Source organism: Thalia democratica, chromosome 8 (genome assembly GCF_965202585.1).
Source record: "Thalia democratica chromosome 8, ktThaDemo2.hap1.1, whole genome shotgun sequence".
NCBI lineage: Eukaryota > Metazoa > Chordata > Thaliacea > Salpida > Salpidae > Thalia > Thalia democratica.
Window position 1 is genome coordinate 16,416,431 of NC_139172.1, and position 144,179 is coordinate 16,560,609.

The 144,179-nt window shown below is 24.7% G+C and overlaps 5 protein-coding genes across 5 annotated transcripts; 3 read left to right on the forward strand and 2 right to left on the reverse strand.

Moving 5' to 3' along the window:
• The first annotated feature begins 4,348 nt into the window (after window positions 1–4,348).
• Window positions 4,349–10,862, forward strand: LOC145842197 (gastric triacylglycerol lipase-like). The gene is made up of 3 exons (XM_082949599.1): window positions 4,349–4,600; window positions 8,110–8,755; window positions 9,397–10,862. Exons 1-3 carry the CDS (start codon window positions 4,383–4,385, stop codon window positions 9,721–9,723), a joined length of 1,191 nt encoding a protein of 396 aa, XP_082805725.1. The 5' UTR covers window positions 4,349–4,382; the 3' UTR covers window positions 9,724–10,862.
• A 7,189-nt stretch (window positions 10,863–18,051) lies between these two features.
• LOC145842138 (uncharacterized) lies at window positions 18,052–39,829 on the reverse strand. The gene is made up of 26 exons (XM_082949528.1): window positions 39,740–39,829; window positions 39,468–39,518; window positions 39,012–39,174; window positions 36,566–36,692; window positions 35,508–35,692; window positions 34,321–34,434; window positions 34,107–34,228; window positions 33,137–33,262; window positions 32,365–32,472; window positions 31,948–32,066; window positions 30,902–31,066; window positions 30,219–30,330; window positions 29,650–29,811; window positions 29,164–29,240; window positions 27,632–27,775; window positions 27,405–27,573; window positions 26,884–27,051; window positions 26,176–26,384; window positions 25,797–25,950; window positions 25,186–25,329; window positions 22,145–22,296; window positions 21,672–21,864; window positions 20,549–20,740; window positions 20,170–20,337; window positions 19,415–19,635; window positions 18,052–18,440 (listed from the first exon to the last, which is right to left on the reverse strand). The coding sequence occupies exons 1-26, from the start codon at window positions 39,776–39,778 to the stop codon at window positions 18,425–18,427; spliced, it is 3,600 nt and encodes a 1,199-aa protein (XP_082805654.1). The 5' UTR covers window positions 39,779–39,829; the 3' UTR covers window positions 18,052–18,424.
• A 10,082-nt stretch (window positions 39,830–49,911) lies between these two features.
• LOC145841941 (plexin-A4-like) lies at window positions 49,912–80,611 on the forward strand. Its single transcript, XM_082949254.1, has 34 exons — window positions 49,912–51,032; window positions 52,394–52,585; window positions 53,065–53,345; window positions 55,039–55,174; window positions 55,671–55,812; window positions 55,974–56,079; window positions 56,471–56,576; window positions 59,164–59,403; window positions 59,725–59,830; window positions 62,450–62,625; window positions 66,747–66,877; window positions 68,892–69,030; window positions 70,711–70,859; window positions 71,066–71,198; window positions 71,359–71,547; window positions 72,122–72,200; window positions 72,468–72,613; window positions 73,117–73,284; window positions 73,630–73,737; window positions 74,042–74,171; window positions 74,750–74,905; window positions 75,009–75,144; window positions 75,507–75,566; window positions 75,803–75,944; window positions 76,457–76,603; window positions 76,944–77,103; window positions 77,282–77,382; window positions 77,460–77,581; window positions 77,742–77,853; window positions 78,043–78,129; window positions 78,285–78,454; window positions 78,609–78,821; window positions 79,237–79,312; window positions 79,760–80,611. Exons 1-34 carry the CDS (start codon window positions 49,950–49,952, stop codon window positions 80,042–80,044), a joined length of 5,907 nt encoding a protein of 1,968 aa, XP_082805380.1. The 5' UTR covers window positions 49,912–49,949; the 3' UTR covers window positions 80,045–80,611.
• Window positions 80,612–96,931: 16,320 nt separating this feature from the next.
• Window positions 96,932–118,680, reverse strand: LOC145843448 (cyclin-G-associated kinase-like). The gene is made up of 21 exons (XM_082950934.1): window positions 118,551–118,680; window positions 116,627–116,688; window positions 116,139–116,313; window positions 115,614–115,750; window positions 114,291–114,404; window positions 113,936–114,037; window positions 112,506–112,638; window positions 111,287–111,399; window positions 108,286–108,403; window positions 107,822–107,959; window positions 107,445–107,586; window positions 106,915–107,050; window positions 105,473–105,609; window positions 104,898–105,104; window positions 104,225–104,437; window positions 103,571–103,749; window positions 103,267–103,398; window positions 101,395–102,069; window positions 98,474–98,625; window positions 97,734–97,862; window positions 96,932–97,463 (listed from the first exon to the last, which is right to left on the reverse strand). The coding sequence occupies exons 1-21, from the start codon at window positions 118,672–118,674 to the stop codon at window positions 97,314–97,316; spliced, it is 3,468 nt and encodes a 1,155-aa protein (XP_082807060.1). The 5' UTR covers window positions 118,675–118,680; the 3' UTR covers window positions 96,932–97,313.
• Window positions 118,681–132,828: 14,148 nt separating this feature from the next.
• LOC145842443 (junctional adhesion molecule B-like) lies at window positions 132,829–143,873 on the forward strand. The gene is made up of 11 exons (XM_082949892.1): window positions 132,829–132,884; window positions 133,691–133,829; window positions 135,869–136,008; window positions 136,365–136,442; window positions 136,743–136,832; window positions 138,534–138,661; window positions 139,001–139,091; window positions 139,337–139,444; window positions 139,915–139,948; window positions 142,234–142,327; window positions 143,352–143,873. The coding sequence occupies exons 1-11, from the start codon at window positions 132,845–132,847 to the stop codon at window positions 143,370–143,372; spliced, it is 963 nt and encodes a 320-aa protein (XP_082806018.1). The 5' UTR covers window positions 132,829–132,844; the 3' UTR covers window positions 143,373–143,873.
• The last annotated feature ends 306 nt before the right edge of the window (window positions 143,874–144,179 follow it).

The window sequence follows — 144,179 nt, forward strand, 5'->3', positions numbered from 1 at the left end:
AATTGGTTTTTAAGCTTTGCTTAAGTGGACTTTATATTTTTTGTAATATTTGATAACAAAAACAGTTTTAAACATGATTAAACAAACATGATTTTTTTTTCAATTTTTTAACACCCTGAAACAAAAAGGATTACAAAAAAAAACAGTTATTTAAATTAATTTAAGTTTTGAGTTAAGGTTGACTTTTTTTAGGAGTAATAAAAATATTTTCTATCTGGAAAAATAGTTATGTATGTTTGCTTTGATTAAAAGTGCACACAAAAAGGTAAACTATTTATTTCGATAAGAAATTTTTAAACTTGTCTTTATTTACTATAAGGTACGATTTAAGTATAAAAAGAATACAATGTTTTATTAATAAAAAAATTAGTTTTTTTTTGGTAGAACGGTAACAATAATTAATTTAAACCGCTCAAACGTTATAGCAACTAGTACGACTTTTTCATGTGCAACTTTCTACAAATTATTAAAGATAATTGATAAAGCCTTAATGCTTCACTTATTTTATAATGATGTTTTAATATGGTCCGTTACTTTAAAGCTTAAGGCTACTTTAATCTTTGTGTATTGCATTTGCAGAAAAAATAACGATATTTTTTATCTACTTTGTCACTATGTTTACTTAACAGCACTTCTTTAATTCAAAAGTACTCAAAGATATTTACTACTATTGTTTTGTTGGTTTTGTTGAATGTACAAAAAAACCTAATTCTTTTTTCTCTGTTTACTTAAAAAGTCATTGATTTAATAGAATTGCACTAATTTTTCAAGCAGCAGGCTTACAATAGATGCACATTTATTCAATAAAATAGGTAAAAAGTGCACTTTTGAGTTTTTGTAAGAAAGTTTGTACGATTAAAATTTAAACTAGCATCTGAAAATAAACTAACAACATAAAAATAGTTTTTTTTTAATTTGTTTGAAAACACAAGTTTAAGAAAAATAAATAGCAGCATTCTTCTTTATTTATAGATATTTCATGAACTTATAAAGTTTTTTAGGAGAAAAATTAGTGAGGTTTGGTTGTCAGCAACAAACATTATAAATTATATTATAATGTAGACTTTAACATAGAAGCTAATTTATTTAGCTTGAGCATAAATTATACAGAAAGTGAAAAAAAAAAGCTGTTATAATAAGCTAAAAAATTTAAAAAGATACAATAAAGTCATTAAAATGTTCTGATTTTACAACAATTTAGTGAATTGGAACTTTTTTGTTTAAAATTTTGCGAACTTAAAAAAAAAAAAACATGTCGTTTTGTGACTTAACAAAAAAAAATTAAAGTTAAACCTTTTTAATACCTTTTGTTTTGTGAAGCTTGTGAATAATCAAAGTTTACATTTAAAAATCTAACATTGTACTCATGAATTTTTACGGTATTTGAAAACAAAACAACCAAAGATTAGGTGTAGTAGAATATAAGTATTAGATTTATTTGTATTTGTTTTAATAAACATGATTGTTTGAGATTACTAAAATTATTTGAAAAAATTTGAATAACAAAAGTAGACCAAACAAAGCAACTTTGATGTTATGACGCTTCATGTCATAAAAAAGCAGTCACATCTTAAGCTAAATTTAACAACTATCCCTTGTAAATTTTGATTTACTTAAGTTTTTCGCTTCAAAAAGAACCAAATAGTATCTCACAACGTAATTGTTAGGATTAAATATATATATTTTTTAAGCTACCCTTGAATCGAGTGTTTCATATACCCCGAAGTTAATATCTAAAGCTGCAATATCTTAACTAATAATTCTTACTAAACTGATTATTTCTATCTGTAAACCTATTAGAGCTTATAGTTATAAACTACCACCTGTATACTTAATTTTTGACAATATAAATGTATGTTGTTCAAAATTTTGGTATACCACAGTGACATATTTTAAGATTAAAATTGAAAAACCTATACGTGTAAAGCTATGTTTAATGTTTTTTGGTAAAAAAAATATCAGAAAATGTTTTCAAAAACTTATATTTAATCTAAATCTTAAGTTTGTAAGTGTAGTAAAAATAAATTTAAACTGATTTTTTCACAAATTGAAGAATAAATAACTACTAGTACTTTATTTACTAATAGTACCTAAATTGATAATATTTGTTAAAACGTTTTAAACTAAGAATAGTTATTTCTCTGTTTTGCGTATATAAAAGTTGTTTTACACAGAATTCAAGATTAAAGCTAAAATATTTGTATAAACAACAAAAAATAGGCAAAAGTATTAACTAATCATGATTTTTTTTTCAATAACCAGCTACCTTAAAAACAAATTATATAGAAATAATTTTTATTATACAAATGATTTTTATAACTTTTTTATTCACATATTTTGTCAATTAAACTAATAATTTTTTTATGAAATATTTTTATGGGTAGTAGCTAAATATTTATTAAAAATTACACGTAAAATTTTAAAGTGCGCATAGTTTTTATAACAATGCTTAAAGTATTTTTTTAAACTTTCTGATAGAAAAAATATTTGATTTAAGTATACTTAACATACTTCTGATTTTAATAGAACTTATATTTTAATAGATATATTTTAAGTAAAAAGTTTTACTTTGTAAAATTAATGTGGTAAACATTTAAAATACTTAAAAGTTTCTGTTGTACATTACTTTATTAAATATATAATAATATCAAAGTAATGACATAAATCATAAAAAAAGTTTTCTATTTGCTACTAAAATCAATTAGTTTACATTATAAAGTACAAAAGAGCCTAGATATTAATCATTCTATTTTCAAAGACACTAACCACTAAATGCACTTTGAATATAAAACATATACAGAATAAAATATTTATCTAATCACATGAGGCTTTATTTAATGCTCTTTAATTTATTTCAAGTTGTTTTCAATGAAAATTTTAAAACTTGTTTTCCAAGCTATAAGTTTCGATGACTGTTTGAACTGCTTTTAATTTAGTAATTAGTGTAGTTCGGTGTTTGCTCGGTTTCGGCGTAGTTATTACGTCACCATTCTTAAAGATTAAGATAACCACATCACGTGGTGTGGCGGCGGGAAAGCACAAGGTAGAAAGTTGGAATGTGGAGCATTCAGTGGTGGCGATTGATTAACGCGAATTAACACAAAAATACACGCGCTCACCATACATTCATTTTGTTGTGAACTTTAGCTGTTTGGTTAAAGTTCACAGCTTGAGTATTTTTTTGATCGATTGTTTAAATTAGAGTTTTTATTTTAATCTATGAAATATTTTTAAGATAAATAGTTTCTTTGCTTGTAAAAAATTTATTCTAAAACTAAAGTTAAGCGAAAAGAGCTTATAATCATGATGTGTTTGTTTTTAGATTTATGAAAAAAAAAGAGTTTTTTTGTTTATAGTTCAATAACTAAATTTAAATTATAGTGTTGTTGAATGAGAAAAATAGTTTTTTTTTTTCAATTCTTTCAATAATATCAAACAGAGTTTCGCAGAACCGAATAAAAAAATAAAGATCAGACTCGTCTAATCTGTAATATTGCAGTTAGAATAAACTTTTCAAACTAACTTAGGCTTAATTTTTAGGGTTTTGAAAAACTATTTTCACAACAGCAAAAATAGTTCTTAAGTGTTAAACTGTTTTAAAAAAAGTATATTGATTTAACTTTAGAATACTAATAAAGAAGGTTTATATGAGACTAAAAAATATGACAACCAGTAGTACTTTTTTTAAACATTTTTAAAATTAACTTAACTTAAAAATAAATTTATATAATCTAACAAACACTTTTTACCAGTTACAAAATAGTTTAAGCATTTTGATGTCTATCATAAACTTCTACTATGTTGTTACCTTTTGTGTTGTAACAAACGAACGTCAAAGGTTTTTTACAAGAATATATTATTCCTAAAACTCTTTTAAAGATTTATCTACAAGATAACCTTAGATAAAGACATTAATAAACCAAGATAAATAGTATGTAAATACAAGCGAAAACAGCTTAGTAATAAATATTAGCACTTTCATTACTCGATAAATTAAAAATTATTAGTTTTTAAGCAGTGTATAATGTAAAAAAGAATACTCTCAATCGTTAAAATAAAGTTTAAAAGATACAATAGATGTAAACCTTAAAAACTATAAAAAACATTAAGTATACTATATTAACAAAATATTGCTTGTAAACTTTTTTGTTTACTTGTTTTGGCATAAACACATGCTCTGTACAAAGTGCATAAAAAATATGGGCAAAAAGTAAAAAATGTTTTACTTCTAATGGTTCTTTATTTGAAAATTATTTATATTATAAAACTTTCATTATTTGTATTATGAGTCTCTGCTTAAACCAAATAATTTTAAGAAATATATATGGGCTTTATTTTTCTAGAAGTTTTTAAAAGTTTAATGATAGTTTTAAAAGATTAAAATGTTATGTGTTTGTTGTATTATAATAATTCTTGCAATGCCAAGCTCAATACTTTCATTGGATTCGAATAGTGAAAATTTTATTGACCCTGAAATCAACATGGACTGTTCGGAGTTAGTAACGTCAAAGGGAATTCCCCATGAACGCCACAATGTCACAACTGAAGATGGATTTGTTTTGGGAATGGATCGATTACCAAGACCGTTTTCTAAAAAAAGGTATGTTTTAAAATTTTGTTAACAATATAAAATGTAGGTTATAAATCGGTTAAAATTTTAATATAATTTTATTTTAATAATTGATACCATTTGATAATGATACCATGCAGATAATAAACTGTAGATGTTAATTTAAAAATTTAAAAAACTATCAAGCTTTACAAAAAGGTTTTGTAAAAAATGCTTTTCCATTTTTAAAACTATTTTATATCTTACTACTTAGTTTTTAAATATTTTTTGGCTATATAAGATATTTATTTTTTAGATTAAAATAAAACAGTTAGGTTATATCACAAAATTAATCAAAAGAAAGCTATACATTCAAATTATAAAAGCGTTAGTGACTAGCTGATAACCTACTGACAAGCTACTATGTTATTTTTAATATAGTTTTTCAAGTTTTTAAATCTTTTATAACAATAGTATTATTTTTTATATTTTAAACATTTTTATTCGCTCATGTTCATTTCCTTTTTAATTGAATACAATTAATGTATTTTTTGTGTTTAATTTTAATTATTGTTATTTTTCATTAAAAAATGTGTTGTTTTTATTTTCAATATGTTTAAAAAAATTATATTTATACAAGTTACACGTTCCATAAATTAATTTATTTTTTTAGTACTTCATCTTTTGGAAATCCATTTGTAAACTGCAACGTATTCTTTTCATATCAAAAAACCATACCTTCAGCCTATTATTTCTAAGATTTTAGACGATTTAACTTTTACGAAAGCTCTTTCTGAATATAAAAAAGTGTTTTTTTTTTTGTTTTTTTTTCTAATTTTCATCAGCTTACTTTTATTTTATTTTCGTCTAGTCTAATAAATATTCTGATGGTTTTGTTTTAGTTTTTAAAGTTTTTTTTATAGTTTTATCTTTACAACAAAGTCTATAGTGACTAGAGTTTTTTTGGTGATTTTAACTTCACAAACAGGGTAAGTGTCACGAGTTAAAATTTATTTTTCATTTGATTTTTATTATTTTTTCTATTTTTTCTTTACTATCACTGTTACCCTTAACCCTTACCCTCAATCGATAACTTTTTTTCTTATTTTTCGTTTTTTTTTAATATATACATTTTTTTCTTTTCGTATTTAAAGGTTTTTACTTTTGCTATTACTGTTACCCCTAACCGTTACCCACGGTCGGTAACTTATTTTTTCCTTTTTTTTTTTTTTTTTGGTTTTATTAATTTTATTTTTTGTTGTTTTTTCTTGTTTTTTTCATATTTAATTTTTTCTTTATTGTTTTATTTATTTTTTTTTACTCTCGTGCAAAAATAACCCTTTGTAAAAAAGCGTCTCCGTGCAAAAATTTTGCTTCGTGCAAAAGTGTCCCTTTGTGGATATTTGACCCTTCGTGCAAAAGTGTCTTCGTGCAAAAATGTCCCTTCGTGCAAAAAAGTGTTAGTGAAAAAAAGTTCCTTCGTGCATGTTTGACCCTTCGTGGAAAAGTTTTTTCGTGCATATTTGACCCATTCACTCTCAAACAAGTGTCTTACTTACTTACAAATATATTAACATTTTTTAATTCGCTGAATTGAAAATAATATAAATTTTAATACAAAATCTAACTAGTTAATAATACCAAACAAATATTTGAGACATGATTCATTCAAAAACATTTTTATTAAGCAAACAAGTAAAATATATTTCCGCTAACCCTTATCAACTATTTTTGTTAACAACCAATTTAAAAATAAATGTTGAGTAAGTAAACAGTTATACATTTTACCAAAAAATACTTAGTTATAAAATTAAGCAACATTAACTAGAGATAGATTAACAGTTTGTAATTTCATAATTATAAATTAATTAGTAGTTTAACTAAAATAAGCATACGTACAAAAACAAAATAAAGTATGCGACAAACACATTTTATAACAAAACGAAACTTAAAACAACTTTTAAAGACTAAATTTATGAACGTACTGTTGCTTGCATAAATTAGGTCTAAACGTGTTTATCAACAAAAATTCTAAACCGCCTAGATAGTAATCATTACGTGCTTTAATTAAAATTGAAAAATGACTATTATTATAATTCTTTGAACAATCATAATCGGTTGATAAGCGTTCAGCAATCGCCAATGACCTATTAGATGGTTTATTAAAACCCGTGTCCATCCAACTTCTAAGGGATTTTGAAATATGTTAGTCTCTTTTAATATGAAATCTCCTGGACGTTCTGCTGATATACACACTATCACAGTGGCATTTAAACTTATAAATGACCTTACTTTTTTCCTAGATTGGCAGTGACATCCTTATAAATTCCATTCAAAGACTTCCTTGTACTTGGCTTACTCTTAGTTGTACAGATCTAAAAGTAGAGTTGATAATGTTTTTGACATTATTTTCAAGAGCTATCGCTTCTTTACCTAGGTATGGCAGTCTTAAATATATAGGGCATTTACTTGGTCGAAGTTTAAAGATTTTTCCAGTTCAAAGATCGTATTGTTTATTGTTTTACTGATGATATGTGACGGATAACCAAGAGGTCAAAAAACAATTTAATTTTATCTAATTCTTCCTTAAACAACTTCTTTGAACAAATCTTGTACGTTCTATTAACCAAAAGTAATTACCTTTCGTGGATGTTCATTCATTGCGTTCATTTATTGAGTTACTTACTACTAGTTAACAAAAACCAAATTTTTCTGGCTAATATATTCCTTTTCAGTCGTTTTGTTCTTTATCCTAAAAAGTTGACTTAGTTTCTTCTTTGGTTAACATAGCGTACAAGATTTGTTTAAAGAAGATGTTTAAGAAAGAATTAGATAAAATTAAAAGTATCCTTTATAGATAAATAAATAAAAGTATCCCTTAAAATGAGTATTAAAAGTAATCCCTTAGAAGTTGGATTGACACGGGTTTTAATAAACCATCTAATAGGTCATTGGCGATTGCTGAACACTTATCAACCGATTATGATTGTTCAAAGAATTATAATAATAGTCATTTTTCAATTTTAATTAAAGCACGTAATGATTACTATCTAGGCTGTTTAGAATCTTTGTTTATAAAAACGTTTAGACCTAATTTATGCAAGCAACAGTACGTTCATAAATTTAGTCTTTAAAAGTTGTTTTAAGTTTCGTTTTTTGCTTAATTTGTTTTACTTATTGTTTGTTTTATTTAATTTTGTATGTTTGCCTAATTTAGTTAAATTATTAACTAGTTTATAATTATCTAACTATAAGCTGTTAATCTACTTCTTATAAATTTTCGGGTTCCTTCAACTAAAATTAGTCATTATTAATAAGCTAATCTTAGTAATTTTATAAAAGTGTTTTTAATAACTATTGTCTAATGTTTTTGCTACAAGCTACCTTATAAGCTGTATAAAGTTATGTTTAACATTTAAAGAAACATACTTTATTTTGTACATTCAAAATTGTTGATTAGTAATGTTTTAATTACTAAAAGCTTTTTAAGTAAAAAATACTATTTTGCTAGAATTAGAAATATAAATTTACTTAAGGACTTATTATAAATAATTAAACAGGTATCCAGTTCTGTTGGTGCATGGAGTTTTAATGTCTTCGGACACATGGCTTGTTAACCACCGAAACCAGTCTCTCCCTTTCTACTTATGGGACCAAGGTTTTGATGTATGGCTAGGAAATGTTCGTGGCAACAAACACTCCCGCCGTCATAAAAACCTTGATCCAGATCAGGGTCAGTTCTGGCGATGGACTTTTGATGAGATGGGTCGCTATGATGTTACCTCGATGGTAGAGTATGTAACTAAAGTTACCAAAAAGAGGAAGGTCAACTATATTGGTCATTCTCAAGGCTGCGTCGTTCTCTTTTCATCCGTTATACAAAACCCTGATGTTGGACGGAAAGTAAACAAGTTTTTTGCGTTAGCTCCTGCAGGATACATTGCATCCATGACATCACCTATCAAATACCTCAGTCCACTCATAGAGACCATGTATATGACCAAATCTCTCTTCTCTTCAGGATCTGAGTTTCTTCCTTCTTTCAACGCTTCTTCATCATGGATTTCTCGGTTTTGTAGCAATTATCCTGCGCTTTGTGCCAATCCGTTGTACACTTTTGCGGGAAAGTCCCGATATGGAAACCTCAATGAAACAAGATTGCCGGTCTACCTTGCACATGACCCCAGCGGAACTTCATTACAAAATGTAAGCTTAAAAAAAAAAGTACAAACGTTTAACATACTTATTAGGGATATTTTTGAAAAAAATGCTTTTTTAATAATTTATATTGATTAAGACTGCGCGACTATTTTTAAAACTTCTTTTTGTATTTTTTTTTTCAATTTACATTAAAAAAAAACTTCGTTTGTTTGTCCAGACAATGTAGAGAAAGAAAGTAGCTATAGTTAGTATAAGTTTAAATAAGACAATTAAAACATTGTGATTATTTTTAATAAACTGTTTTGTACTTATAAGATTAAAGTTTGGCATAATGTTAATTGCACTTTGTAACAGTACAAAAACTTTTTATTTTCCTAGTAGTTAATTTTACGTTATCAAATTTTTTTTTTTTATAGCGTAACATTTATAGATCAAATCAGTTATTGAAAAAGTGTAAAAAAAAATTGAAAATAGTTTTAAGATTTTTTGTGACAAAGTTATTTAAATTATTTTGAAAATTACCAGTTGTATCAAACATTATTACTATTAAGATAAAACTGGATTTTGTTGTGATACAAATTTAGATTTAGATTAGATATATATTAAATTATATAAAAAAAATCATCTCATGTACTCTTTTTATAAATTTTTTGTTTATAACTTTGTGAATTTAACAAATAATTAAGGCAATGCACTGGATCCAGATGCAAAATGCTCCGAAGGACAGAGTTGAAATGAGTTTTCATGATCATGGAAACATGTGGAACATTTATGAGTACGGCAGTATTTGGCCTCCTACGTACAACTTTTCACTTTTCACTGGAATTCCCACTTACTTTTTTTGTGGAACAAAAGACAAAATGGTAACCTACAGAGATTGCAGGATGCTGTCAGAAGTCCTGCCTAGCATAAGAAAGCTGCACAAAATAAATGGTTACGCTCATGCCGATTTTTTGTATGCTGTCAATGCAGTAAAAAAAATTTACAGAAGGATTGCCAGACAAATGAGGTGACACTGAACTCCAAAGTACAGACTAGAACGTAATAAATAGTTTTCTTTCTTCAAAACGCTTTAAATTAAATATAAACTTTATATTTTGTTAAAAGTGTACACAAAGTTGTAAGCTTTGTTATTTAAATATCACTTTTTTTTGAAAAACGTTTTTCTCTTATCAAATGATCATATGCTTTGTTTTTTAGCAAAATATAAATAAAAAATATGTGGATGGTCAGGAATTGAATAACCTAACCAATAGAATAATAAAAACATTTAATTTAGAGAAAAATGTTTAAAAAACATAAACGTAGTAAATTAAAGTGTAAACTAAAAAAGATATAAAAAAAAATAAATAAGGGTTTTCCGAACTCGTTTTCATATTCACCCGTTTGGCAGAAAATTATAAAATAATCGCCCAATTTATACAAACCCAAGAATGTCTAGTGTAAGTTAGTTGATTTACTTATTTACTTTTTACCACCTTACTAGTTAATGGTCAAATACTAAATAGCAAACTAAGTTAATTAAAATGCAAGCTAAAAAATAAAAATTCCACAAATGCTTAAATTTCTTAAAATTCTCGTTTTTTCCCCTTACTAGCTATTGCCCTTAACTTAGAACAATCGTCCAAACGAGAACGACATCGCCACTTTCAGGTTTATAAAGATATACTTAACAGTTTTCTTTTACAAATGTCAATCTAACACTGATATAATTAAGGTATTCGAGACCTGATTTTGAAAGTTTTTGTTATATACAACAAATGTTTTTTGATGTAAATGAATAATCCTTAAACTACTACTACTGCTTACTTCTAAATTAGTTTACAGTAATAGTATAAAGAACATTTTAGTTTCTTTTGATCAAATCTGGCCGGCGGGCCATAGTTTGCAGACCTCTGGTATAATTAATAATTACCCAACAATCTATTTTGCTTTTACTAAGCTAAACTGTAAACTTTATAGCTATGAATGACAAAAAAACAAAGTACTTTTTAGTTTAGTACAACATTGTTTGTTTAGTGTAATACATCTAGATAATTTTTAGACTTTACATTAAATCAAAATTTAATACTTTTATATGTTGCATGCATTTTATTTTTTTAAAGTATTTGAAATTTATACTAGTCAAACTGTTCAATAAATTTTGTTATATTCATAATTTGTTGCACATTGAACTTTTTTTTCCAAAAATGAAATAATCTAATTGGATTTTTTCAAAAAAGTATTTAAAGTAATTGTTATGATTTTATAGGCTTGTAGTTTTGAAGCCTGCACTAGAGATTTTATTGTACTTTAAAATTGTAAACTTTAATTTTATTGTGAACAAATACGTTTTATAGTTTCATTTATTTGAAAACTTGTAAAAGAAACAAAACTATTCATTTAAAAAAATCTTCAAACATTCTTAACTTTGATAATATAAAAATCTTAAACTTAAAGGTAAAATTTTTCTTAAAGCTTTTTTTTTTTTAATTTTGACCAAAGCTGAAAATGATATAAACTTTTTTTTATACTTGGTAATAATCATGTTACTCTTCAATAAATTTATATACTTATATTGGTATTAACTTATTCTTTTATTAAAAAGTTTTGCTAAGAATTTTTCTAATTAGCTGAGTTATTTTTATAACTTTTTAAATAATTCAGTGATTGAGTTTTAAGAATTTATACTCACTTATAAAATACAAGACAAAGTTCTACATAAACTGATTTACTTAAAAAAAAATTTGACAAACTAAAAACAACAATTCAATGACTCGGAAAATTTTCTTCAATATAGTATTTATTGCAAGTTTATAAAGCTATACAAGCAGTAATACAAACATAATCCTATAAAAAATGAGTTAGCTTGATATTAATCGTATAAAACTCTATATTATTTTATCATACTTTACATGTTTTTTTTTATTAAATTAAATATTGTCTTCATTAAAGTTGATTATTAAAAAAATCATATAAAGTTTTGTATTTCAAATAGAAATAAATTACTTTTCTGCATAAACTGTCTATTTAGCTTTCAAACTCTTATGTCACACTAAGTACAGGAATTGATACCAAAATAAACTTAGTATATCACTAAAAACATATTTTATGTTAAGTTTTTAATGTTTGTAAAACGTATAAACAAGCAAACTTTATACTTTTTATAATTCGGTCAGGATTTTAGGACTTAAAATTTTTTTAAATATAGTAGAAAAAGTTTTGTAGATCATAGTTTCAGTTCTTTTTGTGTTTAACCAATGTTTTACCACAAAAATTTTTTGTTCAAGGTCATTAAAAATAGAAACTGTGCTTGAATATAATTGGCATTAGTGAAAATTTCTTAAGGCTTAAAAGAACAAAGGGTTGTTTTAAAAACTGTTTTTAATATCTTTCTAAACTACAAACTACTAACGACCTCTAGTAGTCAGTATTATTATTTAATTTTTATTCAAAGTTGTTATAAAAAAATGTGTTTTCAAAAAGTTTGTTGAAAGCATTATTTGCTTAAATTTTCAAATACTATAGTAACCTGTTATTTAAACTAATAAAGTTTTTTTTTCAAATTATACTAATCTGCTATATATTTTTATAAAAAGAATATTGATTAGCGAGCTATTTTAATAATTTTTTTTAAACAATTTAAAATATTTTTCATAGTTGATTCTTATTTATAACAAACAAACAAATCCAGTAAGTATGATCGAAGTATATATTTATTCAAGTTCTACTTATGATATAGCAATTGTTTTAAAAAAGCAGAAATTTTGATATTTAAAACTTAAGTTTTATAAAAACAACCTATCATTAAAAAAAGTATTAAAGTAATATAAATTAATTTTATAATAATTAATTGAATTCAGATCATTTTATGTTAACGAGTAGTAACTTATACAGACAAATTCTATAAAAGATACCAGTTGGTCACATTGTTGTGGCTAAATAACAACTTTTTTTCAAAACAAAGTCACTATTATCTAAGCTTTTTAACTCTAGCAGATCTTAAATCAATACTAAACGCATGCCGATTTAAGTGTCTCAATATGTTTTAGTAATGCGTACAAAATTAAAAATATTTTTTGTTGTTTTAAAGTTTACAATAAGTCATGTATGTAAAATAGAGTAAATTGACTAATATAATTGCTTTAACTAAAACAAAATGTTTTATACTGAAATTAAACTATTAACAACATTTATCTTTAACGAATAAATTTGAAATCTAATTTTTTTGTCGTTTACTGTTGACATAGTCTACATATGGTACATATTTATTTATATTCAATGTACTCAAAATAGTTAGAAAATTTACAGGAATACTGAACAAATAATATGGAGAGAGCTTTTCAGCAAACGGCTTTTTCACAATGAAACCTTTAGGAAAAAACACGTATAACAGGATTTTAAGTTTATTTTATTTATAGAAAATTAAGTACAAAAGTAACTTTAAAGTTTAAGTCAGTGTCTATCTGATCACAAATTGAAAAAATAGATATAATTTTGTATTATAAAAGACTTTTTTTATCTCAAAACTAAAATAGTCTTAAAAAAGGTTAGCAATATTAGGTTAATTACAAAGAAAGAATACTTTTATTAAAAAAAGATTAAGACATTACTTTATGGTTAAAGTTTAAATAAAAACCGTATTTTAAAATTTTTGGACCGTTAAAAAAGTTATGAAAATGTTTAAATTATATTTGAGTTTAATTTTTTCCCAAGTTTTGTTGTTATTTCTTTTCAAAAATTCAAAAAAAATCATTTTATACATGAAACGAACTAATATATTTTGTTACTTTACAAATAAGTACAAGCGATTGAATGTTTGCGGTGTCCGAAATAAAAGTTTTCCTAGAATAAGTACAGCGAATTTGTTTCCTATTGAAATGTTTTTTCGATACATTTGAAAAGATACCGGAGGAGATTTTAAAATAGAAATTTTATTACAATTAAATCAAACATTTCACTCGATTGCCTATTAACTCCATTTACATACAAAATGTTATGTATAACTACACATTTTTCTTAAATTCGATGTACTTCGACCATGTAAGATGTTGTGACAAGGAATCAGCTAAATGGTCAAATGCCTCTACTGTTTTTCACCTACCAATTTTTAGCTGCACGGGACACACCATTTATTCCTTTAAATACAAAAAAAGATGCATGCATTCTTTATTCCTTCACTCGAAAAAATTGTTTCCATCGTAGATTTTACTGTTTTAAACTAAACGCAAGTTTTAGTTCTATTCTTATATCCTTCATAATATAAAAAAAAAAAAACACATTGTATATTAATACGCATGCACCAAAGCCTTCAACGGCAATCGTAAAAAAGCTACAAATGTTTAAGTTTTAGTGATATGTTAGTACATTTTGATAGAAATTGTACGCTTGTAATGTCAAATTTGTACAAAGAAATTAATTTTTAAAAACTATTAAAAAAGTAAATTAAAGTTAGGAATAGTAACAGTAATAGCAAAAAAAAAATATTTACTAACACAACCAACTAGATACAAAATACCTTTTAAAACTTCCTAAACAAAAAGTTTTTTTTACTTAAAGTATTTTTTTACAAAATTTTTCTTATTGATATTTTTTCTGTGTCAAGAAAATAAGTTAATTGTCCTGGATAAGACTTAAAAGGCATCCGTGGTGTACAACTCGGTAACCGAAAGGTTTTTCGTGCACCAGGTTCTAGAAACAAATATTCTGAGCGTCTTTTTTTCAATAAACTGAAATAAATGCAAACAAATTAAAAAAAAAACTTTAACCTACTTTTAAAGCATCATTGCGAAGCATTAAATTTATGTAACATAAGTTAACATAATCATCAACACTTGTTCACGATAAACAGCAATTTATTAATGCTTTTTTAAAATTGTTTTATTTTATTTTCATTCTGTCTATAGTATTAAATGAATTAGAATTTATTTAAGCATGATCTTCTTCTAGAACATTTTTGTGCATCTAATTATTTTAGCGCTGTATCTTTTTCTAATAAATGTCAGCTAAACAGAAAATAAAACAATTTGTTATTTATAAAACTAAAAAAAAATCACTAAAATAACTTTTTCCTCGTTAATAATCCACCTAGTCAAATCGTTTAGTTTTAGTAAACATTAACTTGAATATAAAAGCTTGAATACGAAACAAATTAGATTATTAGTTTGAAACAAGCATTAAAAACTTTTATTTATATAATGTTTATTGAATAACAAAAATAACGCTCAAAAAGTTTGGTCCAAGGACCTGGTGGACAAAAAACTTTTCGGTTATCGAGTCGTACACCACTTGGATACAGTTTTACGTCTTGTCCAGGACAGTAACTGATTAGTACATATAAATTGTTTAGACCTTCTTTGTATATTAACTTTTGATTGATTCTTAAAAACAATATAAATTACAAATTAGAGACAAGAAAAAAAAGTATTTCTTCAATTTTAGACATTGTTAATAGAAATAATAGTTTGTTTAAAAAAATCACTAGTTAAAAGTTTAGAACAAAAACTAACAAACATTAGTAGTTAAAAATTAAGAGATAAGAACTTTTATGTTAAACTTGAATGTAAAGTTATTCATTTTAATCAACTTAATAAGAAAATGTTAAGTGTCATTGTGAAAAATTTAATTGTTTTGGGCAATAGTATTTTTATGTGATTTTTAAAAGACAAAATATCATAAAATATTTCAAATTAAATGTCAATTAAAAACATAGATTACTATATTATCGTCGTGGTCAAGTAGTTGAAATGGTATGATGAATTTTTGTAAACTACAGGAATCAAAATTTAAAAATAACAGGTAATAAAAATAAAGTATCATGGTAAAAATATGCGAAACCTGCTTTAATAATGTAACTTAATTTTCTATTGCTATTCATAAAAAAATAAATAAAATTTTTATTCACATAATTTTTTTTTTATAGAACTAAAAAAAAAGTCAAACTTAAACAAGATAAATATGTCCTAGACAAGATATTGAACTGTATCCGTGGTGTATGACTCAATGATCAAAAGGTTTTTCGTACACCAGGTTTCTAGACCAAACATTTCTAGCGTTTTTTTTCGATAAACAGTTCAATAACTATGTAAATTAATGTAAAATAAATTAGTTTGTTTTAGTTTAAAAACAAAGGGTAAAATAGTTGTCAGCTTTCTATTACAAACAGGCTTCAAAAAGTTATCAGTTTATACTGATATTAAAAAAAAAAACTTTTATCAGCTGTTTATAAAGTAGCGCACATTACAAAAGTAAAACGTCTTAATGATTACATGAAAAACACTTGCTTGTTGTTAATGCATTTGGTTGTTTATGTTCTTTGTTAGACATTTAAAATTTTAAAAACAAAACAAATATATCAAAATAACTAAAAATTTTAATTAAACAACGTTTTCATTAAATATTAAAAAAAATAATAAATATTTTTCATACTTTTTTAGAAGTCGCACCGGATCCAGTGCGCCCTTTGCCCAATAGATATGCAAGTGTTTATACTGCTATACAACATCTTGAAATATAATCAAAATAATTTTATTTCATTTATAATTTTAGATTTAAACACGACCTTTATTCTTAGTTGGACTGGTTATACTTTTTTTTAATTTTTTAGGTTTTTGTTTATTAAACTGACTACTGTTTAAGAAACTAAAATATCTAAAAAGGCATAAACTTGAAACAAATATATTATATTTTTATGTTTTATAAATCCAATTAATTTAGAATTTTTTATTTGAATTTTATTTATCTGTTTAAATTTGCATTTCAAACTGACTTCTTGATGCAAATTACAAATGAAACCACTCTAAAAGTGACTAGATTAAAATCCAAACCGTATTGTACATTGAATAGATGGGCCAGAAAAGTGCAAAAGGTCTTTTACAGAAACTTCACTGTAATTTTCTAGATGTGTTTTTAAAATTCACTTTCTATATTGTTGATGAGAGATAAGAGTAAATAAAGTTTTTTTTTTAAACAATTACGATTAAAAAGTTAAAACTAATACTTTTATAATTTTCTATAAACGATTTATAAAAAGCAAGAAAAAATTACAATTGTACATTTAAGTTTAATTTTTTTAATCTTTTTAACTAAGTTATAGCAATAGTATTTTTTTTTATACATATGTTTAATTATATTTAATAAAACTTGAAATAATTTTAAGAATAGACCGAGTTTTTTATTTAAACAAAACTTATATTACTTGCTATCAAACTTTTTAATGAACTACGTACGTTTTTAGTTCTTGTGATTTTTTAGAATAAACGTATGGCTTAAATTTAAAACATGTTTGAAAGTAATTTATTATAAACTAATAAAATAATCTAAAAGTAAATAACAAGATTATTAATCAGCGTTTTATCAAAACATGAAAAAAAGTTTATCATACCATTAGAAAAAAAAATTATGTGTGCATCCTCAGCTTGAAACTAAAGTTTTGTTCCCCTATCTGAAAACATATTTGAAAATAGAATCGGTAAAAAGAAAACTTACACGTCTAATAGTTAGTCATCGCTTTGTACCTAAGACATCGGATTAGAAAAGACAGGCTTATCTTGAACAAAATTCTTAGAAATATAGAAGATAAAAAATTGACCTAACAACTCTCTAAAAATTTTTTAAATGTGTACATAACATAAGAGTCTATTTTGGTCAAACTTAAAATACGGCAAAAGCTTTACACTACAGCAGCTAAATACTTTATATAGTAGTACAAACTTATGTGCTTTGTATAGATTTTATTTTTAGAGATGTGGAACTTTGCTCAGAAATAATTCAGTGAGATTTTAATAACAATTTAACACCATGTAGTTATAAAAAAAATACGTAGTTTACTTAAAGATAAGAATAGTAAAAACTCAAGAGTTCCCACTCTTCGAGTCAAAAAAAAATATCTTGAGTGATTTTAAACTATTTTAAGTCATCCTGAATTCTTATATCCTTTTTTTTTACTTCTGGCACAAACTACTTAAACCTCATGTTCACCTTTTTTCTAAATAAATAAAAAACCGTTTATGTATATATACTTCTAAATTTGATGCTTTAATAAATTTAACTATATAAAGCAAAAAAAAAATTGAAACTGGATGAAATAAATCTCATTCAAGATGTAGAAAAAAAATGTGCTGATATAAAAAAATCTTAAAACTATTTTAAGTTTTTTATAAAAAAACATAACTATCTAGAGTCAACCGGTGTTTAAAAAAAAATCATAATGTTCTGAGACTTCCAAAAATTCAAAATAATCTGAGTTATTCAGAGTGTGTGACTATACTGAAACTCCTAATATTAAAAAAAAAAATAAAACAAACATTACAATTTTTAAATGATTGCAATTTTTAATGAAAAAAATACGTTAGCACAAAAAAAAGTCACTACATGCTTCATCAAATACATAATAGCTTCATTTTAAAAATCAACAGCAAGCAATTTAAAATCATAAAAATTAAGTAGGAGTAGAATAAATGAACTTAACAACAATTGCCATAAATATATGTTTTGTATATGTGAGCTATGTTTAGTATATACTCACTGTGATTTTTTACACAGTCTTAGATTTGTTTATAAGTACTAAAAACAGAAAAATAAACATATAAATTTACATTAAAGATTGAAAACAAACATAAAAACTTTCATTAAAAACTAAAAACAAAAAAATTTAATTTAAATACTATTTAAGTTTTTTGTACTGTTTGTTGTTTATTGAAATACTTAGGAATGATGTTGTTGAGATTGAATTACTCACGTGATGATTTGACTGAAAAAAAGAGAATTTTATTTGAATTTTTACTTATTACTAATAAAATTTTAGTCTTTAAAAAAGATTATGCTACTAACAAATACATTTTGTCCTAAGATAAAAAACTTCAAGTATAACAAAAAAAAAACTATAGAGTGTATTTAAAAATTACTACTTTGAAACTATAAATAAAAGAAGTCATTGGATGGTATATAATTAGTTAGAAAAATGAGTATAACCTTTTTTTTTTGTACAACCTGTAAATATTAATAACATTTTTTTTTACTTCTTGACTTTAGTAGTACAAGTAGGCAAATTAAGATACTCTAAATTTAAACTCTACTTTGAAAAATATTGTTTAATAAAAGTTTTGAAGGAATTAATTTTTGACTTAAGAGAGATAAAATTTACTATACTATAAAACAATATTTAATTGTACAAAATAATTTCACCCTATTAAAGACCTTCAGTTATAACTTAATTCTAGTTCAAATAGAATCTTGACAGAATAGTTAGCAAATTCTTAAGTACTAAAGTATTTTCTATATATGTTTATATTCTTTAATTGTCACTTGAAACTGCCCACCATATCATTAACATAAGTGTCCGGTTTTTAACTTAATTTTGAAATAATTTTAATATACAAGTCACTACAATCAATATTACTATTATTTAACACTTTAAAGTGATAATTTTTTAAATACAAGATGTAGTGCTTGTTTTTTTTCTAAAATACTTTTTTTACCGTTAAACTTGAAAACTTTTTTGTAGACTTATTTAGGTTTGTAGAAATAATGTCATCTAATGTTATACAATTTTCCTAGCCATTTAGAAACTTTAAATCAATAACTAGTTATAAATATATAGTAGTGACCTGTACTAGAATAAACTTTATTTCAGGTGGCTATTGTTATTTGACTATCGTAGATAAACAAACATTTAATTTATTTGCTAGCTAAATTTAATAAGAAAAGAAAGAAAAAAAAACTTACACAGTAGATAATTCACTGTAGCACTTATCACATACTCTCACAGGAGTCTTACTGCTGGCAACTTTTGCCTGTTTACTGCTACAGTCGTTGCAAAACACATTGCCACAGTGTCGGCAGTGATGCTTTCTTATCATCATGCTGAACGCCTTCGCACATTTACTGCATTCACGAACGTTGGAGTCGTCAGCCCATTTGCGTGAAATCGTTGTATTGTGCTTAACCTGATTGAATTTTACCAGCTTAAAAATGCTATAGTTAAATTATTTAGTAGGTGAAGTATTACCAAGTAGCTACTACAAAAAATAAATTAACGATGGTTTAAAAATCTACCAGTTTATTGCACGTTTTGTTCAAATTAATTTCGGACAACCGTCCTTCATCAGTGAAACTTTAAAACTAGTAGAACTAAACACATTCATGCAACAAAAAAATAAATAAAAGTTAAAAAATATATTATGACGTAGTAGTTCAAAACTGTGTATAAAACTAAAATTTTAAAAGCTAGACGATTTTTACATTGTAATGATATTTTTGTATGTAAAAGTAAATTAAAAAAAAAATCAAGTAGCTACTAGACAGTTTAATAAATAATTATGATATTTTTTCCCTTTTATAAACTTAAACTATTTTGAAAAAGTTTCCAACTTAAGTAATTACGGACTTTTGTAAAAACAGTACTTTTTTAATTTTAACTTTGACATTTATAAGTGTATATACAACCAACTTAATCAAAAATCTATCTAAATTTGCTGTACCTGCAATGCTTGATTTTCTCTTCCGAGCTCGTGTATAGCACTGATGGATTGTTGCAGTTGCGAATTTAAATCGTTTATATTTGTTTTAAGTTGGTTGTTGGTGGATTCGACGTCAATACACCTTTCTAATAACTTACGTCGATCCTCTAAACCACTTTCCAACGAGCTCTGTTGTCAGTACGTTTTAATCCAGTTCAAAAAAAAAAAACTAGTTTGCAATTGCCTAAATTAATAACTGAAGAAATGTTAAAAGAACCTATTAATTTAGTCTTTTCTAATTTCAAAATAAACGTTTTTTTTTGAAATTTATTTATCTAAGTTTATCTTAAGTTACTTATCGAAACTAAAACAAATACTGGAAAACAGGTAAAAAAGTCACCATAAGATTGTTCTTTTCCAGCTCCGAACTTTTTATCTGTTCTTCTCTATCGCTCACTTCTCCTTCTAACCGCACTAATTCGCTTCTCACAGCTGACAGGTTCTGCTTCAACACTTCCTTCTCTTCCTTGTTCAACTGGATTGCTACTGAATACTCCGCTTCTGCTTTTTCTAACTCCCGTCTCAATGAAAGCTGTCATATATTTTTATAAATACATTTTCATTAAATTATAGCTCTTAAACCTTTAGAAAAAAATAATTTTTATAAACAGTACAAGGTATAGTATAAAAGGGTAATCCTTCAAAATGTAGCCATTTTAACATGCAGTATTATTTTCATTTTTAATGTTAAAAGTATATATTTTGTAATTGAAAAACTTTTTAAGGTTAATAAATCAGACATAAATATTTATATATATGTAAAACTTGTTGACCAACTCATTTCTATATATACGTATAAGTGAAAAGTTAGGGCTAAGAATATTTTTGATAATATAATTAGAAGTTTTAAAACTTACTTTTTGCTTAAAATAAATTTCATTTGAAAACTATACTTTAATTTTTAAATCAACTAGTTAGGTTAAAAATTAGTAATATCTTACTTTTTTTAGCGGTCTAGTTAAAAAACTATCATCCAAAATGAAATAAATAGATAACTTGTGTATTACTCATAAAATTGGTCTATTTTATAACAACTAATTTTAAATAAGCTCATAATTTGACTACATTACACATTATTGCTTATTAAACGGTAGTTTCATTAAAATTTAGCTTATAAAGGTTGTTTTTAGCACAACAGTTTTCAATTAACCGCCCCTCTAAAAATTCTCTTAATAAATTTCAAAACAGTAAAACAAATTCGCAAAAGATTTTTTGTGATAAATCTGACCGGATGGTTATTAAAACTTCAAACCCCTACAATAGAACAAAAAACAAATTGACTCTCTTAATTATTACTTTGACATTTTACTGGTTTTTGTTGAGATATAAAAAGCAATAAAAACAAAAATGTACCCAATCAAGCTTTTAATATGTTGAATTTACTTGTAGAACTTATTTACTTAACAAACTTCACAATTAAGTAAAGTGATATTAAAAGTTCCTAATTGTTTAAATTTACAAACCAAGTCGTCTTTAAGCTTTGAATTGTCTTTTTGAGAGTTTTGCAGGTTTGTGGCGGCTCGTTCTAACTGCAGAACAACTTCTTGCTTTTCACTCTCACATTCATTCAGCAACGCTTCATTATCCTTCTTGATGCGTTCTATCTCACCAACATGTTTTTCTTTTAGTATTTTACACGCAGTCATATGATCTGTCCTGTTTGTGAGATTTTATTTGAATATTTTTATTGAAAACATTAAAATAAATACGAGAAAACGAATCTTAAATTTAGTTTTAACATATTTGGCGTTATTTCTATAATTGATCTAAATAATTTTTTAAATATCGTACGAAATCAAAAACACATTTTACCTATCATAAAATAAAAGTTTGAGCAGGGTGTAACTTTTTGAAATTAAATCCTTTATCAATATATAATTGTGGCTAATGAATGTAAACTCTAAAACATAATAGCGACTACTTATTTAAAACAAACTTTTCTTTTTCGATAGAACCCTTCAATTCAATAACTTCATTATTTTTGTTTGTAACTTCTGTTAAGAGACTATTTGTCAATGTTTCTGACTGTTCTTTAGATGTTTTAAGACTTTCTTCAGCTTCTTTAAGTTCAAGTTGTAAAGTTTCTACCTGTAACACTCAAATAAATTTTATATACATCAACTTAAAACTATTATATCCTTAAAAACTGTTAAACACTTAGTACCGCTAGAACGACAAACTGTAATCAACTAATACTATACAATACTTTTCAAGCTAGGTACATATAAAGTTTTAGAACTTCAAATAAATCTAAAATCACTGCAAAATGATAGGATAAAAGTAAAGACACAGTTTTTCAAATTAGGATACTTCTTAGTATATCATTTAAACAAAAGTAAACTTAATTAAAATCATTATCTAGCTTTTTACTTATACATCACTAAATAAACCAATAATAAATAAAATTTCTTTTTAGTCTTAAAAAAAAGCTTTTAGTATGAGGCAATAATTCGATGGAAACTAAAAAATTTAGTTTTTTAAATACTAGTTTACAGTACAGTGTATTTCAGTAAGCTTATCACTGATTCTTTAATAAACAAGTTACTTGAGTTCAATTTGCTTTAAATAATGCATTTACTGTATAATTAATTATATTTCCTTTTAGTCTTACAGCTAAAAATAAATATCTAAAAACTAAAGTATTTTGATTTTAGATAGTTTTTATAAACCAACTATCAAGATTTTTAAATGAGCATCTTGAAAAACTAAAGAAACCGAAATTCCATAATTTAGATAAACACTACTAGTACATTAAATACTTTTTGTAATAACATTTTTGCATGATTTTTAAAAATAAAAACACAATAAATGTTTATATTATATTTGCATATTTTTGTTTTACTTCCTTTGACAACGAATAAATAATTTAATAAACTTTATTACACAAGCAAAACTAACAATAACATTTTATTTAGATTCTTTTAAAGTAAATGGATAAAATTTAGTGAGAAGTTTTTAACAGCCTTTGTTAGTTACATTAAAGTAAGATTTACTTACTATCTTTATTGTATATACATAATTATATACCACGAACAGTACAGTAACTCCAGTACAGTAACCTCTCGCATTTTTACGCATTTTAGAATTCTAAAAAGTTCAAAAACTTTAATTTTAATTTTTTTTAATATTGCACAAATTTAGTTTATTGTATGTTTTTAATTTAAAATATGTTTTTAAATGCTAACTCACCTCTCTATATCTTTAGTCTTTGTAAACTTATGTACTTGACTAATTAAAAAAAGTTGCAGTAACATAAACAGTTTTTATTAAACATTTTTCTTATACTTTATATATTTTTGTTAAGAAGATTATTTCCATTACAGCACCAAATGCAAACTTTTGTAAAAGGCTATAAAAAAAATTAATATAGACAACACACCATTTTAAAATTGTAAACAAATGCTTAATTATAAATTGAATTTTCTAAGTAGAATAGAATATAAATTTTAAGTATCAAATAAGTCACATATAATAAAGATTAAGATAAAACCTACTTATTATTAAAATTAGTAAAATATTTTTATAATTATTATTATTTTACATAAATTTAAATTCTTTTTTTTTAATATATTTATAGTTTTATTTTTTGTTTTCATATTTATAAATAAAGTAAACAAATTGTTAAAAGTGGGAAAGTCCCCAGTGTGCTTTTAACTAAAAGCAATATCAAAAAACAGCCATTACAGTAATACATTTAGTACCTCTCGTATCTTTACGCTTTTTTTCTGTGGACACCATGTGCGTAAATAAGCGAGAGGTTACTGTACTGTAATTATTATATGTTTGTTTAAAAGTTACTACTACCTAATAGCAACATTTCAACTTTTTCTTCAACAAAGCTGAGACTGTGTACGGTGTGCTTATTGCTAATTGTTACAATAGAAATGCTAAAAGAGTTAAAGCAAAAAAAATTGAAATATTTTAAGTGCAAATTCAAATACAGTAACCTCTCACTTTATTTACCCACATGGTGTCCACAGAAAAAATGCGTAAAGATACGAGAGGTACTAAATGTACTTACTGTAATGGCTGTTTTTTGATATTGCTTTTAGTTAAAAGCACACTGGGGACTTTCCCACTTTTAACAATTTGTTTACTTTATTTATAAATATGAAAACAAAAAATAAAACTATAAATATGTTAAAGAAAAAAAATTAAATGTAAAATAATAATGCTTATAGAAAAATTTTATTAATTTCAATAATAAGTAGATTTTATCTATATCTTTATTTATATGTGACTTATTTGATACTTAAAATTTATATTCTATTCTACTTAGCAAATTCAATTTATAATTAAGCATTTGTTTACAATTTTAAAATGGTGTGTTGTCTATATTAATTTTTTTTTATAGCCTTTTACAAAAGTTTGCATTTGGTGCTGTAATGAATTTCTTCTGTTGAACAAAAATATATAAAGTATAAGAAAAATGTTTAATAAAAACTGTTTATGTTACTGCAACTTTTTTTAATTAGTCAAGTACATAAGTTTACAAAGACTAAAGATATAGAGAGGTGAGTTAGCATTTAAAAACATATTTTAAATTAAAAACATACAATAAACCAAATTTGTGCAATATTAAAAAAATTAAAATTAAAATTTTTGAATTTTTTAGAATTCTAAAATGCGTAACTAAACGAGAGTGCGTAACGTCACGAGTGCCTAAAGATGCAAGAGGTTACTGAAATAAAAACGTGTAGACAAGTGGCGACAAAATATAACATCATAGTTGGTGCGAAGAAGAAGTTAAATAACAAATTTAAATGTTCAATTTGACTCTTTTTAGTTTTACCATAAACTGCACAGATGATTGTAAGAACAATAACATTTGAGATACTTTTTGTTGATTTGCAACTCAAAGACATCATCACGCGTCGTCCCTATGTACTTAGAATTATATCAATTTCGACAGCTCGAAGATTTAAAGAAACTTATTCAACGGAAACTTTCATCTATTATGTTCTTAAAAAGACTAACTTTTTCAGAATGAGCTAGAGTTATTTGTTTAAAATTAGTTTCTGTTTCTAATAGCTTCTCGTCAACAATAGACTTTTCTTCTTGTAAAGTGCACATCTTTGCATTTAAGTTATCCAGTCTGTTATCAGACTCCTTTTGAATATTCTGTTTTAATTTTATCTTTTTTATTACTGTTTAAACATCTAGTTTAATAATAACAATTAAACTTTTCTGAAGTTTTTTTTTTCAAAGCAGTACATAAATTAAATCATTTATATTTATAAATATATATACCTACATACTTAAAATTTTAACCTTTTTCTTTTATTTACAAAAATAATGAAAATATCAAATCATAATATATCTAAAAACTATCAACAAATTAAACGGATTTTTTTAAGTAATACGCTCAATTATATTTAATTTATAGTCCAATAATTTAATATGATTTTATGTAATCTAGATTATATAAAATTCTAAAGATATATCTAAAGTATCCTTCATGAAATCAACAATAAACTGATTAAAATAATCATTAGTCAACTAGTTTAAAAGTCTGTATTTTAAGCCAGCGGATAAAAGTATAAAATATGTATGTACTTTACATTTTATAGATTAAATCTGCAACACACTTCTATACTTTGGTGCAATGAGTTAATTTCATTTTTATTTTTATTAATTTCTTTTATTTTGTCTTCAACAGATTGTTGTAGTTTAAAAGCCTCCTCAGTCAAATTTGTTACTTTTGTGTTTTTTTGCTCCAAATTTTTAGCAAGCAGTTCTAAACTAAAAATGTGCAAATTTGTTATATTAATCCATAAGTATGTAAATTTGATTTTTTGATTTTTTTTAGCAAAATGAGCATCGTAGAAAAAACAAGTAATTTATAGTATCTAATTTTGATGGTTGATTTTGCAAACATGTATGAAAATGATCAGCATTTTCAGTGAAACTATTATTTTAAAAATAAATAAATTATTTTATCATTTAAATGTAAAAAAAACAACTAACTTTTCATCAAGTTTCGAAACTTTATTTTTGTGGTCGTCGATCAAGAGCTGTTTTTCTTTAATAGTTTCCTCTTGAAATTCTGAGTAGTTTTTGTTTATTTTCTTGTTTTCGTTAGTAATGTCTTCTAATTTTAAATTTAAACCTTCAATCTTACTCTCATACTCTGTTATTTTAACAGAACTATTTTCGCTTTCTTTTTTAAAATTTTCCTGTTAAAAAAGAATAAAGATAGCTTTAAAATTTTTATCTTTTTCAACAAAATTCTTATAAAGGTTTAGTAATTTTAAGTATAGATTTAACTATTATGATTATGTTTAAAAACTAAAAACCTACAATAATAAATTTTTAGACGATTACTAAATTGAAACCAACAGCTTTTAAAGTGATAAGACGGATTGATAAGACAATGAATTTATACAACAAAATAATTAAAAATAAAAACCCATAAAATTTTTTTTGAACTAATTAAGGGTATATTTGCCAAATTCAATGAAAACAAGTTTTGTTTTTTTTAAACAACAAAATAATGTGTTGACATGCCTTATTTTTCAACCTTTAATATAATATCTATAGAAGCATCTACAATCAAATAATATAAACGTAATTTAAATAAATCTTCAACTAAATATAACGTTTCAATATATATAATTTATTTAAATTTAAATTTAAACTTAAATACTTGGCACCAACAACTTATACGCTACAAACTTTTGATAACTGAAGTTCTTCTTTTATATCGTGTAAATCTTTTTTTAAGCTTTCAATTTCAGTAGATTTTTCGTCTTCAAAAATTTTGAATCTTATCGATTTTTGTTCAGACTCTGAACGTATCAACTTTAAACTGTTCTCTACTTCTTTCAAGTTGTTCGTTGTATCCTTACAGTTTTAATACATATAAATACTGGATTGAAATTTTGTATAAAAATAATAGGTTCTTACGGTTGTTTTAGTGATTTTTGATAATTTCATTTAAAAAATTACTTTTAGCAACGTTATAACTATTTTGTAAAGTTAGTTAACAACTTTTTTATTTGAATTTTCGGAGATTTATTTAATAGAAAATATCCAAATACAAATAAAAATTTAAGACCTACTACTCTTAAAGTTTTAAACGCTTAGTTTGAAACATTCAAATGATAATATTTCATCCAGGCTGGTTAAATTTAGTAAAACCCTAATAAACAAGAAAATTGATAAAAAACATATAATAAACATATAAAAATTATTACTTCAAGCTTAGACTTAAATTTTTCTAGGTTGTCATCTTTTTCACACAAAACTCCGTTAAGTTTTTCTACTTTAGCTAGCGATGCTTCATTATCACTCTTTAATACTTCGTACCGACTATCAGCTTCAATAATACGACTATTTAACTTGGCTACGAAATCTTCATGTTCACTGTAAAAAAATCAATTAAGTATTAAACTTGGCTATTTATTTTAATTTTTTTACGAACCTAGTCTTTTGCTTTATTTCATTTTCTACTCGAAGGAGTTCATTTCTTAGTTTTTTGTTTTCTTGTTCCATTTGTGTTTTCAAAATGTTTGCTCTTTCTCCCATGTCCATCTTGGTAGACAGCATTTCTTTTTCCTCACGCAGTCTTATAAAACATAAAATTTAGAATCCAATAAAAAAATATACATGGTTGCCACAGATCAAGCTGAGAAAAATTTCCTGACTTTTTACCAAAATTTTCCTGACTTTTATAAATCAAACTCTTAATTTTAACTTATTCTATTATAAATAATCTAGCACTTGAAAGTATTGAAAGCTCTCAATCTAATTATAATACAGATTAAAACAACAGTCTTTTTGCTGAATTCAATCATCAAACTTCCATTACATCACTTGAACCATTTGTGTATGATTGATGTATTTGCAATAAACAGCTTTATCAGCAAAATACTTGTATCACATTACCTTATAAACACAGCTTGTCTGAAAAAAGACACAATTTTTTAGCATTTCCAAGCATAAATGTATCTAAATAAACGAAACGACATATATAAAACTTTTGCAATTAAATCCTTAAATTTCCTCTGATCATTTAGTATAAAATTTGTAACAAATAAATATACTCTAATTTATTTTAAAAATTTAAGATATTCTACAAAAAATACAAATAATAAGTAAACTTAATCTTGACATATACCTCTCTAATAACCTTTTTATAAATTTTAACAACTTTGAAAAAATTATAAAGAGGTAAACTATATACATCAGTTTGTTAAATAAAATACTAAACTAACTGCTTAATTATAAAGAACTCAATTATTTACTTAAACAATATACAATTCGATTCTAAAATTATGCTAGATAAACTTTTGTGTATATATCACAGTATCATTATGGAAGTGTCCTTGCTACAGATCATCAATACTAAAAAGCTTACAAAATCTCCTTGTTCAAGTAGGGTACTTTTTCCATATTTAAATAGAAATTTTTTGCAGTTTTATAAAGTATATTTTACTAATTTATACCAAATGAAGGCATTGAAAATTAATTAATTTTGTAAATTTCTAGGAAAACTTTGGAATTTTTTCTGACTTTAAAGGATTTTTAATTAATTTTTACCATTTGAAGGATTTAGAATTTAAGGAATTTTGTAAATATAAACTGACTAAATCTAACTTTTTCCAAAAATTTATCAAATTTCTTGACTTTTTTTCAAAACCCCCCATTTTTTCCTGACTTTTCCTAACTTTTGTCATTTTTTAAACGTTTCCTGACTTTTCCTAAATTTTGTCATTTGTTTAAACTTTTCCTGATTTCCTGACCATGTGGCAACCCTGAATATAATTATAAAATATTTGGTCTAAAATAAATAAAGAAGATTAAACATTTCCAAAAAACTATTAAATAATGTTAACATTATAAAATTATTAGTTGTAATAAACCGGAATAATTTTGTAAATTAACATAATACAGTTATAAACTATGAAAAATTTAAAATATTTGCGAAACCTACGAATTTACTAAAAAAAATACTTTTGAGACTCTTCATAGTACTGTTCTTTTTTCTTTAATTCACTTTCAAGTTTGGATTTTATACTTGACAAATCATTCTGAAAATATAAAAGTAATAATTATTAGAATTAATTTTCATTTTAAATTTTTTTTAGAATTTCTTATATTTGTAAGTAAAATTGTGAGCACCTAAGTATAAAAAACAAACTTATAAAAGTACAATTTATTTAATATATTTATAATAAATGTTTCAAAAACAACTTATAGTAAACATAAAAAACGTACGCACAAAACAAAATTAAATCAATAATACAAACATATAAGTTACTAGCATAAATAAAAACGAAAAGAAAATTAAGCTTTTTTTTAATATTCATGGGAATTTTAGTTTTTAATAAACACGTTTTGTGGTCTATAAAATTAAACGCAATTACAAGAATTTATGTGTTCCAACTTTTATCTACCGTTCTATAAAACTATTTCATTACTATTAACATGATTGCTTACTTGATTTTTCATAAGACTCTGGTTTTGATTGGTTATAGTCTTTTTTGAATCAACTAATTCCTTACTTATTTTATCATTTTCGTTAACTACATCATTGAATTCATTTGTTTTTCGTTTCAGTTGTTCTGTTTTTTCATTTAGATTTTCTTCTAAACTTTCAGCCTAAAATAGTTTTTTAAACATTTTTTGAAATTTATTAGTTAAATAAAGATTCAAAGTCTGTATCGTTATAAAAACTGCTAGTAGACTTCACTTTTTTTTCAGATAAAATATTAATTGATTACAATCGACTATGGACTTAGTTTTTTGTCAACCTAATAAAAAAAAATAATAAAACCTTTAAATAAATAAAAACTTTCTGGAGTATTTCATTTTTTTAGGTACATTTTAGTCATATAATATTGGTAGAAAAAAGTTTAACCGCTACTTAATAAAACGTTACTCAGTTGTGCATACTTATTTTAATACTTATTTTAATTTAATTAATCCAAGTGATAACAACTTCTACATAGGCTGCCTCAAACAACCAATTATTTTTAATTTATAATGATATAAAATTTTATAACTACTTTTAACTTTTCATTTTCAAACTGTTGAGTTAGCTTTTCAATTTGTGTTGTTTTAAGTTGGATCTGAATACTTGTTTGTTTAACTTCTAATTGGCAGGCTTCATTCTGAGTCCTAAAAATAGCTTAAGTTTTATAATACTATAATATCAAACGTAAATGATAAGTTTTAAATAAGAAAAATCTCCTAAAACAAACTATTTTAATTAGGTTATATTTACTCCCATTGAATTTCAAACAAGTTATGCTTTAATTAACTTATAAAAATTAAAATTAAATACTACTCAAAGTTTTAAAAATTATTGTACATTTTAGCTACGTGAAAAGCTTAAAAGCAAAGTTATTTAGTGTAGAAAAACATAACTTTATATAAATCATTGGTTCTCACTGTGTGCACAAAATATTTTTTTAATTGCAAAAAACAAAAAAATAATGTTTATTTTATATTTTTCTACTAAAAAATGTTTATTATAGCATAGATAAACAGTTTTTAACACATTTTTATTGTTAAAGACTTACGAAACAAAAAGTGATTTTAACACAAAATCATATTTATATAGCTTAGCAGTGTGTTCATATTTTATTTTTCAGTAATATATTGTGCTACTTTTGAAAGGTCGAGATATACTGATTAACAACTAAAATTAAACATTAAACGCTTTCTTCATCAATATATGTTAACAAACCGCATTTTTGCTAATTCATTCTCTTTGTCCGAGTAATTTTTTTCAGTTATGGTTAACTTTTCGCTAGAAGTAAGCAGCTTGCTTGTTATTTCATTTTTTTCTTTGTTTATTTCTTCTATCTTACCTTTTAGTTCCATTATTAAGTTTTGGTCGTCTTTTTTTAAACTGAGTATAAAAATTAATATTTTTTAGATATGTTGAGGTATATAAGCCAACAGTCTTTAAAGTTTACGAAATAGAAACTTGTGTTAAATTAATTTTTTGAACATTATAACTAAGAGATACTTTATGAGATTTCAACAAATGTTATTTATGGACTACTAAAATTATTAATATGGAATAAAACACAGTTTTAGAGATAATTTAAAGTTAAGATTTTGATAAAAAATAATTTTTAGTGATTTAATTAATTACGTGTTTATAATAGTACACTTCTTAAACAAATAAATCAAAATCTAAGGATATTGCAATTACTGATAAAATTAACTTTACACATAGTTTTCATAAAACTTTTAAGAAATGATACAATTACATCTCGAATTAAATAGTATAGTTGACCAGTTATTTTAAGTAAAAGTAAATACTCATCAGTTGCTTATTACAAAACACTACATATGTTGATTTTAGTAGCACAGTGGAGAAAAATAAATCTAACTTTTAAAATATTTTTTTTTACTTTCATAATTTTTTAAAATTTATATTAGGAATTTATGAGCTTTTAATTTTGTAAAGATTCACAATTTTCAAATCTTTTAGAAAAAATTTACAGCTAGTTTCAAATTTTTCAGTTATTCTGAAATAATTCTAAAAACTAAATATTTAAAACCACTGTATCTATCTAACAATGACAAAAATTCTAGTTGTAGTATTTAATACTATTTGCTATTATAAATAACTATCATAATTTAAATAACCAATAATTTTGAACTTATTTAAAATAAATAATTTCAACAGTTTAAATTTATAGAAATGAAAGTGATAAAGCATAGTTTTTAAGCATTTATTAAATTTAATAAACTGAATACTTAAAAAAATTAATAATTAACCTCTCAATTGTAGCATTTAATTCATTTTTGTCTTTACACAATTTTTCATTTTCTTCCTTAAGACTATTAACCAAATTCTTTTCCGTTTGTAAATTTTGTTCCAATTCATTTAAAGTTTTCTGTTTTGTTATTTTAATTTTCAGATTTCTTTAAAATGTATACAATCTATTTTACTAGCAGAGAGAAACAAAAGCTACGTAATTAAAGAAATTTTCAACAATATTTAATATCCAAAGAAGTTAAAAACTATCTTAAATAGTATTCAAGGACTTGCCTACAACATTAGACTTAAATATAGTACAGTAACTAGAATAAAAAATTACATTTTAATTTAAAAAGCAAAAAGCTCAACAAACTTATTACATTTTATGACATATTCAGTTCAGCAAATAAGTATTTAATTATAATTGAACTTACAGAGGTAGCTGACTCGATGTTTTCGCTTTTTTTGATAACTTCCGCCTGTTTCGCTTCATGATATTTGTTATTTTCTATCTTTTCAACCTTCAGTTGTTCATTTTCTGACTAAAAGTTTGGTGCTTATTTAGTTTTTTATTGCTTGAGGAAATTTGATATATTTTTCTCGTTTAAATGCTTTATATTTTACTAATTGTTATATAAAACTTATTCGTTTTTTTAATTTGAAATTGTACACAAAAAACTTATAAACAAAAGCTTCAAATAAATATAACTACCTTAAAGTATTCACATAATAGAATTAATACAAGACTTTATAATGTATGAATTTTTTTGTAAGTCTATTACACATTTTTATTACTTTACTAGCAGCTGACGTATACTATATAAGATAAACAAAAACTATCAGTAAACTTATATAATATACTATATATTTGTTTTTTTTTATTTTTATATAACACATTAGTGCACGTTTACTTGATCAAAACTTTAATACTAGTTTAATTAAACTAAAACTTTATTGAATCTTCCCAAAGTATAACTAATCTTTATATTCCTATTTCTACAAGTGTTTAAAAAATGTATTAACAATTCAAAAAAATATTACAAAAGTCTGAAAATTAAATAAACGTTTTCACTTTACCATCTAATAACAAAAACCATAATTTAAGTACTAAAAAATATCTTGAAATAAAAACTAAAAAACCTAGTTAACAAATCTTTAAATAACTGTGAAGAGAATAAACTAAATATATTTTTGCATATGAAAAACCTGATATTCGGCAAACTTCTGATTGATTTTTTCTTCTTCGTTTTGGCTCATTTCATACATTATTTGCTGCACTCTGACAAGTTCCTTCTTCAACACAAGTACATCGTCGGCACCAGGTCTTTGTACCTAGTATCAAATGATATGTGTGATGACGCTCTAACATATTTTATTTTTGTAAATTTCAGCATATCAAAACATATTAATGTTAATTTATCTTTCATGGATGTTTCTAAAAATCTTAAAAGAGTCAGAGAAATAAGATTGTATACTACTGGTATGATTTATCAGCTTCAAAAAAGCATGTAAACATTTTAACTACTATAACAAAAAAAATTGGACAAAAATATAGTATTTATTTTCAAACTTTTTTTATGTATTTTTTTAAAAGCACGAACATTACCAAGTAAAACAGGGTCTCCCAAATTTATTTTTATAAACATCTCTTTGCAGGAATTTAATAAATAACTGTCTTTATTTATAACATAGTTAATTACCTATTTACTTTTCACCACTTTAACAATTAACGCCCCCTGATAGTTAAAATTGACCCTTCAGGAGCAATATTGTCCACTTTTTGGGAAACTCTAATGAAAAGTTTGATTAAAAAGATAGACCCTATGTAAGAACATTATGCTGCTTCAAAGAACAAGGAAGATAAACATATTTTTAAAACAGACAACTTTATTATTTGTACAAAAAAGTTTTTTCACAATATTGGTAGTCTTGGTCACTGTAAGCCTTTTCAAACTTCAAGGCATGCTCTTACTTTGAAGCATTGGTCTAACTTAGATGCTTTATTAAAGACAAAGTTAACTAAAACTTTTATTTTTATTACATTTAAAAAGTATTTACTATTTCAAAAGCAAATGTAAGAAACAAAAAAAGATGGTGAACTTCAATAAACTTAGTTATCCCCTGTTTTGAATAACTAAACTAAACTATAAATAAACTAAAATGTATAAAAATATACCAGCTGTGATTCAAGATTTCTTATCCAACTCGAAGCTTTTTCCAACTCAACGGCTTGATTGTTTAATTTTTCATTTTGAGCCTTTTTCTCGTCTTCTATTTTTTTCATTGCATTTTCAAACTCTAAGTTTATTAACACTTAAATCGGTATACTACAATACAGCAATATTCATTGTTTTATTAATAATAATATTATTTATTTAAAATATCATTACCTTGTTGCTGGTGAGCAATATCTTGATATTTTTTATTACTCTCTTCCTTTTGTCTTGCCAACTCTTCATTTGTATCTAGACTTATTTTTATTTGCTTTTTTAAAGCTTCCGACTCTGTAAAAAAAAAAAATATATAAATATTCGAAGTGCGGATTTATTATTCTATTTATCACCAAAAAATTCCCACCTTGTCAAAAATTAATAAAATAACTTTCACATACATTATCTTGTATTTTTCCCTTACAGTATTTATTTTTTACAGAGCTCCATTGGAGTGTGTTAACTCATTTGACACACAGAAATATATGTTAGTTAAATAAATAAAGTATACCGTTAAAATTTATTATTATGTATTCCAACGAACTTGTTTCAGTAGGATCTTTATTAAGAAACTATTAAGTAGAAATAATGAATATTTAAAACAACTGAGCATTTTTTATAGCCAACACAAATAATCATATGATACTTATATGATTATAAACAAAATATAAAAAAGATTTAGACTTTCAGTTTTAGAAGAAAAGCTGTACTAAATTGTACTTAATAATTATTAACAAAGGTAAAAACTCAGTTATTTATTACTTAATGGTTATAGCAACAACAAAAATTTTTTTCAATAAAAGTTTTTTAAAGATTAACTCATAAAAAATTTATACTTTTTTATTTAACTTTAAAAAAATCATTAATAATGAAAAAAAGCATCTAATGGATGAATACAAAATTTATAGTGTGTAAAGAAAATACAAAAGCTTATTTAAGTTTAAAATGCTTTCATTTTAACAATATATAAAAATTTGGAAAGGTTATTGATTACTATAATTTATATTTTTTTAAAGCAAGCAAAGACAAAAAATAAAGAATTAATTGATTTTATAAAAATAAAATATTGGTATTTTACTAACTTAACTGTTTTCTAATATATCGTTTAAATATCTTAAAATGAGAGTTGTTTTCAAAAAGCTAGAGGGGTCTAAGGCTTTTTATGTTATAAACTAATAATACTTAAATTTATTATTTCCGTTGAAACTTATTAAGTTCAATACTTTTATAAGTATAAACCACAAAAAAAAAAGATTAAACATTTAACTAATTTTTAAATTTAAACTTATTTATTAGTTTTAAGCTCTACAAAATATCTAATCTATTAAGAATAATTTTGTATAATATACTCAAAAGTCAATACAAACCAGCTTGCAATTCATCATTAGTTTTTTGAACTGTTTTTAGTTCATCTTTTAAGTCATTAGAATACCACTTCTCTTCTTCTAATAACTTTTTATATTCTTCAATTTCTAATTTTAGGCTAGTTTGTGAGGAAATTGGTTTAGAATTATCTTCTTTTTCCAAGGTTTCAACAGTGTCAGTAGTTTCACTGTAAAAAAATAAATGATTGATAAATTTAACAATTTTAGCTGCAAATTTATTATCTAGTTACATACAATATAATTTCATTTAAAAATATTTATTTATACTAAGTTTAAGGGCTTTTTTACAATATAGTCCTGTTTCTTTTTTACTTAACTTTTAAGTTCCTTTTTACCGCTTTTAAAATTCGAAGTAGTTTCCTGACACAGTAAATCAAAGTAAAAGAGTTCAATTGGATCCTTATGGAAGGAGGAAAAAATGGCAACAAAAATCACTAATTTCATTTAAATCATATCTTCTCTTACAGTTCTTAAGCAATAACTGTTAAATTTCTTAAGAATAGTTTTTTTAAATAACAAACTTTTATAGTATTAAACTAAAAATTTTTTTATCATAAAACTTTTTTATTTTCACCTTACTGTTTCCCAAGAGATATTGTTTTAAATCATGCAAGGACTAAATCCTAAAAGTTTGAGGACCCTAGCTTAGAAAACCAAGGACGAGATAGATTTTTAATGAAAAAACACATATAAAAAAATGTTTAACCTAGGATTACTTAATTTCGTTAATATACATTACATATTTATATGGAATTTTGTACTTTTATTGTATTTTTTGAAAATGAACTTAAAATCAATAACACCAAAGTAATTTTTTTTCTAATGTCTTTTAGCTTTTTCAATACTTAAATTTTCAAAAGTTTAATAATAAAAGCATGACAAAATTGAACTAAAATGGCATTTGTTATCTAGAAATATAATCTTTGATTAAAATTAGTTAATAGCATGTTTTAATATAAGTACAAAACAGTGGTAGAAATAATAAACTTTTTTGTAAATACAGTTCTACAAATACAATTTAAACACAAAATAATAATTACATTCCATTTTCTTTAGAAATTTGTTCACTTATTAAACTTTCAGTAGAAGGGTGATTTTTGATTAAGGAATCTTGTTCTAAATTCCCCGTTCCATTATCATAAGTTTTATTGTTCGTTGAAGAAAATTCTAAATAAAATATTTAATTAAAACTAACTAAATTATGAACTTATATAAATTTTTTAGAACAAAATACACATTTGGTTTACACTATAGTAAAAAATGGTTGTTTACATTTATACTATAACTAAAACTAAAAAATATTTAAATACAGAAATATTAGTCAAAATTCACTTTGAAAGATACTTATTTTGTTTTTATTTTGCTAACAGAAACAATGGTATTACAAAATATTAAACATTATATGTTAAACATAATATGTTAATAGTATTAAACAAGTATAAACATTCTGATAGCCTAATTTAAACAACAAACTTTTCATATTCATAGTAAATAATAAAAATTATTAATATTTCAAGAATTAAAAACACACTAAGTTTTCATTATAAAAGAAATCTAAGTTTTGTCACAAGTCTTTTTTGATAAATTATCATTTATTATATGATTACTAATCAAAGAAAAATATTAAAACAAACAGTATATATTATAAATGCATAGCAGTTTAAACTTTTCTTTTAGTATAATTGAACTTTTACCAAAAAAGATTTTCATTCTATATACAAACTCAACCTAAGATGTTCCATTGATAGTATAGAAGTTTTTAAATAACTTGATAGAAACATTTATTTACAGCAAACATTTTTAAACAAAAACTATTTTTTTCTGATTATGTTAATTTGGAGAGGATTATGATAGATTTACAATTATGTTTTCTAGACTACAACGTGATTTACAGAAAAATTCTTTTCTAATGTGCTAAACTCTTGACTTACTATATTTAAATTAAAACAAGTATTTAAAGATAAATTTTTTACAATGTCAGACAAAGTACTATAACAAATTTCGACAATATCTTCATATTAAACTAAAAATCTGTCTAAGGGTAACTGACTTTGAAAGTTCTTGGTTATGTTTTTTTTTAAATCTTAATAACATCTTTAACAGCAAGAAGACCATAATAGTTAATGTTTTTAGTCAAAAGTAATGTAAATAGGAAAATACATATTTCCTCCAACCATATTTGTTTAAAATTACATTTCTAACTTGAATTTGCAGAGTTATCTAGCTCATTATATTATGTTTTATTATTACTATATATTTATAGATTGTTCATTATTTACAATTTGACTTAACGCACGAAAACAAGAGGTTATTCATCAAAATATTTTTTGTAAACACTGAAGGTTTCTTAGGTAAACTTTTAATAAGAAAGCTATAATCTAATACCATTTTATTGTTCTTCTAGAGTAGGTATTACAAAACTCTTTCTCTTGAACGCTCCCTTGGCAGAAATTCAAAAATAATCAACCCAATTTTTAAATATCGCTCCGTTACTAGTTAATTACCCATTTACTTTTTTACGCATAATTAATTACCAAAATAGTTTGATATTTTATTTTTTTGGAAAACCCTGTTGAACAGCTTTAAAATATTTCAAGCTGTTAATATAAATAACATTTTAGTACTGGAAATTTTATACAAAAACTGGATACACATAACATTCAAAAACATTTTATTGAGCAAATACATGTAATATATATTTCAGCTAAACCTTTTCAATTACTTCTGTAAGCAACTAGTTTGAAAAGTAAATTATGAGCAATTAACAATTTTAAGTTACATTAAAAAAACATATCTAATAAAAATAAGAAAATTAATTACAAGTAGATTGACAATTTGTAATTACATCATAAATATATTAAAAGTTGGTATTTCACTAAGATAAGCACAAATACAACAAAAAATTCTAAATTAAAAGTAAGCACTTAATATATACAAACATTTAAAACAACTTATAGAGATTAGATTTATAAACGTACTGCTGTTTGCACAATTAGGTTTAAACGTTTATATCATAATGTTAATGAGAAAACCAATTTAAACCAAAAGGCTTTAATTTATTTTAACTTTTAATCATGACTTTAACAATTTAAAAACAGATGGCATTTTAAAGTTAGTGTTTATGTGTAGAATTTTACTTAGCAACTACCAGATGTTACACTTATATATCTAGGAGTACTTTCTTAAAGCTTCTCTACTTCTTGAGGGCTTAATTTTTGTCTTATAAAGTAAGCTCTCACTAAATGTGATTAGGTGTTTTAAGCAATAGTTTATTGATAGAAATACTTAAATATAACTTTAGGTAAAAATAGTGATGATGAAAAATAAATAATTAGACTAAATTGCTGAAGAGAAACATAAAAATTGTTCCTCTTTAAGTTCAAAAACAATTAAACAATTACCTGAAAACTTATTATATAATATCATATCAAATGTGAGTTAATTAATACACACATTAAATAAATTAAATTTTATAAAACTATAAACCTTGTATTTTATTTTCTTCTTTAAGCTCCTCTGTGCTAGGATCAACAGGAGGATCAGGATTTTCATAAGTTGACTGATTTATTAAAGACAAGCATTTTGCATTGCATAACTGTAAATTTTCAACTGTGGAGTATCTTTTCATGCACATTGGACAAATTAATCCCTGAAATATCCAGTTTTTATCAAAATACACTGTACAGGTTTTATTTTTTTTTTATGTAACAGTTCATAAAATAGTTCTTTTTGTTTTAAAATATTTAGATTTAAAAACAAAATTCAAAGCTAATTTTGAGCTTATTTATTCTTTTTTTTTTTTGCTTTTTACTATAAATTAGTACAAATTAAAGTATTAAGAGTTGTGGGAAAAAAACTATCATGTAAACTAATCTGTTTTAAACAATTTTGACCATTTTAAGTAATTTTTTTAATTTAAGTCAAAAATAAATATCAACTAACAGCATTTTCTTGATCTGCAGATTCTGAGGCTAAATTATTTGATACAGTATTCTAAAAAAAAAAATTGCACATATTTAAGAGTTTTTTATATAATAAAAACCTTATTAAATTTTTTTTTAATGAAGTGTTACTACTACTTTTAAAACATTTACTGAGTTAATAAAAAACATCAAAAACTTTAAAACTAGAATTATCTAGTACTTGCTAATAACTTTTAATTATCATTTAAAAATATTATTTTTTATGTTTTTTTAATAATGCTACTGACTTACCTGAAGATCTTTAAATTTGTTTTGAAACTTTCTAAACATAGTTTTTTCAATTGTTGTAAACTTTTATTTATATAATTTTTTTTAAACTCTACAAAATATAGATATCAAGTTTAAATAAAACTACTAAATAACTAAAAAAGTTTTACTGCAGTTAGTTTTTTTTAATTAAAATTATAGTATTGCTCTACAGTTGGCTCTATACTTATAGGCAAAGTTTCATATTGAACACAATTTAGTTTATTTAAATTTTTATTCGTACCATTCTTTTAATATTTCGTACGGTAATCTAATAAACCTCTAAAGTTTGAATACAAGTTTCAAAATATAAAAAACACTATAGACGTCATAATCGACTATTTAAAACAAAATACTTGTAACAACCATAGTTTATCGTACATAATTCGGATAATTTAAACTTTTGCTCATGTAATGTATTTAATTTAATAAACCTCCTTAGTTTTCAACCTAATTTTTTTAATAAACTATTTCATACAGTTTTGCTTAAAAGTTTTTGAACTTATTGTTTCAATATAAATAATTGATCTGTCCTGGATTAGACATTAAACTGTATCCATGGTGTATGACTTGATAACCAAAAGGCTTTTTCATACACCAAGTCCTTATACCAAACTTTTTGAACATTATTTTATTTTGCTGTTCAATAAACAATAGTGATAATAAAATTTATCACTTTTCTATTACAAGTTTAGGTTATAGACCAATTTATATTAGATAACTTTTTAGATATTTTAGATACAAACTTTGTTTTAGGGACAGACTTTAAGTCTAAGTAAAAAATAGAGTTAAAACTAGTTCAGGTTTTTTATGAAGTACTTAAATAAAAATTATTTGATTTAAAACTATGTTGTTTGGTGAGTTATTTTAAATTTTATTTTTCTCACCAGTAATTTTTTTTTAGTTTAAATTAAAAATGTACAAAATATTAAAAAGATGCTATGAATAAAAATTCAAATAAACTAAATTGTGTTCAATACCGAAAATTGCCTTTGAATATAGAACCAACTATAAAAACGTTAGTACTGCAGATGATATAAGTAATGATATATTTAATTAAATTAACAACATAACCCTTAAAAAACAAAGCTATTATAAATTTTTGTTTATTACCTTAAGTTTAGATGTGTCTTATTGAGTATGTAAATATAATTTAAAACAATTTTTTTTTGTAAAATATTCATTATTTATTTTCCCCTCTTCAAAGAAAACAATATACAAAAATCAGGTAATTGAAAAACAATTTAAAAAAACTATGTATTATAAAAATAATAGATATACAAAACACTTAAATAAAACTATAAAAGATAAGAGTTACAGTTGAAAAAATTAGTATTAACAGTAAACCCAATCTACTGGAATATTTTGACATTAGTTTTAAATAAGGTACCTTCCAAGATAAAGCAAGTGGGTACATTAAAAAATGCATATAGTTTGCATATATCATAACAAAATTATTTTCTATATATTTTCTTAAATTTTTGTTATAATTATATACCCTAACTATAAACTATAACTATACTATAAGTAAAATGTTATTAGGTAAAGTCCCTGACCTAAAAGTCAAAATTTATGAAATTATTTTGTTTTGGATCATCAAGCACTTCAGATCAGGAGTCGGCTTTGGCTGTATTTTTTAAGTCTAGTGAAGCCAATTTTGATAGAAAAAGTAGCTCAGCCGCCATATTGCATAGAAAAAAAAATTTATTTAACTGAAATATTGTACAAAAATTTTTTTTAAAGGTATTTTTAATAAAACTGCGATAAAACTAATATATTTAAGTACTACATTATTAAGTATAGTGTATAGTATATATATCAATTTTTTTTACGTCAAAATTTTTGCTTTTAATCATACTAAAAGTTTAATCATGTTTTGAAAAATGTTTAAGTATACTTTAACCGTATTTTTAAAAGTTTGTTGAAGTTGAAACTAAAATTTCTCTTGAGTCAGAATAAGTTAATTTTCATTCGGTCTTGTAACCAGACTCTGGTGTTTTTCCTTAAATATCTTAAAGCAGAGTCGATAAAAATATATGATAATTGTGGTTTAACGTGCAATGTTAGTTCCTTTAAATGTAGTTGTTTTAAAGCTTCTACTTTTTTGACTTAAATTCGTTAAGACTTACGAAGCTTGATGATTTAAGTTTAATAAATTGCTTTTAAAATGGGTAGCTGGAGAATTAAACAAATATTTGCATAAAAGTAGCAAATCATTTGCATATTTACGGAATCAGCTTTTTTTAATTATTTCTATAAAATGTTTGTTTATACCCTTACTCCTAATCTACCTCAAAATTTAAAAAAAAAAATTGAATGATTAAAATAAAAAATAATATTAAAAAACTTTTTTTTTTGCCGACTAATCAAGCATGATTTTTTTTACTTTTTACTCATGATTTGCATATTTCTTAAGCTACCCTTTAGAGTTGCTAGATTTATGCCATACTTAAGTTTTGACAACAAAGCAGTTAGTTTACTAAATTAAATAGCAGGAACTCTTAATATAAAATTAACAAATTTTTATTAAATAGTCAGTGTTCAGTTGGCGAAGCAACCCTTTACTTTAGATTCGAAACATGAGAAATTGAAATGTCGAAATTTTAAATTTACGATTTCAAATAACTATGTCATTTCTTAACTTTTATTTGCTTGCACTTTTAAACAATAAAGATGTTAACAACTATTTACAAACGTTTTAAGCCGGGTTCAACATATTCTTTTGCATCAGGTGAATGTATATCTTTAACTTTAATCCTTTAGTAAACAAATTAAGTTTTTAAATATTTTAAAACAATCTGTTTTACTGTTATGAGTATAATGATAGTAGTATGATTATTATTTAAGCGGGTTCAAAATTATAATCAAACATTTCTAACCGTATTTAGTCTATTTAGAACTGGACTGCATCACACTATAACCAACAGCAGCTGCAAAAGTTCTCCTAGTTTTGTTCGCATTTAAAATAATTTTATAGGTAAACATACACAAAACAAGATAAAAAATGACAAGAATATTCTTGTCGAAAAAACAAAGCTAAACTACATTGAAAATATTTTCTGTCATAGAATTTCGTAAACTAACATCTACACTTGAAAGTTTGTTTTATATATTGTTATAAAGAGATAGTATTCGAATTTTCTTTAGAAAATTAAGCTTTTAAGCTTAAGTGAAATTTATTAAGAATGTGCTAAAACTTCTTTAGCAGTTTAAAAACTGGTTGTATCATACTTTTAGAAGGAATAAAAGTATAGACTTAGTGTCAAACTTTAATGTGATTCTTACAAACTACCTTAATAAAGTTAAATTGATGTGTTTAAAGGCAGACACTCATATTTTTTTAAGTATGATTAATTACAACCAACTACAATACTATTTAAGATACTTAGTAAACATTTGTTATTTTTAATTAAAAATTTTTGATTTTGTTGTAGCTAATACAAAACTGAATTTTATAAAATTCAATTTATTTTTTACTTATTTGGTTTGATGCCTTTAGTTTAGTATCATTAGTCATAAGGCCTACTTCTTTGTTGATGTAGTTTATTCAAATTACTTTAAAAATTTCTATAATATTAAATATAAAATTAAATTAAAAGGTCCGCTATCAGGCGGGATTGGCTACGAGTAATAGTGCATAGAGAACACAAATAAATGATGATAATGAATTAAAAAGCACAGTAATGCAATAAATAAAACAAACAGATAATAAATAAGTATAAAAATAAATAAAAACAGATAAAATTCATTCTGGTTCTCATTTCTTCATCTTCCACGGTTTCTAAAAGTATTCTTTTTCCCTTCGTTTCGGTCTTTTGTGTACAGTAGATATTCATTTAGCGCAGTCATTTGCAAACAACTCAAACTCATCATTTCTTACACTCAAACTGTTTAGTACGCACTTGCATACGTCCTTAAAACGAAATTTTTTACGATCTTAGTTGCGTTTACCAACGCGTACATATAACAGACACTTTGGTATTTGCTCATCACCCGTCCTCAGAACATGACCAGGCCAGCGAAGCCTGCGCTGACTAAAGGTTAAGTACATGGAGCTAGACTAGTACGTCTCAACACTTCCTCGTTGGTGATCTTTTGTTGCCATACAATTCTAAGGATGCCAAAAAGACATCGTAGGTGAAAGATATTTTTTCTTGCACGCTAGACAACGTCCATGTTTCATTACCGTATAGTAGAGTACTGCATACACAAATACAATAAACGTTAGCCTTTGTGCGAACTCTTAACTTTTGGTTATCCTTTTGGTCAAACGAGCGAAAGTCCCTCCCTGAGGCCTTATCAATGCGACTATTTATTTATGTGTCCAATGGTGTGTTTGATGCAACATTTGAGCCAAAGTATACAAAGTTTTTTACATTTTCGATATCCTTGCCGTTGATCTGATTAATGGTTAAATATCTGTTCCTAGACTTGAAACTTTAGTCATGTTAAAACTTATAGTAAGGCCGAAATCCGAGCATGCCGATGAAAACTGACTCAGTAGTGTCTGCAAGTCTTGGGCAGAGTGAGCCACGAGTGCAGCATCATCAGCAAAGAGCATCACGTATTGTGACAAACTTCAGATTTTGCTTTGTCCTAAGATTTGCAAGACTGACAAGTCGTCTATCTGTTCTTATATGGAGCTTAGTACTAGTTGTTGGTGAATCAAAAGCATGTTTTAATACCACTGAAAAGAAGATTCAAAACAGAGTTGGAGCAAGTATGCAGCCTTGCTTTACCAAATTTTTGATTTCAAATGAATCAGAAACACTACCACTATATTGTATGGTTGTCCTTATGTTTGTGTGAAAGACTTCAAAATGTTAAATAAACTTGGAGGACATCTTACCTTCAATAGTATAGCAAATAGTCCTTTTCTACTTTAAACTCCATGTCCCCTACGTTAATCGACAGACTTAATTACTTATATCTTCCTTTTCTCTAACTGATCCTTGACCAGCAGGGCGCTTTTCTTGAATAGCTGCAACATCAAACTTAAGACGAAGAAGTTCGTTGTTAATAACAGCAGTTTTTCTTGCATCGCTTATATTTTCGAGGTCCATACCAGTAGACATGGTACGAAGGTTCCAGTTTCCCAGTTTGAGAGTGGGTCTCTTTTTCCGTTTACGTTTGTCAGGTGACTTGCTTACAGTTTACTTTTAACTTAAAAATATCCCGATTAACCCAATGAGGAAGGTAGACTGTGGCAAAACAACACGTTACTGGCTGAGGGCTGCTCAGCTTCAGGCAGGCGGTGGTTGTTCAGTTGAATTCAAAAATTCCTCCTACCGACGAATACGACCCCTGGCGCCTATCCTTTTGACAAACAGAATTGGACTTTTTACCGGTAACTAAAATATGGAGAAAGCGCCTACGGTTGGGTTTTTGAACCCGAACTATTTGAACGATAGTTAATTCTATAAAAGTGTTTTTCTTGTATATTATTTTTACTTTATTGAACAATAAAAATACGCTCAAAACATTTGGTCCTAGGAACCAAGTATTAGGTCCTTTCGGTTATCGAATAGTAAACCACAGATACCTTTTAAGTTCTTATCCAGGACGTCTAATCAAATATATTTTTCTAGGTAAACTGAAATTAATCATACAAATATTATGAATTCTAATCGTTCATCAAGTATCAAAAATATTTTGTAAGGTTATTGGGTTAAATCTGTTTAAAAAAAATAAGTTTTTATCTACATTAGACGAACAAATAAAACAACTAATTTATCTATACTGTAAAAATCTAAAGACGTTAATTTGATGTTAATATTAGATATAAATATAAATCCAGCATCAAAAATGTATGTAAAAATGTATATTAATTTCCATTAGTTAAATTTTCGAATGGGATTTGTTTCAATAAAAAGTATAATTTAATTTGAAACAACTTTATTTAGCAATTTAAAGAATTTGTTTATTACTGAAAGCTTTTTGGCTGTTTCTTAGCCACTTTCAAAAGTAAAATTTACCGTAAAATTGATGAAATTTAATATTTTAATTTTTAGAATCTTTTCTACTTGCTAAATAAAAAATCTTATATTAGTTTTTATTTAAATTAAATTTTTAAAATAATAATGAAATCGATGGTGTAAAAACTAATTTTTAATTTTTTAAATTCTTATTTTATACTAAATTAAAAACTATAAAGTCTTATTATATCAACTTTTAACTTTTATTAGTTGTTTTTATTTGTAAAGATTAATTTAAATTTAATTTAGTTCAAAAGAATGTTTAGTAATTTAAACTTTTTTTCTTTAAAAAGAGGTATTTATCAAAATAGGACAAGTTTAAAGTTGTGAATATTACGAAACACTATTATAGAAACAACTAAAAAAGCAAATAAAGATACATATTGTTCTAATTTTTTTAATCTTATAGTTATTTTGATTTTTTAATTAAAATTTAAAATCTTTTGAACAGCTAATGGTTGTTTTTGTGAATGGCTTAGTTGTTATAACTTCAGCGAGTAAAACCAAATTATAGTAAGGTATAAACAAAAAAGTACACATTAGTAACTACAAGCCATTCAAAGAAATTCTTCAAATTATTTAGCTGAGAATTGAATACACCTCAAACAAACTACCTAAAAATGAAATGTTTTTATTATTGTAATAAACTCTAAGAACATGACAGCTCTAACGATGTAAAGTAAACGAAAAAATAAGTTTAATGAATTTTTTTTTAATAGAAATTAAATACTTATTAGAAATTCATCTAAACTTTGGCTTAAATGGATGGAAGTTGACAAAGTTGTCACTTTTAGAAACAAAAAAAAAACTAGCTTGAGTATTTTAAAACTGGGTTGAGTGACTGTAAACTATTTTCTATTAATTAGTTGATCTTTTATAAAATTTGAAAATATACTATGTGAGCTATTGTAGTCAGCAGTTTAAAAAAAAAAACAAATATTAACCATAACAATTGAGCTTCAATAAAAAAACTAAAATTAAAAAGTATAAATAATACTAATAAAATTTTATATAATAACTCTATATAATTCAATTAACTTACAGCCTAAGTTTTACAGAAATTTTTAAATCTAGTTTCTATGTTGCTAAAAAAGCAAAAACTAGCCTAGAACAGCAGGAAAAGAAAATTTTAAAAGTAGTCTTTTTTACTATCTTTAACTAGATTTGATTTGATGGCAAGCTTGTAATTTTTAAAATGTTTTTTAAACACTTAAAAATTCTAAATAGTATTTTAAACTTACATATATCTACAACAGGAAAAATATATTAAGAAAAGTTAAATAAAATTTAATACTAATTCTCTTTCAAATGGCTGAACAGTCCTTAAGTTTTGTTTCATATAATATAGTAGGTATACTTTAAAGCAGGGTTTCCCAAACGTTTTTTCAAATGGCCCCCTTAAAAAAATAAAAAAAAGCTATGGCCCCCTTCAACAAGATCACTCAAAAAACTACCATTAAAAGCACCTAAGACCTTTTTTGTTCTTCTTGAACAACTGCAGAATACCTAGTGTAAGTTTTAAATTATGACCTCATGGCCCTCCTGTGGTTTCTTAACTGCACTTGCCCCCTTTGCTGTTCATGGCCCACTGAGTACCTGTCATGGGCCACTTTGAGAAACCCTGCTTTAAAGTCATTCAAAAATCTTTTTGTATTATTTATTTTTATTTTCAAAATATATGAACATTCAAAAACCTGTTATAAGTAAATAAAATTTTGTGTTTCTTGTGCTTTAAAACCTTGATCAATGAATACCTTATATATTCTTTAAGTATTTGTCTAAACACCCGAATGGAAAAAAAACCTTATTAAATATACCAATTCATAGTATTAAAGTTGTTATTTTATTAGTTATTTCAGCTTGAAAAAAAAAAACTTTGTAATAGAGTAAGCAGATAAAAAAAGTTATTACTACAATTTTTTTAAAGAATGGATTTAATTTACTGTTACTTCAACGATATTTTTGTTTTATAGGTCCTTATTTATAGATTCTTGGGATTAACTAAACATAACTAGCAATAATAAGCCTGATATCCGCCAGAATCGACAACCTGTTTTTCAAAAACCACATAAACTTTGGATTTATAGTTAAAAATATCAGCAACTTAAAAACTTTAAATAAACTTAATTTGCTTTATACTTTGATAGTTTATTTAATTCTAGTTTTATAGTTCTATATTCTGAAAAGGTCGCAATCTCTTGCCACTGAAACCGGTCGCAAATAAAATATAAAATTTGCATAAATCTATTTAATTCTAGTTCAAAATTAAAGTGTTTAAAAAATGAAGTTGTCTTAAAACTATAACCTGAGCAAGAAAAATTTTTAGACAAAAAAGAAATATAAAAACACTAAGAAAAATTTTATATAAATTAAATTGTAAAAATTTAGAAAATTGGATAAAATCCTACATATTTTTTTTTTGCTCTACTTGCTGTTTATGATTGCTTTTTTAGACGAGATCCAATTAATATTTTGAAAATAGTCTTTTCTCATAAATAGATTTATCTATTAAAAGTTAGATACACTTTTTATTATTTCAAAACAGTTTATTTTTAAAATTCAGAAACTAATTATTTCATCCTTTTTGGGTTATATACTACCAAACAAGCACTATGTTTGTAAATTACTAAACTAGTTTTTAATTTAATATTTATTTTGTTAAATTTTGTAATAAGAATATTTTTATTAATGATTTAATAAGCTACTTGTATTTTAAAATTAATGATAATAAATCTTTTAAAAATAAATTCTTGTTTCTATGTGTTCAACACCGCAAAATTTACTTACAATAGAGTAGAACTTTATGAAAAACACATAACTTTCGTATCAAAGTGATCTAGAAGTAATTAATAAAAATGAGCTTATGAGAGAATATACAAAAAAATAAAAAACTTTTTGCATATAAAACTTCAGTTCTGATATAAGAATTCTACTGTTTTAAAACAATTAGGTTTTGGAGTAAAGATATAATGATAATTCACTAGTTTAGAATAAAGATATAATAGTTCACTGTCATTCATCGTATGTATTTTTTTTATACTTGTTAACAGGGTTGCCACACACTTAAGATAATTCAGGATAATTTAAAATCTCAGGATAATTCAGGCTAGTTTGAAAAAAAAACTCTTTGAAAGTTTAGTTTTATGAATAACTGGGGATAGTTTTATGATTTTTTGAAAATTTTAGGCGAGTTTTTTTTGTAGGTATTGATTAGATTTAGTTAATTCAGTTTGAATATTTTGTAATTTTATAACAAATTTTGTTCAAGAACTTGATTTTGTTGATTAAAAACTTTAATTTAATTTTCTTTTTACCTTGTGGCTACTATTAATTTTTTAATTAATATTTTCAAGTTTTGAACTAATTTTAACAAGAAAAATTTTAGAGATAAAAAAGTTGAACTACATGTTTCCATTAAATTATCTACATGTTTTTTATTTAATTTAGTTGATTCAAAATTAAAAGATTAAATTTCTGAAAACATAAATATACAGCTTTTGTTTTTTTATAAAAAAAACCTAAAAGTAGTTTTGAAAAGAGGATAAAATTTTTATTAAGGATTTTAAAAACACAGGAGTACTCAGGCTAGTTTAAGGTCACTCAGAATAGATTTTTTTGACTTAATTAAAGAGTGGCAAGCTTTTATCTGCTGTTTGTTATTTGAAAATAAAGTATAAGTATATAAAAGCAAAAAAAAAAGTTTATCAAAATCTTTAAACTATTGTATATAGCATATATAAAATGTAAATCACATATAAAAATTTTGTGTATTTTATTTTAATCTATTTTAAAGGCTTAACTGTCTTTAAAGTTGCCTGAGATTTTTAAATTTGTTAATAAATATAAAATGTAGAACAAGACTGATTTTTAATATTTTTAAACAAATATTTTATACTATTTATATTTTGATATTTATTCTGCAAATAAATTTTTGGTTAAAGAGCTGCTTAGTTTATTTTTTAATGATTTTTCTGTGCAGAATAAAATATAAATTTGCCATAAATCAAAGATAATTGAGCCAATTTAGCTTAAGTTTAAAACCTTAAAGAGTGGCAACCATAAAATATACACAACATTTTCTAGGTAGTTGAATAGTTTTTAAAGTCTTTATACAAAGTTTTTATTTTAAATATAATTAAAATATTTTAATGTTCCTAATGTGAAAATATTTTTTTAGATTTTAAAAAGTGTATTTTATTTCTTCACCTTGTACTCATCTAATGTGTCATGTCATGAGTATCAAATCATTTTATTTATTTATATTTTACTGTTCTTATCTGAGCTTAGCTACCTTACAATCATTTAAAGCAAAACAGTGTGTTGAGGGAAGCCTTGATGCTTGTTTGTTTGATAAGTTTCTCATAGACAAGTACCGAGAAAATCGAGTCTATGTAGGGGGAAGAAATCAAGTTTTTAAACTTTCAAAAGAACTTAAACCTTTACAAGAAGTTTCTACCGGAAGTTCAAGTTGTGTTGACCCTCTATCTTGTGTATATAATAGTGTAGAAATACTTGAGTTTAATTACGGTCTTAACAGAGGTGATGACCGTCTTGTGCTTTGCAAATCAAAATCAGAACTGTTTTGTGCTCTTTATAGCCCAGATAACCTTGCTAACCGACTTACAGAGGTTATCAACACAGACAGATGTAAAAACGAAATCAATACTGAAACAGTTACACTTGCTAATGTATATCCTAAGCTAGATGGAACAGAATCTTATGATATGTTTATTTATTCATCAAAAACTATTAGCAACTGTGTCCAGAAAGGAGGTGATGCACTAAGGCTTCCCATTTACAATGTTCAGCTGTTTGAGAATAACAATGATGATCTAATGTTTAATATAAGAGCTTCCTTTTGGAAACCAAAATCAAAATTTTTACTGCATTCCTGGGCTCCTAGTATCAACTTTTTAAAATCCTTTACTCTTGAAAATTTTGTTTTTGTGATCAACACTTATAAGCACAAAAATGATACTTATCAACAACCTTTGAAAACTTATATAGCGCATCAATGCAGAATTTATGGTGATGATATATCTCATAATGAACTTCCAATATCTTGTGGAGATGAACATGAAATTGCAACTGATGCTGTACTTTATTACAACGGAGATACTAAAGTTGAAAATGCTGTAATAGTGGTATCATTTATATCAAGAGATAAAAAAAGTAGTACTATTTGTGAGTATAACTACTCAGAAATAATGGATGGATTTAATAAAATGGTAAAAAGTGCTGAAAAGAATGATGCAAATGCTGTACAGATGTTGGATTGGATGGTCACAAAATCTGATTGGGGGGTAAGTCAATAGAATTGTATTAAGATTTAACAGTTTTAACTTTTTTAAAAACTAGTTTTAATGTATGAGTATTTGATGTATGAAATCTTATTTTTCATTAGCTAATCTAAATCTAGATCTTAAATGCTCATTCTATAATAAAATAGTAATTTATTTTTAACCAAGTTCTAAGTTGGTTAACATTTTTTTGTTGTTTCATTTAAGGCAGAGCTTTATAAATAGTTTTTGAAAAAGTAGTTTATTTTGTGCACATTTTTTTAAGAAATAACTAGTACTTTAGTTTACTACATAATCATTTACATTAAATTTTATATCAATAAAACTTTACACAGTAGAACAAGAGTTTGTTACTTAATGTTACTAATAATCCTAATGAGCTGTTTATATATAGTTTTCTACAAGATAACAAAACATGATAAAATAAAAAATAACATAAAAGTAATAAATAATTACAAAAAATATATTTTTTTATGATTAAAAACGGTAGTAGAAACAACATATCCATTAATTTTACCCGTAATGTTGCAAAAACTTGTGACCAATACTTAATAAAATCAGTAAATCTATAATTTTAGATGAAAATAGTTTAATCTTTGTTTTACATCTAAAACTTTAAAATTCATATAAGATTTTTAAATCACAATGTTGCAACGACTTATTATTTATCCCTTTATTGCTAACTACAAGTTTACAGTCTTGCTAGAAAAGTTATTTTAAGTTATTTTTATTATAAACATATTTAAAAGAACTAGTTTTATTTATGTTTTTATTTTGACATGGGAGCTGAACTAAATGGCATTAAATGACTAATCCTGTTTTATTGTATATTCTATTCTGTGTAGTTATAAATATATATTTTAATCTGTTAAAGCAAAAGTGTACTCCTTTGAGCAAAACAGCTCTGTTTATTTTTAATTTTTAATACAATGGTCATTTTTGTTTTAAATAAGTATCCTTTACTACTGAGAACAAATACCGTCATTAGCATATCGTTATGATTAATAAAACTTTATGTAGTTGGACTTGTGCCTTTAGAATTACTAGCTTACAGTAAAAAACATTATTATAAAAATATTTATTTAAGTTAATAAGTTAAAACTATCGAAAAAGCAACTTGCTAATGTAATAATAATACTATACTGCATCAGAAGAATCTTTAAATATTTTATATGTTACTTAAATTAAAATTTTGAAAACTATTATTTTACACACTGAATATAAAAATGTTGGTAGTTTTTTTCAAAGAATTTTAGAAATTAGATTAAAGATTGTATATCTCTGTAAATCTTAGTTTAAATAAAGTGATACTATTTAAAAAAATATTTTTACTTATGACCAAATATTTTAAAACTAATAAACAGGAAAAAGTATATTCTTTCTGTGATTTGAGTGGATATCCTTTCAGTGGTTTTAGAGCCAATTTTCCATTGAAAAATAAACCTTTATTTACAACTGAAAGTTTTCTGATTTCTTCTCTCGCAGTGTTACCAAAGTATTTCATTAATCGAAAGTTTGTCATCTTTGCTGGTACTGATGATGGTAAAGTAGTAAAGGTAAGTCGTACAATCAAAATACAACTTATTAAAGCTAAAATAATATTCAAGTGGTATTTATTTTCTTACAAATAATAGTTGTTTAAAGTAATTAAGTAGTTCTATATAAATGCTTCATTAAATATTAAAATATACAAAGTATTTTGCAAAATAGAAAATTTGAATTTATTAGATTTATATTAAAAATAGTTTTTTATATGTTTTTAACTGCGGTATGTTAAAACACGTCTTGCTAATTAGAAATATATAGTTGTGAAATTTTAATATTTTGTTCAATTTACTCCGTAACAACGATTTAGTAAACAATGTACTTATACAAATTATAAAGCTGAGATTTTTTGTATCTACAAAAGTATTACGAAATAAAGAACTTTTTAAGAATTTAATCAAAGAAGTTTTGAAAAAAATTTGTAATAATTGCTTCTTAAAAAGTATTTTACTCTGCAAATTGACAATAAAATTAGAAAAATTAAAAACAGTTGAGAAAAGACAGCAATGCATTGTCTGCATACGAAAGCGTCCAAGTCGAGGACCCAAGGATTTTAACGAGCGGTTACTGGGAAAGCCAGATGCCGGTTCACGCCATTATTCAAATGGAAGTGCTGCCGAATGAAGTTCAGCCTTGGCGGGAAAACTTGTATGTGATGAGCAGGCGATTGATGGACGTTTTTCCCGTGCAAAATTGCGAACAGCATTCCAGTTGCCACGACTGCTTGGCTGCGTCTGACCCTTTCTGCGGATGGTGTATTTTCAAAAGCAGGTATAAAGTTTGTAGAAATAATTGTAAGTTTTTAAAATTTGTAGTCGCAAAAACGTACAATAGTTGATTATTATAAATGAATTCAACACATAAGATGTTTTTTTTTTGGCAACACAAAAATAAAAAAATAGCATTGTATACAAAACTAATATAATCAATAAATGTAAAAAACAAGTTTGATAACATAATCTTGTTAAATATAAATATATAATAATTTAATTTCTAATTACTAATCTTAGTTATGTAGACAGCGATTACCAGTTTTTAAAATAGCTCTAGTATGTAGGGTAGGGAGCAATTAATATGTTTTAAAGTTTTTCTGTGTATTTTCAATGAACAAAGTTTGAAAATTTTAACTTAAATATAATACTAATCAGGGTTCGTGCGCGTCAGGCTAAATCAGTTTTTTTGAAAAAAGTTGAAAAACGTCAGGCTAAATCAGTTTTTTTATTTTAAAGTTTGAGAATCTCAGTTTTTCTCAGTTCAATTGCTTGAAAATTTTTGATTAAAAAAAATTGAGAAATCTTTTTAAGATCAAATTGAAATGTGAATATGTTTCTAAACAAAGATTTAGTTATTAAAGACAAAATCAGTAAATATTTGTAAATATAAATGCTTAAGACCTTTTGTTGAATATCTAAAAAGTTTTTAAGAATCTTCATTATTTTGTTTTGAGTAGATTATATACGTCATAATTATGAAACTTCATAAAAAAATACAGTTTAACATTACAATTTAGTTCAACAACTTAGCTGTTTGTTTGAATTTGTTTACGTCAGCTATGTTTTTCAGAGCTTAGTTTGTTGCACTGTTTTAGTTTCTAATTTAAAGGCACTATACCAAATACTTTTTAGATTAAAACTCTTAGCAGTTTATTAATTTGTTTTACTGTTTGTTTAAAGTTATAAGAGATATTCACAACACTAAAACTTAGCTTTAAGATATAAGTACTAAGTTTTGTGGGATTACAAATTTTAGGTATAATTAATTTTTGTTTACAAGAACAAAACATTAAGGGTTTTTTTATTTAAGTGTAAGCTTTTTAAATTCGATACGACGTCAACAATCACTGTATTTATTTAGATTTTAGGATCTATAATTATGTATCACTTTAAGTATTAGTCAAAATACTATAATAAACATTTTTGCTTATTTTAATACTTAATACTCGTGTAAGCGTTTCATTTTAAGTTTTAATAAAACACGACAATGCACGGGGTATAAGGGGGTCAAATCACCTTTTTTACAATTTAGTCTTATTTATTGAGTTGTAATTAAGCTATGAGTTGCTTTTTGCAGATTTTTAATGCTCAAAATATTTTTGATATAAAGCTGGTTGAAGTCAGAGACTACAATAGTAGTAATCAAGTAGTTACCAATACCTAAATTGACTTATAAAGGGGATTTTCCTTACTTTGAAAAAATGTCAGGCTAAATTGTTCTCAGTCAGGCTAAATGATAAAAATTTCGCGCACGAACCCTGACTAATACTAAAAAAAAATTTTTTAAGATCATATTTTTGTTAAATTTTAGATAAAATATGTAATCAAGTTAATTTGAAAGTAGATAATGTCTTTATTATAACTAAGTTTTAAACTTTAGAAGAAAGTTATAAAAATATTTTAATAATAAAAATTTATAGAATCTGTAAAAAGAATAATATCAAAGTTGTAATTATGGAAATATGTAACAGGTGTACAGTTAAGGATGTATGCAGTTCTAGAGACGATAAGTTTATACATAACAACCGCTTCTTTTCCAGTCAAAATAAATGCCCTGCTTTAGTTCCTAAACAAACAGCTGTGTCTTATGAAGCTCTACCTGTAAACGTTAGAAATGTTGTTATCAAGTTCTTCAGTATTAATATGTAGATATATTTAACATATTTTGAACATCTTAATTTTTTTAATTGATCTTTATTGATTTTGATGTTATTTAAGTCATTTAGTATGTAATGTAAAGTTGTATTTATATTTAGGAAACAAACTATTTTCTTTAAAAACGTATTCAAAATTTATCAAAATTTTTATCAATTGAAACATTGCTTATTTTTTTGTAATCAATATACGGTATAATTGGGTAGTTTATGCTTCGAAAATGTTTGACAACATATTAAAACAAGTGTTGTACAAGTAATAAATAATTTGAAACAAAATATTATGATAAAATTTGTTATTATTTAGTGTTACAATTCGTGTAGTTCTCAGAATAAGTTTTAAAAACAAACAGTTCAACTTTTTATTGTTTAATATTCTATAAATACATCGCTTAATTTAACTACAAATATTTTTGTTAAATATAATTTCTATATAACTTTTCTGTTAGGTTTTATTTGAAGCAGCCAACCTTCCATCTAGTGGTAGTTATGAATGCGTTGTTGACGGCTCAACAGATTCCAGAATGCAAATGTCTGAGGAGAAAGCTTCAATTAGCTGCACGATTCCTACTCAAATATTTGACGATGATGGTTTGTCGATGAAGTTACTTTTGTACAAAGCTAACCAAATTTTACAATTGTGTTTTTGTGTTTGCTTAAAATTTATAGCATAACATAAGCTGATCTTACATATTAAATTAAGAGTAAATGTTTAAAAGTTGTGTTAGTTAAGTAACTTTCAAAACTTGCAGTATCATCGTCAAAAATCCATGTAAACTTGAACTATATAAGAGGGAACGAAAAATTTTTACTTGCTGAATACGACATGCCTGTTTTCAGATGCTCTGCTTACAACTCGTTAGTGTTATTGACCATGATATAAAAGTATCTTAATATACCTTTTTGGCTCAAAACTTCAAGAATTTTATCCAAGTACATTCTTGTATTTTAGTTTTTTGTACATTATTTATAACATCTATATGATTCTAAAATCATAAATAATTGTTTGCATAGCAATAACTTTTCTTGTATACCAGAACTTTTTCTTACGAAAATAGAGTAAACAAAAGACAACACACATTTCACAAGCTGTGTTAAAAGTGTACATATACAATTTTTTTAAGTCCGTAAATGTAAATTTTACCATGTTTCTTTAAAAACCATGTCAACTTTAACAAACATTTTAAAAGTGCTTGAAAAATGTTGTTTAGATTGTGATTCATAAACTTAACACTAAAACACTGAACAGATGCTACAGTTGTTTCGACAGTGGATTTAATTGTGGTTGGAATAAGTATGAAATGATGTGTCAACCTTATCAGGACATACCTAAAGGTAGATGGACTGAAAAAGAGGTTCGATAATCATAATAGCATAAAAGTGCACGTACAACTTGTAACTTATTTGGCTCCATTTTATTATTTTTGCCAAAAACTATTTGTTGTTTGTATGAATTAAAAAGTATCGTTGGGTTTTACTTTGAAGTTATTTGTGCTTAAACCATAACATTTAGTTTATATTATTGTTATAGTTTAAGCTCTAAATAGAAAATAGGTTTTATTTTATAACTTAAATAGTGCTAATGTAATTAAATTTGGATGCAATTAATTACAAAATGTATGTTTAATTGTTTAGTTCGGATTTGATTCAGCATTAAAAATAGTTTAAGCAATTTCTTATAACTTTAGAACGATGATTTTCTTAAACTATTTTAGCTCTTCCAACTTCACAGTGAATTATCAAAAAAAAAAGATACGATTCATTTTAAGTTTTGTTAATCTTCTCTTTAACTAAGTTCATTCAGACAACTTTTGTGTTATTCTCCATTCACACACCTAACAAAAAGTTGTTTATTTCTGTAGGAGAAAACAGCAGCTTATAATCATTAAGCAAATAGAAATACCTTTTTATTTATTATTTTATAAGGTTTTTTTTAAGTTTTTACTAAAGTAGAATTATAAAAAAAAACTAAATTATGTATTTAATAAATTATATCCCTGATGTTTATACACTTTAACCGTTTTAAACTTTTAACGAGAAATTATTTGTAGAATTTAAGTTGAAATTATTCTGAAGCTCTAAAATTTAAATAACTATAGTTTTGTACTTTTAATCATTAACATTTACATTCATAATATTTAAAAAAATATATATGTTTTGATTTTTATCAAAACTTTGATGCTATTTAAATACTATTTTCCATGACTGTTACATATCTTTCTAATTTTTATATAAGCATTGACGAGGTCTTTGACCAAAACTTAGTTTGCATAATAAATTCTTGAAAGTATAAAATATATAAAAAAATAAAGTGAACCAAAATTATTTCCGAAAATACCCAACATTGAAGAAGGAATTTGAAAAAAATAATTTCGTTCCGGTCGAAAGACTGAATAGAACGTTGTGCCGCGAATTAAAGTTTACAGTTTTAAATTTTGCTGTAAGCCTTCACTTGCTTTATTTTGTCTCTGTATATTAAAATTTTTTATCTACTTTAAATTACTCTATTAAAGTTTTTGCAGAAATTTCGATTGGAGGCTAACAAATCAATAAATTTCTGACAGTTTTCACCTTTCGTCCCATTTTCTGTATAGACGGTTTTTCAATAATGTTTTCACAGATAATTTTTATTAAGCTAACTCAATTTAAATATCTTGGTGGTTCAAACATACGCAAATGTTGTTTCTGAAAAAACTATTTATTGTATTTAACTTTTTTATTTATTTAATGTTAAACGAGTAGTCTTGTTTTTTAAACTAATTTTTAGCCAAAAATTTTTTTTTTAAATATTAAACAAATAATATGTAAGCTGATTGCTTATATTTTATTTATTTTTTGTTAAATGAGTTGAGTTCTAAGCCTTTATGAAATTAATAATGTTTGCCTTGCTTTAGTTCCAGTTACCCTTTTAAAAGTACAACAAATAACAATTATAATATGATTCATAAATAAAAATATTTAAAAATTGTAATTTAACGTTTTTAAGCAATGGATTATTTAAAAATTTTTAAACTTTTTATTTAACTTTTGTTAAACTTATAATTTTTTACTATTTCTGAAAGATTCTTCACAAACTTGTAATTGACTACTATTTTATCAAGTTTAAAAAGTATGCGCGTTCATTAATAACTTTAGGGACTTACATAAGGTTTTATACTAATTAAGTAATAAAAATCAATAACTTTGTTTTTCCTAGTTTACACATTTCCTTGTAAACACTTTCTTAATTTAATCACAAAATATTTATTATTGATTTAATAAATTAAAGTATCTATTTTTAGTGAATGAAATTATGTTTTATTAGTGAGTCACAAATAAAATTATTTACATAGAAATGCAATTATATGCGTTTTACTGTTAAATTTTTCATTAAACGTATAAGTATCAACTTTAATCTTTCGGTTTTCTAATAAATTCAGTAATTTAGTGCACCAACAAAAAATATTATTGTTTTAATTAAAAGTTTTTATTCTTTAAATAGTATTAGTTTTTTCTGTATTTTTTTACGTAAAGTATCTAATATTTCACTTAAAATTTATATTTTTCCAAAAAATACAGTTTTAATCCTTTAGTTTCAATAGTCAGTTAAGGCTCTATTTTAATAATTTATAACTATCCAGTTTACTTCAATTATACTTAGTAAGTTCTGTTTAGATTGAGTTAACTACAAAAATATAAAAGTCTCAAACATAGTTTGAAGTATCAAAATTTTACTTGAACTTTTATGTTATCTTTTTATGTTTCTAAGTTTTGTATAATATTTTTAAATATAACTGTATGGTTTGTTTATGGTAGTTGTAGTTTAATTATGAAAGAAACAACAATGAAATCAACTAACTAAGGATTTTTCATACAAGTAGTGTAAAGTTATTATTCACAACAAATGTTGAATTTTCTAGATGTTACTTTTTTCTATACAACCAACAAAACGGTTTCAAACAGCGCTGCCCCCTCATCACCGGTTACGACGGCTACGTTGGGGAAATAACCATCGATGACGAAACAAAGATGCTGCACGTCGGCATCAAACACGACGTACCGCTGACGTTCATAAGCACCGGGTTCGTGCTTCCGCGGGGATACCAACTGATATGCAGGATCACTGACATGGCAGGCGCCAACACGATCGGTGAATTCAAAGCCACTCTGAAGCAGGACGCTATCGAGTGCAATAACGTTGAGGTTTGTGTTTTCATATTAAAATTGTTTAGATAATAGTTTGTATGTAAAATCTGAAATTTAATAATAGTTTTGTTTTATTTCAAATGATAAAATTGTAAAAAAAATAAATAGTTTTTAATGGGTGAATTAAAATAAAAGTTTATGTTCTGTTTTCCAGGATCTTAAATAAATAGAATTACTTTTTTATTGAACTTAAAAAGTTACCCTTTAGTTTCATCGATTCATTTAAATGTGTAATCAATGTTATTTGCATTATTATACAAATAGTTTTTTTTTATAATAAGAAAATATCAACTATACTAAGGATAACCAATTTTTTAGGAGTTAGCTGATATTCAAACAGGCTCGATCAAAAGAAAACTTGCAGTTTTTGTGAAAAAGAATAATAGATATTCTCTTATTGATATAAAAAAGAATAATTTATTTGGTTAGTTCGTTCAGTATTTTTTACTAATAATTTAAAACATTTTATATAATTTTTTGAGTATAACACTTTCTGAAAAATATCATTTGTGTTTACTTTTTAATTCTAGATAACAATTTTATTCACAAAATTGTTGTTGATTTTTAAAGATTAAAGAAGAACTGTTTTCGTATTCAAATATTTTATTGACTAACGATGTTTCGCTGCCCTTAAAATATAAACAGCTTTAAAGAATTTGGGTAGATTATGTTATACACTAGAAAAAAGATGTAAAATAAAATTATGTGATATGTTGATAATTTGTAATTCATAAATATATATATTTATGTATTTATACTTATAATGTATGTATAAAACTTTACATACTTCGTAGCGCTGTTTATATTGTACAACCAGCGAAATGCTGTTAGTTAGATAAATTACAGTTGTTTTGATTATCCGACTGGCTTTGCTTGCCTAGCTATTTATGATTAAGGTCTAATTACTTTATGTCTGATATATACTAAATTCTAAAAAAAAGATTTGATGTGTTGTTCTAAACATATGTAAAATAAGTGCTTGTTTACATAAAATATATTTTAGATACTACATAAACCTGAACAAACGTGAATTATAATACTTCTTATACTAGTAAATTCAATACTAAAAATAATATTTATTTTTTATGTAAGGTAATATTAAAGTATTCATCACAATTCACATTGTATAATTTGAAAAATAATATTATTTGAACAAATGAAGGGAAACAAATAAAAACCATATATTTTCAATTAAATAATTGTTAATAAAAACAAAAAATAGCTTCAAATCATAAAAGCGTTTTACTTATTTTAAAAATTGAAAGTAATTTTGACATATAAGCGATCAAAGATAGAGAGTTCAATAGGTTCTCTATAGGAGGCTCAATCTAAAGTGGGAAAGTAGACTTGATCCTAAAAACCTATCTCATCCTTCACTTTCAAAGCTATTTACTTCAAATTATCATAAGTTTTCTTTTTAATATACAAACAACTTGAAGACAGCAAATTTTTGAAAAAAAAAAAAAAAATTGATAATGAGCTTTCTATAAGTTGTTCGAAATTTATTAAAGATTAGTCAGAGAAAAATTTGAAACAATGGCTCAAAAACTGAAGGATCTTATTGAAAAAGTAAATTTTCACCTTGTTAGTTTGCGTCATCTATAAAGAACCTATTGAACTCTCTATCTTTGATCGCTATATCTCAAAAATTACTTTCAACTTTTTAAAACAGTAAAAAACATCTAATAGTAAAAAATACCTTTATGTAAAACATAAGATAACTTACAAAAAAGTGATTATCACCCTATGACCGTAAAAAAATATGTTTGAACTTAGTCTTTGTTTTTTCTATTTTTGTCGTACTTGTTTTTGAATTTTCTGTTGTAAATGACCTTTTATGACCTTTTTTATTGTTTTTGAGAACAATTAATGAGCTAATTTGAAATGCTGATTATCGCTTTCGTTTGATCTTGTTAAATGTTTTCATAACAACACATAGTTGGTTTTTGACAAATTTTAATTGTTGGAATATAAATATTTTTTGCCTTCCAAAAAAATATAAATAACTGTATGAAAAAGTTTAATATTTTTAAATATTTTTTCTTTGCTTTTACTTTTTGCACCTTTTTCAGCTGTATTGAATAATAGTCCAATATAAAGTTCAATATAAGATTGACTAATTTAATTAATGTTTTCTTCCGTTTCAATTATGAATTTTATTGTTTTGTTTTCATCGTTTGTTTTTGAACTATATTTACCCCTCTTGTCAAATTTATAATGTATAGTTATAGTTCTTTGTCAATTATAAAAATAAAAGAAACGAATTAGTTTTTATTAAATTCTGGTGTAGTTTTAATATTGAATATATTATATATAATTTTCCCACCTATACCTACATAATCTTTTGACTAATCTCACTAAATTTATATTAATACAGGCTGAACACTTAATTAATTTTTCGATTTTATGTATTCATTTTAGCAACTGTTTTCGTATTCAAATATTTTATTGACTAACGATGTTTCGCTGCCCTTAAAATATAAACAGCTTTAAAGAATTTGGGTAGATTATGTTATACACTAGAAAAAAGATGTAAAATAAAATTATGTAATATGTTGATAATTTGTAATTCATAAATATATATATTTATGTATTTATACTTATAATGTATGTATAAAACTTTACATACTTCGTAGCGCTGTTTATATTGTACAACCAGCGAAATGCTGTTAGTTAGATAAATTACAGTTGTTTTGATTATCCGACTGGCTTTGCTTGCCTAGCTATTTATGATTAAGGTCTAATTACTTTATGTCTGATATATACTAAATTCTAAAAAAAAGATTTGATGTGTTATTCTAAACATATGTAAAATAAGTGCTTGTTTACATAAAATATATTTTAGATACTACATAAACCTGAACAAACGTGAATTATAATACTTCTTATACTAGTAAATTCAATACTAAAAATAATATTTATTTTTTATGTAAGGTAATATTAAAGTATTCATCACAATTCACATTGTATAATTTGAAAAATGTATAAAATTTAATTAGTTATGATTTACCTCCTTTTAGTCCTTAAAATATACTAAAAACAGTTGAAATGTACACGTGCGCCACATCGAATTGCGGCAGTTGCGTGGCAACCAAGGTGTTGTGGGGGTGCGGGTGGTGTCCGAGCACCCAGGAGTGCACTGTCGATGAAAAGTGCGACTACAAGTGGTTGAAATCTGGTATCGAAGGTCAAGTGTGTTCTGACCCTGAAATCGAAAGTGTACGTTAGCTTTGTTTTATTAAGTTTTTGAATTGAAATAAATTTTTTTACTATAAATTATTTGCGAACATAAGTACTAAAAGGTAAGTTCGATTAAATAACTACGCAGAGAAAAATACTTATTTTAAGACATTTTACGATTTTTTTTTGACATACAATAATGAGTTTTATTTTTGGCTTGAATAACTATAAATACTTAACAGTGTATGGCAAGCGGTAATTGACTTTTTTAGTGACTAGAGAATAAAACTAAGAGTTATACATTGTTGAATATAACTGGGTTTTATCTTTTCAAAACTGGTTTTCTTTTTCCTGCTTCAAATATTTAAGAATTTTTTGAAATTTAAATGAGGCGATTTAATAATTTCTGTTCAAAAATTACCCGAAGTAGTTCTTTATTTTTTGTTGAAAGTTTGCAACGACTACTCCAATTTACTTGGAATACTTATTACATCCCTTTTTATCTGATAATAAGGTAAGTTATTTGAAACTCAAAATATTAATAAAAAATGTTACGGGTGTTTCTAGTGCAACTTCAGGGAATACTGATGGTCATATAATACAAAAAGTCTTTAGAAAACCTGATTGAATTTTTTTTCAGGCTAGAGCACGTACAACAGAGAAGCTCCAAAAAAAAATGAAATTTTAAATTTTCTAACCAAAAAAAAAGTTTTTAAAACAATATCTCAATATCTTAGTTTAGTTTTATACAAATATATACTTAACTGTTAATATATTATAGTCACTAAAAAAGTCAGCCCACTGTTAACTTTTATATATCTTGTTATTAACTAAAAAATAATACTTAAATGTTGTGGTATATAAAGAAAAACTTATTACACTGTAGATGTCAACAATACACAGAATATTTGTGAAATGTACAATAAAATACACTTGAGTTAATTACGCAATAAAACTTAATTTTAAGTCACAAGGGTTAATTAGTATACAAAAAGGACATTAATTTTTAAATTACAGTTATTAAATGTAATTTAATAATATATTCACAAGTTTTATTGGTTTGTTTGGTAGTTGAAATATTTATAATTTGTTTTTATTGGTCTTCAAAAAAAAACTTATTTTCAGCACTAAATAACAAATGCTTTCCTAAATGTATGAAGATCTTTTAAAAATTGATCACGTTGATGTAAAAGTCTGTAAACAATTGACAACGCTGTATTATAATAAAGTTTTAGGTAAACAATTAGAGGCAGTACATTTTTTTACAATTCATAAACGTAAAATTTTTTAGTCGTCAGGGAATTTCATTTCTTGAAAAACTAAATGAGTATGTATATTTATAATTACAATCAAGTAAAAATAGATATCATAAAATGAAAACGGTTTTTCGTATGCTCATATTTACAGCTAATAGTGTATAAAATTTTTTTTTAAACAAGGGTGTAAAATACTAAGTTAGTATTATTATCTTTGTATAACATATTTGCATATGGTTAGTCGAATGTAGTGAAAATTTACTTATTGATTTATTTAACCCGAAAAATAGGTCAAATATGAGAAAACGTAGAGTTTGCGTTTATAGTAGATTTTTCTATTGACTTTTTGAACTATTTTAACATAATTAACTTTACTGTTTAAAGTAAATTATGTAGCTATACAGTATAAATTTTCCGTAGTATAAACTATTTGTTTTTTAGACTCCAGTTTTAGAATATGGTTTTTTTAATGCAAATTTGCAATCACCTTTAAGCAAAAAATATTTTTTAAGTTAAGCAAAATAATTAGATTAGTTTTTTCTAAGTTATTTAAAAAATGTTTACTTACTAAAGAATTGCATTTTGATTTTAAACTTTAGTATAATTGATCTAAAACAAACTGTTTTACGTCAAACTAAAACTGAAATTCACTAAATATTTACTCGGTGCAGCTTAATTAACCAACAACAATTATATTAACGATTAAGCTGTTTAAAAGGCTGCGAGTTAGTATTTGAATGATTCTGGGCACTAGCTTTAAAGTTTTTAAATATTCTCTTTAAAGTATCTTCTATTTTTGATCTGTGCAGTAATTTAAATGGTAGTTGTTTGATAAAAAAGTAGAACATTTATTTAGTTTTCGGTTATATATATTTTTAAAGAACTTTGTTAACCCTTTTAAAAAATGTTTTAAAATTTTCTCCTGAAATTCAAGTATTGGTTACAATTGATTTCAAAATTAAATTTAAATTTAGCTTTTAAGTTGTTAGAATTTCGGAGTTTTTAAGAATTTCCTTTATTTTTTGATTCATTATTTCTATTACCACGTATAAACAAGGTTTAGCGACAAAAATTAGCTCTTTTCTGTCAACTAACATCATGTAATTTGATCAACCAGTATATTTTATGTGAGGGAATAAACTTAAAGTTTGAGTTCAATGTTTTAGGTATGAGTTTATCTTGTAGCGTTGTCTTCGAGATGTTATACTAGTCAGTATTTCTAATATTACAATACATTGCGTCAAATCGATTTTATTTAACAAGAGTATTCTTGTCACATCTGATACGTTTATAAGCTTAAATTATTGAAATAACTCGTGTTTTAAAAATTCATTTTGACCAGAATTTCTTTAATAAGTTACTGACTATCAATTTTTTACTACGACTTGACAAAATTTATTCGTTTGTGTAAAAAAAAAACTTAGTATACTGCTTTAGTAGTATGTTTTTAACTCAGTGCTTATAATTGACGTCTACATAAGTTTGAGGGAATACTCTTGCATGCTGATTAAAAAGTAATAATATTTAGATGTTAATTACCCCGTAATCTGTCAAACTGTAGTTGTAGGCCTAAAATTTATAAACATGTAAAATCTACAGTAACTGTTAATAATAGACGTTTTTGCATAAAATTGCTTTTGCCTTGTTACTAGTAATTTTACACAATATAAACTAATGAAATCTAACTATGTTGAAAATTTTTAATTGTTTTTTAAATTACTTATTTTAATTAATTTTTATTTGTTATAGATAAACAAGTTTAAGTTAAGCTTGTTTTTTGTACTAGAATTATTTTAACAAACTTTGTTATAATAAAACAAACCTAACGTTTTTTTTTGCATTTAAAGCTATGAGTGTTCTAAAACTAAAAGTTTGTTGTGTTTTAAATATTTTTCTAATTAAAATCAACTTTAATTTATTCAACTTATTGAAACCAACGTTGCTTGCATTTATATAATGATGCATTTAATTTTTTTTTTAGTTTGATGCATATCTAAAATTTTAAATTTTTTTCTTAATTGTTATTTGATTTTATTTGATAATTTATTGATGTTCATGTGAAGAATATAACCGCAGAAATTTAATCTGTAAAGGTTTGATAATTTTGGAATGTTGTCATTTTTGTCATGAATTTAAATTAAAAAAGGTAGAAAGACAATAATTTGCTATAAAAATTATATCTTTACAATCATAAAAATGGTTTCAAGTTTTAATTAAAATTTTGAAATTATATATATTTTTGTTGTTTCTTATGCATTAATTAGCAACCGCAGTTAGTATAAGAATTTAATACGCATATATTTTTTTGTTTTTTTTAAATTGTAACTTGTAAAGATTAGTAAAACATTTTCTAAAACTATGTACTTCTTTTAAACTTTAATTAGAAGTTAAATTAAATAAGTGTTATAAATAGATAAAATAATACTGTAATGATTTAAATAAATTATGGTACCTCTCCTAATTTGAGTCTTACAATGGGTTGTAACTAAGAACTGTTTTATACTTTTATTTTCACGGAAATAAAAGTTTTTGAATAAACTTATTATATTGCTTATACATATACTATTGTTTAATGTTTTTTGGTTTGGTAAACTTAAAAATCTTATATTTTTTAATTTAAGTTTAGTAAACCTATTATAGTACCATATCATTTATAAAAAGAAAAGAGAAATTAGCATTTCTACAATTGGTTGTATATATATATATATATATATACGATTATAAGAAATGTAATAAACGGTATAATGTTTATGTTATAATTACTAATTTATATATCGCTAATTTATTGTTTGTTGCTTCAAACAGAATTATTAGCATATTTGTAAATATTTTATTATCTTATAATTTTTAAAAGTTTAAAGTTTTGAAAATAACCAACAATTAATGAAGTATTTAATTTTACAGTTTCTTCCAAAAGTTGCACCTTTAGGTGGGAAGTTCAACTTAACACTTTCGGGAAAAAACTTTGACAAGAAGTTAAACATGAAGATAAAAGTTGCTGGTGTAAATTGTGTACCTAAAGTTCTCATAGACTGGTCAGTTTAGTATTTTTTTAGTTTTGTTGCTCTTTTAGATTTGCAGCTTTTAAATCAAAGCATAACAATAATATTTTAAGAGCAACTTATTTATTGCACAACTGTTTTTGTACGTGTTTAAGTAGGTTATCATAAGCAAAAATGTCTATTCACTTTATCGTATATTGTCTAGGTTTCTTTCCTATGTAGTTAAAAAAAGTAATAAATTTTAACGTTTAAATTTTTGTTTTTATGACTTTTTGCTTTCTTACAACTATTATAAAGTATATTATTTACTATTTATAAGTACTTTTGTTTTTTAAAATAGGAAAAACACGGTGTAACTAAAAATTCTATTGTTGTTCAATTAAATAAGGGTATTTACTTAAATTCTCACATATTAAATATATCATTTTTGGTTTATGTTTTATTTCAAGTAAATTGCTGAATACTCCTGAAAAATCTAAGAATTAAAAAAAGTTCAATGAACCTGTGACTAATTATTACCTTATAAATATTAAATACTTGATAAAGTTTTTGAAAAGCAGCGAAGCTTAGATTAAGGTCTGTTTAAATAATTTTTTTGATTAGTTTTATTTAAGCGTTTTGTATCATGTTGAAACAAACAAAAAGTAGCTATAATTGGAAAATATTTAATTTAACCGCTAGGTCTCACTGGTGATCTAGTTATTAAAAAAACTGTAATTAAACATTAAGTTATTTCAACACTTAGAGTTATGATTTAACAACTAACTTATTATAAAAGTCTTTAATTTGATTGAAACTACATTTTTTATGTGATCTATTATGTTGACAGAAGTACTATTTAGTTCTAAAAAAGATTTTCAAACTTAGTTTTTAAACTTATCAAAGGAAAAACAAGCTAGTACAACTAGTAAAATTTAATACTCAATAACTTTATTTTTTGTTTTTTTTGATATGTTACAGATAAGTAACCTTATCTATACATTTTTTTCAATAATTAACGCCTATCTGTGTTACATTAATGATAAAATTTATAGAATTTAAGGGATAAAAAACATTATTACATGTTTATTCCTGAAACCTTTTTAAGAACGCATGAAAAGAAAAGTGATTAGCTCATTAAACACTTTACAATTTAGTTGAAATTCAAATAATTGAGATAAACTTGGATAAGTTTACAGTAGATAAACTGAAATAAATTAAGCTAATAAATTTTGTTAAATCTAAGTTTTATTTTTATTTCTACGACAGATTACGAAATAAAATACCAAAATTTTGTAATAATGTAAAAAGAAGGGTCAAATAGTTGTTTATTTTATTTAAACTGTTAACTATTTCAAACTTAACATCAGTATAAATTTTTTAAATTCGTCAGCTCCAAAAATAAATAGGAAAACCTGTTTTATGTAAGCAAAAATTTTTTGACTATACTGTTTCTTTATTTTCGTAATACTTTATAAGTGTTGTTTTCATTATGTTTATGTTTAGTTTTACTATAGATCAATTACAAGGTAAGTAAACTTAAATTATTTTAATTGTTACTAATTGCTTTTGTCTTTTATTAATCTCTTGATTACTAGTTTACTATATAAGTTTGTAAAATCTTATCTCTCGTAGCTTTGTACTTTACTGATGAGAATTGATTGAAATATATCTAGTTTTATCGAAAAATGTTTAATTAAATTTTTTCCACACTACTTTTAATTAAAACGACAAAAAACTATACCATTCAGTAAAACAACAAAAACAGGTTTCAGTCTACCAAAAGCTTGTGTCATAATAAAAATTCTAAGAATGTAAATAAAAACTTTAATGTTCTTCACACTTAGAGTAACGATCTAGAACTTGGTACTGACTGCCAATTTAACTGTTTATTGTTTTGATCGTGGTAAAAAATACTAAACAATAGTTATATTACAATAAAACATCATATATGGTATGAATTGTTATTGTGAAATACTCATTTTTGAAACACATTTTGGAATTACTTAAACCAAAATAAAATCACCAATATACCTTTAGTGTAACTTTATTTGATTCTTTTTTACAGTTGCAAGCTAATATGCGAACTAGATACTACATACCTGATGGATAATCCTACCAATTTCAATGGTAACATAACTATGTGTGTTACCAATAAAGGACAAAATTGCAGGGAAGAGGGTAAATATCAGTACACAACTCAAGAGGTCAGTTTGAGTATTATATTTTGGTTTATTATTAAAGTCATTATAGACGTATGTTTTTTATAAATTTTCATATACTTTTTAGTTTTAGTTATACTTTATTTCGATTTAAGAATCTGTTTTCTTACTTTAAGTTTGTCTTTTACGTAAGGAAAATGTTAGTTGAATTTTATACGACTTTAGTCTATAGTAAGTTACTAATACAATAAGATTAAAAAAAAAGAGTCATTGCGTCATTAAAAATCAACAGTTTTGTTAAAAGTTGTTTTTTCACAAGTTTCATTAAACTTTTACAAAGTCTATAAGCAATTACTTTAATATACATTTGTATAACTGTAGTACTTTGAATTTAATATTACTTGTTTAAAAAACTATATTTTGTTTATTATTTATTATTTACTACTGTTATTTAATACCAGTTATATCAATTAAATTTTACTTAGACTCTAATCGTTTATTATACTTATATGTGTTTATGTTTTACAGTATTCTTTCTAGTATACTTAGCATTTATGTTATTTTTTAAGAAAACTAATTTACTTATTAAAAATTGTTTTATCAATTTATCTAAATTTAACATTATTCAATGAAGTTTACTTTAAAACTTTTCAATTTTCAAAACTTTTGTTTGTGAAAAAAAATTGTTTGTTTATTCTTTATGAGTCACTAAAAGTTATAATTAAAGAAAAACGTTTGTGAAGTTTTGAGAATTTAAAAATGACATTTTATGTTATAGTACTAATTCTTTTTCAAATTTTCTCATAATTTAATTCAGTTTTAAAGTTTAAATGTTGTAAATGTACAGAATATTTACCTATTTATACAAAAGATGGTTAGTACATATTACACAATAAGATATACAAGACACGCAATATCAATAGAACTAGTTATATTTCGAGCAATTCTCATCAGTAGAGTACAAAGCTAACATAATTTTTTTCTTAATACCTTTACACTGTGTGAATATCAGCTTATTGTTTACAAGCTTATTTATGTGCCAATATGTGGAAAAGAAGTATGACAAAAATGTTATCAAGCTATGTGATAAGCTGATGTTCACCTAGTGTAAAGGTATTAAGAAAAAAAAATCTGTTAGCTTTGTACTCTACTGATGAGAATTACTCGAAATATATGTAGTTCTGTTGATATTGTGTATTTTGTATATTTTGTTGTATAATTACTGGTCACTTATGTTCCAATAGTACATATTAAACTTACACAGACGTTTTAGCATTATACTAACATAAGAAATAACCAAATCATTTTATTTAGAACTTTGTTCAAAAGCTCTCTAGTTTTTGTTAACAGTAATAGTAATAATAGAACATCCTTAGAAAAGAATTTATAAGTTAGTTGAGATATTACATTAAAAAATAGTTAAACACTTGTTTCCACCTTTTAAAAAATAGTTGACAATAAAAATATTCATTTGAAGTTGTAATTTTTTGCAAGCAGTTGTATAAACTACAATTATATTTATTTTTTATTGTTTACTAAATTTGATATGTAATGTACAGAAATAATTAGGTTCAAATTATGGGTATTTTTAAAACAGGAACAACCATTGATATCTCTTTAACTTTTTTAGATAGTTTAAAAAATCTTATAATACTAATAAATAAATACTTATTATTACACATCATTATTTTTGAATTAAAACTAAAAATATTCATTTTTGTGCAGTACTTCGCTTTTAAAGTTCCGAGAGTTACAAGTGTTGAATCTGGTAGTTTTTTGAGAGGATGGGGTTCTAGGATGGAGTTTTCAGCTGTTAACTTTGATGTATCAGATAACATTCATCTTTCAGTTGGAGGAGAAAAGTGTGTAGTGAGGTAAAAATTTAAAATAATAAATTTACTCTTATGCCAATTGAGAATTATTAGTTATGCATTTAAAAAACTATAACTTTACAATGTGTATGTAACTTATCAATAGTTTCACTTTATATGGAACAGACTTTCAGAAAATATATTAAAAAATTTCATCTTTATTGTAAACTACATTAAAACATCTTTATTTTAATGCTTAGTATTTACAGAGATTCTCGAGATTCTAACCCTCTTAGTTGTACTTTTGAATGTAATGACAAGACGCTCAAAAAAAGAAGTGCATTTTACAGAAAAATAGAAAATTACAGGAGCAAAAGAAGTATAAATGATTACCCTGTGGAAGTAAGTTATTTTATGTTTAACGAAGTGATATATATTTGTGTGTAACTTAAATATTTCTAAAACTTAAAAAAAAAACGATGTGTTCTGGTATAGTTTTTTGAATTTTATTTACTCTAATATTGTATTATTTTACAAGTAAAACTTTTATCTAATGTCCCAGGTTGTGTACAATCAATGGAGTAGACCATTTGACTATACGGTTAAATTTTTCAACAAGGCACTAATTAGTGAGGTATACCCACTCATTTCTTTGAAGAGCGGTGGAATTAACATTACTGTCAGCGGCTCTAATCTGAACATGATACAAAATCCTGTGTTGGTAGTTTACACTGACCGTTACATCAAAAGTGTACGTTTTTTTTTAGTTATAGATTTTTTTTGTGAGTATTTTTTTAGTTTTTAGTTAATTAAACTAATCATTTCGATTAAATTTTAACTAATTTGATTATCAAAAGATAAATTTTGTTTATTTTTATATTTTTTAGTAACTTTTTTTAAGCTTCATTGTATTTTTAACTTAAAAGTACTGTAGCACAAGGAATAATACTTATAAAAACATATTTTAAGTTAAAAATACTTTTTAATTAACAATAAAACGTTTTAATAATAAACCAGTTGTTATATAAACAAATCTAATTCGTATTGTAATAAAACTACTTTAATTTATTTTATTAACGCATTTTTTATATATAAACTATAGACACAAGGCATACAAATTTATATAACATTTAAATAAATATATATATATAAATATTTTATTTTGTTATTTAATTTAAACTTATTAGTCTAGCTTTTGTAATACTCAAATAAAGCTTCTAAAATTTTTTCATGTCCTATAAATTTTTTCAAGTTTTTGTCACAAAATAATGTATTAATTTGAAACAAAGAAACTGAAGTCGCATTTTGAAAAATGTTTTTAACAGGATTGCAAAAGAAATTCCTATAAACTAGTTTGCCCAACTCCCAGTATAACGAGTACAATTGGTACAATTAGCGAGCTAGGTAAGTAGTTTGTTTATTTTGGTTCACAACCTTAATATATATTGCGCTTACCATGTAATTTTATTTTTAAGTTATTAGTTATTTTTTTAACAAGAATTTTAAGAAAACATTATTTAAAATATATAGTGATTTAACTTGTTGTATAATTTGGAAAGATAAACGGAATAAAAAAATTTTTTGTATCAACTTAAAAATAAATTAGTTTTTGTAACTTTATTTGTAGCTAAACTACTGTAATTATTTGTTAAGCTTATTGATTTTTTGTAGAAGCAAAAATATCAATTATGTCCAAGTACGGATGTAAAGACAAGCAAGTAAATTTTGATGGTGTCCTCAAATACATACGAGACCCTCGCATGAAATATATCGACTCTAACGCTAAATATTCACTTGGAACACAACTTATTATTGAGGTTTTTATTATTGCTGTTTTAGAAAATTTATCGAGCTTGCCACTTTCTCAACTGCAAACTTTTTTTCTTGTAAAAATAAAACAGTGTATTTAAATGATTTTAGTTATACCAAAAGAAAAATGTTAATGTTATTCTTAAAAATTGAAAGTAGTATATTTTATACAAAATTTAGTAACTGCTATTTAAATTGTTTATAGTATTTTATGCGTTTTATTTTACGTAAAGTCCGCAGTTTATTTATTTTTTAATAACAGTTATTCAGTCTATTCAAAACTGAAAACAAAAACTTTCTCTGAAGGCCAAACCTATTTTAACATTAAAACATTTTCAAAGATAATATTTGTTTATTAAAGTTGTACTATATAAAGTTAGCTTTTATAACTCTATCATACTACAATTTCAGAGTTTAAGATATTTTTTGTATACAATTCGTATTTAGGTATAATCATTAACCATTTAATAGAAGTAAGTTTACATAAATGTTATTAATAACTAATTTTCAGGGAGAAGACATTTGTCATCAACTGCAGTGTGACAACCAGCTTTATGTTAAAGAATACGTTAAAGTGCTTATCAACAATGAACCGATGTGCAGAGTGAACAAGATCAGCAAAGTGTTTATTGAGTGCACCGTTCTTGAAATAAAACAAAATGGTCGTTATCCTGTTCAGGTTAAATTTTTAACTTAATTAATTATTACACAATATAAAATGCTTTGTGTTGTTTTATGCATAGGAACAAAATAAGGACTGAACTTTTTAATTAGTGGTGCTTCATCAGTTCAACTTATCTAAAAGTTAACAATCATTTTAATATTATAAAAAACTTGTTTGTATACTTGGTTGTTTATTTTTTCATCTCTAGTTAAGTTTCCTTTTATATAAAGTACTCAATGAATAAAGTTTAGTTTTAAGTAAGGTAATAAATGTAAAAATAAGCTTAGCACATTGTGAACACAAACGTTTCAAAATACTATATCTGTATGTTATAAATAAAGTGAAGTGTATTTGTTTCAGGTGAAAATTGGTGGTTATACTCAGGATGTTGGAGAAATTAATTACCAGTCTAAACAAAATGGAATTAGCCAAGTAGTTGTAATCGCTATCGTAGCTGTAGTCATGGTGGTAAGTTTGAATACAAGACATATTTAAATAAGACTTGAGACTTTTCAAGCAAATTAATTTTTAAAGTAAGTCATTAATTTTGTATAACGAGAAAAGTAATACATAGTTTTTTTAATGTGTTTACATTGTAGAAAATACTTGAAATATTTTTTTTTTCAAATTGTTTTTAAGCCTCTGAACTAAAATTTAAAAATATACAGTTTATACTTGTAAATCTAAATTGCAGCTTTTTCTTAAAACTATTTATTATTATCTAACAAGTATAATCATTACCTATTTTTAAAACATGAAAATTTATATACAGGTAATAATTATGATGGTGACCATCTTGTACAAGTGCAGTAGAAAAATGGACGAAAAAAACAAAGAAGTTAAAGAAATTCATTTCAAACTGAACAAAATGGAAAGTGAGGTTGCCAAAACGTGCAAAGAAAGTTTGTTGTTGTTTTGTAAAACTTCACACATATTAATTAAAAAGTTTACTTATATAAGATTGCGGTTGCAAAAACAATTAAAACAATCAGTTATTATACAGCTACTAATTAAAAATTAAAAAATATAACTGAGTTTTAAATTCTTTAAACTCGTAAGTATAAAAGTATATCGGAAAATTTACAAAATTTATGTTTAGCTAATAATTTCAGTTTGAAAAAATAAAAAAGTTTTTCTAAAGAAGAAACATGAATATCAAAAATATTTTTTAAAATAATAAGCTTAGCAAGACACTGTAGGTATTTTAATATTTTTTAATTATTTACGAGTACAAGATCAACACAAAATAATCAAAAACATACTTTTCTCATGCTTGGACGATTTGAGAAAATAACATATTATGATGTTCTTGCTGTAAACTTTAAAATATATACTTGACAAAATCTTTAAAAAAAAGTTTCTCGATATAAAATTTTAAGTAAAGAAAGTGTATAAAATTAAAAAAGTTTTTTAGGTGTTTATTGATACAATATTTTTTCATTTAACATATGATTGTCTAGAAATAAATGTAAAAATTCAGCGTTCGCGGAGCTGCAAACGGACACAGATGATGGAAAGTTGTCGCGAATCTCACTTAATCCTTCGTACCACGATTACCGAATCTATCTCATCAGAATTCTGTTTCCTGATCCCAAAGACTCCGACAAGCTCATAGACTCTTTACTGTTGTCTGGTGGTAAGTTTGATTCAAGTATTATTATATAGTTTTTTATTCAATATCACGTATATGATTACGATAACATAAATTGAGTATAATTACAATGTCATCACAACAACAGACAAGGGTGGTCTTATGACGCCACAAAGGCGGAAGGCGATACAGCAGCTGAACAACTTGATGTCGAACCACGATTTTGTCGTCAGTTTCATTCACGCGCTGGAAAGCAACAGCAGCAAGTTCACCATGAAAGACAAGTTTGTTCTATTTTCAAAATAGTTTTGTAACTTTTAACTACGTCAGTGCTGAACAATCATGCTGTCAAACTTATTAAAATACTTCTGACGTTTAAACTTTCAGCTTTGCTTGAACTATGTTATTTTGCTTTTAAACAGGGTTGCCACTTTACCTGGAAAAACCTGGAATTTGACAATTTAGGCAAAAAAAAAACTAGAAAAACCTGGAATTTTGACAATTTTAAAATGTTCAGTACTAAAATTTCGATCTGACTCAAAAAATCTATTATATAGGTAAAAAAAATGTCATCATCAAAAAATCTAATTATAAAGTTTGTACAAGAATGTTTTAAGTATTGTTTGTAATTGGTACTTTTTTACAGAGCAATGGTTGCTGGATTGGTTCTTATTGTTCTACAAGATAGACTTTCTCATGCTACAAGGTTCGTTCATAATAACTTGGACAATTATATAGCAATTGCTATTCGTAAACCTTATTTCAGACAAAACTATACATCTACTTTTTAGTTACTTTATTAAAACAGATTTATTAACTAAATTTTAGTTTTAAAAAAAATCGAGAACTCTTTAGCTAATCAATAGTTTTCATTTAACTAAGCTTTTGTAAGATTTACCGTTATTATCAAAAAGCAACGTACGATTAATTTAATTTTAATAGAGTATTAGAGACACTGTTAGCTGAGTTGATTGCAAAAATGTCAGTATCAAATTACCCCAAACTGCTGTTTAGAAGAACAGAATCAGTAGCAGAAAAGATGTTAACTCACTGGTTTAGCATGTTGCTGCACAAATTCCTAATTGTAAGTTTTGAGTTAATGAAGTAAAGTTTAAACATGAACAAAAATGTTTTCGATAATTTTTTTTTGTTTTTTTGTATACTATACTAAATTAAAAATTTTCCAACATAGTCTTAAACTTCTTTGATTAAAATAATTAATTTGACTGAATCTTGTAATTAAAATACTAAGCTTTTAAGTGAAAAAATAAACTTAATGCTTTAAAAAAAGGTTAGCTTTCCTGTTCTAAAAGACAATACTAATAAAAATATTTTGAAAAATAGTTCAAAAAGTATGTGAAATACAGATGAAACTCAATAGTATAATTTTATGTTTTTTTCGTAAAATAAAATTATAATGGTAAAAAATTCACATTTCAATTATTAATTATGATAAATCTTTAAAGTCTATTAAAATAAGTTATTTTAAACGTTTTAAGTGAGACATAGTTTAGAAATAAATTTATACTCTTCTGTACACATTTTTGATTTTTCAACGGACTTCTCTGACGTAACTTTTATTAAAACCACAAACAGAATGGAGCAGGTGAGTCGTTGTTCGCACTTTTCAAGAGAATCTGCCAAATGATAGACAAGGGACCTGTTGACTGCATGACCAATGATGCTCGATACTCGTTATCTGAAGACAAACTTCTCAGGCAGTCTGTTGACAATAACACCGTTGTTAGTAAAGTTCTTTGATATCGAAAAATTACAACTGTATATTGTTTTTATAGTCAAAACCAGTAAATTTGTTATAGATAAACATGTAAATTAAGTTGTGAAGAGTTCATAAAACTAAGTTTTTTAAAGTAGGAAGTCGCATAAAACTATTATTTTAAAGTTTATCTTAATGATTAAAGCTTCTATTAGTATGTAGAGCTAGCGAAAATAAGTTTCTAAGCAATTTTTTAATTATTTTATAGTTTTCTTAGAACACCAATTTTATGGCTTTGAACATTATACAAATCTTAATAGATTTTAAATCAAACTTTTTCAAATTTTAAAACTTCCAATTTTACAGTCATTAAAAGTACGAAACTATTATGACAACGACCAAAGAGACCACATCATTAAAGTCCTCAGTTGCGACTCAATATCTCAAGTTAAAAGAAAAATTCTTGACTTTCTGTATGTTAATGTTGCCTATTCGCAAAGAATACAATCGTCAAAAATAGACCTCGGTAAGAACTAAGTTGATCAACTTTATATTTATGACAGAAAAAGCAGTTTTTTAACACATTCTTTGTGATTTTTACTTTTAGACATAGTTTTAAATTTCCGTTTACTAATAAATGAGTTCTGAATTTTACTTAAATTTCTTTAACTGCAACTTTAGTTAGTAAATTTATACAATTTAAGAATGGCAACAAAGTCAAGGAAATATTATTCTCCGTGACGACGATTTAACTACTAATGTGGACGGAGAATGGCGACAAATAAACACAATTCAGCATTACAAGGTATAAACTAGTTTTGTAAAAGAAGCAAAACTTTAGCTGTTCTTAAAGACTTTTTTTAAAGCTATGTATACTTTTAGATTGAAGACAACTCAATTATAGCAATTATCCCTAAGAAAGCTGTCAACAATACGCTTCAGAAAAACTACAGTAAAAACAATTTGAACAATAGTGGACTTAAACACCATGATTCTACTACAAGGTTGTTAACAAACAACAAGGCTTTACAAACTATAAAAGCATCATTATGTAAATTTTATAGTGTAAAATGAATACAAATCGTGAAGCTTAAGTGTATATTGTCATTTGTATTGTAATAGTTTTTACTGGTAAACATTTACTCATTAACAATGAATCCCTAGGTTACTTCCAGTTGAAGGTAGTTTACCGCGTAAAAAGCAAAACTACAGATCTGAAACTCCAATGAGCTCCGGAACCACTGTCACTAACCAGGATTTAAAATACTATCATCTGGTTAGTTTTGTTTAACATTGTCGTGCTGAAATAGTATACTAATTTAAAGATGCTAAACACCTAAATATTTTTTAACTGCTCTAAGTTCCAAGTTATTTCACCTTCAATTTATAACTTTAAAAACTAGTGTTTCAAAAACTTAAATATAAAGCAATTGTGACACTTTTAACAATGCTTATAAAATACCAGATAAAGCCCAGTGATCAAGAAGTTCAACAAAACTCCAGTAGTAAGATGGTTGCTGAAGTTTACCTCACCAGGCTTCTTGCCGCTAAAGTTTGCTTTTTTACAATCTGTTAAGCTTATATTCTCTTAATTTTAATCTTTCGAAAAGTATTAGCTTCTACACTTTGCTATGTATTGATATTTAAAAAAATGTTAAAAAATATGTATAATGATGATATTTTTAACTTTAAAACAACCGAAATCAGGTGGCAGTTCAGAAGCACGTGGATGATCTGATGGAGTCGATATTCAGCGTGGAGCAGCGCGCTCAAACGCTCCCACTAGCGGTAAGGCATTTGTTCGATTTTATCGACAGGGAAGCTGAAAAGAATGGTGTTCACGATTACGAAACTATCCATACGTGGAAAACTAACTGGTTAGTTGCAGTCTTATGTACTTGATATCTGTAGCATAAATATTTCGAAAAATGTTTTAAAACTTTTTTATATATTTTTTTTGTGTAGGTCATAATAATATCTTGTAGCTTACTACTACTGCTTTACAAATTGTACTAATAGTTATTATTACAGCTTACCTCTGAGGTTTTGGGTAAACTTAATCAAGAACCCTGAATTTATCTTTGATATCTACAAGTCATCAATTGTTGATTCGTGTCTCTCCGTAATTGGTCAAACTTTTATGGACTCTTGTGTGATTGGACAACACGAGCTTACAAAAGATTCACCAACCAATAAGCTGCTATACGCCAAGGAAATACCCAAATACAAATCTTGGGTGCACAAGTTTGATTTTATTAGCTTTATATTAGAGAATGAAACGTTTACTTACAATTCTCTTAAAATATTATGAATTGTTAATAAAAGTTACATATTTTACAAGATTTATGAGCTATAGTAACAAAGACACTAATTATTGTTTAATCGGAAGACTACAAAGTTCTAACATTTCTAAATGTGAATTTATTAAACCATTAAAATAATATATAGCAAGTGATTTTTTTTTGTAATGTTATAATTTAAATGTAATTAAAACAGTATATTTAAGTACTTTTAAATATAACTTTTTTTTATAGCAAAGTATACTTAAGCTTATACTTTTTTTATCCAACAAGTATTGTATATTAACAAGAAGTCTTTGCATATATCTTTCTTAGTACTATCAAAAAAAATTGTAACACACTGTAATTGTAATCTACAGATTTTATGCTGATATTAAGAAAAAACCCAATTTACCAAGAAGGCAAATTGATTCATATTTAGATGAAGAGTCAAGAGTAAGTTTAGCTTTGAAATTATAAAAAATTGAAAAATATACTTGTTCAAAAGTATATTTAATTAAACTGTATTGATATAGTATACAATCACCAAAAATGACCAAAGAAAAAAAAATTGAACTTAAAAAAGTTTTATGTTCACATTTTTCTTTTAGTATTTCAAGTAATATTTAGTATATTATATAACACAATTCTTGCTTTAGTAAGAATACATCAGTTACTATATTTTTTTAATATAAATAATATTGACTGACCCTAAAGTTGAGTTTAATAAATTTTAAATATTTGCTGATTACTCTACATAATTTACCAGTTGTAAGCGTCTTAAATTACTTAAAGTCATTTTAGCAATTATAATCGAACTTGTCTGAAAAATTTAAGCGAAACTTTCTTCCATATAAATTCTATTTATATTAACATTACCTTAAAAGTCACATTTCGTTGCAGGCCCACATGAGCGACTTCAACACCGAGTCGGCTCTCATCCGCCTCTTCTCCTACATCCAGAAATATTCCCCCTCCATACACGCCAAGCTCGATCAGTCACGTGACGGCAAGCGGCTGCAGTTATCCAACCAGCTGCGCCATATCGAGATGGCCTTCCAAGGCAACCACCACCAGAGGTCGGGCTCGCAGCTGGTGGTGGTCAACCGGAGTTCGCCCAACATTTCACCCGGGAGGCACTACGGTTCGAACAGCACGCTTACCAGGAAGCCCCTCATACCGCTGTGAAGCTGCTACTTGTTTGACATTTGACAGCTCGGTCAATTAGGTGGGAGTCATAAAAGGTTTTTCCAGGGTATGGTTGTTATTGCTTTTTAATCAAAGAAAGTTTGTGATTCAAAAAAAAGCTTTGATGTCTTATAGTTTTCGATTATGTTTTACAATGCTTTTTTGCTTCTTTAATTTTAATTAAGAAATCAAAATTCTTAAGTTTATACAATATATTATGGTCAATTTATAAAATGATGCCAGAACGCATTATTTACTGGATGTTTTAGTATGAAAAAGTTTTCTGTTAAAGTTTCAAAATTTTTTGTCTTTTTTCAAATCTTTGTTTGTGTTGCACAAAAGTTTATGTTTTACTACTTAGAATTCAAAAACGAAAAAATTTATTGATTTGTTCAAGTATATCCTTATCTAAAATCATATAATTACAAAACTTTTTTTTTAAGTTTTTTTCATTTAGTAATAATCGGTACATTTTATTGTTAGTTAACATCATTTGAATAAATTGGTTCTATTTTTCAAACAATCATTCCAAAGAAGGTTTTGAAAAATTAGTAACTACTTATTTATACTGTTATGTTCGATTTTTTCCTTTAATTCTTATAGCTTTAACAACAGATGGTTTTCTTTGAAAAAATTAATTTGTTTTATTTAATGAAAAAATTTTAGTAATGTTATTCTTAAAGAGATTTTGTGTAATTGACATTTTCTAAATTGTTATACTTTATTAAATTCTACCTTTTAGATCATTTTTAAAAGTTATTTCATAAATAACGCTGCCAAGCTATTGTTTGAATTAATTTATTTAAATTTATGAAAACTATGTTTTTGCTTGTTAAGTTTTTTTTTTCATTTGCTTTGCTTGTTTAAAAGTTTACTCAAATTCGTTTGACCAAATAAATTACACTCATAAATTTTTTGTAAAGCATTCATAGCAGAAATACTGGTATAACAATTTTTATACCTTTTAATCTGTTTTATTGTTTAAGTTTGCTGTCTTTACTTCATTTTAATTTGTCAGTTTGTTATATAATTTAAAAAGTTCATATATGGTTAGCAAATTTTGTTGTGTATTTTAAGACCGTTTCTTATGGAAAAAAACTAATAAAATTATCAATACTCCTTAAAACTTATAATGATATCATAGTTTTGTTTTGAAAATAAAATGTTTTTTGAACTGTTACTTTCATTTAAAGACAAAATTTTAGAGGTACAAATATAAATATGTTTAGATTTTTTTATTATCAAAATGTGTGAACTAATGAAAACAACATTTTCAATACATTGTCTGTTGTACCTAGGTTAATTTATAACTAAACACTAAAAAGATAAAATGATAATTCATATATTCATCAAGTGTTAAAATAGATATTTTTAAAATAGTTTGATATTAACTCTTATTTTTTTCATGTTTTAATACAAAAAATATAAATCAATTTATCAAAAGGATTTTTTTTTAATAATTTTTATGCTTTTTCTGTTATGATGATAGTTTATATTATTAATTTTAGATAAATTTTCTTAACATGCACATAAATAAAACAAATAAAAAAACTAAATAGAAACTATCTCATAAGATTTCCTAAACTAGTCATAGTGAATAATATAAACTAGTTAATATATATATTTAAATATTTAATTATTTGTGTATCATTTTACACTTTAACAATCTAGCATTCAAAAGTTTTTAGTATTGTATGTTGACTACGTATCTCTTCAAACTTGTTTTTTTTTTGAATTTAAAAACTCTAAAGTTTTTTTTTAACTTAATAAATTTTGTATTTCGATTTCAACAAGAAGTTTTTATTTTAATTATTGACGAGCTCTTTGAGCGAAACTTGGTTTATTAAATAAACTTTTAATAATGTTAAAATATAGTTTTATGTTTGAAATTATTGACTCGGTCTCAAATATTTTTTATATTAAGAAAGCGTTGAAAGCTAAATAAGTGAGGATGTTTTTATTTTATATTAAAAAGAAAAGGTTATTAAATATTTTGAACTTATATTCATAAATTTTTTACAGTTTATATTTTGATTTTATTAGTTGCTTCAGCAAAACTTAAATTTGCCTCAACTGCAATATGAAGCTCGTAGTGGCGTCATATGTCGAAAACCACATCATATAGTTGTTATACTTTTAGTATAAACAAGGATATTACAACGACAATTAACTCAAACATATGCAAGAATGCCACTCGTTGAATTTTAAACTGTCCTGAGTTTTTTTTGACCAATACAAATCGAATTTTTGAACAAAATAGATTATAAAATATTGATACTGAACAACAAATCCTATTAAAGAACTAGAAAACTTCTGGACTGAGATTTGAAAAAAAAATCAAAATCACCCTGATTTTTTTATAAAAATCTAAAATAGCCGGAGCCTTTCAGAGAATTTAAAATAGCCGGATTTTCAAAAATTCTAAACTGTCATAAGTTATTTTGAGTGTGTGGCAACCCTGAACACGTGAAGTCGAAAATTTATGAGCCTCTAACTGTAGGCTAGTAACATAAAGATGCAATAAACTTTTCAACAGTAATAAATCGCTTTCAGGCCCTTATAAGACTAAATAAAAACATCTAATTAATTACTACGTTTGTGAATCAGGGACGTTGCTGGATTCGATCTGCAACGCTTAATTTTTTCTAAAATAGAGCTTTTATTTGTCTCTTTATTTTTAACTAGCTTTAGTTTTGCATAAATATAAACTAAAAGCTATTTTAGGAAAGGTTTAAAACTTAAGAACCGTTTAAACTACATTTTAGGGGCAGGGTAAAAATTGCACGAGGGCACAAAATTTCACTAGGGTCTAAAATTTCACGAAGATAATTTTACACGAGAGTAAAAACTAATAAAAAAAAAGATAAGTTAATAAAAAACAAAAAATATATATAAATAACCAATTAAAACTATTAATAAAAAAAAATTATTGAAAAAAAAAGCTACCGACCGAGGGTTGGGGTAATAGTGATAATAAAAAAAAATTAATGAGAAAAAAAAACAATTTAACCCATGTAAAAATGTCTCCGTACAAAATTTTCTGCTCGTGCAAAAGTATCTTCGTGCAATTTTATACGCTTGTGCAAATTTGACAGCTACCTACATTTTAGAAGTGTATTTTTTTAACTAATTCAAACACAAGGTCAGTATTGATTAACAAAATTAGCTAACAAAAACTGTTAAAATATAGTTCTAGAAATTTTGTGAAAATCCAATTCTTTCGCTTTACTTTAAATATTTTTATGGACTTATATTTTTCTACAATATCAAGATAACCAATCTCAATAATTTAAATTATTTAAGCAATAGGGTATATTCTACATATGAGCAGTTTTAGGCCGATGGTATACACGTAAACGTTTTGACGGATAACCTTTAATCTTATACTCACTGAATAAGTTTAAAAAAGTTGAAGTTGAGTTTTTTATAACTTGAATTTTTGTATACTATAATGATGAACTAGTAGTCTATAAGGAGTTTTTCGTTATAGTACTAAGGTTTTGAGTTTGAAACCTGAACTAAGGTTCTTTGTTTTATGGTTAAGCTTACATTTTTTATTCCGAAGAGTTTTACTTGCACACTACATATTCAAAATGTTAGTCAGTATCTAACAGTTAAATAAAAAAATATTCTTATTTTATACAATGTTAAGGTATAATTGTTTTGAATCTTAAGAAGTATTTCAGAAACTACTTCACCAGAAAAGTTGTCTCAACTCATTTAAACTATGTTTATAACTAATAAATCTCGTTCAGATACTTGAATATTTATGATTTACAAACAATTTTTAAATATTTCTTTTCATATTTGACACTGAATTTTTAACGTTCCGAGTCAACAACTTAAAATTTCTAACGTTTTGCTTTATTATTTCAAACATACAGTCTTTAATTTATTATTTTTTTTTTTAAACATTTTATTCAACTCATCTTGAGATTATACAGAAGTTAAGTTTAAAATTAATGCTAAGTATCGAAATTTTTCGGGTTGAGCCAAAGCTTTGCAAATATTTTATTCAGATTTTTTCAAATTTGAGTTTTAATGTATATTTTAACCCGATTTTATATAATAGACAGGAGACTTCAATTTTTTTACTAAGGGTTAATTTAAAATTCTTTAACCTTAGTTTTAAAGGATTCATCCAGAGATACTTATCAAAAAAAAAAACTATTAGAGCTAAACCAGACTTTTAAGTTTAACAACACCAAAATCTTTTACTTTCTTATAATTTTGATCATGCGTTTAGATTTCTTCACATTTTAAGCTAATACCTTAACAATTACTTTATCAAGATAGTAGTTATTTATACTCAAGAAGTTTTCGACTCAAAGATTAATATAACTTTTGATTTAATATGACGATGTGGCAGATAGTTCAAATAATTTCTAATTAATAGATCACAAATAGTACTTTATAATACTACTAAATATTTTAACAGTTTCTACCTGAGTACCGCAAAGTGCATTAGTAGTGAAATTTTGCTAGGGATGTTACGAAAATACTTACAAATACAAAAATGTTTTATAATTATTTTGAGATAGTATTCACCACTAGCTAAAAACAAGACAATAAACTCTTTAAAAATATCAAGACCTTAGTGTTAACTAAAGCAAGTCTAGTTTTGTAAAAATTAAAATTTTATTGTATTATTACATAGTTTTTATTTTGTTATACTTTTTATTGAGTTTCTATTGTTTATGCCTTTCTTTAAACTTTTATATTATTTTAATTGATAAAACTAACCTCAAACCATAAATACCAAAATTTCATTATAAGTTTTCGGATTATAAATATTTTTTAATGACTTTTTTTTGATGAATGGGTCTAAATTTTAGTAACAAACAATATATTTACACCATAAAATATTCTAAAATTTGATTTTTGCTTAATTTATCTCTATCTATGAATCATTCGATCGTTAATTATCATTATGTTTAAGTTACATTAAAATTCTTAACAACTCTGTAAACAAAGTAACTTTTTTTTAAATCTGTTAACATAAAAACTAGTTGACAAAAATCAAGTGAACATAATGTAATTTGTAATATGCAGCAAACTAAAACATTCCAGTATTGTTCAATTTCAAACCTTAATACCCAATGCAAATTAAAAAAGTTGACTTTAATATATGACTGACTAATAAATATTGCAAAACTACTCAACGATAAATGAATTTACTTAAAAAAGCTCAATACTCAAGTTAATTTTAAGTAGTATTCCAACATTTTTCTAAAACCTTGGTCAAGCACTTGTCTAATTACTTATAGTAAAAAATTATTAATTTAGACATAAGTTGAGGAAGGTTAAATTTGTAAAGAACTATGCCAGATGAAAATATCTTGCTGTTTTTTATATCCAAGTATATTTCATAAACTATTCGGTTTTTATAATAAAAGCATGATGCAAAAAAATATTTAGTAACAACACAATTAATTAATTTCCTAAAAAATCTTTTTAAGAATGATCTTTTATAATTTTTTTTTGCTCGTCTTTTATATTTACAACAAGTACAATAAATTTTTTATTTCATAACTAAGTTGTGTACCTTAAGTTATTATTTTCTAACTAAGTTTTAAACGAGGATAAAGTTTTTAGAAATAAAAAACATATCAAAAGTCTTATTTTCTCCTTACACGATTAAAAATGTATATCTAGTTATTTTCGGGTTTCCACTATTTTATTAAAAATAGCCGAAGTAATAAAAAAATAGTTAGATTTAATAGAAGTCTAAACTTTAGGGTATAACAGATAAATTCTTAAAAACTTGTTTCTAAAGTAGTTATAGCAGTAGAAAACTTAACTAAAAATAAAGCTTGAAAAAACAAAAATTAAACTTTTTTTATTAACAACAAACAAAACTAGTTTGAGTTAGTTAAACTACCAATGTTGTTTTTTTTTAATTTTATAAAGATAACCAATATAGTTCAGTAAATTTTCAAAAAATGCTTTTATAAAACACAGAAAAAAAAGATCAAGTTTAGAAACTAGTTTAAGTTTGTTTCATGTCAAGTCAAATTACTTTATGTGTAAGTTTCATTAAACAAAAAAAAGAGTTGGCTCCTTAAAAATTGCATCTAATTGATTAACTAAAATTTTAATTTGTAACTTAGAATGCGTAGAATAATGTCTAAAACCACAGCACTAAACTATAACTCAAACAAAACAACTGATTTATAAGTAACAAACATAAAATATTTAGATAATTAAGTCAAGTTATTTAAAATTTAGTGAGGTTTAAGTAAACTAACATAGTTATTGCCTTCTCTGCTAATTTTAAGAGCTTTAAAAATAAATATTAAAATAAACAACAGCTCTTGGAGAAAAAATCTGGTTTACTTTTATTTTTAAGAATGATTTTTTTCAGAATGTCTGGTAAGTTCGCGTTTTGTGTGCGATTTAAAATTACATTGTCTACAAAAATACGTTGTCACCCATATATCTCTCACATTATTCTTGTTCACAGATTCTTTTTGAAAAAAATTGCTATTTCGACGTTTAGAACTTTTAGACGAGGTATGGCATTTGTGAGTTGCCATATGTTTAAAGAGACGACGCTTTTTCGCAAATTTTTTGCCACAGAAATCACAACCAAAAGGCTTAGCAAAACGTACAAAATTTCTGTAGTGTGTAACAGTCCTCCAATGAGTTTGTAGTTCTGGCTTACTTGCAAAAGCCTGTTTGCAGTCATCACATTTAAACACTTTTATATCATCATGAAATTCCATGTTAAGATTGCTAACGTGATTGTTAGATAAAATCTCTGAGAATTTGAGAAAAATCAGATAGTAAATGTGGTAAAATATATAAAAAACTTATAAACTCGATTTGTATATGATAGAAAAACTGACTTCATTTAAAAAAAAACTTATTGTATTGTTCTAAATCTAAATAACAATAAACTAAAGTTTTATTCAAGTTAAAAATCTAAAAAAAAATTTATTAGTAATTCAGTTTTATTATTTATTAAAATACTTTGATACACAATTCTTGAAAACTTTCTAAATATTTTTATAAAACTTATTTGATTTCAAAAAAATTAGAACCTTGTACAATTTCTTAAAGCTAACAATTATAAGTTTATTGATTCGAACAAAAAATAAAACCAAATAAACATTTTTTTTTATTACCTTCATTTTCGTTAATATATACAAATCTTTTAATTGTATAAACTTAATACTTTTTAGTCTGGGTATATTACATAGTTTAAAAATCGACTGTTTAATTATGAAGAACACCTATTTTAAATAGATATGCTTTATAACAGAACAAAGCTGAAAAATTTGAATGAAACAAGAAACTAAACACATAGTATTGGTTATATCAGTAAAATAGAAACTAAATTATGCAGTGTTGACTCATTATTATATAAACAATTATTTTATTTTAAACTATTAACGTGGCCTGCCTAAATGTTCAATGATCACATAAATAAAAAACTAACTTTCTATAAAAAAAAGATAAACTTTTCTTTACTTTTGTTTGTATTTTATTATATTTACGCATATATATATATATATATTTATTTATTTAATTATATAAAAACTATAATTCAAACAGCTGTTTCACACATTGAAATGTAAAATTTCATGTGATCTTCAGTGAGTTGTAGTTTATTATAATAGTAAACAGAAATTTCGATTTTAGAATTTTTTATGGTAATTATGACGTAGTAATGGTACAGTTTATTGTACGATTAGTTGAATTTGAAATACGCTGTAAATGTTATTCTATGCTTTTTAGGAAAGTTTAAAAAGGTTATTTTGGAAAAAATGTTTTAAGCTATTAGAAAATTTTTTTAGGCTGTTGGGAAAAATGTTATAAAATGCTATAAAATACTCGTGTTTGCCGCTTCGATTTTATTTTGTTTTAATATTTAGTTGGTTTTAATTTTGTTAAAAAAATATTTTTGATAATGGATGCATATGTTTTGTCTTTCGCTTTTCTTGTTTAGTGTTACGTTCTTATCTGATGCATCCATTATCAAAAATACTTTTTTAACAAAATTAAAACCAACTAAATATTAAAACAAAATAAAATCGAAGCGGCAAACACGAGTATTTTATAGCATTTTATAACATTTTTCCCAACAGCCTAAAAAATTTTTCTAATAGCTTAAAACATTTTTTCCAAAATAACCTTTTTAAACTTTCCTAAAAAGCATAGAATAACATTTACAGCGTATTTCAAATTCAACTAATCGTACAATAAACTGTACCATTACTACGTCATAATTACCATAAAAAATTCTAAAATCGAAATTTCTGTTTACTATTATAATAAACTACAACTCACTGAAGATCACATGAAATTTTACATTTCAATGTGTGAAACAGCTGTTTGAATTATAGTTTTTATATAATTAAATAAATAAATATTAAGCTCCAATTTGATTTGTCGAGCACTATCGATCAGAACTTTGTATAAAACCTTTAATATATATATATATATATATATATATATATATATTAAATATATCACAGATGTTCTTGTGCTAAAACTTTATTTCAACTAACGGCGTTTCACTGCTCTCAAATAAATTTAAGAACAGATCTACGGAGTCTATAAAATGTTAACACACATTAGAAAAAAAGCAGATCTAAATTTATTTGAGAGCAGTGAAACGCCGTTAGTTGAAATAAAGTTTTAGCACAAGAACATCTGTGATATACATTCCGATAAGCTTAGCTTATCAGGATCTCCAGGATTTAACGCCTTATAACGTTACATCTTATATTAAATATACCTATTTAACTATATAAAAACTATAATTCATTCAGCTGTTTCATACATGAAATATAAAGTTTCATGTACTCCTCAGTAAGCTACAGTTTATTATAATAGTAAACAGAATTTTTTTTTTTTTTTAAATAATTGTGACGTAGTAATGATACAGTTTATTGCACAGTTAGCTGATTTTTAAAATAATACGCTGAAGTTGTTAATTTATGCATTTTAGGAAAGTTTAGAAAGGTTATTTTAGAAAAATATTTTAAGCTATTAGAAAATTTTTTTTGGACTGTTGGTAAAATGTTACAAAATATTCGTGTTTCCCGCTTAAATTTTGTTTTGTTTTAATATTTAGTTAGTTCTAATTTTGTTTAAAAAGTATTTTTGATAATAGATACATATGTTTTGTTTTTGGCTTTTCTTGTTTAGTGTTACGTTCTTATCTGATTTTTCGATTTCTATTTTTTCTATTTACTAAGTTTGCAGCCGAATTTAGTATTGAATTTTGATTTTGTCCTGTTTAATATTTCGACCAGAACTTTTTATAAAACCTTTAATATATATTAAATATATATATGTTGTACAAAATAAATGGTATAAAGTAAAATTCAAACAGATATTCTGAAAATTTATGACTTACTAAAAAAATAAAATATTTAGGATAGAGACTTGAAACTTTGTGATAAGAAACAGATCATAAATTTATAAGATATTTTCTACATATGTAATATTAAAAGAAACAATTAATAAAATTTATAAGTTAGTTAAGTTCTATTGGTTAACTAATTTGTAAAACTTTGTATACAATACAAATAAACGTACCGTTTTCAAATTTTTCACAAGCTTTAATAAAAGCTTCATTGTCACTTGATGAAAACTCTTCAATATTAAATTCATCTGATTTTATTTCATTCTCTTCTTCCTTATTTCTTTTTAGGTTTTATAATTTTAGTAATGGTGTTTATCATCAACAAAATAATTTTTAACTTTTTCAAAGAACCTAAAATAATAGTAGTATATATAAACTTCAAATAAACATACTGAGAGAGTTTTTCTTTTAAGTTTTCTTTCAAACAGTTACCTTCCTCACAGTTATTTTGATTAGAAATAATCGACGGTCTATTTCCAGTTTGTTGTTCTTCTGCTTGAGTTTGGAAATATTCTTCATAATACAAGAAGTGATTGTATTTAGTTTTTAAACAATTTTTATATTTGTAATAATAAATAGTATAACAGTGGTTTTATCAAATTTAACGAAATACTTTGTTATTAAAACAAAACATATCAAATTTACAGTCTTTACAGTTTTTGATTTCATTTCTATTTGAAAAACATTGTTTAGAATACAAAAACAAAAAACCTACTATTTTCAACATTTTCAGAGGCTTCAATCAAAGCTGCACTATCATTAAATGAAAACTCTTCAAAATTATTTTCATCTGATTTATTCAAAAACTCTCCAGACTTTACTTGGTTCTTCATGTTTATATTGTTATTACTTTTACTTTGTAAACAGTTAGGTTAGACTCTTTTGATTCGCTTAACTTTTTTTTTAATATGCTCAATAACTGCTTACTAAAGATAAACTGATTATAATTAAGTAGAGGTGGGATACTTTTTTATTCTGTCTGCAAGATTTATCAAAAATCATTTGAGGTAGGATATTATTTAAAAAAAATTTTGAAGATCCATAAAATTTTAAGAATGATATTGTAAAAAATAAAAAAATACTATAAAAAAGCACAACTTTAATAAAATAATAATTTAGTAAGCACTTCTGTGTAGTAAGAAATCATGTTAAGAGTATATTTTAATTTATTTGTTATTAAAAACTTTTTTTTTGTACAAGTGGTTTTTAAATTAAAACGTGTTGTGGGTCAGAGATTTCTTATGGCTAGCCAGATCTGACCCAAGGGTTGTACAATGTACATTGTCTATCCCTTTGTTAAACTACACAAAATTAACATTAAAACAGTTAAATTAAGGGCTTAGGGGTATTTGTTTTAGTTACAGAAACTAACATTTTGGCTCATTACGTTTAAAAGATACTTTAAGGCAACAGGTTTATAACAATAATTTTAAGTTAAAACAAGAAAAACTCTGTAGTAAAATGAGATGTGAATGGTCAAAGTAAAAAAATAGAATATAAATAAATAAAATATAAATATAAATAAGTGTATAAACATGTTTAAAACACATATGTGTGTATTGGTGTAAAAAAAGTAAAAAGGTGAAAAAGAAAATATATTGTTTGAAAAAAAAGCTTTTAATTGTATTATTTGTACACAGTTGTTCAAATTATCTAGCCTTTTGTTTAATAGGTGTTTTTTATCTCCAGCTGCCAATGTATAACACTTTTATATTACTGTAGTTGTTTCTAATTGGAAAATGTTTGTAAACTAACATTGTATCACTGTATAAAGTGTTTATACCTATCAAAAGTATTTATCAAACTTCTAATCTCTATCTTATATTCCTAAGAAGTATCATTTTTTTTTCAGAACCATATACAATAGTGTAGTTAGTTTAGCATAGTAAAACAAAATTGGTTCAAAAAATCAAGTACTTAGCCAATTTTTGTTACTGTTATATTCCAATAAACTTGCTCTACTTTACTGATAGAAAATATCAGCTACTAATAAGTTTCAAATGTTTGTACCTGTAAATTATTAAGAAATAAATAAATTCAAAATTATGTTGTAAATATTTGCTTAACTTTAATCTAATTTGAAAATTTGAATTAGAGGCATATTAAATTAATATATCTAGGAAATTGAAAAATGCATTTGAAAAACATTAGTTTCAGATTAAAAAAATCTACAACTTATTTTTAAGAGTAGTTAAGTTAGCTGCAAGGCTAACAACAATCATTTCAAAATCAATAAAAATAAAGTTCTTGAACAAAGTTTGTTAGATAAATAACAAAATATTGAAACTGGATCAATCAACCAAGTCTTCTTCAAGATCTAGAAATAAATTTTTTAAAGCTTTTCATAGAAATAAGACTATCCTGATTCAGCCTTGTTTTCAAAAAATCATAATATCCTACTCATCCTGAGATTTACTTTTGTATATGTGTCAGCTCTTAATTTCAATCTTGCAACATTCAACTCAGGAAGTTTTCAAAGCTACAACAAATCAATAAAAGAGTTAAAAAATATTTAATAATTTTATATTTTTAACTACCTAGAAGCACATATACTAGTAATTTATAGATAATATTTAAAAACCATGGTGCTCTTACATTATAATGATGATACTAAACATTTTATATATAGTGACATTACCAATTCTCCCCTCTTATTTAGTTTTGAGTTATTTGTTGCATTTTTTGTGGTTGCTCTTGTAGAAAGGGCAACAAGAAAAATGTGAATATAAATGATCATAAAAATCAAAATCTAGGGGAGGAGACAGTGTGGAGCCCTTGGTAGACTATGGTTTCCATGGTCAATATTTGCAGTAATGTCTTAAAAAATGATGCTTACCGTTTTTAGACTTAAAAAAAATTTAATGTATACATAATTAATTTTCAAGTTTTTTTGTTTTCTGTTTTAATTTTTTCATTACTGTTTTAAAGTTAGCTTAAAGTATTAGTTACAAGCAAATGGTGCGCAGCTTGATGACTGAAAAATCTTTCTCCACACCAATCAATTGACTTTAGTTGTGAGCATTCACATATTTCTTTCTTAGGACTCCTACACCATGAGGCCACACAACTTTTTTTAATGCACATTAACTTGAGAAATGGCTACCCTGATACTTTTAGGAGATAATTAATTAAATAAGATACTTATACAAACAATTTCATTTAGCAGGTAATAAAAATAAAAATTGGAACAAGAGAAATAGAAAATCATATAAAACTGATAAGTTTATTTAATTGAAAAACATATTTCAAATTTTTTTTACATATTTTTACATACTTTAGCATATAATAATCAAAATAGTATTTGATTAAGTTAACCAGAATTCAAAAGAAAAACAAAAGATTTTACTAAACAAAATGATACAAAAAATGATTACAGAAACTATTTCCAAAAACTGTGTTATTATATGTTTTTCTGCTTTTTATTGAACTACAAAAAAACCACTCAAAATAATTGGTCCTGGGACCTGGTGTAAAAAAAAAACTTTTTGGTTATTGAGTTGTACACCACGGATAATTTTTAAAGTCTTGTCCACGACCTTCATTTTAATTAGTTGGAGAAACTTTAACTAAAACAATGCTTTATTTTATTACACTCACAGCCTACACTCTACAGGTGGAATTTTTACTTATGTTAAAATTATTTAGCTCAAAACTTTGTATTTAACCAAATGCCTAGAAAAAGTTTTTATTTACGAAGGGTAGAGTAACTGACATTTTTTTTATAATTGTTTTGTATGTATTTGGTCAAGAGTTACTTTGGCTAGTATAGCTTTTTTTGTGATTTATTTTAACCAAACTTTAAAACCCATTACTTTTAATTTCTTTAATTCTAACTTGGAACTTTTTTTTATTCTAAAGAACGTTCTTTTGCTTTCCTTTTCACAATAATTTCAATCGAATTGGGGTTTGACTTTAGCAGTGGGGCTCCTTTAAAAAATTACTATTTTTTTTCAATTTTTTTACTTATTTTAGCTTTTCTCACAAAATTAAGTAACTACAAACTTATTGTTTCAAGTTTATAATTAAGTAATTTTTGTTTTCTTTAGATTTTATTCTGTAAGACATCCCCAAATAAAATTTTTAAATGTTTTAAATTTGTCATGGCTTTACTGCAAATATGTGACATTTTTGAAACAACTTTTATTTTTAATATTCTTATTATTTAACCAAGTTTTATATCAAAGAAATACTAATTTTTCCAATTTTTTTATATGACCTATGCAAGTTTAACATAAACTCATAGCACTTATGCAAGAATCCTCGAATAATGTAAACAAATAAGTAATAGTTTAGGGAATTTCCCATTTATTTACGATTAGCAATTAGTATCTAACAAAAACTTAGTTACTAAACAGTTTATTCATAATCATAAACAGCTTAATATTTATGTATGAGTTTTGTTACAGAATGAATCCGAAAAGTATGCTAGAAGCTAGATCACAGCAGTTCAAATTAAAAATTTATTTATTTTTGTTTTCATTTAACTGAAAAATGTTGTAGGTTTTTTCATAGAAACTATTGTATGATCATATCACTATGAAAAACAAATTTGTTTTTAAAGCCTGACATTGTCAACTGTAAAGTTTTATCTTTTTTTATCTATTTGTGGCTTATTATAATTTTGATTAAGTTGAGTATGCAACTAAATGACTAAGAGGTCTTTTTGCGTGTCCAGATCCCTGAACCAAAAAAATTTGAGCAATTTTGAGTTTTTGTTCAATAAACCACTTTACTATACATTGGTTTAATTTTCTATTTTTATAGAATGAATTTTACCAAATTTATACTACGCCCATTAAAAATAATTCAAAATGAGAAGTTAAAGAAAAAAATTATATGTGTATAAAAAAAATCAAGAGAAAATAAGTTTAATTTTCAAAAATTTGTCAATTTTTAATTTATGCTAACTTACTTTTGTTTAAGGCAACTGAATGGTGTTCTATTTCACCATGCAAAGGCTTAAGCATAGGCACATTACAAAAAGTTTTTATGGTTATTACATGGTTTCATTTGTTATTTGCATCCGCTAAGAAGGAAAATGCAGTGCTCAAATATAGTGATTGTATTTGAAGTGATATTAAAATGATGTAAACAATAATTTTTTTACTTAAATTGTATATTTTATTTGTAACGGGCTAAACTAAAGCTATCATTGCATCAAAAACGTAACAATGATTTTTGGAACAAATTATATTAAACAAAATTGTTGTGTCACGAAAGCATTTTTTTAGTAAAATTTTGTTTTTAATTTTGAAGTCAACGATACCACGTAAATCCTAGTTAGAAAGAATTTTGAATTGTTTAAATTTATTACGACGAAGAAGACTTTTAAACGTAATGAAATTTAATCTTAAATAATACTTTTAGTTAATATTTAATATGAAAAAGATCTTTTATGTGATTTTAATTTTTAAGAATTAATTCAGTAATGACTGATCTAGTCTTTGATTTTTACCAGTAATATTAGCTAGACTAATACAAAACTAGTAATGTCTGACCCATTTTAAACTTTTAAGTTTTTGCTTAAAGTAGGGGATTTTATAAACTTATAATATGTCTAAACCATAACATTAAGTCTACGAGCGTGAACTTAGCTTAAAAGCGTTTTTAGGAGTTTTATAAAAATTCGAAACTTGAGACCAAATTATTTTCCTTATCTTGATAGCTAATTTAAAACTTTTTTCTAGAGAATGGTCCTTTGTCTTTAATTAAAAAAAAAATCGATTGAATTGGGGTTTGACTTTTTGAGAGGGGCCCCTTTTTAATTTTTTTTTTTACAAGCTTTTCTCAAAAAAATAATAGGTGGTGGTGGTGGTAGGTGTTTGGATTTAGACCCATCACAAATAGATTTTATAAACTATGAAAACTTTACCGAAGTATAATTCTATTAAGTTACATTATAATCAGCAGGCTTATCCAATATTGGTCTTATCAATAATCAGCACTATAATTTATATATCTATACTTTAATTTTTTTAAGGTCTTTTTTAAGTATATTTTAATTGGCAAGTAGATAGTTTAAATATAAATAAACTAAATATATTTTTGTTAAAAACTCTTTTTTTGTAAGCATTAAGATTTTTAATGAATAAAAGCATAAAGATTCTTGCCTTCCAATCTTTTATTTACACTTAACGATCATCTATGGTCTAACTCTAGCTAAACTAAAAACTAGTGTTGTAAAAAAAGTCTTTCGAAACAAAGTCAAAATATAAGTTGCGAAAATCGAACGTTTTTATCTAAGCTAGACTATTAAACAATTTAAAAGTGCTAATTTATTTAATAATTTCAGATCAAGTGAAGTAAACTTCATAAAAAACTAAATTTTAATAAACTTAAGTAACGTTTTACTTGGAATACTAATAGAAGCCAACTTGAAGATCTTTTTTTTTCAGAACGAGTGATTTAGAAAACTAATTATTTACCATCGTCTTTTCAAGATTTTTTAAGCAGCCTTTTACACTAAAACACGTGTTAACGAAACTATAAAATCAATTTTTACAACTGTTGTAATTTTAACTAAACTCTGTAAAAATACTTTTATTCTTATTATTTGTTTATTTTCATCTATACTTGAATATTAGTAATAAGTTTCAAACTAATTTTTTACTTATAAATGGCTTACAAAACATTTTTTAAACTTAGCTGCTTTCATGAACAAACAAGAAAAAAACTACAATTTTAACTAAATGTTGCCTCTATCAATGCACGACTTACTTGAATGATCATAAAGAAGTGGAAACAAACTTTATTGTGAAAATATGCACATATATAATTATGAATGTTAGTACTAGTTTTATTGATAAAATAATTAGCGACTTCGAAAAAAAAACCAAGAAATTCAAATTCTGGCGGTTGGTACACAAGTTATGGAAGCATTTATAAACATAAAATAATAAAAAAGTATAAAAATAGTTTTCACAACAATATGCATACTATTTTGTTGATAAAAACGGTTTTGATTATACGTTGTACACAAGATAAACTTTAGCAAATGGTTATTTAAACAAAAAACTTAAATGAGCAGATTTTAAAGAAAATTAAATTAATTTGCATAAAAAAACATAAATAAAAACGTAAAAATAATCAATACGGAATATATTATAGAATAAAATTTAATTTCTTTGTTTAAATTTATCTAATTAATCATAATTTTTATATTTAATGTAGATTAAACAGCGTAACATAAACTGACAATTTTTTGTCAAATTTCAATAAGTTTTAACTTTTCTGAATTAATAAAATACTTTTTTTAAATTAAATTTTATTATAGTTCGAACTTTGAAAAAATTTTTGATCTTTATAAAAAACTTTAAGTAAGTTAAATTTTTACAACTAGCAAATTAAAGTTCAGTTCATAACCTTTGAAATTTCTTAAAGTATTTATAAAATATTACAAAGTACACATAAACACTTAAAGTCTCCTTACTTTATGTAAATTTTAAAATTTAAATAAATAATAATCACAATTTATGAAAAGGTAAAACTTTAATAAATGAAAAATTGCACATTTAAATAAACACCAGCATAAAGCAAATTAGTTAATTAACTTCTTAACTAGATTAGTTATTTATAAAGAAGTTAAATTTAACTACTATCATAACTATTTAATTAAATTTAAAACATAAACTTGATAAATAAAAATTGTTAATAGAAAAAGAACTTTACCAGCATAAAAATTGGTTAAAACAGAAATAAGATTCAGAAGTATTTTCTTTTATATCTTAAACAACTTATATTTCTTTTTTGTTTTGTAGTTTAAGAATAACATCCTAAAAAACTTTAATTAACACTTGTCGGCTTATGTTGAAAAAAAAACTGGTTTTATAAAAAACATATGCTTTTTAATACAAATGTTGTAATAAATAAATAGAAATTTCACTTTTGCCGGGATCAGCAGAGATTTTGCGCGCCTTTATCCTGGAAGTCGCTCCAAGCGTCGTTGAGTTCCATGAATATGAGTTTGGCGTATTCCTCGTGAGGCGTGCCTGATGTTTTGTCGGGATGGCAGATGAGGCAGGCTCGCCTGTATATCTTCTTCACCTGTTTGCAGTTATTTTACCGGTAAAGTTTTTGTTGAGAAACATTGTGCTGATATGATTCAGATATTCAATTAATTAAGTTGTAAAATATAAATTCCAATTGTTCTCAAGATCAGTAAGGAATAATTTTGGAAAAATCTTCTGGTTGTAAATAAGTTTTAACTTTAAAAGAAAAGAATACTATAAGTTTAACTTCTATTATAAAGAAAATTTGAAGAAACTTTAAACCTTTTACCCGAATACCAATATGAAACTCAATTACAAAACTAACATCGTTGGAGTTAACAAGCTGATGCATTCCTACTTGCTTCCATTTTGCTTCTTCCTTCCACAGTACTGTGTGCAATGTTGACAAAAGTGCCCGGATGTTTCGCTCCTTTCCTTCTATCCAGTCCATTATCTGATTTTTCAATTTTAAAACTATAGAAAACATTAGTAAGTTTGTAATTAACAAAATTTTGTTTTTTTAATACTGATCTTTCTAGTATAAAGCATCAAAATATTCTGACGTGATAATTGGTAATCAAGCACATTTAACTCAATTACCAAAATCAAGTCATTAAATATTACTTTATTAGTTATGAACCGTTTTTAGGTTTAACAAATATTTAACATAATTTCTCTAAATACTAGTTTTGAAATAATTTAAAAATATATATTATAATAAACTTTTTACTAAAAGGAAAAAAAAAACATACAAAAGTTCTACGATAGTTATTCTTTAAGTTTTTTTATTCAACATAAGTATTTGTACGTACATAAATAAATGTTTCATATTAAAAACTTCATAAAACTAGCAGCATTTTCAAATTTTATATTTAAAACATAATTTTGTGAAACTTTAAAAAAATTTTAAGCAAACTAAAGGTTTTATGTTACTTCATAAATAAATTTAAAATAACAAAACCTTCATTCAACCTATATATTAAGTTATCTATATATATTCAGTTATCTATATATTAACACTGTAAAGTTATATTATATAGCTAGTTTTTCTGGTAAATAAAAAACCTTAATTTTTTCAGGGTCCATGTTAGCTTGTTGGATTTCCTTTTTGAGTTCTGACATCTTTTTGTTTGCTTTGTTGTTCTGTTGAGTAGCACTGAATCCACTGCTAGACAATAGATCTTCGAATGCATCTTTTTTCACTTCTGGTTTCACGTCTGATGTACATTTGGTTTTTAAAGTGCTTTGTCTACTAGTCTTATATAATAAAAGAAACTTTTTTTAATCTTAGTTATAAAAGTCAATTAATATAAAAAGTTTAGGATTCATTTTAAAAATAAAACTCAAAAAATTATATGAAAAATTAAGTATTTAAAAATAAGTGAAAAATTTATTTTAATATAATCTAGCAGTACAAACTTTATACTGAATACTATTTAGCAGGGACGTAGCTTGGTAGGTTTCTGCAAATCTACAGAAACGTATACTTATGTGCGAAAAAACTTGCTTTTAATTCAGCTTGAAAAGACTCTGCTTTCTTAGCTTTTAGTATTCATTTATACTTTGTTATGCACTCCTGAGAGATAATTTTGACATTACTCTTTAGCACTTTTAGTGTCATAAGAATTAAATACATCCAAATTGTAACATTTAGGGCGTTAAAGCTTTATTTTGTCAAAAAGCTAAGCTACAATGCAAAATTGGTACTAATGGAAGCTGTAGCTTCAAAAATCAAAATCATACAGTTTTATGTTTAAAAAATTTGCATAACTTGTTGTTACTATTGACTATGTTAAATGTTTGATTTTTAAAATAGTATTAAGTCTTTTTGAGTTAAATTGTGTTTTTTATACTTATTTTTAATAAAAGGGTAGGACTTTTAATGGGAAATTTTAAGTATTGGGTACTTTTAATTGCTGCATTTTGCAAAAAAATAGTACTCAATAATTTGCATTAACTTTAATTTGGGTAGTTTTTAAGGTTAAACTTTGTGATCAAAATTGCTGTCTAGGCCTATGATAAATTCACTTTGTTTATTTTTCTAAATATATAAATAATTGTATCTGAATTAATCACTATGTTAACTAAATTAAGAAAGTATAATTTTCAACCTTGATATTTTTTGTGTAAGTTACAATTTTAAATTAAACTACAAATTAAGCTATTGACTTTTAAAATTTTTCTTTTATAGTTTTTTGATTACTTAGGGTGCCAAAACACCTGGAATCCAGGAACTTAACAGTTTAAAAAAAACTGGAAAAACCTTGAATTTGTGAAATTAACAAATTCAAAATCTGGTATTTAAAACAAAAGTCACCAAAATGTCTGCAATTTTTAAACTACTTCTACAAGTAAAATAATAAAAATTTTATAAAATATGATAACTCTAAGTATTCCTTTCAATATTTATTAACAAAATAAATGATAATAAAAGATGACAATTAAAACCTACTGTACTCTCCCATTTTAATGTTACATATCAAAAATTTGTTTTGGTATAAAATATCTGCATTAAGATACTTGTAGTTTAGATTGAAATTTATTAAGTGACATCAACTTGTAATAAAAGTGATCTAAACCCTTCCTGTAGCAAGGTGGCTCCTAAAGTTTTTTTGAAACTTCTTTCAATTTTTCCTTATTCAATATATTTTTTTAAATGCAAGTCTTATTTACTTTTCCAGACAAAATAAGTGATCAGAATTTCAAGTCATTCTAGGATTTTATATAAAATTCCAATATTCCCATAAGCATCTAGGTTTGATGGCCATTGGCCACCCTGTTAATTTTATTTCAAAATTTAAAAAGGCAGCTTTTTTTGAAGTACATAACTCATGTATAATTAGTTCAAATTTTTTTTATGACTTAAATTCATCAATAAACTATAAAAGAAAAATTTTAAAAATCATTTGTTTAACTTGTGTTTAAATTTAAAATTATAACTTACACAAAAAATATTTCTATAACTTTGTTAAATAGGGAAGTGTTTAGTATTATTCTATAGTTTTATTTCAGTTATGATTATGTTCATATTTTAAAAAATTAAAAAAATGAATTTGTCATAGGCCTAGACAGCAATTTTCTTTTTTTTACTAAGTTTAAGCTTCAAAACTACCCAAAGTAAAGTTAATGACGTCATCAAAATATTGGGTACTTTTTTGCAAATTTGCTGCAATTGAAAGTACCCAATATTTAAAACTACCCATAAAAATTCCTCCCGTTTAATGAATGTTTTCTGGGTTTACACAAGTGGCAAGAAATAAAGAGTCATAGGGGGTGTGGAGCAAATTAAATTGCCTTGTATACAGTTATCACTCGTACTTCAACATTCCATTTTTAATGTATTAACGAAACTGCATTTTTTTAGATTAAATTTTAATAGCATTAGAGGTAGTTAAAATTGCTGTGTTCCCACTAGGACGTTATCACGAGTTATTTCAGATGTTTTAATTTTTGCAGATTTGTAACTTTTTTGAGCTAGCTACGTCCCTGCTATTTAGTATAAACTAAACACAAATAAAATGAGTTTATAAAATGCTTAAAAAAGAAACTTAAACAAACTTTTGAAGCTTAAAGTACTTTTTGTTTTTACTACGAAGTTCCTTTAATAAATAATTGTATAGACTTAATTTTTTAAACGAGTAATTTTCATATAACTATATGATGACCGATAAAATGACACTAAAAATATTATAGATTCTTATTCTAAAAAACTCCTTTTTTAATTTTATAAATAACAACAGTAGATATAAGACTACACAAAGTTTAAAGGTGTAATATATAACATTTACTTATTAAAGTGCTCAAGTTTAGAATATTTAAACTATTTTCTATAAATTAGTTTGAATAGAAAAAAAAATCGTGCAAAGGTTGTTCAAACACATCTAATTAAACACATAAAAATCCTAAAAAGTTTTTTTTCAAACAGTCTTCAAGTAAATTCTAACCTAAAAACGAAAAAAAAAATTCTTATAATAAGTAGTGCTTACTTGATTTCCATCCAGAACTAGTGGTATTAAAAGCAGCACTGCTGTAGTTTGGTTTCTTCGGTTGGCTTGCCGTAAACATGCTGCCTTGCGCTTTAGTCGTCTTGCTTTCATGCGGCTTGCTACTCTGCAAGTTACCACCGCTACTTGGTGCGTTCCACGACAAATTAGAAAAAGGATCGAAGTTGTCGTTTGAAGCTGGCTTGCTCGCTGGCTGTCTGCTTTGAACTGGCGGTTGCTTCGGTGTGGAAATTCCAAAGGGATCGAAGTTTGAACCAAAACTGGATTGCGTTTTCTCTGGAGCGGGCTTTTTAATTTCTGGCTGAGCGGTGGATGATTGAAAAAGGGCGAAAGGGTCAGAAAAATTATCACTTGCAGTTTTCGATGCTACTTCTTGCTGAGGTTTCGCGCCGAAAGGGTCTGAACTACCGAACCCTCCTAGCAAGTCAAATTCACCAGAAGGTTGGGTCGGCTGCACGTCTAACAAATTATCGCTCGTGGTCACATTAACGTTTGATTGAAAATCTGCATCAAGATCAAAAAGTAATTTGTCGTTTTGCGGATCACTTGTGGTATTTTCAGGTTCTTTAGGCTTTTTCGGGCTTTCCCCAAAATCGAGAAGAGTTCCTTCTGCAACTTGCGGCTCTTCAACAACTTCTTTTTGTTTTTCTTCTTTAACTGAATTATTTGCATAAAATCAATTCAAGTACATATACTTTTTGTAAACAGGGTGTATTCAGGGTTCGTGCGCGATTTTTTTTTCATTTAGCCTGACTGAGACCAATTTACCCTGACATTTTTTCAAAGTAAGGAAAATCCCCTTTAGAAGTCATTTAAGGTATTGGGGGGTCTTGATTAGTACTATTATAGTCTCCGACTTCAATCAGCTTTATCTCAAAAATATTTTGAGCTTTAAAAATCTACAAAAAGCAACTCATAGCTTAGTTATAACTCAATAAAATAAGACTAAATTGTGAAAAAGGTGATTGACCCCTATGCCCTTAATAACTCCTATGCCCTTAAATAACAAATTCAGTAATAAGTTTTAAAATATATCTAATTATAACATATTATAAATAACGATTGTGTTATATCTAATCTATTACTAGTGTAAAAATTTAATATATATTACTAAACACAATTGTTCAATTTAATTAATCACTAAGTAAAAACATTATGACCAGAAGATTTATATTAAACCGACATGCATTGTCGTGTTTTATTAAAATTCAAAATGAAACTCTTATACGAGTATTAAAATTCAAACAAACAGCTAAGTTGTTGAACTAAACTGTAATGTTTAAACTGTATTTGTTTGATTAATTTTCATAATTATGACGTATATAATCTACTCAAAACTAAATAATGAAGGTTCTTAAAAAAAATTTAGAGAGTCAACAAACGATTTTAAGCATTTATTTTTACAAATACTAACTGATTTTGTCTTTAATAACTAAATCTTTATTTAGAAATAAATTCACATCTCAATTTGATCTTAAAAAGATTTCTCAATTTTTTTAATCAAAAACTTTTAAGCATTTGAAATGAGAAAAACTGATATTCTCAATTTTTTAAATAAAAAACTGATTTAGCCTGACGTTTTTCAACTTTTTTTAAAAAAACTGATTTATCCTGACTTAGCCTGATTTAGCCTAACGCGCACGAACCCTGTGTATTACTACTAATTTACGATATTTATAAAGCATACAACTTGTAGCTGCAGTAAGAAATATATTTACCATTAATTTACAATTAATTAATATTTACCATGTAGTAAAACCATTGTTTGAAACAGCTAAGTTGTTTACCGTTAAATTGGTAAGTCTTATATTAATATCTTTAAAATAAATAAAAAAGTTTTAATCAAAAACTAACTAATATTTTTAACTTCACTTGTTTCTTCAATTTTAGAAGTTTTCACTTGTTTGACAATCGATTGTTGTTGTTGAAATTTTTCATCAATTTCGTAATAGATGAGAGATCCATACTCTTCTATTTCACCCATCCCTTTATATCAAAATTAGTACTTTCTTTCTAAAACTTAAAAACATACAAGAAACTAATTGCACTTGATTCAAGTTATTATAGAAAATTAACCAAAACATTAAAAAAAAATTAACTAAATAAAACTTCAATTTCTGAGTTACAATGTAAATGATATACTTACAAGGTCGCTCACCTCGTGTTTCTATCTTTGTTCCGAACAACTGTTGGCTGTTCATTGACGTCACAGGACGCAGTTGATCAATAATCCTACGGTACGCTCCAGTGCCAGCGCCTTGAGTGGGAGAAACTTCAACAACTAACTGAAAACCCAGAGGAATTTTGTCATCTACATTTGATATTTCTAAGTCGCATCTACCATATAAGCTATAGTAAGACTATCATTATAACATTTTTTATCATTTTCTATTAGGAAATATCTTATAGAAAAAAATTAAAGTCAGAAACATCTGAATTTATTTTTACAAAACTAAAATCAAAATAAACTTTACAAAATCTATCTTATAGTTCACATAACTTTAAAACCACTAAAATTGTTATAGAATATTTAAATAATTGAAACCAAGTATTTGGTTGATTAACGTTAGGATACGAGTTTGATTTAACAATTTTTTTAGCGCAAACATATATACACTTTTGCAAATGACTTATTTTAAACACAAATCAAACAAAAATATACAAGTCCAGTCATCTGAAAATTTTAAGGCGTTTTATTTCCATTTACGTTATCTTCCTTGTTCTCCTTAAATTGATACTTATGATTTTTTAATCGTTTTTTGAACATAAAATTGAATAACTTAACCCATTTTTAAGTACTCAGAAAGCTAACCGATTGAAACGAATTGATTTTGTACCGGGTGGAACAAAACACGTGTTGAAGTTGACACTAAACATTTCGATTTTGTTCATGCGTGTGCTGTTCATCCTCCCACCAAAAAGCTGTCTGGCATGATACAACTGTATTGTGACGTCATTTAGACTCTCACTACCAACCACGCAATTCAACCTGATACTTGCTTGCTCGTCAGATAATGCAAAAGGTCTGGAAAAATACAATTTTGAAAATGCTCACAAGAACTTCAAACAATTTTTTTGATTAACTCGCCTTAGTCATTTGTAATCAATATATAAATACAAAACATTTACAAGTTTTCTAAGCTTTTTTTTAGTATTTTTATAGTTATAAAATAAGTTAAACACACAATATAAATAAAATAACAGTTAAACTTAACTTTAAGTAAAGTAACCCATAAAAAAAAGGTTTACTTTTTGTGATGTGAAGTTTTTCGAACTTTTTATAAAAAAAGTTATTTAAGAAAAGCTACAAGATAAGTTTTAAAAATGCATACCTATTTTAAGAATACAGAGTTAAAAGTATAACGTTTTGACTAGAATATTTAGATAGTTAATACTTATTCATCATATAAAATTTAGAAAACTATAAGTTATTTTTCTATAGTAACATCATTAATATTACACATAATAGATGTATACATATATACCTTATACTTTCGTATTCTGCTTGCGTAGAACAAATTACTTTTTCTTTAGACACTACCTCGCAGTAAGGCCTGCATCCCGATCTGTTTCTGCTGAAAGTTGGTACTGGTGACATGACAACTCGATTTATACTGACTTGGTGATTGAGAAGTTGAAGGTCATTGTTGCTTCTCAAGTGATCGCCTACTGATCGGATGTACTGCAGATACCTGTTAATATTCAAATAGTGTTTGGTTGAAAAAGTCTAAATAATGCAATATTAGAATTTATTCTCAAAAAACATTAAAAAAATGTTTTTTAATATAATAGGTAATCCGTAATATAAAACAAATATGTACCAAAACATATTTTTAAATACGAAAGTTTTTAAATAAGTAAAACATTTGCAAGTGTGAGAGATTTTAGTGAAGTATTTTTAATAAAACAAACAAAAATCTAGGTAAAACATTACATTATTATAATAAATTCAAAATATCTTCAATATGTTTTAAATTATATGTAAACAGTACTTAATAATTTTAAGTATATTAAAATATGTTCTTTACAAATCAAATTTAATACAAAACAAAGTAAAAACCTTCTATAAGAGGGAGGTATTTTGTTTGATAAATGTCGTTTTGAACTAAAATATGCTAATGAATGCTCTACACTGTTGAAAACTCTGCAGAGAATGAACAAGGAACATACCAACAACACTGATTGCTGACGACCGTCCTGTGAAAAATAAATATACTATTATAATGTATCACACTACTATAAAATAATAATAAACTAATATAACAGGTTCAGTACTTTTTCCAGTGATAAATAACTAATATTATATGTTTAAAAACAAAAATTAAGTTTTTATTTAAACTTAACAACTTTTTTTTAAAAGATTGACTGTACATTAGAAAACTCGAATTTAATAAAGTTAATTTCAGAGCTAAAACTAAAACAGCAACATTGAAACCTTAGGAGTAAATTCTATCTTGTTACGAAGAAAAATTTATTACTCCTAATATAGTTTTAGGTTTTTTAAATTGAAGTGAGTAAATTTCATGAATGGTAGCTTCTGTTGTAATAAAAATAGATTCTGAGTATTTCAAACAATTAAAATCTTATAAAATTATGCAAAAATATCTTTTTAATATCCTACATCTTTCAAGGCCATAAGGAGGTCCAAGATTAAAAAAGAAAACATTGGCCATTATTTGAAAACTCAATTGTATATTACAAAAAATCTTTTACAGAAGATGAAAATTTTAATTGATTTTTGAGATATAGAAACCGCTGTTGTGATCTTAACCAAGCGGGCTTAAGTACAAAGCACTGAACTTTTTTTCAATTTTACCCACAAACGGTCGCTTCAGTGCTTTGTACTTAAACCCGCTTGGTTAAGATCACAACAGCGGTTTCTCGCGACTATTCCTGTCTGATGAGTCCTAATTAGGACGAAACCGGTCGTAGGATTGTCTCGGATGCTGTTGTTGTTGATCTTGCGGTAAAGTTCATTAATTATATACTCCATTTCATAAGTATTAACTTTAAATTTTCAGCAAATGTTCCTTGTATTATAATAAAAAGTTACACTTTAAAGATTACAAAAAAATTATCTTATGACAAAATTTAAAAAAGAATGCTTTTCTTAGTTCTTTCAAAAGAAAATATACTTATACTCAAAAAAAGCCACAATAGGCCTTATGATTAAAAGCAAAACTTGACTTAAAAAGTTATAAGCAGTTGCTGAATAAATTTAGGGAATGATAGTTTTTAAGAAATAGTCCTTTTTTCCATTTTTATTTGATCCACCCTTTAGTAATTAAACCAACTTTGTATTCATAAATAGCAACAACAAATGTAAATAAAATTAGAATTAAAATTAGGTAGAAAGCAACTGCTAGCTTATATAAAGATGTTTAAAACAAAATAAACTTGAAGAAAAAATACCTTTCCCCCTATGTTTTTAATTATGAATAACTTAGTTAGGAGAGAAAAAATATAAGTTAACAAAACTAACAGATGAAAAAGTTAACTAACATGACAATGTATAATTGCTGCGTTTTTTGGAGCTTTTTCAAGCCATTTAATTATTTTGTATGCTGTTTGCAGCAGAGATTCAAAACTGGGAAGTCCTTTACAGGGCCAACCGCAATTAAGAACTTTGTTGTTTAACCTGTAAATCATTTTTGTTTTAAATTTTATCTAAACACCTAAACTGTACTAATTTAAATTTACTTGATCATTTAAAGAAACATTTTCTCATATAAACTATTTGAAAATAATTTATATAAGTTTAAAACTATCTCAGTCAGACAAACTTTTTTAAATTCATAAACTGCAAACCAAAATTTTTGTACTTAAAGTTTTATATAGTATTACAATACTTGTGACTAAAAGTGAAACAGATAAATAGATTTCTTTTAGAAAAATTAATTTTTAGTTTTAGCTTAAAGAAAAAACAACAAATGAAAATTACAAAAAAAGTACTTTGTTATGGATTTTAAACAGACATATTGAAAATATTCCTAATTTCATTTTTAGCTTTACTAAAGAAGCATGCAACAAACTTTTGTGTATTATACTGTTTTGAAACAAGATTAAACACGATGTAGTTATTAGAGTGCTGCTCATTCAAGAAGCCAGACAAGACATCGATGTTATTTGAGAGTCCCACACTCGATTGAATACCATCAGAAGGTGCAGACATTACTTTTAAAATTATTTGAATGAAAAAACTTAGTATTAACTACGAAAAGCAAAACATAGAACATTAATAATAAACATTGAAACTTTAATAAACATTACGAAAATTTGTTGTTTTTTGTTTTATAATTATAGAACATTAATATATTTCTACTTACTATACTCGATTTTTGAACAATACTTGTTATAACTATTTTATTTTACTTATTAGACCTAGTATAAAAAAAAATGAATAAAATACCTGCAAGCTTAGGAGTTATATAGTCAAAATCAAGTTCAGCTTTAGCGTATGTGGATACTGTATCGATGATATTGTTCATCAACTTGCTTGCTCCACCTCGGAACATGCCCATCAAACTACCTTGCTGCTGAGTTGCATCTGTTTGAATGTATTCTAAATAATAATTAAGATTTACAGTGTATAAATAAACAGTTTCTTCATTGAAAGACTACAACATAACTAAATTTTTTATCTTTGTTATGGATAATAGTTTTAAATATATTTGGTTATATTGTTAGTTAATAAAATACATGTAGAGTTGCATCAAACTGATCAATATTTTAAGTTGGAAAAAGTAAAACTGTATATTCTGATTATCGATTGCTGCTTTAAATTTGTAAGTTGTGGTTTACAAGTCTCCGTTGTTCAAAATAAAGTTTTTTTTATGTGATTTAAACGACAACTATCATTTTACATTAACTAACTTGATCCAGAAATTTCTCTTTTGTCTTCAGCTGGTTGTTGATTATTATATGAATTCTGTTGATTTTGCGAAAAATCTTCTTCTGCTATATTCGTCATTTGCAAAGCCTTTGTGACTACCTAAAAGTAAACATAAGTACTTAGAATAACTTTAAGTTTTTATACTAGTATTGAACGACAAAAAAAAAATTATTACATGTATGAGAATTTTACTTAAATCTGACAATTTTGAAGTACAGAAATCTTTGTAGACCAATTTCTATGAAATGCGCAAAATTTGAACATTTATAAATGATAACATTTTATGTTCAATAAAAACAAACAAAAAACTATATAAAACATCTCCAGTATGCTATTTTACTGCTAAGTTGAAATGATAATTATTTAAAAGATTTTCAAAGTTTGGTAGTGATAACTTTTCAGTAGTTTCAGACTTATTAAAGTTGAATGAAACTATTAAGTTTTCAATGTTAATTAATTTATTCGTTGTCATTGTTTTAATATTGAAAGGCTGATAAAACATTTAACCTTTTTTGCTATGTTTTTGTTTTTAAAGGTCTTACAAAATTTTCATAGTTTATTTATTGTTAAAACTATAGTTGACTGACTTTATTAGATTTATCCTAGTTTTGCGAATATCAAGAAACTAAACCTATTTTTTGCTAAAAACGTTAAGTTGTATAAAGTAAAATCAAACCATAAAAACTATACCGATTTATTTTCAGGTAAGAACACTGAAAATCATAGATTAAGTCTTATTTAAATATGAAAATAAAAGAGTATAAATTTAAATTAACAAGTTGTTTTCAATTGAAAATTCAAAACTTATTTTTAAGAGATTTATACAAACTTACAAAAATTTAAGTATTAGTTGAGTATAAAGACATAACCATTATATAAAGCTTTTGGTATATAGTGTACATAATTTAAGCCAGTGGTTCCCAACCTTTTTGACGCCCCGCACCCCTAAAGTCTCTTAATTTGATCTCGCACCCCTAACACTATATGCTATAATTATTTATCAATAATTTGATTATAAAATCATTGATTTCATTAATTAATAATTTGTATTTTTATTTTTATGATAGTGTAGTATATTAACAAAAATAAAATACTTGGAAATTTAAAAACATAACAAACTATATTCGAACAAGTTTTATCTATTTTTTATAAGGTAGAAAACATCAGAACTCACTCTTCCCTCTGCAACGATATTTAAAACTATTAGCAGCTAGGAGGTTTCAAAATAATAAAGGTTTGAGTTAAAATTTCATAAAGTTAAAAGATATTTAGTCTTAAATTGTAAGAAGATATGTACAAAAGCAAATACAAAAATAGTTTGTATGCTTACAACATAAATAGAAAAAAGTAGATTGAAAAAGGTAAACGGTTTAAGTTTAAAAAAGGAATGAATAGAAATAAAGTTGATGCATGAATACTTTTGCTGATCTTTAAAAATTGGTTTCACTAAAGCTAAAAACAAGTTTTCTTAAATGGTATAACATACAGTAATTGCTGTGAACTTTACATTTTACTGATGTTAAATCTTTAAGCACCACTTTCTGCACAACTAAGCTAAATAAAAGATTACATTATAAATGTAACAGACTTAACAGAACCTGTTCTTAACAGCTAACAAAAAACCTGCTGAAGATACTAACTTTTATCTAAGTATTTCAGTTAAAATAGATGCTAGCTCATAAACTGTTTTAAACAATTAATGGCCAGTTAAGAAAATAAAATATTTAAAGAACAAATGATTAAAATTCACAGGTGTAAAACTCTAAGAAAGCTTTACTGAATTCTAAACTAACAGCTATTAAATTAAATTAGTAAAATGAATTTACTTCTAGAAAAGCGCTCTTGCTCTATGACGTATTAATAAAATTTATCTATTCAGAAAATTAGCGCCAACTTCTTTTTATAACAAAATGTACTTTTTAACTTTATAAACTTTATCAGAGAGTGAAAATCTCTTTATTTATCATACAAAAATAAAAAGCCATCTCGCAGCCCCTGGAATGCTGCGAGCACCCCTGATTTAAGCTGTAATTTTCTAACGTACACTTTTCGAACTCACATGCATCAAAATTTCAATAGAGAAATTTTTAAGTTCTTAATAGTTCTATTACAACTTTCACTTGTTTCTAACTCGTGCATTTATTTCATTTAATTTGTTTTTAAAGCATTAGTATTTACAGGCGACGAATCAGGGTACTTTTGATTTTTGTCGAGAACGGGGGTTTAGATGTGAGTCTGTACATAATATTTTGTGCTAATACCAGACCTGCTCAAGCTTGCAACTTTGAAATGGGGATAGTTTAAAGTCAGCAAATTTCAAGCTAAGAAGTTTTAAACGGTCTTTGTAGAATAATTGAACTGTAGCTCATTTTATTATTATAAATGTTTATTTCAGATGTCTGTGTTAATATTTATACTTATTATTGTTTTAATTTTTTCATTGCTAATAAAGTATTCAAAATAGAGTTTTGGTTCAGTCTGCACTTAAATTTTTAAACATAGTTATCCAAAAATACAAGTTATTTTTTCTAAGCTTTTAAATTATTTACTTGGTATAGGTAATCAAACAAAAGCATGGGTTACAAAAGCCTTAAAATAATTAAACTATATAATTTCACATTAAAACATTAGTCATTCTACGCTTTTATTTTTATTTATCAAACAACTGCACACAAGATATTTCTCAAACCGTATACCCCTAAATTTAATCTCATATCAAAATTACTGACTTGACAAATTATTTTTGACTTGTCTGGTTGCTTTAACAAAATTTATGTTAGGTTGAAGTCAACACAATTTTTTAAGATGCTTTGAAACTAACAAACAAAAAAAGAAACTTACTTTCAACCAAATATTAACTTTATACAGTTCAAGACATTATTATTTATCTAATAAAAAATATTGATTTTCTAAATTTAAACAATATGTATATATATTTTCTTTAATCATTAGTTATAATTCAAAACTAAGCAGTAAATTTACTTCTTTTATTGCTGATTTTGGGTTTACATTTATGTTTGCTGCCAAATCACGAAGTTGATCGCAAATAACTGCTGCAGACGGTCGGTTGTTTGGATTGATTTGAAAAATTGCCTCTAAAAAGAGAAAATAAAGTTAAAGTATATACTAAACATATCAATTCAAACATTACAAAGCCTTACTTAAAATAAAACACTATCATTGCTACTGTATCTAATAGTTAGTTAATTATCCTGACTTTAGTATATTTTTTTATAAGGTAAACAGTAATTTTTTTATGACATGTTTGTGTTTTGTGACAAACAACTAATTGTTTAATTATCTGTAAGAAAATACTTTTAAATTACAGTGAGTATTAATATCAAAAGTCTATTTTAGATGACTGTTTCTATGCGATAAAAAATAGTAACAAAATCTTCTTAAGAGCTTTTTAAGAAGTTGAATAAATACTTTGTAGTTTTTTGATAAAGTTTTAATAACCATTATAGGAAGTTTGAAATTTATCATTCTTAAGTAATAGCAATTATTCAGTTTTTTACAAAAGGTTTAAGTTGTCAATTTCGTAACTAATCTATGGTATATATATATATAAATTGTCAATACTTCTAAGCTTCATCAAAATACAAATTCCAGAAATAAAAAACTTTTAAATGAGTATATGTTTTCAAACTCAAAACATGTAACCTGCTAATGAAAATCTATTAAAATTTCACTGGTAAGTCTAAACTAAACTAAAGAAATATTAATAATTCGTTTCTTAAGACTGTTGGCTTTAGCTTACAGAAACTAATGTTGAGTACACTTATAACCTCAACTTTAGTAATGTACAACAAAAGTAAAATGTAATAATAGTTTAAATAGTATTCGACTACAGTTTAAGTTTTAAAAGAGTTAGACAAAGGTTTTGTTAACTTATGGCAACCATTTATATGCATTTAAGTATTGGTACCTAAAAACGATTTTGCGCACAAAATTTAAAAAACTGATCATGTTTTTTTTTTATAATTTATTAAAACCTTATTTATGCGATCATCCACATTATAAAAACTTCAATAGAAGTTTAAGAATAGCTTAAGTACACAATAAATTTATCTATAATTTTTACTCCTAAACATTAAGCTTTTAAATCTTTATCTATACTATATTCAAAATATTTTTGATTATTACACATTAAGTGTTTCTTAATTTAAAAAAATTAATACAAAAAACTGTATAAACAAACTTATAAGTGGATGAAATACAGTGTATTTTTTATCACTTGGTATGTTGTAATTAGCATTTAGAATTGCTAATTTGGAAGAGTCGGCGTAAGGATGTTTTTGAAAGCATATAGTGTATAATATGCATCCTAGAGCCTGAAATAAATAAAATATTAATCCTTTAATATTAATTGTTTAAACTCAACTAATTTTTACACCGTACTTAATTAGTATTAGTTTAGCAGTAAATAAATACATAATTTTTTATTTTCTTTAATGTAAATATATGTTTAAGCAGTAATTCAGCATAAAACTATGCATATTCCAGGATGTATGTTTTTTTATAAGTTTTACAATAAAATTTTTATAATTTTATTTAAACTAAACATAACATTTAAAATTGGCAGAAAGTAATATATTGCATTAAACATTGAAATATATTTAAATCAAATAACTATAATTAATCTTAGTTCTACAGTACTAACTCGCAAATAACTAAAATGTAGGAAGACTACACAAACTAGCATTTCAAAGCTAACATTTAAATAGTTCATAAAATTTAAGTTATTTTATATTTAGTTTACTATTTTTTTATTGTATTTACATTTGTTATTTATACTTGTGGGAAAATTAATACTGTTCCTGATAAAATTACTAATTTTTTTATTATAACTAAGCTGGTAAAAAACATAGCCTTATTTTATTCTTTCCATTCAAAAAAAATTCTTTAAATATAATATGGAAGGTAAACTTTACACAATAAGTATAAAAATTCTATTTATTCTATGAGGAACATAATAAATGTTTACTATTGATTGTAAATTAGTTTAATGTAATAAAACAGATACTGTCTATAAATATCATAAACTAATTTATTGAAAACTTAACTAATAACAATAACGATTTTTCGACACAAAAAATTAATAAAACACGCCTGGAGTATAGACAAATTTTCTGAAAATTTTCCAAGCAATTGATTTTAGTTCAATGAACCATTGATGAAGAAAAAGTATATGGTTGTAAAAAAACAAAAACAACAATAAATATTATTTTTAAATAGTTTATTATAGACACATGATAACTTTTCTATAATAACAGTAATATTAACAAATATTATTAAAAATAATTTTTGAATGTTGAAAACATACGAAGGCTTTTTTATTTAAATAGTACAATCTGAGAAATTAGTTATAACAACTAACTAAAATGATAACTACTTAAATAGTATTTTTTAATTTAGGCATCTTGTTACTGCACATTCTCATTTTGATAAAAATCCTAACTTTTAATGAAAATTACTAATGCATAAGATTTCTCTGTAAAAGGTTATACTACAAGAACAAATATAGAAGGGTATTTATGATAAGGGTCTAAACGTTTAAATCTGTTTCCAAACAAGTGCTATATTAATATGTTTATTTTTTAACTTTGACAACAAAACATATGTACCAACCCATATATCTTGCATTTCGTTAATTGGATAATTGTTGTACAAATTAATCATCTCAGGGCACCTATACATTGGTGTTGTATTCGACATTATTTCATCCTCTACCTTTTATATTGTAACAATAAAAAATGTTTTTTTTTTAAATAATAAAAACTGTAAGATATCATGAAAATAAACTCAAAAAACTTGCCTACTAAAAAGGAGCTACGAATTTTGATTAAAAAATATATATTTAACATAAAAATTTACGAAAAACATATAATTAAAAAAAAAAAGTTGTTTAAAATATTCAGGTTGGTGATACCAATTCAATAAAGCTACTTGTCAAATACTTTCAAATCATTTTTGTCAAACTAACAGTAGATCTTCTCAAAGCAGTCCAAGTTTTATCAGGATAATGACTTATTGTTGTAGCACTTCCAAAATCACATAATCTGACTTCGCCTTCGCTTGTTAGTAAGATGTTTTCGATCTAAATAGTATAGCATTTTGTATGTTTTTAAAGTGGTGTGTGGCTTAAATTGTACTACTTGGTAATGTTTATAAATTTTGTTGTTTGTTATTTATTTTAATTTTTAAATAATATTATTTAGATAGCTTAACTTTCATATAAACTTATTTAAAAATACATATTTAAAAGCCAACAAAACAAATGGATATTATTTGATTTGTGTGTTAAAACAATTTTTTTTAACTTTACTAATCAGTATTTATAACATTAATTTCATTAACTTTCAAAAAAAAGATACAGCAATTTAAATTTTTTACCATAACATGATTACTAAGTACTATTTAAAAAAGCCTTCCATATTCCATTATTACAAGAATGTAGTATAACTTTATCATTGTGTTTGTACATTATTGCCTTACAATATTAAACTTATTGAAGAATTAAGCATTAGTAACTCATGTTTTATACTCTAGGTTTATTTTAGATATAGTAAAATTCAGCTTTTTTAAATTTTAAATAAGCTGTTATCTAAATATTCAGAATTAATTTTTTGAAAAATAAGTCAGTATATCTTAAGTTTTAAATTTTTTGTATTTTTATTTTAATTGTTAATTTTTAATATTTTCAGCTTATTAGTTTTAAAATATAAAGGGAAACTTAAATCTAAAAATTAATCATATTTTTACTATTTTGATTTAAAAAATCATAAACATTTATAGGGTAACTTTTAGATAAAGGTAACATAAAGAAAATATTAAAAGCTTCTTTGTTTTTAAATAATGATTTTATATTTTTGTAGAAACATTTTCGCCATTAAGCAATCTTTGAAAACTTTTGCAGTAGATTCTTTACTTCTTTCTTAAATAAATCTTATACAAAAAAAATATAATAAGAGTACAATTTACTGAATATATTAAATAATATATGAGAATAAAATGTTTTTTAAACATGATACTTCAAAATTTTATTTTTTATAAAACTAAAAACTTAAAGCAATGAAAAAAAGTTTTAATTATAAAATTTTCCTTTGATTTTACTAAAATAAAATTTACAACACACAGCTACTATAAAACAACCAAACTAGTTTATAGATTAAATAAATTAAAATAACTAATATTAATATTTTATAACCATGCAAACAATGGTTCTTTTCAATTTAATAATATAATTTTTTAGTGAAGAAATATGTTTTTAATTAGATAAAATCCATAAGAACTCTTTAAAAATTACTTTTAAATCTCTGTGAATGATGCTTGGCTTTTGTTTGTGAAGATGAGTAACTGCTGCGCAAGTTTGAAAGAATATTTTGATAACTTGTTCAACTGTAAAACCTCCAACTGCATCCATAACTTTAGAAACAGGGCCACCTAATGTATAAAAAATATTTACACTTGATCAATATTTTAAGTTTAGTGTTAAACTATGTGTAGGGCTGTGCAAGAAATGTACTGTACAGTATATGCACTACTAACAAAATTTGAAATATTTTTTATTTACTTATTTTAGATATAATCCTACCCGATCTAACTAACCATCTTTGATAAACCTTAAGCATACCTTTTACTATATCTCAAGGGTCAGCAGACATTTAGTCCATGCCCATTGGACCAAATTAAAAAAATTAAATTATTTGCAAGGTGCAGTTAAAACCATGTTTTAACTCTTCATTATCAACCATATAATATAAAGCTGCAGTTTGAGAACCCCTGTTATAACTAAAACTTCCAACTTGAAATTTTGCAATTCTAAAACTACCTTTACAAAGTTCAGTGCACAGCAAATATTCATCATAATTTTGACCAGACTCTGATTTTGAGATAAAAGAACCAGAAACAAATGTTATAATATTCGGATGATTGGAAACTTTTTTCAATATTTTGATTTCTCTCACTATATCATCACTTTTTGATTTTTCATGAGCTAAAAGCCTCTACAAATAAAACAAATTAAATTATGTAATCAAACATAACTTTTCGATTAAAAGTATTCAGTATAAAATTAAATTACAATAAATTTTCATAAGTATATCTTTGGCTAAAATAGTATTAATAAGTAGCCAACATATAATAATGCAAATTATAATAGTTAAAACTAAAAATATAAAGAGTGAAATAAGTCTGAATAAGTATAAACAAAAAAAACTTAGAAACTTACTAAAGGATAAAATTTTTGCAAATTTTAGTTTTGAAAGGGTAATTTTGTAGAACACATAACTGTATATATTACTATATAATTGAACTTACTTTAATTGCAAAAGATTTTTGTGAAATTGATTCTATAGCTTCATAAACAACTCCAAAACCACCTTTAATTAAAACTGGTGTAAACTTTATAAGTACTTGAACTATTTTAAATAAATAATCAAAATTATTTAGTATAATAAACTTCTTTTTTTTAAATTTTTGGTACAGTTAATTTGTTTGCTCATTCATACAAGATAAAGTAAGCTTTTAAAATCTTGGTGTTCATAATTGGATTTTTAAATATTATATTTAAATAAATCTATGATATTTATATAGGTATTTCTTGAAAAAAAACACTGTCTTTTGCTATTTGACATTAAGTTTGAAATTTTTCAACTGAATGTTATTCTTCATCATAATTTTTTATATGACTTTTATTAATGAACATTATCAAAATATATTGATAGAGCAGTAAAATTAAAAAAATAAACACTCTTTTATAAGTATTTTAAAGTTTTTATATTAAAAACATCAATAATAACAAGATGTTCAGATACCAAACGTTTGTTTAGTACTACCACAGTTTCACTATTTTATATCAAAACTTCAGGTACAATAATAAAATGACAATCTAAAGCACTTTAAATATATAGAGATAGGTAGGTAATTAGAGGTGATTAGTAATACTAAAATTGATAAGTATTAGTAGTTGTTAGGACAAAAATTTAACAAAACTAAGCAATTACAACAGACTATTTTTTTGTCCTAACAACTACTAATATTTATAAATACTTATCAATTTTACTAATCACCTCAAATTACCTTCCTATCTATATATATATAAAGTGTTTTGGATCGTTGTTTTATTATAGTACCTAAAACTAGTATCTTTTATAAGGCAGTGAAACTGTGGTAGTACTAAATAAAGTTTTTTTTGGTATATGAATGTCTTTTTACTATTATTATTGCTCATGTTTGTGTTTAAGCACTTTATTATCGTCCAGTTAGAGACTTTTATACTCTATTGTATTTATGGTTAAAAATATTAAACTAACTATCAACTTTTAAATATAAATGAAATAAAAAATTACAATAAAAAAACTTATATTTACATAGTAGTATAATAAATTTTGTGACCAAATAATTATTTTAGAAGACAACAGGTTTTATATTACTTTAAGCAAAAAATCTGCTTGAGTGACAAAAAACTATTCAAGTCAGTCATACTAACCAGAGTAAATAAAAAGTTTAAAATAAAACATTAACAAAAAAATTTGAAAAAAATAATAATATCTGTAAATACATAATTATATCATTCATAATAACAATAAAAATACTTGAAATGTAGAAAAAACCAAAACTTTTTAGAAAACTTTATTTATTTTAATTTCAAACTAACTAAAGATTAGGAAAAAATTACAAACTGGACTAAGTTTTGTAAAATATTTCAAATAACCCTAAGTCAGTCTGAGCTTTTTAACAAATCTGAAAAAATATCAAACTAGCCTGAGTATTTCTCAAACTTTTAATTAACCTAACCCTACAAAGAGGTTATGAGAGCACTGTGTTCAGTAAAACTAATATTTATAAGTATTTTAGATTTCAAACTTAAACTATAATCAGGCTTATCTTTTTCAAGACTTTGTATTTGTTTTTAAGTACAACACATATGCTTTATATGGCAGTGCATATAGGATGTATACTTTTTTAATTGATACACTACTATAAACTTCCAGTAAAATCAGTTTTATTCTGTCAAATGAAATGAACTAAACTTTTTTTCAAATTCTGCAATTGATTTTAAAAAAAATTTTAACTTACATACTTTTTATGATTTATGTTATAAAATGTTTAAGAATAATAACTAGAAACTGTTTCCAATTAGAATCCATACTCAAAAATCTTAAATTTAATATAAAAAATTATATTGCTATCTTTTTAATATTTGAAGATTTGAAGTAATTATTCTTAATAAAATACAAACCTTCAGCAATTATGCTGCTAACATAAAGTTTTTGCTGTCCAAGATCAACATTGCTTCCGAGAAAATCATCATTTGAGTTGTAATTATTTACATAATTCAATGCGGATTTTAAAAAAGAAGACATACTTACTAACCTTTAAAATTAAAGTAGTACTATTAAGAAAAAGTTTTTAGTCAAGCTTTATGTGTTATAGAAATATATATAATTTTTGTATATCTTACACTATTGTAACAGTTTCATGATATTGTGGCAACTTTTTAAAACCCTTATCAACAGCTTGTTAAGAGTATAAATGTAAAGTTTTAAGTGAATTAATAACTAGTGTATCTTTGGGCTAAATTTTGTAGGCAATCTGATGTGTGATTGTTGTAACATAAAATTGTATAGCTTATAAAACGACAAAAAACTACTAAAAAAATTGGTCTATGAACCAGGGTTGCGACTCGTTTTTTCAAATTTTTTCCAGGTTTTTGAAATTTCTTCCAGGTTTTTAAAAGTACACATTTTGGGTCTATTTTTAGTTTTAAGTTAATTTCTGTTTAAGAAACTGTGTTAAGGGCATAGGGGGGGGGGGGTAAACACCCTTTTTTGGTTTTTTATCTTATTTTATATAGTTTTTACTAAGCTACAAGATGCTTTTTACAGATTTAAAAAATTCAAAATAATTTTTGAGATATAGCCCGTCAAAGTCGGAGGCAACCTTATGACAAAAAAAACTAAAAAAAAACTGTTTTTTTTTTGATTGTTTTTTATATAAAATTTTTATTTTTTAATTTTTTTAAAATTCCTTCCGACAGAATTTTCTAAATATATCAAGGAACATTTCCTGAAAATTTGAGGTAGTTATCTCAAAAAACGTAAGAGAAAATAGATTTTTAGTGAAATAGTCTATTTTTGCCGTTTTAGTTTGCGCCTCCTATAAAGAACCTATTGTTGCCTCCGACTTTGACCGGCTATATCTCAAAAATTATTTGGAATTTGTTCAATCTGTAAAAAGAATTTTGTAGCTTAGCAAAAACTATATAAAATAAGATAAAAAACCAAAAAAGGGTGTTTACCCCCCCCTATGCCCTTAAATAGCATAAAAATATTGAAAAGATACTGTAAAGTCACTTTAAATGTGTTTTTAATGAAAAAAAATTTTGATGATAACAAAAAATCTTAACTATATGATAGATTTTTTGTGTCAAATCAAAATTTTACAACTGCAAAAATTAAAATTATTGAAATTCCAGGTTTTTTGATCAAAATTCCAGGTTTTTCTGGGTTTTTTCAAAATTTCTCAAATTCCAGGTTTTTCCAGGTTATTTTAGCCTAAATTGTCAAATTCCAGGTTTTTCCAGGTTTCCAGGTAAAGTGGCAACCCTGATGAACTTAATGTATAAAAAACCTTTCAGTTATCGAGTCCTACATTACTTTAATATTGTTTAATGTCTTGTCTAGGATAGAGTTTAAATTAAAGTTTTTGTAAATTTAAAAATGTTATTTTAATTTTTTTTTATATGTGTGTTGGCCATTAGTTTTGATTTTGGAACGTTCAACTTTCAAATCAGAAGTTTGATGAAAGTATTAAAGCAATTATTCAGATCCCTAACACCATCAGACAACAAAAAATTTTAATAAAATATTATCAGTATGAATTTATATTTAACTACATGTCTGTAAAATTTCAGTAATATATATAAAGAATTGTTTGTATTTGATGTCAAATAATACTAGCTTTTATTTTGAACCCTGGGAAAATAAAGCCCTAAGAGACACCATCTATGATAATGGATAACAAATTTAAATGTGATTATTTTACATATTAATATAGAAATTTATATTTTGTTTTTGTTTAAGTTAACCGTTATGGTTTCCATTTTACAACCAACAACTTAGTAATTTAATATATAAAGACATTATATAAAAATATTTTTTATTTCACCTTTAAGAGGTCACAATTTTTTGTTACCAAAACCTAGTTGTAAACAAAATATCTAATTTGCACATCTTTATTTATTTACTTTATTTATTTCACCTTAATAAACCTAATCTGCAATTATTATTTTTATAACAGGGTTGCCAAAAGTTTTTGGTAAGTTTCTTATAGGTTTTCTGAATTTTTTCTAGGCTTAAAAAAGTTTTTTGGTCCATTTTTAGTGTAAAATTAAACTTAAGGTAAAAAAACTGTCTTAAATAACATAAAAACATTAAATATATACTGTAAATATTTTTCTAATTGAGATATTTTATTTTAAATTTCACAAAAGTTTAAAATTCCAGGTTTTTTGGTAATCTTTTATCAAAATTCAAGGTTTTTTGGCCACCCTATTTGATTTAAAGTTAATTGTTTTTTTAAGCAATTAAATTTATTTAATTACTGCATTTCTTTATAAACGTAGCATAAATATTTTTAATAAAGCTGCCAGTTTATAGCTTTGGTTGTTTCTTTATTAGCAAACTTTAATATTTATACTTAAAGTTATTCCCCTGAGCAGTTTTTCTTGCATAAGTTAAATTATAAATATCTCTAAGCAGGGACTCTGCTCCTCAGTTACTTTAGGAATGGAGGCTATGGCCTATGACTTACAATATTATTTAATTTCTTATCATCAAGGCACATATTGTTTATTTATTTTAGACATTTCGAGCTGTATATAAATGTATTTTTTTAAAGTTTTTGCTAAAATTAGTTATCTACCGAATTACGTTTTTTTGATTAAGATCCAGCTGGACCTTTTTGTTTTTAATAAGATCATTAGCTTAAATAGAACAAAAAAAAAGAGCTTACGATAAAAATAGAAAATGGCTTTTAACTCAAATTAAATTAACTTAAAAAAATAAACATAAGAGTTAATCGGTTTAAAAAAATGCTTAATATAATAAACTCAAGCTGGCTTTTGACTTGTTATAAACGTTAAACCTTCGAAATTTTAAAGCTATCTAGTTACAAAAAAATTGTTCTTTTAACTTATCTAAAGCTAATTATTTTAACATCTATAAATACATATCTAGTCCCATATACTTGATTTAACAAGATAAACTTTGTAAACAGTCATAATATTAAGAAAAATTATATATTTATTCATTTATTTACATATATACTAAGTTATTTTTTATAAGAAAAAATAAATTAATTTGCAAAAGTACTAATAGTCATCGTCCTATTATCTTACGTGAATATTAGTTAGTCATTTAAGTAAGTAACTTTTCTGAAAAACAACAATATTATAGACCTACTAAATTTACTTAAACAAAAGTAGTGTCAAGTCAATTATTTAAAAAGTAATCTAATAACAATTTATAAATAATATAGTTACATTTGCATTACGCAACGTAAAGCCCGCATTTTGCAAGCATTAATTTCTGGTCCTTAAAATATTTTACAGCTAGAAAACAACTTATACAATAAATTAAAGGGTCGGCTCGGCTGCGATTGTTAGTTTTTTGAATTGTTTTCATTGAAAACATTATGCGAATTTATGCAAAGGATGTACATTGATAATACAGCAGAACATTAAAAGCATCTATAGTTATACCCTTATACCTAACCAGCCTTAGCAAAAAAAAATAATCTTCCTCCTTATCGCTAACCCAACTTACCCAAATAAATAAAATTAAAAACAAAAATTAGAAAAAAAAGTTTTATTACTAATACCTTAAAGTAAAAGTAAATTAAACAAAATAAATCAGAAGCGACCTTAAAACTGCAGCTGATGCTAAATTAAATTGTTTATACTTTATAAAGGGTATTTTAAAACGTATTTTTGTTTATTTTCAGTACAATATTAATTTTAATTAATATAAGATTATTCTCATTAAAATGGATCCAGGCATCAAAACTTTAGCCACTTAGGCTGAAAGACATATAACAAAGAAATGAAAATAACACAAAAATTTCATTTTGTTTAAAATAAAAACATAATTTAATTTTTAATTTATAGATTAACATAAAAAGCACAATTTTAGCACACAAACTTATACTCATTAACATATTTACACTTTGATGTAAAAGATTTTGTAAGCATTGTCTTTTTTCCTCCTTAAAAGCAATTTCATTATTAAATTTTTCAATGATCTGTTTAAAAACAATAGTAAAAAAAGTTACATAGTTTTCCATTTTAACATTAACTTCTAGCTTCTTACCAATAGAAAACCTTATCTGCAAATTTCAGATAAATCAGCTCAAGTCAAACATTTCAATGATTTTGTTCCAAAATTCAAAAGCTTAGCAGGGTTGCCAAAAACCTGGAAGAACCTGCAATTTTAACATGCTAAGTAGTAAAATTTCAGTTTAACACAAAAAATCTATCATATGAATAAAAAATTTTTGTCATCATCAACAATTTTTTATATTTAAATACATATTTAAAGTAGCTTTACAGTATCTTTTTAATGTTTCTATACTAGTTAACACAGCTATTATTGTATTATTATATTATTACAAACAACAATACCTAAAAATTCTAAATCAATATTATATTGTCCTCAGTTAACTATATACTGGTATATATATGTAGAAAAAGCAAACATGTTTAGCAAGACACCAGTGTGTATAGTGGTAAAAAATTTTTGGATATATGATTTAAGTAGTTATTTTAATTAATTTAAATCCTACAGCCAGGAAAATGTTAACAATAAACACACTACTTTTTACCAAGTCTGGCAATCTCTCCAATATATGAGATACTGTGATCTGCAGAGCAAGTGTATCTGTAATTGACATTGCATCAAATATTTCAGAGTATTTACTTTCATTGAGGAAGTAATCAGAAACTTTTCTGCTGGTGTAGGCTGGTTTAATAACAATTTTATTTCTCTGAAATATAGATGCTACTTGTTTTTTGAGTTGTAATGAACAATTATCAAGTAAACTGGTGTTAAATAAGATCTTTTTTGGTTTCATTAAAAATTAATATAACTAACTTCTACCTTAAAAGTAATATTCTACGCCAGGGTTTCCTAAACTTTTTTTTATAAGGCCCTTTTTAAAGAAATAAAAAAGCTATGGCCCCCTCTGACAAGATTTCTCATATAACTTCTCTTAAAAATATCTTACACTTTTTTTACTCTTGACCATCAACACAAGGATATCTAGTATAAGTTCCAAAATTACCCTTGAATACACCTTAGACCTTTTTTTTTCTTCTCACCATAGACTCCAGAATATCTAGTGTAAGTTTTAAATTATGTGCACCCCCCTTTGGCTCTTTTGCTGCTTATGGTCCCTAAATTTAATAGCCAAAAAGGGGGCCATATAGCTCACTTTGGGAAACCCTGCTCTACACCCAAACTTAAAATTCAATCTATGAAGGAAAAATACCGTTTCTGGACACTGAAGTAAAGCAAGTATCAAACCAACCACACACAAATGTTTACAGAAAACCAACATACAAAGACCTAATAATGCAATACACTAATATTTGTCAAAAATAAACTTTGATTAATAAACTTTTATATAAACAGAGACCTAAATGTATGCTCAAATTTTACCACTTTTGAAGAAAAATTTACAAAAATTAAAAACTTATTATTTAAGAATCCATAATCCAGATCCATAAAATTTTATAGAGCCCAAAGTTAACAAACTTCTTGAAAATCATAAAATTGACAACTCAATATTCAAACAAATCCAAAAAAAAATCAAAACGTACAAAAGTCCCTTTGTGCTTATTTGACACCTACCCATAATCATTAGGCTCAAAAAAAAGTTTTAAAGAACTAAAACTATAAGCATTTTTCATGATTTTATGTGTAAAATCTTATAACAGAGCACTAAAACAAAAATAGTTATAAAGGTTTTATTAAGTTTTGTTAACTCTTTTTTTTCTAAAGCATTTAAATTATTTTATAGGTTCAATAAGTTTCATAAATGGTAACTCAAACAGTTATTAAGTTTCACAACCAAATGTTTGTTAGATAAATAATGCATTAATGTTTAATTTATAATATTATTTTTTAGGAAGTTATTTCTGTTACATGTTGTTTTATCTGTTATTTTTTAAAGGATTTTTTTTCTTCTGTTTTCGCATGCCTGTTACTTTGCAGAAATATTTTTTTTATTTATAAATTGAATCATATTTTTATTGATTAATCTGCAGGCTCTTATTAAAGCTGGTCAAATAGAAAAAAAAAAATGTGATTCAGTATAATCAATATGGAAATTTTAGGTGATATTTTGTTTATAAAATAGTTAACCACTTTTTTAGGTCAATTATAGGTTTTAAGTCACATATAAAGCAACTTAAATAAGTGTTATTTTAATTTTAAATTCTAAATATATCAGTTTAACTTAATTTGTGTTAAGCTATAATCATGAACAAAACTTCTAATTATCAAATCTATTATTATATAATACAGTTTTACTATAGTTATGATATATAGTAGTTTTGATTTTTCAAACCCAAATTGTTTTTAGATGTATCAAACCAAGCAAGTTTATTGCTGGTAGATTTAAAAGAAATACTTATTAATTTACAAGATGAAAACTACATATTTAAAATTAAACTTGAAAAATTACAAAGTAAAAAAAACTACTTCAAAACTAGAATTTAAAAGATGAAAAATACTTTTTTAAAACAAAAATTGGAAAATTACAAAACGATAACCAAAAACTTTTAATAGAAGTTAAATGTTTAAAATAAGTTTTACAAATCTACCTCAGCTAGTTTTAATTATATTAACTTAATAGTTTTCATATTTAAATTATTTTTTAAAATTTATTTAAGTTTTTCCTAAATTTTACTTATAAGTACCAATTCACACATCTTTTGATAATATGTTTTACAATACTGAAATTTTAGAGGTATAATATTGGTAGCATTTTTTGCTGAATTATAACATTTGTAGCAAAAGTTTTCACAGTAAAAACGAAATCCAAGCTATATTAGTTGAAATTGAATTTCAATCTACTGATAATGAATTAGTACAAAGTAGTACTGAAAATAAATTATCTAATTGTTAATACAGTAAGTTGACTTACTTTTTTTTTTTAAGTATAAATGTATAAGTAATAAATGTTTAGTTTAAAAAATATATATTTAGCTTTGATAAATAGAATTTGTTTCTTCTTATTTTAAGTAAGTTTCATATTATAGGTTTAAGTTCAACTGCAACCAATGAAACTCATTCTCTAAATGGAAATTTAAAAGATATGAAAATTGAAGAAAATAGTACACAAAAAATGCACACATCTCAAAATAATGATATTGAAAATATTTAAGGTAGCTTATTTTTTTCATTGAATAAAAAGTCTATAACAAAAAAAAAACAGAATATAACAAACATTAAATTCAAGATAAAAACCTTAAGAATTTCAATGATCAAGTTTGTAGCTCTTCTCTAAAGTAATAAGTTATTTTTTTTAAATTTATGTTTAGCACAAAATATTCTTGAAATTTTTTTGTACACATATATTAGTTGAGTACACATTAACTCTTTAAATTTGAAATGCGTTTTGTAATGCATATACTAATAGCATTTTGAATATTTTTATTTGCAAAAAATGTTAAAACAGGCTTGAAAGTTATTTAATTTCGAATATAAATTTATTTTTAAGGAATTTTGAATTAGAAATTAAATTTACTTTTAAAATTGTCGAATAACTTTTTGATTGTGAAGTTTGTCAAAAAAGACATTCAAGCAATAAAAGACTCATTCATCACATGAATATCCATGACGATTCAAAAGTATTTAAATGTGATGTTCGCTTGAAAAACTTTTCAAGACAGGAGGATCTTAAAATACATTATAGAATTCATACAGGAGAAAAACCTTATGCTTGTAAGGTTTGTGATAAAAAAATCACTAAAATCTATATTAGTTGAACATAAAGTCACTCATACAAAAGAAAAACCTTTTGCTTGTCAAATTTGTGGTAAAAAGTTTGCTCTGAAAAGTACTGTAGTCGACATCAAGCAACAAGTGATGTTAAAAATTTCTAATACACTATTTGCCCAGAAGCAAGATTTTTGATTAAAAAAAAACTTGATTTAAATTGTTACATGAAGTCCTATTATTAACCTAAATTTTCTTGCAGTTATTGTGACTATAAAACTCACATAAAGTTTCTCTTAACTTGACATTAAAAAGTTCATACTGAAACGTAATTTAGTTTTGTGCATATAATTATAGTTTGATGCATTAGTTTCATTGAACTTGAAATGAAAAGAAAAATATTCTTTGATAATTTTAACAAATAAAAAATAATAAATTGTTAATTTATTATTATTCTAAGTTACTTTAATAAAACGTTTATTATGCTTTTGAAATAATTTAGAAACATCATCCTTTATTTATTATAAAACTTCTGCAATTAAACATATTTTTGCAATAGTAAATGTGTTACCATTACACTTAAATGTTTTGCATGCAGCTTTGTTTTAAATTGGTCTTAACACAGTGTATGTTGTTTAAACTTTATGAAACTAAACTTAGCATTGTTGTATTTTTAAATATAAATCTATACAAATTATATATTTAAACAACTTCAAAAAAAAAACTGAGCAGTAAATTTGTAACTACTATAGTAAAAGTACTATCGTTAATAAAAATATTCTTTATTTGGCTGAAACTTTTAACTGCATTCAAACTATTTATTTTAGTAAACATACAAAAACAACTAATAACAGGGTTGCCAAAAATTCTGAAATCTTTGAAAAACTTGGAATAAATAAGACAATTAAGGCAAAAAAACTTGGAATTGAAATTAAAAATTTTGACCAAATTCATAAAATACCTAGAAAACCGAAAACTTTAAGCTACTTTTAAATGTAAAGTAAAAAAAAAACTATTAAATTTTTCATATAGATTTTTAAAATAATTGTATTATTGAATTTTTGTTTACTAAAAAACACAATTAAAGTAGCTTAATGGTCTCTTTTCAGTGTTTTAGCAGTATTTACCTTTAATTTGATTTTATACTAAAAACGGACCAAAATCTTGTTCTTTTGAAAACATGAATATAGAATTTTTTTAATCCTTGACAACCCTGTAATAGTATGTATTTTTGTTTCTTTCTTATAACTTTTTCTTTCTATGTTACAGTATGCGTTCTTGTTTGTCATGTAATTTTTATGTAAATAAAAGGTTTTTTTTTTATTTTTTGCAGATTTTACTAAAGTTATTCAAATTCAAAAAAAAATGACAAAAAATATCTTTATAGAAACATAATAATAGGTAATAGTTATTTTAACTAATAATTAACCGACAACAATTTTATTAAGATATCTGTTTATTTTATCTGAGGTAAGTTTAAAGAAAATTTTATTTAATTTCTCTATGCACTTTCAATTTTTTAATAACAAAATTAACTACAATAGTTTGCAAGATAAAATTGCTAGTATTTACTATACATACCGTTGTAAATGCAGTAAATTTAATAACTAATAAGTATAATGTGTGCAAAAGTTGATCAAAAATAATTTAATTATTGATAAGTATTATAGCCAACTATAACCATCAAAACAGATTAAAAAAAAAAAGACTTATAAGATAATAAGACCGTGAACTTGTTGTAGTGAACAGGTAACAAAAAGAAAAACTGACTTTATTTATAAATTATAAGTGCGTAAAAATACTTTGTGTAATACAGTTTCAAGTTTAATTGCCATTATAATATCTTATAAAAAAAGGTTAAAGTCAAAGGAACCTTAAAAAAACTAACAAATTTCATACAAGATTAAATAAACATGAAGTTTAAACGAGTTTTACATGTAAAGTAATGAAATTTAGATAAGGTACGAAATATCTATCATATAAATTAAACCTTTTATTGCATGTTTAAGTTTTTTTTTTATTAACAAATTTCTAGTAGTTTATATTACCTTTTTAGTATTGCATTACTATTTAAGACAATTTTTCACCTTAAATTTATTATAGGTCTAAATCTAATTGTGGTCTAAAAACCTTGTTTATTTAAAAACCTGGAAGAAAATCAGAAAACCTTGAAAAAATGAAAAAATAACCTTCTGGCAACCCTGTAAGTTTATGCTTTTTTTTTAACTTCTGTTATTAGTTTTTATAGTGAACTAAGTTTTATGTAGTTTTAAACATACCAGTCTCGTCTAATTCGTGATATATTTCAGTGAACTTAGCCAAATTCTTTTTTTAAAAACTAAAGTCATTTTTACTTTAGTAAAAGTGTTACTGTTTAAAAACAATGTTAATGTATTTATATTAATCGCTTACAAATATTAATTTGTAATATGATTTAAAGTAGTATTAATTTTGAACTACAGTTTGTAGTAATTACTGACTACATAAGTTTTTATTAAAATACTTTACTTTTTAATTATCAGTTTATGTAAACTAAGTTCATAGTAAATTTCAAATATCAAGGTTTTGGCCAAACTTAGAAAAATATTAAATTGGAATAAATTAAAAAGAAAAATAGTCCAAACAGTTAACTTAAAAAGGAAATTAAATTAGTTTAATTATAAGGGGTAACAATTATAGATTAAGTTAAAATTTCTTACTAGATACATTTGTTAATATATTTTTAATAATAATTTAAAACAAGACTTAGTATATTTTTTAACGTTATTTTTTATATGTTAAGTATAAAAGGTTTGACAGTTTATGTCAATTGTTAAAATGTCAACTATACAACAAAAAATTGTTTATAAAACTAGGATTTTCATTCTAGAAAAAAAGATGATACCTCTGCTTAAATGTTTGATATTACGTCCAGCAGTAATAAAATTGGTGGCCCTGCTAAATAAATTTGATTGTTAATAGCAACAAGAATTATTTATACACTAGTAGATACCTTAAAAATGATGTATTTCAAAGCAAAAGCAAAGTACTAAATTTTACAAGTGTAGATTTTATGGTGTTAAAAGTTTTTTTTCATAATTTATATGTTAAGTGTTGTTCTAATGTGTAAAATACTTTTAGAAAAGTTTAAATAGAATAAATAAAAATTATAAATGAAACTAGTTAGTATTTATCAGAGTGTATCAATCATTTAAATTCAGATAACTTTACTGTTATTTAAATCAGTTTTATTATCTTTAAAAAATAAATTACTAAGTAATCAAAATAATTTTTTTAGTTATTCTACAAACTTAATTTTATTTAAACAAATTTATAATGTAAAATAAACATATCTATGATCTAAATATTTTTCTTAAGTAGTTAATTGGTCCACTTAAACTAATTTGTGAATTTTAAATTGAACTAACCTCACTTATACTAAGTTGAAACTTTTCAATCAGTTGCAACTTTGAAAATTTACAAATGTCAATCTACAAACAGTATAATTTTTTGCCATAAAGATTCCTTTGCTGTAAAAAAAAATGGGTCTCATTCTACCAAAAACTTGTGATCTGATGATCAAAGTGCTATGATCAAATCTTTATGTTAACTTGAGCTCGTCTCATGGCACACAAAAGTCCAGGCTTTGGCTTTAATAGACTTTCCCATGTTTTCTTAGTTTTTAGAGTATAAACATTTTCATTGATTTTAACACTTTAGAGATACATTAAGTTTTGGTTAAAGTTTCCAATACAAATGTAGAAATTGCAACTAATCATTAATTTTATTTAAAATTTAAAAGTTTGCTACAAATCTGTTTATAGAGTTTCCTCCACATTCCAAGATTTTCCTAAATTTTCTTTGTTAGTTGCAATTTACAAAAAATACTGGACTTTATTGGATAAAGTTTATGTCCTGGACAATATCTTAAAAGGTATCCAAGTGATGTGTGACTAGATAACCGAAAAGGTTTTTTTGTGCACCAGATCCCAGGACCAAATATTTTGAGCAATTTTTTTTTGTTCTTCATTAAACAATAATTTAAGAAAACCTAAAAAACATTGATTATAAAAAATTGTTAGAAAAATAGAACAAGAGTGATCATGTACACATTTAAACCACTTTTTATATCAAAGATTTTCTTGTGCATACTATAATAAATGACATGTGTACTAAAGTGGGCCCGAATTGCTTTTAACTGAGAATAGGTTATGAAATTTTGTAAAAATCAACAATTGTAAATATTTTCAAATGTTAAATTTTAATTTATTTTAAGATTATATATTAGATTTTTAATTTTTTTTAGTTAGATAAAGAAATTCTTTTGAACAAAAGCTATTAGATTTTAACTATAAATGTGAAGTACTGTCTGAAATATTGCTGCTGTAAATAATAGGTTTATTTTAAATAAAAATGAGTAAATTAAACTCTTTTATTGTTAATATTTTTTATAAACTTTAGTAGACGCCAAATTTAAAGTTTTGATGATAAAAAAGAGTACTTTTCTGAAATTTGTTAATGTAAGTTTGAAAAGCAAGGTCTATATAGTGTATTAAATCTGTCACCTAAGACTGAATAAAAAATACCTGGCAACTTTATACTTCTCATTCATTGAAAATATTTTATATATTTGTTTTTAATCTATTAAATCTTGAGGTTTTTGAAGTATATACATACATAAGTGTAAAGGTACCTTTACCTTTCAATGTTTATTAAAGGCATAGGGGGGAACCAGCTTGATTTTAACAAGATGATCTTATTTTATAGAGTTTTATCTGAGCTATTAGGCATTTTTAACCGTTTGAAAAAATTCAAACTATTTTTTGAGATATGAGCGGTCAAAGTTGGTGACCTCAATAGGTTCCTAATGGAAGGCACAAACTAAAAATGTGAAAAAAGACCATTTCACTAAAAGTCTATCTCCTCCTTCATTTTTAAGCAATTTTCTTCAAATTTTACAGAAAGTGTATAATTAAATTTTAAAAAGATTAAATGCAGGATTTTTTTTAATTTTAAAAAATAATTTCTTTATTAAAAAAAAACCACCAATTTTTTTTGTTTCTTAAATTTTTATTTTTTTAAATTTTAAAGTTTCAACATTCAAAGTCTTTAAATTATAAAAGGAACATTTTCTGAAAGTTTGAGGTCTTAAGCTCAAAAATGAAAAAGAAGATAGGTTTTTAGTGATTTTTTAAACTTCTGAAAAAATTGACCACGAAAAATTTGCGGTACATACGTTTGTATTGGAAACTTTTTATAAAAATTACAATATCTCAAAAGTTAAATAAGATTTTTTAATTCTATAAAAACTGGCCTGTAGTTTGTACTTCATGGTTTTTTATAAGATCCATTGTTAATTTTAGTAAAAAAAAAATGTTGGATTTCCCCCTATGCCTTTAAAAAAAGTTGCGCAATAAATAAGTATAATTTTTTATTAGGAAAACTAAAGATTGAACAACTTTTAATAAAACTACTAACTGCATTTATTAAACAAAGCTTTAAGATTCCCTTTTTAAACTATATATAAAGCAATAGAATGTTTTTATGTAGCAGTTTTTCAATAGCTCTTTAATTTGATTGTTGATTTTTATAGAAAATAAAGTTTAGTATTGGCAAATTCAAATCCCCTTGCGCTAACCAAAATAACTTTTTTTGTAGATGAAATTTTTAATTTTGATTTTAAGCTTTAAATTTACTAGAACCTCTGCTTTCTAGCCCCAGTTTTTCAAAAAAGCACAATTTTTTTTCAGTTTACAGTTTGTTAGTATAAAATCTACAGTACACTGGCTTGAAAAATGATGTACAGTTAGCAAAAAGATCTTTTAAGTATTTTAATAAACTCTGGGTTACTCAGACTAGTTAATATTTGTCTTTGGCTAGTTTTTTTGCATTTAAGAGTGGTAATCCTATTAACAGAAAAAGTTGAAGTTTAAAGTCTGTATAGAACTTTTTTTTTTAAGTACTTATTGGGTTATAATTACAATTATTTAATTAATTAAGATGTGAAAAAATATAACTTATCAGTACTTAATCTCAGATAAAACATGTTTTTTTTTTAATTTACTTCTAACATGAATAGTTTAAAACTTGATAAATGCAAGTGTTTTAAAGTATTTTTCTATTTAATTAGGTTATTTATCACAATTCTTACGTGTTACTCACTTTTTATAATTAAAAATTTTGTATTAATTTAACAAACTTCTGTTACTTAAAATTTTTTTAGACAGCATATTACTGCTGAAACCTTTGTTATAGAGATCTCTTTCTAGATTAGTTAAAAAGCATTTTTGAATATTTTGTTACAGTCAACTAAAATTGGAAAATTAAATGATTATAGCAACTAATTATTGACTACAAGTCTGAATAGAAAGTTTTAACTTACAAGCCACAAAATTTAAATAATGTATTTTTTTTTTTGACAAAAGTGATATTTGTTTTTAAAACTTGAGTATTATTAAAACTGAATATTCTTGAAATTTGTCATCTGCACCAAGTAAATTATTTGAGTATGACATTTATTTTACAACGATTTACAGATTTAAATAAAGCACGATTAATGCTATCCAAAATTTTATTACCCTTTCTTTTTATAAATGGTTAGTTTATGAGTTTTGTATTTACTAAACTAGTGGTAAATAAAATCTTATTTTGTTAAAAAAATTGCATATATTGCAATAAATTTTCAGAATATTACAAAAATTGTTTTAATTTATATTCTTAAGTATGTACTAAATTTTAGTTGAATCAGACAGGGTTGCCACTTTACCTGGAAACCTGGAATTTGACAATTTAGCCTATACCTAGAAAAACCTGGAATTTGAGAAATTTTGAAAAAAAACCTGGAGTTTTGATCAAAAAACCTGGAATTTTTAATAATTTTAACATTTTCAGTTGTAAAATTTTGATTTGACACAAAAATCTATCATATAATTAAGATTTTTTGTCATCATCAAAAATTTTTTTATTAAAAAACACATTTAAAGTAACTTTACAGTATCTTTTCAATGTTTTTATACAATTTAACACAGTTTCTTAAATAGAAATTAACTTAAAACTAAAAATAGACCCAAAAATGTGTACTTTTAAAAACCTGGAAAAAATTTGAAAAAACAAGTGGCATTAAATATGATAAAAACTTTTTTCATTACTTAACACTTTCTAAACTAGCACTTTTTAATGTCATGGTTTCTTAGCATTTAAGCATTTAGTTAATCTTTAGAAATTAAGTGCAAAAATTTGTAAGTTTTTAGAAGTGCTAGATTTAAGGTGGCATGATTCGCATATAAAACAAACTTATAATTGTTTACAAAATTTTAGTTGTTTAACTTCTAAACATATTGTTAAGCATAAATTGTAAAATAATTACCACTTGCTTTACAAAGCTTAAATTTTTTTTTAATAGTTTTGCAAAAGTGTACTGGTGTTAGAGTCTCTCTAGTTCCAGACGGAAATAATATTGAAAAAAGTGTCAAACTTGGCATAAGAACTGTACTAGAATGCTTTGTTACTTTTGAAAGCAATTCAGGTCAAGACGAAGCTCAGTAAGTTTTCTATTTGCATGTTTTTAAAAAAATGTTTTTTAAGTATGACAATACACATATAGTACAGTTTAAACGTAAACTATCATACTAGATATAAACTAAGCTTAAATAAGTCCAAACTAAATGTAGTAAATTTCAAATTTTAAACTCTTCTTTAAAATTAAACAGTTATTTTAAAAGATATGCAAAGTTATAGTTAATTTTATATTGGACAAGGTCTTAATATAATTGAAATTTTTACATTAATAATTCTTTTTTACTTAACTGTTGCTCTTTTATTTTATTTTTATAAACTCACTAAAATAAAAGTTTTTTAGATTATAAAAAAAATTTAATTGCATTTCAAATTCTTAAAATCTGTTTACTTAGAAAAAGATATTGATCAGTAAACCTTACGAATTGACTTATGCTTAAGTTTATTATAATTAAAAAAAATTTTAAACTATAAGAAATGTTAAGTATTGTTTAGTTATTTTAGTCTTTGTTACTAACAAAAGCCAACAATTGATATAGACTTTTTTGTTTCATTAAAAAGTATAAATAAAGTATTACATTATGTTTATCAGTAAATTTCAGTCTGCAATAGTCTTTATAACTTACTTGTAAATCTTAATGTGTTTTTCATAGTTTACTTTTAAAAAATTGCTTTTGAAGATAACCACATATAACAATCTTATTTATTTCCATTTTTACTAATCTACAAGTTGCTTTTTTAGGATTAAAAAATTCAAAATAAATTTTGAGATATTGCCGGTCAAAGTTGAAGACTACATTAGGTTCCTTATTGGAGATGCAAACTAAAAAGTCAAAAAAGACTATTTCACTAAAAATCTATCTCCTTCTACTTTTTTTGAGATAATTAATTTAAACTTTCAGGAAATGTTTCTTGCAATATTTTAGTTTTAAATTTGACCAGCTATATCTCAAAAACAGTTTTGAGTTTTATAAAACATGTAAAAAAAACTTGTAGTTTAGTTAAAACTCAATAAAATAAAATTAAATTGTGAAAAAAAAGTGATTAATCCTTCTATGCCCTTAAATTGAAGTTAATAAATACGCATTCAAGTGAGTACTTTATATGTTAACATTAAATTTCGTCAATTTAAATGTAAAAAAAGAATACAAACTATTTTCTATTATATATAAAGTTGATTAACATGGTTACATAAAGTTATCCACTAATTTTGTTTTTTAATCTCAATTGATTTAAACTTTTAACATTGAATCTTCGAAAACATAATTTCTCATAAGTTTAATTAACATCTAATGCAGAAGCATACACACACATACAAATTTATTTGTAATTGTTTTGAAGAAAAATGACATGACGTATAAAAAGTTTGTGCCAGAGGCTAAATTTTTTTTAAGGGGTTCGAAAAAAAAACAGAATGACTCAGAACAGTTTATAGTCACTCAAGACATTTTCTTGACTCAAAGAGTGGTAGCCCTGTAATCAAACGTTCAAAACTTGGTATCTATGGATCATAATGTAAAAATTGGATGATAAAAGGCCAAAATGTCAAAATGGTCTTTTTAATTTTAGTTTACAATGTTATAAAACAAATAAACTGTTTTTAAATCCAAATGTTAAGAATCTTTTTACTAAAAATAATGTTTTTTAATTTTGGTTTAATAACCTTTTATGATAGATAATTCACTCAGCCTTTTTTTTCATAACTAATTTTACAATTTTATGTTTTTACCTAACTAAGTTTTAAGTTGTATAACTGCCATGGTTTAAACATTATTTACTGTTTTATTGTTGCTTGACAAGATCGGTGTTCTGCCCACCCAAAACCATCAATCAAATAAACCTTGAATTTGCATTTGAACTGTTTATACAATAAATACTGAATATATATAGCTTATAATTTCAGTTTGTATTTAATGCATTTGAAAAAGTTTAAATTTTATTTATTATTGTAATATTTATCTTAAGTACTTTTTTTATGTACTAGTATATAAAAGGTCATTGGATTTAGACTATACTTAGTTGCTAACTAAGTTCTAAAGCATATAATAAATACCTTTTTTTTAAGGATACATTGGTTTTACACCCAAGACATGGATCCTGCCTCTACTGCCTTAGGTAAAGCTCTAGATACTTCTACCTCGGATGACTTTATACTTCAGCCTCCTTATAGTCTTGTTATTAATGACCCAAAGAAGGGAGATTTTGGTAGTTTTTATTTACCTTTAAGTTATACTACTTTCGCGTATAGTTCTTTAAATGTTACATGTTTTTTATTTATTTTAGTTATTTTGATCATAAATGAGTAAAATGTTATTAAATATGTGTAAATGCTTATACAAACAGACTCTTTAACTTGAATTTTATACTCAAATTCTTTCATCATAAGTTTAAAACATTGTTTTAAATAATTAACGAATTTTTATGCTTCTGTATGAAAAATGCTTTGTGTTTTGATTGCTTTTGATATTAAATTGTGAATTCTTTTTATAAAATATTATATATATATATATGTATACACCGCAAATTTGTTTCTTTATTTACCTTACTCTACTTTTAAATAGGAAAGTACACTTGCCATGCATTGTTTACAAAAGATTCAGAAAGTATATCCTTTAAATCCTATATGGTTACTGTTGTCTGTAAGTTTACAACTAGTTTTTGAGTTCTTTCATTATAGATAGACTCTATTAAATTGTTATTGTTTGTATTACTTTTAGTTTAAGCTTAGGCTATATTGCTTTGAATCATCAAAATATTAATTAAAGTTTATTATAAAAATAATTGTTGGAATTAAAAAAAAAAATTATTTACATTACAAGTATTGTAAAGGTTTTATTTTTGTTGAACTTTAAAACTACGTTTTTTATTGCTTATGACATTTTGATTAGCAAGCGTATAGAGAGTTTACCAAAAAGTTTGTATCTTATGTATTGAAACAGATAAACCGTCGAAACCAATTTGTCAGCACCCGAGCGATGGCTACCTCACAAGAGGATACGAGGCTGAACTCAAGTGTCAATCTGCAGAAGGTATAATTTCTGCTGTTTAACATTAAAGAATTTAAAGGCAGAGGTCGGCAAACTATGGCCCACGTTTCTTATTCAAGTTTTTGTTTTAACTAATTTAATATAGTTTTTATTGAAAAAGCATTTTAAATATTTAGTGTTATTATTAAAAGATAATCTATCCCCTAATTATATTTTCAAAAATAAAAAGGAAACATGTTTTTTTTTAAGAACATTAAAATCGTTCCTTTTTAAAACAGAGACAAAACTCACTATATCTCAAAAGTTGTTTGAACTTTTCATGTTATATAAAATGCAAACCATAGTTAAAATATTTTAAATGAGGGTTAATGTTTTATTTAGGAAAATAGTTTATGTGTTCTTCAAGATTAAATCTTAAAATATATAAAAAAATTTTGCTTATAAAGTTTCGCTAATCTTGATAATATGTTGTGTTGAATGGATTTAGTAGATATCTGTATGCAGGGTTGCCACTTTACCTGAAAACCTGGAATTTGACAATTTAGGCGAAAAAATCCTTGAATTTGATAAATTTTGAAAAAAAATTGAAAAAACCTAGAATTTTGAACAAAAATCACTAAAAAATCTGGAAAAACCTCTTTTAACAATTTTCACATGTTCAGTAGTAAAATTTCGATTTGACTCAAAAAATCTATCATATAAATAAAATAAAAATTTCATCATCAAAAATTTTTTTAATAAAAAACTTATTTAAAGTAGCTTTACAGTATCTTTTAAATGTTTTTATACTATTTAACCCAGTTTCTTACCTTAAACTTAACTTTAAACTGAAAATAGACCCAAAAATGTGTACTTTTAGAAACCTATAACTATTCAAAATATATTTAAGCGCTTGTTAACAAAAGATCCTAGCATAACAAGTTCACTGGAATATATGATTTTTAAAAATTAATATTACTTTTAAAAACCTGGAAAAAAAATTAAAAAACGAGTGGCAACCCTGTTTATGTATTGTTGATTTTTTTAATATCAATCAATAAGTTTATTCTCTCACTCTTTTCTTTTCGGGTAATAAATTTTACTAGTCTCAACTCATTCGATCATTAACTTTTTTTTAATTAGTGACTTTCCCATCAAAAACTTCCTTTTTTTTTCAATTTTGATAAGTTATTTAACTATATCGCTAAACAAAGATCTGGAGTTATGATACAAAAAACAATTCTATAAAAAGTATCATAACAAAACAAAACTATCATAGAGTACAGTGTTTAATTTGTGTAACAGTATTTTAAAAACGCTTAGACTAGCTTATAATTAAAATACCATTGACAGTTGAAATTAGTTCTTTAAAAACAAAGTAAGTAGATATTTTCGAAATAATTTAAAAAAGATTCTACTAGCTAAATAAAACTTGAAGATTAGACTACATTTAAAAAGTATCTTAGTACTAAAAAGCAAACAAATTAACTATTAAGGGTTAACTATGATGATTTTAATTAATTGCTGAGCTAATATAAAAATATGCCTGACAAGAAAGTTTTTAACTTTAAATTTTTCTTTAATAAATTTTTTAAACTGTAGAGTTATTAAGTATTTTAAATAAATCTGTTTCGATCATAACAATACAAAAAAAAATTAAAAAATTATAAATTATATTACTTAACTATCTGCTTTTTTTTATGGTTTTACAGTTTTTTTAATGAACTGTTTAAAACTTTTAGTTCAACGATAATTCGGTTGTAGGTAAGCCGGATCCTGAGTACACATGGTTCAAAGATGGAACTCCTCTGCCTGAAAATAGCGCCAAAGACGCCAGATACAGCAATCAAACTTTCACTGTTGACAAAAACACAGGAACACTAAAATTCCTTGTTAGTTTTGTTAAAGTTGTTATTAAATTGAATCCAATGAAAAAAGTCCTACGTATGTAAATATATTTTTTGTTAGTAGTTTTGTGTTGTATTATAAAATTGTATATAAGAGAGTGGACTAACTGCTTAAACTCGTTTATTTATTTATTATTAATATGTATAACATTCAAAAGTATAAAAGGTGTATATTTATTGTTTTAAGTTTTACACAGCTAATTGGATGAATCATGGTAAACTCAATTGACACTTACAGTATCAATTTCTCAGTATTTTGTAATTTAAAACAGCATTGTTGAACTTTGTAAGTTAACATATAAAAGTTTTGAAATATTGAAACAGGAGGTGAGTGATGCGAATGTGGGAAAATATCACTGCCGAGCGAGAAACTCCGAAGGTGAAGAAACGTGCCAACCTTTCAACATCTACGTTCGTCAGTAACACTTTAACTTTATTATTAACTAAATTGGTTTTTAAAGTTTCTTATTTCTTTTTATTATACTAAGAGAAAAATATAAACTTACAAGGCTAATTAAGCTGTGCTGTAAGATAAAAGATATTGAGTACTTTTTTTTTGTATAACTGTTTAATTTTATCAGCGTTTTTTAATTTGGTAATTTCATTAATATTTATTCACGTCAAATTTTTATTTTTATTATAATTTAAAATAATTAACAGAGGACGTCAATGCCGGCAGAATAGCGGGCATCGTCATTGGAATTATTCTCGCAATTTGCGTGCTTGGCATCGTAATATTCTTACTTTGGAGAAAAGGAGTTTGTGCAGGTTTGTTCACTTTTAATTTATTATTTTCATAATTGGTATTTTTAATTTTCTGCTTAAGCGATTTATTATTGTTAATTAAAAAATTCAATCAACTTTTGAAAAATAAAAAATCAGTTTTCTTAAGAAATGTTTGGAGAAAACCAAATGAATTACATATAGATAAATTAAAACATATAGTTTTGGTATTGCAAAGTGTTCCCTTTATATAGGAAAAATAAAATTTATCTTAAACAAAGTTTTAACTGAATACATTTTCAATTTTACTATATTCGAAGTTATTGTATACTTTTAGCTTTCGAAATGATCTTATATTTTGTTGAATATTTAAAAGTATAGTTTAAAGTTGTGTTTGAAATGAAATATTGTTTACAATTTTTAAATAAAAATTGAATAATTTTCAATTAAAAACAGTTATAATTGATTATTTAATTTTGAGTCAAATATGTTTAATAGTTACAAAAAACACACAGGTGGTAGCGGGAAAGATGAAGATTATATGTATGAGTGAGTTGTGTTTTGTATAATTTGTATTTATAATTAAAAATAAATAAAAGTGTGTTATAGGCTGTTCAAAAAAACTATATAATATTGTTTCTATTCTTTTAGTTTATTTTTCTGGTGTTTTAATCATTATAACAATGTTACAATAATCAGTAATGTTTTATTATGCACTAAAAAGGTACTATCAAGTTTTTTTTTACTGAATTTTTTTATGAAAGTTTTTCGGATTGCGGCAAAACCTCTGTGATAATCATAAGGTTTATGATAATATATTGAAACACAGTTTTGTATGGTTTAAGTTGCTGCGAGAAACGAAATTCAAGCTATTCTATGATAATGTAGTAGTTTCAATGTGGGCATGTTACATTCCAATATTACACTAGATTTAAGCAAATATGAAGTATTAAATATGAAAAAATAAATAAGTTTTTGTTTGAAATATAGTCGTAAAGTAAGTCGTAAACTTTTAAGGAGAGTTTCAATAGCAACCATACCAGTAATAAAATGTATCAAAAAGTGTTAAAAGATTTTACAGCAAATATTTGTATGTAGGTTTAAAGTTTGATGCAAAAATTTTCTGAAATTTATAAGAATATTTTTTAGATTATAAGTATTTTAGATTTTTTGTTATCCCAAAAATTATAAAAACTTTAGTTGTTAGTATTTTAAACCGAAATTAAATACTTAACGAAAAGAAATTACCAAATATAACAAACTAATTTTAGAATTTTTTTCTATATTTGGTAGATTTTTTTTTAAAGTTTTTGTTACAAACTAATATTACAAGCATGAAAATAGATTTAAATTTGAAATATGTTATAAAAGATTTTAAACAATTTGCCCATAAAGTTAGTGAAGTTTCTAAGAAAAATAAACTTGTTTGATACGATTGTTTCAAATCTATATCTGCATTATAGTTCGGCTTTTGTTAGAAACTTTTAATGTTGTTTCACAACTAAAATATAATCGTGTTTGAAAAGTTTTTTTTATCTAGTATGACTTATTAAAATTTTTCTTTTTTTTTAAACTTATGATACAAAATGTTTGCCTAAATGAGATATTGAAAAAATAGTTTTAAGATTAGTATCAATTAAAAAATATATTTGAAGTTACATGGCCTCCATAAGCTCTAAAAAGGTATACACTCCATTAAGTACATATTTACAAACAATATTGAATTTTTATTATTGCTGAAATTTTATTAAGACTTCTTTTATTAAGTTAAGTTTTAGTCTTGCCGCTTTTTTATGATTATTATACTCAAAGTTCCAAGTTGAAAGCAAATATCTTAACAAACTCAAAGTGATTAAATAGCAAGCAGGTGTAAAAATTAAAATTCCCATTTTAGAATTTAAATGCTGAAGGAACGTTTTGTCATATAAATACAACAAGTAGGGAGTGGTGTTCACTTGTACAGTAAGGAGAATATTGTTTGTTTACTCATCCATTTGAAATCTTTTATTTCTTTATTCGCCGCGTGATATCAAGCTGTGTTTTCTTCTAAGCTTTTAAAACAAATAGAAAAAAATAACGTTTTGTTTTAAGCTTTATACTTTTATGGCTTGTTGGGTGTATGTATATTTAATGTATAAATTTAGTGTTACTGATAAAAGTACAACAAAAATTATTAGTTTAGGTAGTTTGTATTACAAAAATTTTTCATAAAACTTGTGTTTTAATTAAATATTCAAATCTATCTTTTTTTTTGTTAAGTTTAAGCTATAATGTTTTTTTTTAATATTTGGCTAACAACGTAAAATAGTATTTAATAAAGTTCACATGAAAACTAATTCTTGAAGTTTTGAGGCTAAATGAAATTTATTTTAGTTAGATAAATTATAGTTTTTGTTATAAAATCATGCTTAAAATTTCATACTATAATTATATTTTGTTCCAAAAATAAAATAAAAAATAAAGGTATTGTTTACAAAAGGTATAAATTTACAAAAAAATTGAACTTGGTTTTATTAAAAAAAAATTACTTAAAACATGAAAGTTCAACTCAGTTTTTTTTTTTCTCTGTTTTGAATTGCGTATTTTATAATAGCTCTAGTCTGTTGCGTATGTTAAAGTTTTACCAAAATTAAAAGCAGAGTTTTAAACAAACTTAAACTGCTGCAGTTAAATTGGAAAATTGGCTAAAAGTTTTCAACAAAATAGTTAAATAATTATTTTCTTTAAGTTCTCTCATTTCATGAACTTTAACAAAAAGACATCGTGATTTTTTCAAAACAACTTTTTCCTATGTAAAACATTCCAACATGAGTTGTAACGTTGTAATGACACAGCATGGCTGACGAAGGCAACAATGACGTGATGCTGGATGTCGAAACACCTCACCCTGTCACTAAAAATCCCTCCGATGTTGGCAGCAATCGACCTGTTAGTTTGTTGTTGTAAACAACTATTTTCATTTAAACTTAACTCTAATGTTTTTGTCATTTTGAAATTGACCATTTCATTAGTGTAGAATTTAGTTGAAGTATGTTTTATTTATCAAGAGAGCAATAGTTGTATTTAAAGTGTTGTTTTCATATTTTTGAAATTAGTAATTTCCACCTTTTTTAAAAAACTTACTTCAAAAAGTAACTGAAAGTTTTCGCAAGTTACTTTTTCTTATATTAAGAATATGTGAATTGTTCCTACTTCTTTGTAGCATAAGTCATTCAAGATAATCCAATTAATTTTTGTTTAAGCTCTTTGTATAACTCTTCTCTTGTACATGTATATATTTAGTCATATAAAAAATATGTTTTGCTTTTACATCAAAATTTTTTTTAATGAAAATTTAATCATGTTTTAAGATATTAGTTTACTTGACCTTATTTTATGGTTATAGCAGCAAAATATATTTAATTTATCATATTTATTTTAGTTAAACTTTAGATTTAAATTAAACTTTGGCCCCTTTACAAACAATTTTATTTAATTGTTTCAGTTGCTTGTAATGTACAATTGCTAGATCTTACACTAGATCTTAAATTGTATAGTTTTATTTAAGCTCTAAGTTGATTTTTGCAGTTTTTTAATACTCAAACTAAATTTTGAAATATAACCGGTTAAAGTCAGAGAGTACAATAGGTTTCTTATGGGAAGAGAAAACTAAAGCCGTGAATAAATAAAAATCATTTAAATCTATCTCCTACGTTTTTTGAGTTGATACCTTAATTTTTAAAGAAATGCTCCTTGCAATAGATATATTTCATGGAATTTTAAAAAAATTGTTTTTTGTACTAACAAAGTTTTTAATAATAATTCGCACAAATCTGCTTATAACTTAGTTACTATTGTGTATATGCTTATAACTTTGTTTTAATTTATTTGTGATAAACTATTCCGTTAGATATCATGACTAGCTTTTATTATACAACTAGTTTACATAAAAAAAGCTTCTTTTACCTGACAGGAATCTTCGATGATGATCTAAAAGTGTATTTAAAGGAGACATTATGACCAAGTACTACAAAGCATTTCGAAGTGCATGTTTTGTTTATTTATAATTAATCGTTGTTTTCTTCAATCAGGTAAGGTAAGATTCCTACATTCTATTTGAAATGAAGTTGCTTTTATTTGTTAAATTGTGAAAGTTTGAACTCTACTTTTTTATTTTATTGTGATTTTAAAATTGGTACATTGTTTGATACAACTTTTACTGCTTAACTAAAACTTATTTGTGCTTATTTCTACACTCAATAACTAATAATTTTGGATCAAGTGTCTTTATTCAAATCGCTCGTTTTAAGAAAACTTGTTATCAATCAAATAAGTTTGGTTTTGCTCATTTTATTATTTATTAATTTTAAGAATCGATTAATTCATATAAATTACAAATTTTGCTCAATTTTTTTGTCATTTCAATACTTTAAAGTTACTTTTTATTTGATAATTTGATTTCTTAAGCATCAATACATTTTTTTTTATTTGATCAGTTTATATTGTTTTTAAAAACATAAATAAAGCTTTTTATAACACTCTTGTTTTTTTTTAGTAATTAAGACTAATTAGTTGGCAAAGTAATAAAGTATGTGTAAATTGGCTCATTAAGTCAGATATTTTAGTATAGTTTTAAGTAATTATACATCAAGAATTGAAGTTACAACTATAAAGTATATGTTCTAGAATTGTTAGTATTATATTCTAGATTGTCATCATAAACAACACAAAATAAACAAGTTTGTTCTACGTTGTTATAATAAATATTTTATGAGTTTATTCTCTAATATTACTAAACTAT

Bases quoted from the DNA above. Each gene is read 5' to 3' on its own strand.
- LOC145842197 (XM_082949599.1), top strand. From the start codon at position 4,383: ATGTTATGTGTTTGTTGTATTATAATAATTCTTGCAATGCCAAGCTCA. The intron at 4,601-8,109 runs GTATGTTTTAAA...ATAATTAAACAG, and splicing joins AGACCGTTTTCTAAAAAAAG to GTATCCAGTTCTGTTGGTGC. The intron at 8,756-9,396 runs GTAAGCTTAAAA...CAAATAATTAAG, and splicing joins GCGGAACTTCATTACAAAAT to GCAATGCACTGGATCCAGAT.
- LOC145842138 (XM_082949528.1), bottom strand. From the start codon at position 39,778: ATGTTTAGAAAGTTTCAAAACAAATTTAAAGATCTTCAG. The intron at 31,067-31,947 runs GTTAATTATTAA...TTTTATACTCAG, and splicing joins TTAAATGCTACAATTGAGAG to TTTAAAAAAAGACGACCAAA. The intron at 25,330-25,796 runs GTGTGTTGCAGA...AAATTAAAACAG, and splicing joins CATTGCACCAAAGTATAGAA to AATATTCAAAAGGAGTCTGA.
- LOC145841941 (XM_082949254.1), top strand. From the start codon at position 49,950: ATGTGTCATGTCATGAGTATCAAATCATTTTATTTATTTATATTTTAC. The intron at 74,906-75,008 runs GTAAGTTTGATT...TCACAACAACAG, and splicing joins CTCTTTACTGTTGTCTGGTG to ACAAGGGTGGTCTTATGACG. The intron at 77,383-77,459 runs GTATAAACTAGT...GTATACTTTTAG, and splicing joins ACACAATTCAGCATTACAAG to ATTGAAGACAACTCAATTAT.
- LOC145843448 (XM_082950934.1), bottom strand. From the start codon at position 118,674: ATGTCTTCTTTTTTAAAATCCGCATTGAATTATGTAAATAATTACAAC. The intron at 116,689-118,550 runs GTTTGTATTTTA...TTTTAATTAAAG, and splicing joins TAGCAGCATAATTGCTGAAG to GTGGTTTTGGAGTTGTTTAT. The intron at 105,610-106,914 runs GTTAGTTAACTT...TATTTTTCACAG, and splicing joins CAGCAATTATACATTGTCAT to GACGGTCGTCAGCAATCAGT.
- LOC145842443 (XM_082949892.1), top strand. From the start codon at position 132,845: ATGCTATCCAAAATTTTATTACCCTTTCTTTTTATAAATG. The intron at 136,009-136,364 runs GTAGTTTTTATT...ACTTTTAAATAG, and splicing joins CCCAAAGAAGGGAGATTTTG to GAAAGTACACTTGCCATGCA. The intron at 139,949-142,233 runs GTGAGTTGTGTT...GTAATGACACAG, and splicing joins GATGAAGATTATATGTATGA to CATGGCTGACGAAGGCAACA.